This window comes from Dromiciops gliroides, chromosome 2 (genome assembly GCF_019393635.1).
Source record: "Dromiciops gliroides isolate mDroGli1 chromosome 2, mDroGli1.pri, whole genome shotgun sequence".
Classification (NCBI taxonomy): Eukaryota; Metazoa; Chordata; class Mammalia; order Microbiotheria; family Microbiotheriidae; genus Dromiciops; species Dromiciops gliroides.
This window is the reverse complement of record NC_057862.1, coordinates 466,596,417-466,716,530: the sequence shown is the minus strand read 5'-3', so window position 1 is coordinate 466,716,530 and position 120,114 is coordinate 466,596,417. Positions and strand designations below refer to the sequence as shown.

At 39.9% G+C, this 120,114-nt stretch overlaps 1 protein-coding gene across 1 annotated transcript; it reads right to left on the bottom strand.

Moving 5' to 3' along the window:
• Window positions 1–16,977: 16,977 nt before the first annotated feature.
• On the bottom strand, window positions 16,978–92,624 carry NUGGC (nuclear GTPase, germinal center associated). The gene is made up of 18 exons (XM_043989966.1): window positions 92,582–92,624; window positions 89,700–89,789; window positions 86,257–86,365; window positions 85,601–85,823; window positions 82,758–82,988; window positions 76,561–76,770; window positions 71,487–71,662; window positions 69,769–69,787; window positions 66,718–66,807; window positions 65,024–65,129; window positions 63,482–63,615; window positions 55,808–55,972; window positions 39,331–39,488; window positions 37,322–37,460; window positions 34,939–35,047; window positions 31,276–31,412; window positions 30,215–30,305; window positions 16,978–17,138 (listed from the first exon to the last, which is right to left on the bottom strand). Exons 1-18 carry the CDS (start codon window positions 92,622–92,624, stop codon window positions 16,978–16,980), a joined length of 2,391 nt encoding a protein of 796 aa, XP_043845901.1.
• Between the last annotated feature and the right edge of the window lie 27,490 nt (window positions 92,625–120,114).

Genomic DNA, 120,114 nt, shown 5'->3' with positions numbered 1-120,114 from the left:
TTAATAGCCAGGACAAAATGATATGGGGCTAATTGTTTTTGTTGTTCTTCAAAGTCAGTTTCCACAAATCCACATAAAAGAAAAGACCTCTATACTAGCCTTTCTAGACTGAGTCTAAATTTTCCACTCTAAAAGGTGTTTGAGTGAATTCTCTCATGTGTTCTCCCTTCTCCTGGGTAGGGTGCTTCTACCATACTCAGTAAACACCTGTGGCTCCCTATTATCTCCAGCATCAATAGTCAGTTGTGAAACATCTATAAAGTGCCTACTATGTGCTAGGCATTGCACTAAGTCTTGGGGATACAAATAAAGGTAAAAGAAAGTCCCTACTCTTGAAGAGTTCAGTTTATTGGGGAAGTCAATGTGAAAACAACTATATGCAAAAAAGAAAAAAGAAAAAGGGGGGGCAGCTAAGTAGCACAGTGGATAGAACACCAGCCCTGGATTCAGGAAGTCCTGAGTTCAAATCCAGCCTCAGACACTTGACACTTACTAGCTGTGTGACCCTAGGCAAGTCACTTAACCCCAACTGCCTCACAAAAAGAAAAAGAAAAGAAAACAACTATATGCAAACAAGCTATGTACAGGATTGATTGTAAATAATAGACAGAGGGAAGGTATTAGAATTAAGGGGATTAGAAAGGTTTCCTGTAAAAGCTGGGATTTTAATTGGGACTTGAAAGAAACAAGGAGGTAAAGAAGAAGGAGGAGGGCATTCCAGAATCTGGAGACGGAGTATCTTGTTTGAAGAACAGCAAGGATGCCAAAGTCATCAGATGACAGAGTACATGTTTGAGGAGGGGCTCAGTGTAAGGTATAAAATGACTGGGGGGGAGGGGTGAATTTTGGGGAGTTTTGAGTGCTGAACAGAGGATTTTCTATTTTATCCTGGAGGTGACAGGGAACTACTGAAGTATATTGGGGGGCAGGGGTGAAATGGCTAGACCTGAGCTTTAGGAAATTCACTTTGAGAGCTGAGCGGAGGATGGATTGGAGAGAGGAGAGACTTGAGGCAGGGAAGCCTCCCAGAAGGTTATTTTAATAGTCCAGGTGTGAGGTTATGTGGGCCTGCCACTGAGTGGTGGCAATGTCAGAGGAGAAAAGAAGTATAAAGGAGAGATGTTACAAAGGCAAAATCAACATACGTTAGCAAGATCTGTGTGGTAGGGGCTAGGGATATGATTAAAAAATGAAACAGTCTCTCTCCTTGGGGACATTATTTTCTATGGAGGAAAACAATGTATACAGATAAGATATATGTATATGTATATAGATACAAAATATATATAAATGAACATAAAACAATTGGGGGGCAATCACTGAGAGAATCAGTAAAGGCTTCTTGTAGAAGGTAATCGAATTGAGCCTTGACAGCAACTAGGGGTACAGAGTGGTGAGAGGGAGGAGTTGAGAATGACAACTAGGTTGCAAGCCTGGGGAACTAGGAGGATGGTCATGACCCTGACAGTAAACGGGAAGTTTGAAGGAGAGGAAAGTTTAGGAGGAAGGAGAATGAGTTCAGTTTAGGAAGTGTTGGGTTTAAGATGTCTACAGAATACCCAATTCAAGATGTCCAATGGGCAGTTGAGAATTCAAGACTAGAGGTCAGCAGAAAGGTTAGAATTCAACCAATAGATCTGAGAGTTATCAGTATAGAGATGATCATTGAATTCATGAGAGTTAATGAGGCAGTCAAATGAAATAGCATAAAGGAAGAAGAGAAGAGGGCCCAGGATTTAGCCCTGTGGGATACCTATAGTTATCAGGTGAGACTTGGATGAAGATCCAGCAAAGGAGACTGAGAAGGAGTGATCAGAGAAGTAGGAAGAGAAATAGAAGTCAGGAAAGCCTAGAGAGAAAAGGGTATCAAGGAGAAGAGGGGGCTAGACAGTGACAAAGGCTGCAGAGAGGTCAGGAAGGATGAGGATTGAGAAAAGGCCATTAGATTTGTCAATTAAAAGATCATTAGTAACGTTAGACAGTGGTTTCAGTTGACTAATAAGGTCAGAAGCCACCACCTATAAAATCCTCATTCAAAGGCATTCAAAGTCCTTCATAACCTCTCTCCCCTCCCCCACTTACTCTGTGATCTAGTGACACTGACTGCCTTGCTGTTCCTCAAGAAAGACACTTCATCTCCCAAAGCCAGTTTTTTTACTGGCTGCCCACCATACCTTGGATGTTCTCCTCATCACTCTCTCCTGACTTCCCTGGATTCCTTCAAGTGTCTGCTAAAATCCCACCTTTAAGGAGCCTTTCCTGATTCCCCCTTTAATTCTAGGACCTTCTATCAATTATTTCCAACTTACCTTGTATATAGCCTGACTATACATGGTTGGTTTCATGTTGTCTCTATCATTAGACTGTGAGCTCCTTGAAAGCAAGGACTGTTTTTTTCCTCTTTGTATCCTGAGGGCTTGGCACAGTGCCTGACACAATATAGGCTTAATGAATGTTTATTGACTGGCTGACTTAGCATCTTCCATTCTTGATATTGATAGGTGTTTTGCCACTCCTTGTCCCCATTTATCTTCCCATTCCTTCATTTATTAAGCATGTATTAAGCATCCACTTTGTAAATTAGACTACCTCCTGTTCCCCAATATATCATCCTTTCCCCACCTCATTGCCTGTGCAGAGATTGCTCCCATCACGTTTGAAGCACACTCCCTCCTCATCACCATCTCTGTACCCCTAATTGCTGTCAAGGCTCAATTAAATTACTTTCTACAAGAAGCTTTCCCTGAATCCCTCAGTAAAACCCCCCCAAATTATTTATGTTCATTTTTATATATTTTATCTACTTTATGTATGTGTATGTACATACACACACATAGACATTTTTTAATTGTAACCCTAGCCCTACCACACAGTTCTTGGCACTGTGTTCAAGGCACACAACAGGTGCTTAATAATCCCCTCCCAAATTAAACTCCATATAGCAGCCTACTGTGCTAGGTACTGAGTTACAAAGACAAGAAAAAATGAACTGTCTTTGCCCTCAAGGGTATTACATTTTACTAAGGTGAAACAATATATACACAGATAAGTCTACACAAAATAAACATAATGGCAATACCAAGAAATTGGGAGAGGTCACTATAAACTGGGATGATCAAAGAAAACTTCCTGCAGGAGGCGTGCTTGAGCCAAACCTTGAAGATAGCTAGGGATTGCAAATGGCAGAGATCAGGAAGTTGTACAGTTCAGGTGTGAAGGCTTAACCTGCGCAAAAGCAATGAGATGGAAGATATGATGTGGTATGTGAAGAATAGCAAGTAGTCCAGTTTATATAGAGGTTACATCACAAATGCTTGTTGAATTAATGAATCAAAGATGGAATAAAGAAGCAAGTGGAAACAAGGGGTAAAGCAGCATCTATAAATAGCAAGGTTAAATAATAAGGCATAGAAGTAGAATGTAGAATGTCCTATACAAGAATCACATAGTAGGCCAGTTTGGCTGGAACACACAGCATATGTATTTCATATTTACTAACGTGAAATTAGTCTGAAAAATAGTTTAGCAAACCTTGAAAGGCTTTAAATGACAGAGTTTATAGTTTATGATACAGGCAATGGGGAGCCATTAAATCCTAAGCAAGGGAGTTTGACCTTGAACAGGTCAGACTTATGCTTTAAAAAATATCAATTGATAGCAGTATAGGATGGATCGGAGAGGGGGAAATTAGAAAGCAAGGAGATTATTATATTGAAGTTATTATATTAGTCTTACCAAGGTAGTATGGGATAATGGATAGAGAGCTAGCCTATAAGTCAGGAAGACCTGAATTCAAGTCCTGCCTTTATCTTTTAAAAATGTATTTAGTATTTTATTTTTCCCTAGTTACATGTAAAAACATTTTAAACATGTTTTAAAAACTTTGAGTTTCAAATTTTCTCCTTTCCTCCCTCCCCAATCCCCCTCATTGAAAAGGGAAGCAATTCAGTATGTTGTACATGTGTGGTCATGTAAAATATTTCCATATTAGTAATGTTGAGAAAGCAAACAAAGACCAAAAAATAACTCAAGAAAAATAAAGAAGGTTTAAAAAAGTATGCTTCAATCTGTATTCAGACACTATCAGTTCATTCTCTGGGGATGGATAGCATTTTTCATCATAAGTCCTTCAGAGTTGTCTTGGATCATTGTATTGCTGAAAATAGCTAAGTCATTCACAGATGATCATCTTATGATATTTCTGTAAATTTGTACACAGTACATTTCACTTTGAATCAATTCATATAAGTGTTTCCAGGTTTTTCTGAGGGCATTCTGCTCATCATTTCTTCTAGCACAATAGTATTCCATCATAATGCTGTATCAAAATTTATTCAGTCATTCTCCCATTGATGGGCATCCCCTCAATTTTCAATTCTTTGTCACCAGGAAAGAGTAAATATTTGTGTACATAAAGGTCCTTTTCCTTTTTTAAAAAATCTCTTTAGATACTTGCTAGGTCAAAGGATATTTTTATATGGTTTTATAGAGCCTTAAGTATAGTTCCAAATTGCTCTACAGAGTGGTTGAATCAGTTCTCAACTCCACCAACAGTGAATTAATGTCTCATTTTTCCCATATCCCCTCCAATAGTTGTCATTTTTCTTTTGCATCCTATTAGTCATTCTAACAGGTATGAATTAGTACTTCAGAATTGTTTTAATTTGTATTTCTCCAAACAATAGTTGGAGCATTTTTTTCATTTGTATCTTTTGATCATTTATCAATTGGGGAATGGCTCTTATTTTTATAAATTTAACTCAGTTGTCTATATGTTGAGAAATAAGTCCTTTATCAGAGAAACTTGATTCAAAAACTTTTTTCATTTACTATTGTTAACTAAATTTTCCTCCATTCTATTTCCCCTGCACCATTTATTCTATTCTCTCTCTCCTTTCACTCTGTCCCTCATCAAAAGTGTTTTATTTCTGACTGCCCTTCCCCCAGTCTTCCCTCCCTTCTATTATCCTTTTGCCCTTATCCCCTTCCCCTCTCACTTTCCTGCAGGGTAAGATAGATGTCTATACCCAATTGACCCAATTCTGATGAAAGTAAGGTTCACTCACTTCCCATTACCTTCCCTCTCTTCCCCTCCACTGTAAAAGCTTTTTCTTGCTTCTTTTATGTGAGATAATTTATCCCATTCTACCTCTCCCTTTCTCTTTTTCCCAGTACATTCCTTTCTCACTCCTTAATTTTATGTTTTTAGATATCATCCCATCTTATTCAACTCATACCAGTACTCTCTGTCTAAAAAATACTCCTTCTAACTGCCTAAAGATGAGAAAGTGACCCTGGGCAAGTCACTTAACCTTCATTGGTCCGCAACCCCCCCCCCAAAAAAAGTTACCTCATAACATCAGAAGATCATATAAGATAATATGTCAAATGCTTTACAAATCTTAAAGTGCTATATAAATGCTGGCTATTATCATAAGCTTGATAGAAGATAATAGGGGACTGAACCAGATGATGGATGTGTGAGTGGAGATGAGAGGGAAATGATATTGAGGAGGTAGAATCAACAAGGCTTACCAACTGGTTGGATAGAGAAGATGAGGGAGAATGAATAAGTATGATTCTGAGGGTGGAAGCATAGGTGATTGGATCATTGGTGGTACCCTCCATAGAAATTGGGAAGTTCCAAAAAGGGTTGAGTTGGGGGGTGGGGGGTGGGGGAGAGACAATGAGATCTGTTTTGGTTACATGGAGTTTGAGATGCCTACTGGACATCCAGTTGGAAACATCCAATAGGGAGCTGGTGAAGAAGACCTGGGGCTCAGGAGAGAAGTTATGTCTTCCCTGAGGGTTTCTAAGTCCATAAAGCAAAAAGGGAGAGGGAGGAAGAGGGAAACTAACAGCTGCCGGAGACACACATATGGCAAGGATAAGGAGTGGATTTAGAAGCAATCCCTTGCTATATAAAAATTGTATTTGTAAATTCCCTCTTCCTTTCCCCTTCCCCTAATCCACTCCACTCATCCCAACCCTTCTGTTCCTTGAAGTGAGTCATCAGACCTTGGAACTGAGTGGTTCTTCTGATTCTTTTGGCCAAATCAAGGATCCAGCTAGCTCTTCTGTGCTCCCCTCAGACTCTTTTTTCTCTCTCCCCTGGAGCCACAAGCCAGGGTTCAGAGAGAATGGGCTGTTCTGATTCTCACCCAGACCTCATTCTCAAAGTCCCATAGGGACTTTGTGTGTGTCCTGTTCAATCTGGGCCACTAGGAACCATGCAATCCAATGCTAGGGAGAAGTAATGGATAGTTGGGGGTGGACTCATCCTGGGGCAAGAGAGGGGGTGGAGGGAGATTTTAGGAGGAAGCCATGTCACTAATCATACCACCATCTGCCCCTGATTTCTCTTGGTGAGGAGATAGTAGGTTCTAGGACCTTCCTCCCTTCTTCCTTTGTTCAAATCACTAAAAAGATTAAATATTGTTCATGGATGAAGGTATGCATGAATAGGGGCTAGATTGTTGTTTTTCAGTCATATCTGACTCTTCATGACAGTATTTGGGGTTTTCTTGGCAAAGATACTGGAGTGGTTAGCTATTTCCTTCTCCAGGTCATTTTACAGATGGAGAACTAAGGCAAACAGGATTAAGTGACTTGCCTAGGGTCACACAGTTAATAAATGTCTGAGGCTAGATTTGAACTCAGGAAGACTCATCTTCCTGACTTCAGGCTTAGCACTCTATTCACTGTGCCACCTAGCTGCTGAGTAACTAGATTGCAAGCTCATAGATATAGAAGTTTGACCTGTTTTTACAGATAAAAGGAAATAAGAACATTAAATGACTTGACCAAGGTCATACAGGTTGTATGTTTAAAAGGTAGAGTTTAAACCCAGGTCTTTAGACTGCAGAGCCAGCTACTCTTTCCACTGTGCTGAACTGCCTCCCTGGTAGAGAATGGAGAAGAAAAAGAGTAGAGACAGGTGAAGTATAACAACCATATTTTCATTGAACAGTAGAAAAATGTCAGAGGGAGTTATAGAATGAGGAAGAGAAGGGGTGAGGAAGGGAGAGGGAGAAAGAAGGGAGGGAGGGAGGGAGGGAGGAAAGGGGAGAGAGAGAGAGAGAGAGAGAGAGAGAGAGAGAGAGAGAGAGAGAAACTCAAACCTCAACCTCTCAAAATCATCTTTGAAGGACAAGTAGCAATGGATGGACCTATAGCTAAACACTACAGCTAGAAACATTTGTACCCATGGGGCAGCTAGGTGGCGCAGTGGATAGAGCACCAGCCCTGGACTCAGGAGGACCTGAGTTCAAATCCAGCCTCAGACACTTGACACTTACTAGCTGTGTGACCCTGGGCAAGTCACTTAACCTCAATTCACACACACACAATTTGTACCCAGGACAACATTAAGCATGCCCTCATATTACCTTTTTAAACTGAAGCATCTTGGGGCCCATTACTGGGAAAGCCATAGTGGGCTACAGGCTTCCTATTTTAACTGAATATTCTTGCTAACTCGGTGCTAAGTTCTATTGGATCTACATGCTGAAAGTCTGTGTTTTCAACACCCTATAAATTAGTGCTCTGAGGGGAAGCTCCCATTACCCTTCCTGGTTACAATTTTAGAAGCAGGAAAAAGATTCCCTCATATTCAAGACAGGAAATGACTCATATCTACATATATCTTTGGAGCTAATTGTTCTCTCATTCAAACAAAACTTGGTTTTGTTTTCCTCACTCTTTTTTTTTCCCCCCAGGGCAATGGGGGTTAAGTGACTTGCCCAGGGTCACACAGCTAGTAAGTGTCAAGTGTCTGAGGCCGGCTTTGAACTCAGGTACTCCTGACTCCAGGGCTGGTGCTTTATCCACTGCGCCACCTAGCTGCCCCCTTCCTCACTCTTTTAATAAAACTTTCTTCTATAATATCACAGGCTACTTGTTTGCAAATGATGAGTCAGCCTTGGAATACTGGGTCTTGCCATATATACATTCTCCCAGGTTTCTAGGGTGAGGCTATTTTAATTAAACTTTTGCTAAATTAAACATTTGCTAAAAACTTACTTCCTTAGAAATAGATTGGGAAATAGGGGCAGCTAGGTGGAACAGTAGATAGAGCACTGGCCCTGGAGTCAGGAGTACCTGAGTTCAAATCCGGCCTCAGACATTTAACACTTACTAGCTGTGTGACCCTGGGCAAGTCACTTAACCCCAATTGCCTCACTAAAAAAAAAAAAGAAAAAGAAATAGCTTGGGAAATGGCCAGACATCAGGCTACAGAATCAGCATTACAGGATCTAAGATTTAAAGTTGCAAGGGACCTTAGAGATCATTGAGCCCAACCCTTCCCTTTATGGATGAGGCAACTGAGCTTCAGAGAGGCCATACAGGTTGACTTTCCCAGGGTTACACAGCTAGTAAGTGTGGGAGGCAATGTTCAAACATGGGCCTTTTTAACTCCATGTCCAATGCTCTATCCACTACACTGCCAAGTCTCTCCTCTGACCCGTGTTGGCTGTGTGACCATGGATAAGTCATTTAAGTTTTCAGTGTCCCAGGCAATTCTCTAAGACTATAGGTTATGGAATAGGTGCTGATTTTTGTTGATAGAAGGAGTTTCCTAACTATGAGTTCCTTACGGCAAAGAGGATATGTCTGATGTGCAAAGCAGTCTTCTAGGTGCCCGGGAAACACATAGAAACAAAACAAACCTTCTCTAGAGGAGCTTACAGAATGCAAGGGAAAAGGAAACATCCTGATCCATTCCTTCTCCTTTTCTCTTTAGTATCTGGGACAGTATCACCCAGTATCATCTCATAGCTCTTGCAGCTGGGGCTCAAGCATCTAGTCGAGGAAGGACAAGCAAAGATCCAACATTCAGCCTATGTTCCTTGCAACCAAGAGAAGTTCATCTCATAATTTCTAGGACAATATATGTTCTTCATTCTGTTTTGCTGAAACAGTCTTCTCTTCCTCCCTTATGTCTGACTGAAGTAATGATGGTCACAAGGCATCATGATCCACCAGTTGTTTTTCATGTGCCTGTTTTTAGAGTTTTAAAGATTATAACTGAAATATCTCCAATATCACTATTGCCAGCTCTCCTTCCCTTCTTACTTTCTCAACTGTACTGAGAAAGGTCCAAGGCAACTTTGTCCCCATTTAGAGTTGGGGTATAAAACAAGGGAGCTCTCCTGACTCCTTTCCTACTTAGGTCTTCCCATTTCCCATCCAAAAGTTTCTCTCAAATAGTCCTAAACAGATCCTGCCCTTCCTTCCCATTGCTATTAGGAAATGACAATAGCAGCTGATAAATTACCACAGAAGATTGTCAAACTCTAGGTCTGAATGAGATGCTTCCTTCAACTCATCCTGAATCCTCTTACTCCATAATATCTTTAGAGGTTTAACCGTACCACCAACTGTCAAGGCTTACCTGCTAGCCTGCCTTTTCCTCCAGGCTTTACCTTTTTTAAGGAAAAGGTGTCATTTGACTACCAACAGGAGCCTAGAGCAGTTGTCCCAATTGAACACTCTTCTCCTTACCTTTCTCTTCCTGTCACCTGGCACAAGGCAAAGATTGCCTTTTCATCCAAGTTATTGCCAGAAGAGGAAGATCAGTCATGTAGCAAGACCCATCTCCAGGATCGTGAACTTACATGTCCCTACAGGAACAAAACATTTCCAAAACTTTTATACACACAAAAAAATTAACAAGGGTTTTTAATCAGGGACTTAAAGTGGTTTCACCACAAGTGAAATCTAATGAATAGTTCTGTCCAGATTTCCTGGATTAGTCAGTTTTCCTTTTTGGCAAAGAACAGAGGAGAATGAATGGAGAGCTCCATAGTTTCACATAGTTTATAGAGAGAAGCAGAAGAAGGCAGAACACATGTATGTGATTCAGATGGAGAGGAAAGAGCTGAGAAAGAAGTGAGAGTTCAAGGTCAATGACCATGGGCCTTACTAAGAGCTGGACATGACGGAACAATAACAACACTCCCAATCTGCTGCAAACTAGAAAATTAGATCGTCAAATCTGCTGGGGCCCATTAGAGTGTAAGCTCCCTAATGAGGTATTGTTTCATTTTTGCCTTTAAATTCCCAGAGTTTAGCAAAGGTTTGGCTTAATAAATGCTTGTTTGATGGATTGATTGTGTTCTAGCGAGCTAAACTTGCCAGAAGTTCATGCCTTACATAAGTGAGGCATTGTTGTATTGTTGTTGTTTAATTGCCCAAATGTGTGATTTCATCATTCTAGGGACATCCCATTGAGAAAATTCCTTCTATCAAAGTAGATCAGCAGCTGCGTTATAGTTTGCAGAGTTGCTAGGTACGTTGAGAAGTGACTGTCACTTGTCCAGGGTCCCACAGCCAGGATGGGTCAGAACTTCCTATCTTAGAAACCAGGAACTTCCTGACTCAGGCTCTATCCATTACCCCACACTGCCTCTCATATTTTAAAATATCCTGCTGGGGCAGCTAGGTGGCGCAGTGGATAGAGCACCAGCCCTGAAGTCAGGAGTACCTGAGTTCAAATCCGGCCTCAGACACTTAACACTTACTAGCTGTATGACCTTGGGCAAGTCAATTAACCCCAATTGCCTCACTAAAAAAAAAAAATATCCTCAACAGTTAGAGTCAACACTAGCCATCTTATTTCTCAGCTATTTGGATGAATCAGTGTTATCTCTTTAAAATTTCTTTCCAAATCCCACTTATGGACTGAGCCCTGGTATAATACTATAGGCTGGAAATTATAAAGCATTCTCTAAGGAATTTGGGCTAGTTTCCAGAATGCCTTGCTATGATACAGGGACTATTGCTAGACCTCAAAGTAACACAGATACTTCCAAAGAAAAGATAATGCTCAGTATTTCTGACTTGTTACAAATCTAGGCCCTAAGTGAAAGGGAGAGGTTACTAGAAACATACCAATGGGGTGATTCAGAGTGAAGAAAGCAGACCCTAGATAACAATAAATACAGCGATTCAACTAAGTGAATAAAGTCAACATGGCGAGGCAAATAATTCTGGTAAATTGCAACAGCCAAGGTGAGTGCCATGGACGTAAAAGACACAAAGTCCAAGTTAAAGGACATATCTCTGGCAACATTCAGCAAACTAACTTTAAAAAAAAAAAAACGTGCTTTGTTGGAGAATTCAATGTTTGTGGGAAAGCTTTGGTTGTGTCAAAACAAAATATCAATATTTTGGTTAAACAGAGGGAAAGAGAACACAAAGAACTTTGATAACAAAGTCTCTATCTGCACCAATGATTTCCAACCTTTCTGGAGCAGCATGCTATCCTCCATCTTCATCAGTTGGTCTTTGGTGCTCTCTTTTCCCCCTGCTAAAAGTGCTAGGTGGCATGTTTATCCTGAATACTAAAGCTAGTTCAAATTCATCTTGTTTAGAGATCTCATTTTTTGATGTGCCAATTGAAGTCACTGGGGACTGGTTGGGGTGAACACATAATCAGGCATGGTGGTTGTAAGTCTATATGGTGCCAAAGCAAAATGGCTAATTGTATTCATTCTGCATCCCAGTTGTCTGGCCCAATTTAGACAAAAAATAAGAAAGAAATGTCTAATTTTTGTTTGGGATCATAGAACCTACCAGATAGTTTGGCTTCACTTAACACAGCCTGAGTGGCATGGGCAGCTGGAAAAGTATGGTTATGTCCTCAAAACAAAAACTTCACCCACTTTCTAGTTCCACAAAAGGGCCTTCATGCTGTTCCTTACACGGGACATTCCATCTCCTATCACCATACTATTGCCCCAGCTATTCCAGACACCTGGGATACTCCCTTCCTCTTTACCTGAGCCTCTTGAAATCTCTAGTTTCCTTCAAAACTCTGCTCAAATGCCAGTTCCTACATGAAGCCTTTCTCGATCCCCCCAAATGCTAGCATATCCCCACAAGAAATTGTTTTGTATGTATTTATATATGTACATATCACCTATCTTGATAGAGACCTTTAAGAGTAGGAAGGCTTTCATTTTTTTCCCCTTTATACCCATCACCTAGCACAATGCCAGGTGTTTAATAAGTGGTTTTGATTGATTAATCATGCAATTTGTAGCATCTTTACAAAGCAATTGTTTCATACCCCACTTGCAGAGCAATTAAAAAAACAGTGCTTGAGCAAAAATAATCCTTGAAATATTTAGTTATTAAGCAATACAAAATAGTAATTTGTTAAGTACCTACCATGTGATGAGCCTCGTGCTAGGTGCTGAATTTACAAAGACAAAAAACCAAACAAACAAGCATCATTGTTCTGAAGGAGCTTACATTCATTCTACTGGAACATACCGCTTTAGAATATAAGGAACTAATCAAATCATCCATTTTGTTTGGGCATCACACAGACTCACAACCACTATGCCTGATCACATGGACATATCAACAAGTCTACAGTGACCTCAATTGGTGTCAGGGAATGAGATATCTAAACAAGATTAATTTGAGCTAACTTTAGTATTCAGAATAAACATGCCATTTAATACTTTTAGCAGGAGGAAAAGAGAGCACCAAAAGGTAGCACCCTCACTTGACTGACATGGGTGAGCATATACAGTCTCCCTGACCCATGGATAAACCTCTGAACAAAGTTCACTGCCTCTTTCCCATCGCCTCCAACCTCTACCCATCAGGATTTCAAAAATAAACTGAGATTTAGAACAGATTAAATTGCTGCACCTATTTAGAAAACCAGATTGATCCCTTAGAACACTCTGAAAACAAATACAGAAGAAATGTAAGTAGCTTTCATTGAAAAGCCAGTCCTTGATAGACCTTCCTCCAGAACCCTACTAAGGAATATTTTCACCTGTGAAAAGAACAGTTGGGTAGGAACTAGGGATACGGGCAGCACAAAAAATATTCTGACCTTGGGTACCATCGTTTCAAGAGAGGTCAAAGTCTAACCCATGAGGCTTTATGAGGGAAAGCAGGGCCCAAAAGAGGGGCACCATCATGACAGGAATCTGAAGGACCATGACTTCAGACACAGGGATTGAGATCACCATGGGGTTAAAGTTCATATTCCTCAAGAGGAAGCATCTTCCCACATACTCAGAATATCTTGCTGGCACCCTGGACTAAAGCCCCACTTATCCTGGGCTAGTTACTACTCTGCCTGCCTTTCCTGAGCCAAGACTGCTTGTTAGTTTGGTGCCATGCATGAGGGCAGGAGGAGGAATTGAGCTGTTTTAACAGACTATTTTAACTTATTGAAGTGGTTTGGACAAGAAATCAGACCACTTGGTCAATGGTACTTTTTTCCTCCCCTACCATCTTCATGCCATATTCCTGTGCTGTATCCTCTCCCTCCAGATCTCCCCCACCCCCATCTCCAGCTCCTGCCCTGGGATCCTGGGCTTTGGATTGGTGAATCTTCATTATATTTATTTGTTTGGTTTTTTTGTTGTTGTTTTGTTTTTTTTTGTTTTTGCGGGGCAATGGGGGTTAAGTGACTTGCCCAGGGTCACACAGCTAGTAAGTGTCAAGTGTCTGAGGCCGGATTTGAACTCAGGTCCTCCTGAATCCAGGGCCGGTGCTCTATCCACTAAGCCACCTAGCTGCCCTGAACCTTCATTATATTTAACCTGACCCAGATCTGCCACAGCAGTCCCCAGACACGTTCATGCTATGTGCCTATGCTTACCACCCTAGCTACCCTTATCACCTTTAGCTCTGGAGAAACCAATGAAATCAACAGTTCCATTCCTGAAAAGGACATGCCAATCAACTCCCTATGACCCCATTTACCATTCCAGTGACTTGCCTGACCAAAACATCCCTCTCTGGCCATCACTCTTTCATATGCATGGCCTTCCCCTATTAGAATGAGAGATTCTTAAGCACCCTCCCTGGACTCAGTAGAACCTGAGTTCAAATCCAGATTCAGACACTTGACACTTAACTAGCTGTGTGACCCTGGGCAAGTCACTTAACCCTCATTGCCCCACCAAAAAAAAAAAAAAAAAGAATGAGAGATTCTTGAAAGTAGGGACTGTCCTTTTTTTTTTTTAATTTTTAAAAAATTTTTAATTTTTTTTGCGGGGTAATGGGGGTTAAGTGACTTGCCCAGGGTCACACAGCTAGTAAGTGTCAAGTGTCTGAGGCCGGATTTGAACTCAGGTACTCCTGAATCCAGGGCTAGTGCTTTATCCACTGTGCCACCTAGCTGCCCCCAACTGTCCTCCTTCTTGTCCCTAGATCCTAGTATAGCATCTACCACAGAGCAGACATTTAGCAAGTGCTTTTTCATTCATTCATACATTCATTAAAAAAGCTGACTCTCAGTCACCTTTTGTCTTGGACCATTGTGATAACCTCCTAATTGATTTCTCTGCTTAAGTCTCTTCCCTCTCCAGTCTATCCTCCACACAGCTTCCAAGGTGATTTTCCAAAGGGCACAGCTGATCATGTCCCTTCAGGGATGTCATCAGTAAACCCCTCTGGTTCTTTCTTACCTCTAAGATCAAATATAAACTCCTCCATTTGGCAGTTGAAGCTATTTACAACCTGATCCCTACCTATGTTTCCAACTTATTGCATAATTAAGACTGCACCACCCAGCTGCCTCAGCATTCAAAGTTGAGTAGATACACAGGATTATTCCTAAATTGAGGAATCTGTGAGTACACCTAAAGACAGAAAAGGAAGTCTTGAGAGCAGTTAAGGACACTAGGGTCTCAACAAAGTCTAGATAATACTAGGGAATACCTTCTTTTCTTATTTTCCTTTCCCCCTATCCTTATATCTTCCAAAGGTAGAAACTTCCTAGCCCTCTCATCCCAATAAAAACTACAATTTTCTACATATTAACTCAACTCTGTTAAAAGTAATCGATACAGGGGCAGTTGGGTGGTGCAGTGGATAAAGCACTGGCCCTGGATTCAGCAGGACCTGAGTTCAAATCCGGCCTCAGACACTTGACACTTACTAGCTGTGTGACCCTGGGCAAGTCACTTAACCCCCATTGCCCTGTCAAAAAAAAAAAAAAGAAGAAGAAGAAGTAAATTTCAAGTGGCTTTACCCCAAATAAGTTATCAATGAAAGTAGAGGTAGAAACAGGCCAGGTGAACATTTGAAACAATGTTTTCAGAGTCTCACCCACCAAACATCTGCAGAAAACACCATAAATTCAGTACCATATGGGAAACATTGGCTGGCAGGAAGTACGTGCTGATCCCACCATTAGGCTGAACACACTTGCACTTCCATGTATAAAAAAGTCTGCCTACAGGAGCCTGGGGCATGATTTGATTTTAAAATGATGGTTTTGGTTTTTTAAATCAGGTATTAGACACACTCCCCCCAAAAAACATTTAAAACCATAGATTTTAGAGCCAGAAGAAACTTTAAAGATCATTTAGCCCAACCTCCTTATTTTATACATGAGGAAACTGAGACCTACGGAGATGAAGTGATTTGTCCAGAGTCAAGTAGCTAGGGCCAGAGTCAAGAATTGAATCTAGGTCCTCTTGACACCAAATCCAGTCCCTCTAATGCAAAATCCAACACTCTTTTCATCATACCATGCTGCCTCTGTCACTTGTTTCATTGTATAAGATCTGGGGGCAGAAACAAAAGCAACTCAGAACCCCCCACAGAATTGCAGAGCTGGAAAGGACCTTAGTAGTCATTCAGCTCAGCCCATACCCAGGAAAGAATCCCTGATTCTAAAATACCCTGAAAATTGTCATTTAGGCTTTGGGTGAAGTCTACTGGTGGTGGGAAACTTATTATCTCCGGACAGTCTTAATTGTCAATAAATCTTTCCTGACATCAAATCTAAACTTGTCTCTTTGCAACTTCCACTAATGGGTGGCTCCTAATTCTGCCTTCTGGGACCAAACAAGAAAATTTAATCCTTCTTTCACACCATAAGTACTTGAAAATGGTTATCATGTTCCTCTCCCAAACCCCCTACCCCCATGTCTTCTCTTCTTCAGGCTTAATCACTGAATGGGTATTGCCTCAGGCAAACTGAGACCTGTGAAAGGCCTTAGCTTAAAAGACCAAGGTGTCCCACTGGGGTCCATCTCCAGTTGTCCTGATACTATATCTTGCCACTGTACCCAGGTGGCTCTGGAGAAGAGAGAGAGGCTGGTGACTTTGAACAGCCCTTCCTCACTTAAATCCAATTCATTGCAAGTCAAAACATCTGTCATGATCCTCTTCAAGAATAAAGGACCGGGGGCAGCTAGGTGGCGCAGTGGATAGAGCACCGGCCCTGGAGTCAGGAGGACCTGAGTTCAAATCCAGCCTCAGACACTTGACACTTACTAGCTGTGTGACCCTGGGCAAGTCACTTAACCCCAATTGCCTCACTTAAAAAAAAAAAAAAAGAATAAAGGACCAACAACAACATTCCTCCAACCCATCCCTTTATGACATGTTACTAGACCACACATTTTTCCCAGAGCCTCTGTCTTCCACAGCCATGTTTATTTATTTAAGGTTTGAATGGGAATGGGAATTTATAATCAAGCTTCTCACCCATATTAGTGAGGCCTTTTTAGAAGGAGAAAAAACCAAAGCACTGACAAGGGAGGAACTTTGGGATAGTTACAGGTAAGAACTGGAAAGAATCCTGGGAATAAGCTAATCAGTCCAACACTTTCAATTTACAGAGGATGTCCCCCAAGGTGATGATTGGGCTAAATTCATCAGTGGCAAAGCTGGGAGCAGAATCCTGGTCCCCTAATTATCAGGCTATCTTATCATGCAACCCTGACTCTTTTTCACTGATGCTTGCTTATCCTTACACAAGGATCTGCCAAAGACAAAGGTAAAACAAAAAGCTGATACCAAAAGCTGTACCCTCTTCACAGAAATGTGGGACACCTGGTTTAGTTCATCAGAGAACAAAGACACCCCAGATTATCCCAATGGCCAAAAGATATCTTGACTGAGAGGCTGGAAAAATTATATTCCGATATTTCAGTATACCAAAAGCAATGTTGTTTTGTTTCAGGCTCAATTTCTAAATCCTGCAGTCTAATCACAAAGGGCAAGAGCTGCATTTTGCGGGGAGGTAACTTTTCTAGGTGACATTCTCATGAGAAACTCTTGCATTCCCCTTCTCATCACCGCATTCTCTGCAATTTCTCTCAGGCTCTTATACAATTTTTCCATTTCTTTGTATTCATTCTTGACATCTACAAAAAAACAGAACATGTAGGAGTTAGGGTTGTTGGGTTTTTTTTTCCCCAAAAGTTTATTTTGTCACAGATAACCACAGGGAACCTGAGTTAAGAAATACACTGGTTCATTGTTGGTATTATCTTGTGTGATCCTGAAAGTAATGGCTCTTATATTTATTATTTGTATAACCACGACCAACTCACTTAACTTGCATAAGTCTCAGTTTCCTCATCTGTAGAATGAGGAGTTGGACCAGATGGCTCTGAGTTCCCTAAATCTAAACTCTAAATCCATGATACTATGAAATACTTGAAGGAAGCTATCATGTCCTCTTCCAAATCTTGTCTTCTCTGGCTTAAACATTCTTGATTCCTCACTTTCTTCATTTGTAAGATGAAAGGATTTCAAACCAGCTATTCCGACTCTAAATCCAATATGCTTTCCACTATTTGAAGATGATACCTATTGTTCATTCCATTTTCAAGATTCTCAACTTGATTACTCACAATGAGCCAAATTATAGAATCTGGGTCATCTAGCTCCTCATCTGTAACTTCCACTCCACAGATTCAGTTATACTCTGGATCATATCCTGTCTTTAGAAACATGGAGGGTGGGGGCAGCTAGGTGGCACAGTGGATAAAGCACTGGCCCTGAATTCAGGAGGACCTGAGTTCAAATTTGGCCTCAGACACTTGATACTTACTAGCTGTGTGACCCTGGGCAAGTCACTTAACCCTCATTGCCCTGAAGAAAGAAAGAAAGAAAGAAAGAAAGAAAGAAAGAAAGAAAGAAAGAAAGAAAGAAAGAAAGAAAGAAAGAAAGAAAGAAAGAAAGAAAGAAAGAAAGAAAGAAAGAAAGAAAGAAAGAAAGAAAGAAAGAAAGAAAGAAAGAAAGAAAGAAAGAAAAGAAGGAAGGGAGGGAGGGAGGGAGGGAGGGAAAGAAACATAGTGACTGCATATAGTTACAATCTAATATAGCTGGGTAATCTTTAATTTTGCATCCTTACATGAGAGCATGCTGTGATATATTATGAATAAAAAATGAGGCAGGAGAACTGGACCAAAGGATTTCATCTAAGAATGAGTAAGAGGGAAGATAAGCTAGTCACATGGAGAGAGCAAGAATAACTGATGAACAACCTGTAGGGTCCACTGGAATCCTAATGATGACCAGAGAGGGTAAAGAAGGCCCTAACACATAGGGTGGAATGTCTGAGTTGAACTTAATATGGGAGGATATATGGAGGAGTCATACCAGATGGGCAGGCAGAGATGAACTAGAATCTATATTATGGACCCACTGAAGAGAGTTCTCTGAGATTACCTCCCATATACATTGCATTGCATTGAACTTAGGTATGCATAGTTAATTGCATACTGTCTTTCCCATTAAAATTTTAGCTCCTTGAGGTCAGGGACCATGTTTTTGTCTTTCTTTTTCTCAGTGCTTAGCAGCAATACCAATATGTAGTAAGCACTTAATAAATGCTTGTTAAATGACTGACTTCTTGAGGCAATTGCAACAATTCTATACTAATGAAAGTTGGGAATAACTATTTTAAGCTGACAAAGGAAGATAGTGTTCAAATAAAATTAGGTCATATACAAACCAAAAGCAAGTAAATCTTAGGGCTACAGTGCAAATCTAGCTACATCTTTGGAGTGGAGTGAGGAAAAAAGAACGTGAGTTTCATATTTTTATATGAACGCCTTATCCCAGGGCATGGGAAAGCCACCAGTGGTCCTCTGAACAACATAAAGATTTGACAAAGAAGGTTTCAGGAGCAATAAGAGTTCTATCATAGCCAACAGATCCAGGCCTACATGGCCTAACATTTTTAACTGATTCCATAAAAACACATCAGGGAAGAACCCGTCGAAATAAGCTGGGTCTATTTCTTCCTTTCCTTCTGGTTATATTGGTCTGAAGAGGAGCCAAGCACACTTGTGCCTGAGTAAACAAAAGCTCTGATCAGGGACTCGCAGGAGAAAGCAGCCACAAAGAAAATAAAAGGCATCTGGGAATGGGAGCTATGAGCAGCACAGACACTAAATGTGGGAAGCAATGGAGATACTGGAGAGAATGAGGAGAAAACTGACCACGGGTCAGCCTTAACAACACATGAGTTGAGAACTTGACTAGTCAGAACTCTACATTTTGTGGAGCTGTAACTATTTCCTCTCTAATGGGGTTTGGATACGAGCCCCTTTTTTGCTCTTTCTATGCTTTTAATTAACCTGTTCTGTGTTTAATTGTTTACTTTTAGCCTAGAGTGATTTCAAAGGAAGAGCCCAAAGAGGAAGACATAAGACGCAATCAGAAGTTCCCAGACTCTGAGCCTTGGGTGAGGGTGAAATGAGCCACAGAGGTTTTCATTATTAGTAGTACTATCATTACTAATAATAATTATTGATAAGACTTGTCCAACTTGCACAAGGTAAACAGGTCAATAAGGGAAAGAGCCAGAATTTGAACCTGAGTCCTTTGACTCCAAATCAATATTTTTCCAGAAGAAATCTGCACTGAAAACTGCATAATTTTAAAGGCATTCAGGGATCGTTCTATCAATAAGCATTTGTTAAGTGACAAGCACTGACCCAGATGTAGGAGATTCAAAGACAAAAGTGATATAGTCCTTATCCTCGAGGAACTTACACTTCCCCTGGGGAAATAACCCACACATCCATAAGTAACTGAAAAGTCACTATTAGCCAGAGGGATTAAAAAGGCCTCATGTAAGAGATGACACTTGGGCTGAGCACTGAAAGGAGCTAGCAATTCTAAGAGGCAAAAGAAAGAAGGAAACAGGCACTTATTAATGTACTACTATGGTCCAGGAACTGTGCCAATCACTTTATAAATATTATCTCATTTGATTCTCACAATAACCCTGCAAGGTAGGTGCCATTGTTATCCCCCTTTTTATAGTTGAGCAAACTAAGGCAAACAGATGTTAAGTGATTTGCCCCAGGGTCACACAGCTAGTAAAAGTGTCTGAGAGGGGCTGCTAGGTGGCACAGTAGATAGAGCACCAGTCCTGGAGTCAGGAAGACCTGAGTTCAAATCCAGTCTCAGACTCTTAACACTTACTAGCTGTGTGACCCTGGGCAAGTCACTTAACCCCAATTGCCTCACACACACACAAAAAAAGTGTCTGAGGCCATGGGGGCAGCTAGGTGGCTCAATGGATAAAGCACAGGCCCTGGATTCAGGAGGACTTGAGTTCAAATCCGGCCTCTGACATTTAACACTTACTAGCTGTGTGACCCTAGGCAAGTCACTTAACCCCCATTGCCCTGAAAAACAAAACAAAACAAAACAAAAAAAAGTATCTGAGGCCAGATTTGAACTCAGGTCTTTCTGACTCCAGGCTCAGCACTCTATCAGCTGTGGCTCCTAGCTGCCCAGAGGTGGGGAAAGAATTCATCCTAGACATGGGAGACAACCCATGCAAAGACATGGATACAGGTGATGGAATGTTATGTATGAGAAACAACAGGGAGGCCCATTTGGTTAGAATATACAGGGGATAAAGGAAAATAATGTGGAATAAGCCTAGAAAAATAGGCTGGAACCAAGCTGTGAATAGCTTTACTTGCCAAAGGGATCAATTTTCAACATATCTCAAAAGAAAAGAAAAGGATGGAAAAACTCTCCAATAGTATTACCCAAACCAAAAACACATCAACAACACCTGACCTACATACCCCATTTCTCACACCTATAAAATCTTTCTTTCAATTCTATACATTTTAATCACTTCCATTCACAAGTTGAAGTATTCAAATCAATGTACTTCTTGTTGTAGTCTATGACAGCTATAAGGTTTTTTTTTCCATTGCATTTTTCTAACTCTTTGGGTATCAAAGACAAATTGAAGTACAAAGTGGCATACTCTTGGCACAGCTACCAGAGACCTTGCTGATATCACACTAACTATAGGGACTTTTAAGAGGGCAGGTACAGTATTTTGCAGTGTTCACTTTAGTCCAGTCTTTCTAAATGACTTGTTCTCTTGTATGAAGCCATAACCCTGGGAGAGGTTTCAGGCATCTAACAACTTGAGCAACCAGGGTGGGGAGGTTAGGATAGAATTTCACAAAACCAGCCCATGGAAGTACTAAGTAGCTGACTCACTTTCAAACTTCCAGTCATATTGAAAACATTTTGGGAGAAGAAGTGAAGAAGGAAACTGGACCATGTGGGAAATTCCCAGCCTTGGCAATTTTCCCAGGCTGAAGTATAAGACTGTAGGTTTCACTTGATTGGTAAGGATTTCCACTGGCTATATGTGGTGGTAGGGAGAGATAGAACATGATCAGAGGGCTTCGACTTCCCCTGGTAATCTTAATATCAAGAATACTTGGGGGCAGCTAGGTGGCGCAGTGGATAAAGCACCGGCTCTGGATTCAGGAGTACCTGAGTTCAAATCCGGCCTCAGACACTTGACACTTAACTAGCTGTGTGACCCTGGGCAAGTCACTTAACCCCCATTGCCCCGCCAAAAAAAAAAAAAAAAAAAGAATACTTGGTAATGCCCATCCGCTAAGAAAGTCCTGTTGGATCATCTATCACTCCTCCCTATACAAAAGCAAAGAAACCTGATGAAGACAGAGTCAACTATGCTGGGATCATCTGTGGTCCACCACTTTGAAACATACTATAATGCTTTATTTTCTGTTTTCCCTGCAGTAAAAGCATTTCGCCTACATGCTGTGATTTCTTTGGGAACTACATAGAGAAGGGAAGCAAGATTGGAATCTATATGGGTGGGGGCACAAATCAAGAGTATTATAAGTTATTGTTGGAATTTATCCATTGGCATAGATTTAAAACATAAAACTCAGGAGTGCCCGGAAGGCTGGTCTGGCTTGCTATTTTCTATGCACATACAGTAGGAAGTTCAAGCTTCAAGTGCCACCTGCTGGCTTTCACCAATAGAGCGCCCCAAGACGGGACCTGAAGTCATATCAAATACAATTGGTTGAAAGAAACATTGTTGGAGGCAACTAGGTGGCTCAGTGAATAAAGCACCGGCCCTGGATTCAGGAGAACCTGAGTTCAAATTCGGCCTCAGCACTTGACATTTACTAGCTGTGTGACCCTGGGCAAGTCACTTAATCCTCATTGCCCTGCAAAGAAAGAAAGAAAGAAAGAAAGAAAGAAAGAAAGAAAGAAAGAAAGAAAGAAAGAAAGAAAGAAAGAAAGAAAGAAAGAAAGAAAGAAAGAAACATTGTCCTATGGGACTGTTGCTCTCCCCAAACAAAATGACCCCTTTATAAGGTCCCCAGCAAGTGATCTTGAAATCTCTACTTGAAGACCTTCAGTGAAGAAGAGCCCACCACCTCCTGAGGTAGCACATTGTATTTTTAGATTAAGCTCCATTTATTCAGAAGCCTTTCCCTACACTGAGTTTAAATCGATCTTTCTGTAACTTCCACCCATTGATCCTAGCATCACCCTCTAGGGACAAGCAGAATAAATCCACTCCACCTTCCATAGAGCTGTCATGTTACCTCAACCCTTCCCCACCCCAAATATTCTTTTCTCCAGGCTAAGCTTCTCTACTTCCTTCAACCATCTGCATCTGGCACCTTTTCTTGTTCTCTCACCATCTTGATCAAGTTCTTCAGGACTCTCCAGTTTTTCAAAGATGTGGTGCTCAGAACCAAACACGATATGCCAGGCGTGGCCTGCCCAGGGCATGAATGGCATAGTGAAAATGTTACATCTTTCAGTAGGTATTATGGAATATTAACATAATATGTCATCGTGCCATGAGATGAATAATCATTTAACATGAATTTAACATGAAAGGCAATGTAGCATAGTGAATAGAGAACCAGACTTCCTCACTGTTTTTCATTTAATGCAATGAACCTGTACATTGTCTTTTGGGTCTGTTGTATTCGCTCTACATTAATTCATATAAGGCTTCTATATTTCTTCAAAAAGTACCATGGAATGGTGGCTACCTGTTACCATTGGTCTGTCAAGCTGCAAAACATTTTATCTCTCTCAATATCATCTGGAAAATGAGAATAAAACCTATCTTAAGAGTATCTAGCTCTCAAGTTGGTGGTGAGGCTCAAATGAGATAAGGCAAGTTAAGCACATCACAAGGCTTCAAATGTTATATAGATAACAATCATTATTAACTATGCGTAGTATCCAAATTCAGACCTGTGATTTCACTGGTGCACATAATTCCAAGTGAGGAAAGGTCCTCTACCAGTGTAAATAGGCAACTGTTCAATCAGTCAGTCAAAAGCACATGTTAAGCACCTACTACATGCCAGGCACTGAGAATCCAAAGGCAAAGACAAAATCGTCCCTACCCTCAAGGAGCTTATATTTTATTGAGGGAAACAAAGAGTACGTATATAAATATTCACAGAATAAATACCCTCAGTTGCCAAAGGGGTCTGGAATCTCATCAGTTCAGGTGACACCTTTTTTCTACTGAATCAGATGCTTTTTCACAGTCACAAACAATTGGCACAATGGGATTTTATATTCTTCACATCTTCCAATTAATTGTGAAATGGCAACAATGGAGTCCATTGTTGAATATCACCTGAGAGAGTCTGCCTGTTCCCTAATAATACTCTCAGTGAGGATGCCCTTGATTCACGTACAGATGACTCTCATAAAGATTCTGTGCAGGTGGGAGAATAGACAAGTGGGTCAATAGTTATTGATATTCCCTTGGTTGCCTTTTTGCATCAATAAGGTCAAAGATTACCCCACACCTTTGGTATCTTTCTTACTTTCACACATTTCATATATCAGTCTCTTATACTCTCACAATTGTGTTGCCTCCATGACAGATCTCCTTGATATACTTTTGGTCAAATCCAATTGCTTTTCTCATCTTTGTTCTATTTTATCCCTTGTCAACTTAGTCCATAAGCATATCCTCACATGTTCTAGTAGGGTCCAAGTGCACTCGTTCCATTCTTTTGAATGACAGAGTAGTTTGCTAAAAATATTTTTTAAATAAATATTTTCCATTTTTCTTCATGTGTGTGTAATCCTCCTTCAATTTTTACCCTTGAAAGACCTTGGGATGACTTTGCCTCATTGAATATCTTGTCAACCTTTCTTTAAATTGTTTTTGCCCTTCATTGGTTCTCTTTGCTTTGTGAAGCAATGTCACTTATAATCATTCATCCTTCTTTATAGCCTTTTCACAATTTTATATTCTAACCTAGTGTTGCCACTTGGCAAGTAAGTCAGATGTTTGCTGACTAAGGTGTTTTCTGGGTTCTTTCAGTGTCTTTGTTGTGACAATTGATTTACATTGGTTAAATTTCTAGATAAAATTATTACAGTTGGTAACAATTCCAACTCTATCATTGTATAAACACAAAGTAGCTAAATCCAAAGGTTATTAATACTTAGGTTGTGACTTACTGAGGTTACAGAGCCATAGTACATGTCAAAGAAAGGACCTGAACTTAGATCTTCCTAACATTAAGGAAGGCTGGTTCTCTATCCACCATGCCATGTTACCTTTCCTATTAAATTCATGTTGAGGAATAATTGATTGTTTCATTTCATGGCACAATGAAATTATATTAATAAACCATAATTTATTCAAATTTTTGACAAGTTGTCAATATCCAAAACTTTGTTTACAGGACCATGCTAGTGAGATCATGCTTCTAAGAAGATTTTTACAGAAATAAATCAATTTCCCTTATTAATAACTTCCTTTTAGTATAATTCTAGTAGTGAACTGGACCAAAGGGTAGGAGTACTTTTTATAATTCTCATCTTTAACTCAATATTGTTTTCAAAAAAGGTGGAGACAATTCACAAATCCACCAAGAGTATATTAGTGTGCCTCATTTACCAAAGCCATACCAGCACCAAATTTCACCATGTTTTATTATTATCTTTGCCTATAAAGTCTTTGTGAGAATCATATATGTATTGGGGGTATTCTTGACAAAAATGTAAGAAGGAAACATGCAGGCATTTACAGGTGATTTTCTTCAGCACATTTCCACAAATGATTGGAAGATGTAGAGAATGTAAGAACGTACTGTATATATAATTTGTTAATTAATTCCCTATTTGGGAAAAAAATATTTGACAGAGTTAAAAGAAGTTTTAATCAGTGGTGTTAAACTCAAATCCAAACAGGAGCCACTAATCTGTACATAAGGATCCCTATGGGCTGCATGTTGACAAGTTTAAAATGTAATGTTATCTATGTTTTATTGTATTTTTACTTATTTTGTTAAATATTTACCAATTACATTCTACTTTGGTTCAGACCCTGTGGACCACATATTTGACATGTCTGTTAGAAAAGATGTCCTCAAATAATGTGCCACATCTCTGTTAAGATCATAAAAAACATCCCATGGTATATAGGACTTTAGAAATAATTCTGTTAAACCATCCATTGAACATTATCCAGCAGGGAGACATATACTGACCAAAGGTGTTTACCAGTGTCTTGGAGGATGTTAGGCATCAAGTTCGAATGGAAGAAGGATTCCCTAAGGAAGGAGAGCTTCTCTAGATACTCCTGTTTACAGGTGGCATTATGCCATTGACAACAAAACCTAGAACATCATAGGGTCTTCTCAGTGAAATCTTCATATATACAGGAAGAATAAAGCTGATGAGGAATCTGTGTTGCCCAGATTATGACATGCAGAGGAATGGACAACCTATAGAAATAGTCCACCAGTATGTTTATATTGAATAGGCACTGCAGATGGAACATTAACTAAGCCCAACATTTAATGGTAGGAGGACATCAAGCTGGATCCCATTTGGGAAGTTGTGCAATATTTTTAATGATCCAAAGCCACTTCCTGTTATAAAAGCTTTATGGCACTAGCATTGTCCCACTGGTATTATATTCTCCAAAGAATCAGAATGGCAGATGACCCAGAGAGCAATGGAAAGACATATAGTGGGTGAAAGCAGGGTACAGCACATTAGTAACAATGACTTGTATGGGAAAAGTTAAACTTTTGTTAAACGCTAATAACACACATGACTCAGAATGGGGTTGGACCTCTCATGTGGCATGGACAAGTCATGACAGATGAACCATCTAAAACTTCTACTGATAGCCACAGAACATTAAAAAGAAGTCCTCAAGCATGCCAGGTAGACCCTCTGTGGAATCCTGATGAAAAGTTAAGGAAAAGAATCCTACTAGCTGAGATAGCATGGAGTGCCAAGTTTCCTGGACACTCCCTCTCTCACACATACACAGGCTTATTTCTCCCAACTGACTCCTTTCACACTGTACCAACTCACAAACCACCTCATTGTAATCATATTTCTTTTGCTCCAGGCATCAATTTCTCTTCCTCTCATTTCCAACCAATATTGCTGTCATGGCATCTCTTAAATAAGCCAGGGGAAGAACTGGAACCCATAGGCAACATTTTTCACACACATAAACATCCCTCCCTTTGGGGGAGTGGGTGGAATTGATTTTCCCTTACCATAAGTGTCTCCACCCACTGGGGCCAACTCAGAGTATGACTTTCTCATGAGGTCTCCACCAATTACCCAGCCCTCCCTCACCATGTCTAGGAGTAGTAGTGGAGAAGACTGAAAAGACTGGTAGTAGGAAGCTACCAGTGGTTAGAGAGAGATTCATTAGTGAGAATTTTAATCTAGGGCAGAGGTTCTGAGCCTGGGACACATTAGCCCCTAAGAGGTACCTCGATAGATTTCATAGGGTTCATAGACTTGGATGGGAGGGGGGGAAATTGCATCTTAGTATTTACTAAGCTTTGGTTTCCTTAGTAATCCTATGTCTTTTATACATTTAAAAACATTATTCTTAGAAGGATTTCGTAGGCCTCATGAGACTGCCAAAGCAATTCATGACACAAAAAAAGTTTATGAACCTCTTAGGTAGGACAAGAGTTTTAATCCAGGACAACCTAGTCATCTCTGAACCTCATCACAAATGGGATGAAGTAAGTTAAGTACTATGTATGTATTAGTTTGTTGTTGTATACCTGATAAGAAACAGTCTGTATATCTGCAGCATTGTGCCATTTCCTTCAGCTAAGTGGGAAGGGGATGTGGCTTCCACCCACCACCATAAAATCAGGCTGCCCTAAATTGTTGTGTTTGGGGGTTTTTTTGCATTAAGTACCAAACTCCTCCCTCTGTTATTCTCCCAAGCCTGCTTTGTGTGGACTACTCCCATCCCCACCAAACTTGGATTTGGACTCATTATTCCTAAACTCAGACCATATGCTCCCACCTATTGACTTGAATCTGGCATCACATGAATTTCTGTCCTTAACTGTGCTACTGATTGTTCACTTGATTGCTTGTCAGAATCATTATGGGAACAACGACTGCTCCATTTCCACAGGCTTGTTAACTCTCTCACTTGTTCATCTCCCCCAGTGCTCTGCACACACTGATTCTCTATTAGTGGAACAAGGGTAGAAAGCGCCCTGATGAAATGAGCATGACAGGCATAACTTTATAGGGGAGAAGGATACATCACACAATGGTTTGGGGTTATGTTGTTAAGGGTGTATCTCCTAAAACCATCCCGTTCTCTGGAATTTGTCTCTATTCACCAGGCAACCTTCTAAAAATCTCTCCTACTAGGAACAGGAAGCATGGACCAGACAACAGCTGCATTACAGCTTGATTGAATTAATTTACACTGAGGAATAGTTGATAAGATGGGATTTTGACTTAATAAATCTGTCCTCAATGAGTTTAGCCAGTATGAATCAGTCCTCCAAGTGCCTATTTGCTTCTCAGGGAACTGATCAACTCAAGTTCTAGAGCCCACAAAACTAAGGAACACGGGGAAGTTAGGTGGCACAGTGGATAAAGCACCAGCCCTGGATTCAGGAGGACCTGAGTTCAAATCTGGCCTCAGACACTTGACACTTACTAGCTGTGTGACCCTGGGCAAGTCACTTAACCCCCATTGCCCCACAAAAACAAAAACAAAAACAAAAACAAAAACAAAAACAAAAACAAAACAAAAAAAACACTAAGGAACAGACTGTGGACCTGAAATGACTAGCCATCAAGGCAGACATAAGGGTCAGTCTGAGAAACTCTCACCTTGCAGTCTCTTAAAAGTTAATGGAGTTAATTAATTAATGGAGTTGATTTCTGAACCAACTTTGAACTTACTTCATTCTATTTCTCTGAACAGTAAAAAATTTATGGGGTGGCTAGGTGGCGCAGTGGATAAGCACCAGCCCTGGATTCAGGAGTACCCTGAGTTCAAATCCAGCCTCAGACACTTGACACTATCTGTATGACCCTGGGCAAGTCACTTAACCCCCATTGCCCCGCAAAAAAAAAATATATATATATATATATATATATAAAATATAAGCTCTTTGAAGGCAGAGACTATCTCACTTTTGTATTTGTATCCCCAGTGACTAGAAGAGTGTTTGGCACATAGTTGGTGCTTGTTGATTGAATGACTGATTACCAGAGAGCCAGTATAGCATAACAGAAAGACCATAAGGTGTAGAATCATTTGGGTTTGAACCCTAGTTTTGTTACTACCTGTGTGATGGTGGGCAAGACATATTGCTACAAAATGAAAGAAAAATTCTTATACTACCTACTTCATAGATAGCATAGACCCATTCACACACACACACACACACACACAAACACCACTCTTGTTCTGACTCTTCTTGTACCCCAGTTTCTTTCTCCCTCACTTATTCTCCTTCCTCCATGCTTTTCCACAAAGAGACTAAGGTGGACTCTGTACTGTGCTACTCAGATCTCACATCTGTCAAAGCTTGTCATCATTATCTACATATATAAGAATTATTCAATGGGGATTGACATTAGAACTTAGTTTATGACCACAATTTCTCAGAATACCAGCTTTAGGTTGCTAGCTCCTCCTTGGGGCAAACCCAATCCACCCAGAAATCTGCACTCCACAACTACCAGAGATCCACACCCAAACAATACTTGTGAAGAGCTTTAAAAGCCAGAGGATTTTGTTTTGTTATTGTTGTTCAATTGTTTTTAGCTGTGTCCAACTATTCATGACCCCATTTGGGGTTTTCTTGGCAAGGATACTGGAGTGTTTTGCTATTTCCTTCTCCAGCTCATTTTATAGATGAGGAAACTGAGGCAAATTGGGTTTTAAGTGACTTGCTCAGGGTCATACAGCTAGTGTGTCTGAGGCTGAAATTTGAACTCAGGTCTTCCTGATTCCAGGCCTGGAGCTCTATCCCAATGCACTACCCACTTGACCCAAAGGATTTTGTATTTTATGCTAAACACAATGATGTTAGACTTGAAATCAGGACAACTCTGATTTGAATCCTACCTCAGACAGTAGCTATGACCTTGAACAAGTTACTTAATTTCTCTGCAGGTTCCTGAGTCTCCCATAACTGAAATGTACTCCCTAAGGCTTTCCTCTTTCTTTAGCAGCTCAAACACCATCTTGTACATGAGACCTTTCCTGATTTCCCTCTAATTGCTAGCGCCCTCCCTCCCATAGGACCCTGTATTTAACTACTTTATATGTGTTATTTATGTATATACAAACTTTTTAATTATGCTGCATATATTTTTATATGTAATTGTTGTCTCCTCCCATTAGAATGTAGGCAAATTTTAAGTAGGGATCATTTCACTATTTGTACTTGAATCCCTGGTACATATAAGCACTTAATATAAATACTTGTTAATTGCTCTTTAAAATGAGGCAATAACAGCCCCTGTCTTATCGGGTTGTTATGCAGATCTAAATGTCACCTATTATTATCCCTTCTTCTACCCTTCACCATAATCCCGTTTAGAAAGAAGCTACTGAGATAAGTATGCTGGGTCAGCTACAGCCAGCTTTCAATTCCATTGTGAGTACTTACACTGCAGAAACCAACAAATAACTACAAATCAGGGCTCGATTTATTGTTTCATTGTCTCACTCAAGTTATGGAGAAAGTGCAGATGAAATTTAAATGTATGTTTTACATACTCTCTCCTCCCCTCCCCCCCTCCCGGCCCAGTGTTAAAAATTTACCAGCACAACCTCTGCGTGGGAGTGTCACCCATTTGTAGAAAGGTCTATATTTACCTGATAGTTCCTTGTAGAGGCTTTCTCCCCTGGGTAAAGCAAGGATCAGCATGGTGGAGACATTTCCCTTCACTTTTTCTATGATTCCGTTCTAAGGGACATAGAGCATTGTATTAGAACAATCCTGGGGACAGCTAGGTGGCATAGTGGATAGAGTACCAGCCCTGGATTCAGGAGGACATGAGTTCAAATCCAGCCTCACACACTTGACACTTACTAGCTGTGTCACCCTGGGCAAGTCACTTAACCCTCATTGTCCCAGAAAAAAAAAAAGAAAAGAAAAGAAGAGAAGAGAAAAGAAAAAGTGTCTGAGGCCAGATTTTAACTCAGGAAGACAAATCTTCCTGACTCCAGGCCTGGCACTCTCTGCACTGCACCACCTAGCTGCTCATCTAGCACAGAGTAGGCACTAAATAAATGCATGTTGGACAATGTGTCTGGTATTAGAATAGGTGCTTAATAAAGGCATGTTGAAAGAATGTGTGCTGAATGAATGACAAAGTTAGACTCCATAATACCTATGCTGTGTATCTATTAGCCAAACCTGCAAGTAATTTGTAGCTTGTCATCATTGTCCACAGAATAGTTTCTATTCTATCTAAGGGCATGTGTCTGGGGTCATCCCTTAAGGAAAGCAGGATATAAAAAGGGATGAGGGGGGGCAGCTAGGTGGCGCAGTGGCTAGAGCACTGGCCCTGGATTCAGGAGGACCTGAGTTCAAATCCGGCCTCAGACACTTAACACCTAGCTGTGTGACCCTGGGCAAGTCACTTAACCCCAATTGCCTCAAAAATAAAATAAAATAAAAACATTTTTAAAAAAGGGATGGGGGTGGCTGCTTTGTTCCCAAGATTATTGCCACAAGAACACTCAAAATCAGGTCATGATAGCAATGAGAGAAGAGCTCAGAAAGCAAGCTGGCCACCATAGCTCATTGGGTACCATGGAAATTTGCTCCTGGAAGCTGTTCAAGCCAACATTACAGCCTGAATTACCCTGAAACCCCAACACCCTCCTGCAACCTCCCTAGAATTAGAAATCAAGAAAAGGCTGTGGGATACCTTCAATTGCTGGAATTGATTCTTCATCCTTTCTTGGGCCCTTTCAAATAAACCCTCAGCCACTTGTCTGTCCACACCTCTTCTGATGGTGTCTTTCATTCGCTCGCAGGCTTTCTTGCCAGTTATATGAGCTGCCTCTAGTGAAAACAATAACCAGAGTTACACCCCAGTTGAAAAAAAAGTATTTATGGGTTGTTTTGGGTGTTGGGGGGGGCGGAGAATTATTGTTTCTATGACAGTGAAAATAGATTATAAAATGGGGAGGAGGAAAAAACTTAAATGTTGTTATTTATATAATGACTGTCACCAAAGGAATCTTTGTAAACAGCAAGAGTTAAATTAATCAGAATCCCCAGCACCTAATAGGGTCTGACACAAAATAGAAGCTTAATATATATTTGTTGATTAATCTCACCCAATCTGGTCCTGTCATAGTGAGGAAGGGCTGTGATATATTCTTTCCCATAATTAAGAAAGATGAGTCTAGTCCTTTCCTTTTTTTTTTTTTAACCTTTGTAACAGCCATTTCAGCAAGACTTAAGACTGGCTACTTTGTGAATGAATCACTAAAGACCTTGGGGTATAACCCCCTCAGGTCAGGAAGAGACTTGTGTGCTATCACAAAATCAGAAATGGAGAACAGAGTTGTTACAGCTGTGACAGCAACAATTTTTAAATCCCTCTGGAGAGATGGCAGTGGCAACAGTATCTGAAAGCCAAGCCAGAAGTATCAAACACAGGTCCCACAGGTCACATTGTGTCCTCCAATATTCCCTCATGAAGCCCGAACCAGATGAAAATGTAATCAGGAAATATTTGCAAAATAAATGAAAATGCATTAGAACATAGATAATGTTAATCTGTGGTTTTCAAAGTCAATAGACTGCTCTCAGCAATCCTTATGTACCCTCCTTTCTATTTGAGTTTGACCTGACTAGCCACTTGGCTGAGCAGGAAGTGACAATTATGCCTACCTGGGAAACCACTAGAACAGTGGTGAATTTACTCCACTCCCTGTATCTCATTTCTGTTTTATTTAGATAGTAATAAACCATGTAGCCTATTTCATAAGTGTTTCTCTGGTGTTTAAAATTTTAATTACCAGGGTTTTTTAATAATTGCTTTCTAGAAAATAAGATCATTTATGTTTGTTCTGAGTTGGCATGGTTGTTATAAAGAATGAGATAAAGAGGAAGATGGAAGAATTGGAAATGTGTGGATAATTGATTACACTAAATTCAACTGCCTAGGAAATCTTTCTGACCTGGTTATGAAAAAAAATCACCTGGAGGCTCATATCTTATGAATTTTGTTAATATCTACTTTCAAGGTTTCTTTAGATTAAAATCTTCAGAAACTAAAATCATTACCTCTAACCTGACAGATAACTACACTGGAGTTACTCTCCCCACCCCATTCCCCAGTGAGAGACGAAAGGGGGAGGAAAAGTGGGAACAGTAGGAAAAGATGGGAGGAGGAAGAAATTGACACAATAAATGTATTATATATTAAAAAGGAATAGGGGCGGCTAGGTGGCCCAGTGGATAAAGCACCCACCCTGGATTCAGGAGGGCTTGAGTTCAAAGTCGGCCTCAGACACTTAACACTAGCTGTGTGACTGAGAGCAAGTCACTTGACCCCCACCTGCCCTACAAAACAACAACAACAACAACAACAACAACAACAAGCAGGAATAGCAAGTTGTACATAATAGATTTGCAGTCTTGTGTGCAACCATCTTTTTGTTATTCTACTATGTTATGGAAATGCCTGTTTTATTTCATAAATTAAAAATAAAATTTATTTTATTTTTATTTTTGTTTGTTTTTGATTTTTGGCGGGGCAATGGGGGTTAAGTGACTTGCCCAGGGTCACACAGCTAGTAAGTGTCAAGTGTCTGAGGCCGGATTTGAACTCAGGTACTCCTGAATCCAGGGCTGGTGCTTTATCCACTGTGCCACCTAGCTGCCCCCCCAAATTTTTTTTTAAAAGAAAGAAGATCAAGTCTTGAGCCAGCCACCTGAGGATGTAAAGGAGAGTGATCAGGGAGAATCAACTTCACCTACTCCTAAAGAGAGGGGATATATGTATGAAAAGTGCTCATCCCCTTCCACTGCTACATTTGCTGAGCTGTTCACATTTAAATTATTTGTGTTTTAAATAATTAAAGCATAAAACTGTGGCAAAGACATACATAATATCAGACCAAGATATCTGGTATAAAAAGACCATTACTATGAATTTTTGTACTCAAGGCAAGTACCACAAACTACCACGCCCAAGATGAACAGCATGAAGCACGGGCTCATTTGTAAGAAAGGACTGTAAGAAGAGAAAGATTGGTCAGAAGAACTTCAGACTGTCATCTGTTAGCTTCCTATCCAAGTTGCTCTTGAAAACTAGGTGTTCAGTTGTGTCCATCCCTATCCTGCTGAAGGACTGAAGGTGCTTTCTCTCTAAATTCAAGCATCCTGGGAAAAGCTCTTATTGCCCCATCCTAGTTACAGTTCTAGTGATAAATTCTCTTAAAACTAGAAAGGCAATTAGACAGTGCCAAAAGATAAGATAGATGGCTTCCCCTTACTATCTGTTTTTTATTTGTGAAATAAGCTGTTGTGGTGAACTAGGATGAAGATAGAGCATTAGTCTTGGAGGAGTTGATAAAATAAAAAAGAAAAGCCTGAAGTGAAAACAGGGCCCTCCCTCTATAGGCCCAACCCCATTACACTATAGCAGGGAAAGTTTCAGCCATAGTAGATATCAGGAAAGGTATGAGAAAATAATGGGTTTTGGAACACCCAAAGGCCCCAGCTAGAGGGGATTGATTGGATTAAGATTGATTGGACTGACTCTGCTGATTGACTCACTTGAAGTTGACTTGATTGAAACCACACCTACCTGAGATGCTGGCTCTCAGGGGGTGAGTTCTCTGACCTTGGCACATTCGGCTCATGGACCGCCCTCAAGTCTAGTGAACCAATGGATTTGAGTGATGCTAGCCAATTAGCTTGAAGTAATGTGTAAGGACCGCCTCTCCTCCAGAGGCAGAGAAAGCTTCCATTCTGTTTTGTCTCTGACAGGCTCATGGTGGAGGACTTGGAGGAAGAAGCAGGCCAGGCTGGAGCTCTAGGCTAGATAGGCCTTTTCTTAACTTTCTGAGCCAGGTGTTCTCTTTTTACTAATACTTGGAATGCTTTAATAAATGCTTAATGCCCCAAAACTGGTGCTAATGCCTCTAATTTGTAAGAAACAAATTAGAAACCCCAGCTAATTTTCCCCAAACTTGGGACAGAAATAAGGCGACCATACATTTAATTTTAAACATCACAAAGGGATGGAGTAATTATATTGTGACCCGCTCAGAGCATTAACAAATTATTTTTTTTAAATACACAGAACACAAAATAAATTGTAGAAAGGGTCACAAATAGAGCAACTTCAATACTTCTTTGATAAATTGAATATGTGTTTATGTACTTTATTGTATTTGTCAACTGTATGTAACAGGTCACAGTTCCTTATATAGTGTTTTTTCTGTGTTTTTTTAATATTTAAATCTTTGTGTCTATGATAATCATCAAATTCATAACACAATTAAAATTTGATAATACCAAAAAAAAAAAAACCAGAAAGAAAGAAAACTGGGCCCTCACAAGCTCATACCTTCGTAACACAGCTTCAAATCATTCTGAACAGAGTTGCAGAGAGATTCGTAGATCCTCTTCTTCCTTCTGAGTATATGTCCTTCCAGGCCTCCCAAGATAGCATTTATCTATGAGGATTTATGTTCAGAAAACATGAATAAATTGTTCATTCCACCACGTGCTAAACAAGTCATCTAACCTAAGATCATAGAGCAAGCGCTGGAAGGGTCCCTGAAGGTCAACTAGTTCAACCCCCTCATTTTAGAGATGAGAAAGCTGATGCCCAGCTTAGTAAAGGGATGTGGCCAGCATCACACAGATTACAAGTAATACATCACAGATTCAAAGCCATTATTGCTCCTCCAAAACACACCCCATACTGAGAAGTCCATTGAAAACTAACCCTTTTCAACTTTTGCAGCCTTGAGAGGGGGAGAGAGGGAGGAGGAAGGAAGGGAAGAAAGAGAAAACTTTTGTTTAAATAGATAAATGGGTATAAATGGCACCTTCTGTTTCTTTCCCTTTTCCATTTAATTATTTAACCCAGGCTCAGAATAAACAAGGCTGAGCCTAAAAGAAAGCAAAGCCAGATTTGAGCAACAACTAAACCTTTGAGGGAAAGAATGACTATAAAAGTTTTGCAAAGTCAGGCCAAAGGGGACCCAACAAATTCCAAATTAGAATATGTGGAGCTGCCCAGGCTAAGAAGAAGATGATGATACCTGTTGCTCAGTTGTATCTGACTCTTTATAACCCTGTGGACCAATTGTCCATAGGTTTTCTTGGAAAAGATACAGGAGTGCCTTGCCATTTCCTTCTCCAGTTTTATGCAGGCAGGGATTAAGTGACTTGCCCAGGATCACACTGCTTGTAAATGTCTGAAGTCAGATTTGAACTCTGGTCTTTCTGACTCCAGGCCCAGTTCTCTATCTATCCACTGTGCCCATACAAAGCCTGGTACCCCCTTTAAGTTATGCATTACCATTAATTATATGACCCACCCAGAATCTTAGAGCTAGAATCATAGAATCAGGATTTGGGAGCTAAAAGCAATTTTAGAGGCCATCTAATCAACCTCTATGATAGTGTTGTCAAATGCAAATAGAAACACATAAGGAGCAATCAATCTCCCTTTTATTTAGGTTTTCAGGGCATCTCTGTCTCTTTTGCTGAATCCTCCTCCAGATCATACCCTCCATTCAGCCGCCAAAGTGGTTTTCCTAAAGCACAGGTCCTACTATGAAATCCCCTACTCGGTAATCTCCAATGGATTCTTATTGCCTTCAGGATTAAGTAACAAATGCTCTGTTGGGCATTCAAAACCCTTCAGAACCTATCTTACTCCTACCTTTCTAGTCTTCTTTACATATACTGTTTGACTCGGTGACATTGGCCTCCTGGTTTTTCCATAAACAAGACACTCTATCTCTTGGCCCTAAACATTCTTTCTTTTTTTTGGCGGGGCAATGAGGGTTAAGTGACTTGCCCAGGGTCACACAGCTAGTGTCAAGTGTCTGAGGCCGGATTTGAACTCAGGTCCTTCTGAATCCAGGGCTGGTGCTTTATCCACTGTGCCACCTAGCTGCTTCCACTGTGCCACCTAACTGCCCTCCAGACATTCTTTCTGGATGTTCTCCATACCTGGAACTCTCCTCCACTCTGACCACTGACCTCCTGGCTTCCTTGAAATCCCAACTAAAATTTCATTTTTTATTGGAAACTTTCCCCAAACCCTCTTAATTCTAGTGCCTTCTATTAATTATTTCTTATTTATCCTGTATATACCTTGCTTTATATATTTTTATTTGCATGTTATTTCCCCCATTAGATTATAAACTCCTTGAGGGCAGGGACTCTTTTGCTCCTTTTTGTATCCCTAGCACTTACTGGAACATAGTAAGTACTTAGTAAATGTTGATTGATTGATCTATGATCTACAACATTTCCAACAAATGGCCATACAACCCGCCATTTCCCATGGCAGCCTATTTTATTTCCATTATTTGTTGTTTAGTTGTTTTTCAGTCGTGTCCATGAAGAGTTCTTCATGGCCCCATTTGGGTTTTCTTGGCAAAGATACTGCAGTGGTTTGCCATTTCCTTCTCCAGCTCATTTTACAGATGAGGAAACTGAGGCAAACAGGGTTAAGTGACTTGGTCACACAGCTAGTCTGAGGTCAGATTTGAAGTCAGGAAGATCAGTCTTCCTAACTCCAGGTCTAGACTCTATCCACTGCATCATCTAGTATTTCATTAATTTAGTATTTCATTAATTTATCTTCTCCCTTTCTTTGAGACCTTGGCCAACTCCAAGGGAGCAAGACATCAGATTAGAAAACAAATTTATTTGGCTTGCTGAGCAACACAGAAGCATAAGCCAACAAGACTGAACTTTACTCTCACCTCCTGGATCAGAAAATTATGCTTGCAGCTGTCAGATTTCCACCCTCTTTTTATCATCACTTCTCTCATTTTCTCCTGCAGAGAGTGCTTGAAAGTATCTATGTGAAGTATGAGTGCAGAACTGGTGTTCTTCCCAGTCCTATAGAGGGATGCCAAGTCAGATGTTAAGAAAGAGCTAACAATTTGTGGACCTAAGGACAGACATGCTACAATAACTATGGTTTACCCTTTGGCAGCAATATTCAGCAAAACCAACAAATATGGCCTAGACAATTCTACTCCCTTCTTCTGATAATATTATTCCTTATACCATAATGGCTAATATAATATAATTATATAACATACATAGTAGAACTATTATGCTATAATCTTCATATTATAATATACTACAAATTTGTTGTTATTCAGTAGTGTCCAACTCTTCATGACCTCAACTGGGATTGTCTTGGGAAAGATAATGGAATCGTTTACCATTTCCTTCTCCAGCTCATTTTACAGATGAGGAAACTGAGACTGAGTTAAATGACTCACTTAGGGTCACACACCTAGTAAGTGTCTGAGATTACATTTGAACTGAGGCTTGCTGACTCCAGGCCCAGTGTTCTATCCACTGTACCACTTAACTGCCCCCATACTATAAGTATGATAATGAAATAATCCATAGACTTCACCCTTCTGCTTTTGTGCCTTTATTCATACTATTACTTTATGCCTAGAAGAGCTCTTTCCCTCTTTCTATATCTTAAAGTCCAACTCAAATGTCACCTCCTCCAGGAATCATTCCTTGATCCCCATTCTCTTGGTACTGGGTTTAAAGGATTCCTAGAACATACTCGTTGTTGGTTTGCTACCATTGAAGGATCTTTGGAGATAATAATAGCTAGCATTTATGTATCCCTTTAAGACTTGAAAAGTGCTTTACATGTAATCTTATTTTATCTTCAAAACAATCCTGTCAGGTAAGTGCTATTATTATTCCCATTTTATAGTAATTGATTTTAAAAATGTAATCTGATAATATGGTAACACGATTTAATAAATCTTCTTATATTTTGTAGGAAAACATAATTGACTGAATTGCATGCCATTTCTGTCCTTTCTCAGTTGTCCATGAAAGCCTAGCTCACTTGTTCATGTAGTCACAAATGCTTACCTGGTGGTACTTAATATATGCTTCTTGACTAAATGATTTGTTGAGCAAATAGGGGTGGAAAAATTAGTCAAATCACATTTTCTGTAGATTGTGAGAGCTAACCATGCAGGAGAGTGCTGAAGTCAGCTCAAACTAGTTGGCAAGAGCTGGTTGTTTGTGAACATTTAAACCTCAAAATCTCTCTACAAATCAGGACTTCATTTATTATTTTAATTGTCTAGACTTAGGAACATAGTGGGAAAAATGTTAATAATGCAGATTAACTTAAAAGTGTGTCGTACATTTTTGGAGAACTGGTTGTTAAACATTTGCCAACACACTCCTGCATCACCTTCACATTTGTGTAGGATAATGGTTTTTATAAATAGAATATCTTTCCTAAAGTTCTGCTCAGGAGTTCATTTCATTCTTCCTATGAAGACAATGAGTTGTATCATACGCAGAACCAAAGCCCACTTCCTTTTTACCTTTAGTTTAGTTAAAAATGCCCATGTATTTTCCTTAACTTCATTGCCTCCAAATGAAACACCCTCTATTAGACTCAAGTCCATAGGAACACTATTCCCCTACTGTTCTTAAACATAACTATAAGGTTATGATAACCACAGCTTTCAGTTCCATGTGACATCTTAACCTTTCACCATAAGAAATTATTTAATAAGCAAAATCAATAAGGAGCCACAGTCAACTCAGCAGCTTTGACCTAACATTGGCCAACCCCTAATTGTGCCAAACTCTCTGAGTTACAAAAAGCCATACTCCAAGGCTTGACCCAAATTAAAAATTCCTAGAGATGTGCCTGCTTCAATGTACTTAGTGACTTTGATACCTAAAAGAAAGAAGATGGCAGACTTACCGAAAAATGTTTCCAAAAACAGGGTCCACTCTGTCATAAATAGGCTGCGTGATGGCTTCATTCAAATCTATTCTGGCAAGAGTCCTTGAAGCATAGATGCCATCTTTCAGACAAACAGCTTTCAAAGTCTGGTGGAAACCTTGATTTCCTTTGCTCCTCTAGATAAGAAAGTGGAAAATTGGATAGTCAGCAACAAACACTTATTAAGCACTTACTATGTGTCAAGCACTGTGCTAAGCATATTGAGTATGAGTCAGAATCTTATTGTTTTTAGCCAAAAGCCATCATAACATTTTCAGAGTATATTAAATGCTGTCTTAGAAAAAAGCCATAAATACAGTAATATAAATGGAAAGAATGAAAAAAATTAAACTGATTGCTCCATAATTATAATAACCAAGCTTAGCCCAAGAGAAAAGTTGAGAAAATTTACCTCTCTCCCTTCTTTGCAGAGGGTGAAGACTATGGGTGTATGCTGCTTGCATATACTGTCAGTCAGTTGATGTGTTGGTCAATTTTGCTAAATTCTTTCTGTTTTATTCTTTGCTACAAAATATAGCTCATTAGGTAAAACAAGGGGAAAGATGTATTTGGACACAAAGATAGGAGATGATATGACATGTGTAAAGAACTCAAAGGCCGGTTTGACTGGATTGCAGAGTATAGGAGGAATAATGTCCAATGAGGCGAAAGAGAGAGAGAGAGAGAGAGAGAGAGAGAGAGAGAGAGAGAGAGAGAGAGAGAGAGAGAGTTTGGAGCCAGGTTGTAAAGGACTTTAAAACCTAAACAAAGGAGTTTGTGTTCTACAGGCAACAGGAAGCCATTGGATTGAATGAGTAGGGGAGTCATGTGGTCAGATCTTTGCTTAAGGGAAATTATATTGGCATGTAGCCTGGGCTATGAGACCAGAGGCAGAGTGACCAATTGAGAGGCTTTTGCAATAATCTAGGTAAAAGATGATGAGGGGGGCAGCTAGGTGGTGCAATGGATAGAGCACCGGCTCTGGAGTTGGGAGGACCTGAGTTCAAATCTGATCTCAGACACTTGACACTTACTAGCTGTGTGACCCTAGGCAAGTCACTTAGTCCCAATAGCCTCACCAAAAAAAAAAAAAAAAAAGATGATGAGGGCCTAAAGTGTGAGTGGAAAAGAGGGGTCAGTTGCAAGAAATGTTGTGAAAGCACCAAGATTTGGCAGCTGATCGGATGTGTGGGATAAAGGAGAATGACAACTCCAGAACAATGCCAAGATTGAGAGCCTGAGAGACTGGAAAGATAGTGTTTTCAACAGAGCTAGAGAAGTTTGGGAAAATGGAGATTTGGGGGGGGGAAGATAAGTTCAATTTTGGACATGTTGAGGTAAGATGTCTTCAGGATATCAAGCCTGAAATATGCAATAGGCAATTGGTGGTGTGGGACTGAAGCCTAAGGAGATATTAGGGATAGATAGACAGAGACATTTAACCCAAGGAGGCCAAAGACAGAAACAAAGGTCCCAGATATTAAAAAAATACTTATATCAGCACTCTTCATTGTAGCAAAAAGCTGGAAACCAAGTGAGTGCCATTGATTGGAAAACGATTGAACAAACTGTGGTATGTGAATGACATAGAATGTTATTGCATTATAAGAAATAGCAAATATGAGGAATCCAGAGAAACACAAGAGGACTTGTATGAAGTGTTGCAGAGTGAAGAAAGGAGAACTAAGAAATCAACATAAAGGAAAACAATGATGTAAGCATTAAAGGCAGCTGGACTCTGCTCATCGAAATGAATAATTTTGTTTTGGAAGCATGCCATGGTGGAAATACTAGGGCACAGAAGTTAGGGAAAAACCATTGAAACCTAGCAAATTGTGAAATGAGCTGCCTCCATAAGCAATGTGCTCTCCATTGTGGGAGGTCTTTAAGCAGAGGTTGGATGTCCACGTATGGAGTATGGGGGGGGGTATTTTAGAGGTGATTCCTGGTCAATTTACAGGTTGGACTTCATGGTCCCTTTAAAATTGTGATTCTTGGGGGCAGCTAGGTGGTGCAGTGAATAAAGCACCAGCCCTGGATTCAGGAGGACCTGAGTTCAAGTCTGGCCTCAGACACTTGACACTTACTAGCTGTGTGACCCTGGGCAAGTCACTTAATCATCATTGCCACACAAAACAAAAAAACAATAAAATTGTGATTCTATTTAATTCTAATTTTCTTGAGTTTTTAAGTAGCAGAATTTGGGTTATTAGATCATAGGAAGTGAAAGTGGAAGGGACCTTGAAGATAAATTAGACCAATTGAATAGTGCTAGAACCACCTCAAACAGTCAAGAGCTAATTGTTAAATGTTCAATGTGAGCATTTTACACCTTGGAAATTAGCAACTACTAAAAATCAGGGTTTGATTTATTGTCTTTTTTGATTGTTGAGACCAGTGCTTCTTAAACTTTTTCCACTCATGACCCCTTTTTGCCTGAGAATTTTTATACAACCCCAGATATATGGGCATATAAAATAGGTATACATAACTTTCTACTGTTGCAAAATTTTTCACTACCCCCACATTCAATTACACAACCCCATATGGGGTCACGAACTATAGTTTAAGAAGCTGAGATCTAGTCTCAAAAAAATGATGGGAAAGATGTGAACAATTCAAGTTGAACTTAAAAGTGAATCCATGGGGCAGCTAGGTAGCACAGTGGATAAAGCACTGGCCTTGAATTCAGGAGTGCCTGAGTTCAAATCCAGCCTCAGACACTTGATACTTACTAGCTGTGTGATCCTGGGCAAGTCACTTAACCCTCATTGCCCCGCAAAAAAAAAAAAAAAAAGTGAATCCAACTTTTTGTTGTTGTTTGGCAAGCTGGTTGTTAAATATTTACCATCATAATCCTGGCCCAATCCCTTTATTTTACAGATGAGGAAAACTAAGATCCAAAAGGAATAAGTGACTGGCCTGAGGTCACAGTGGCAGTAAATACCATTGCCTAGACCTGTGCTCTCATTCAGTAGTCTCATTACACCATTCTGTTTCCATGTTCTATAAAATGTTTTCAATTCACTCGCTCCTTTTTCCCTTTATTGCTTTGTTTTTCCCTTTTCACCTCCAGCATCAACCTCATAGACCAAATTGCTGGACCATGTGCCAGTCTGTCTGAATCACCCTCCTCCTAGCTCGTGCTCTGCACACCTAAACTATTCATTGAAATAAAATGCATAGTAAGCAATTTCCTGAACAGGATTATGCAACACAGGTCATTTCATGGACCCTTATGGATGATAAATTCTTTAGAAATATAAAAGCTATAAGTTATGCCATATTTATACTTTATTTCATGGCCAATAATGCAACTTTAAAAAACAAATAACATCTTACTTATTGCATTACTGCTAGAACTGGAGATCCTGTGTACCTTGCTTACCCCCATCACCAACAGTCTGGAGACAGCAATGTTTGGTAAAAATGGAATGTGCTTTGTTAGCCTCTGGAGTGTTGTGTTTGCTTTCCTTCATTTCTGACATCTTTGTTTTGGAGGGATTTAGAACTTAGTCTTAAACATATGTCATTTGTTGTTATTGTTAAGTAATTTTCAGTTTTATCTGACTCTGTGTGACCCCATTTGGAGTTTTCTTGGCAAAGATACTGGAGTGGTTTGCCATTTTCTTCTCCAGCTCGTTTACAGATGAGGAAACTGAGGCAAACTGGGCTAAGTGACTTGCCCAGGGTCACACAGCTGAGGCCAGATTTGAGCCTGGTGCTCTCTCCATTGAACTAGCTGCCCAAGTAATCCTTACCCTATTCTATTAGGTTTATGTACTTTTACCCCTTTCCTTGCTTTTCTCATTCTCTGTCTATCCTTGTCCTCTTCTTCTTCAACATTCTCATTTCTATCTGTCCTTCATTTTCCCTAAAGCCTCCATCTCTTCAGCCATCACAGCTAGCGATGACTCAGAAAAGAAAGCTTTTAACTTTAACGTCCTTAGCATTGTCCAATGTTTGATATGATTTTATTAGTGGAAATGACAATAGAGAAGATTCATTACCAACTTAGAGAAGATAATTCAGTGGACCTTCTAAGAGATGGTGGCTCTGCCTGTGCGGCTTCTCCTTTTTGCTGCTGACTATTTGAGTCCTCTTTGGACTCTTGCTGGAAAGGTGAGGGCAAGGCTGGTGTCCTTTCTCCTTCTTTCCCTACCCCCCAGCCCCAACTTATACCTTGATCCTGTCTGTCTTTTTGCTTTGTAACTTCCTTTCCTAAATAAGTAACCAAACATGATTCTTGAGATGCATGTCCAAGTTTGGAAGTAATTTGTGAGTTTAAGAATTCTCAAGGTTGGGGCAGCTAGGTGGCGCAGTGGATAGAGCACTGACCCTGGAGTCAGGAGGATCTGAGTTCAAATCCAGCCTCAGACACTTAACACTTACTAGCTGTGTGACCCTAGGCAAGTTACTTAACCCCAATTGCCTCACAAAAAAAAAAAATTTCCAAAGGTCCTAAGTCCTTTGAAAATAACTGGCTGATGACAAAGAAAGCTTCTTGACCAGAGAAAATGGCCACGAGTGGGAAAATGCACCAGGAGTTGTTTAGTTACTGTAAAGAATTAATTGTTATTTGAGGTTTTTATGACCCCATCTTTTGGCTAGAATTTTAAAAAAAAACCTCGGAGCACAAACAGCACAGTGCTCCACCCACTGGTTGTAGCAGTCGCCATTGGGCTCACCACTCACTGACGCCTACATGGGTCTGGCAAAATTATAACGATTGGAAGCCCAGTGAGGGCAGTCATGTGACTGTCAGAGCGGCCAGCCAATTGGCTGGGGGCTGTGTGTGGTCAGCCTGGGGTCTGCTGGGAAGAAGGAAGGTTTTTCGCCATTCTAGCTTGAAGCTGGAAGGGAACAGGATGCTGCTGTGTGTTCTCAGCTGATTCCTGGGCAGTGGTGTTGTTCAGGTTGTATAGTTTCCCTTTCCCCATTTTATTTCCTTTCCCTTGATCCTACTGATCCTGTTTGTGTTTTTTTAAGTTCGTTCTTATTAAATAAATCCTGCTCTGTTTTGAGGGAGGCTGTCTGTCTCCTTCCTCATCCCAATATTGTGGGGAGCTGCTTAACTAACACTCTCCAATTAAAAATTGATTCCCACATTACACAGGGCAAAGTTGATGTGAAATACTGAATGCCTGTTCAGTAGTTCCACAAACTGCTTCATGTTCCAGTGCTCTGGAATGTGGAAACCAGGGCTTCATGTTCTAACCTCCCAGAAGGCTGTGACAGTAGTTATAAATTAATTACCAATTTCCTAAGTTTTGTCAATGTGAGTTGTGATTCTTTTGTGTCCTTCAGCATTTCTTTTATGCATAGGAAAGAAATGCTTGTCCCCTATCTGAGCCATATTGTACATCATGTGCCTTTCTACTTACCCTTTTGGGAAAACCCCTAGACATAAATCTAAGCTTTAAGCACGTTTTCCACGTAATAAGCCAAAGAGTGTGAGAAAAGGGAGCCCAGCCCTTCTCTCTAAGAGGCCAACATTCCCTAGTGCATGGATCCAAAGCAGAACATCTTAGTGAAGGAGAGAATGGGTGCACTGCCACAGCCCCTTGGGCCTAGCAGGGCTCTTCAATGATAGGTGTAAAAAAGGCTTTTGGTGAGTTGTGAAGAAATTGGCCAAAAAGAAAAATAGCAACACTCCGGTGTTTGCTAATTTCTATATCTGTTGAAAGGAGAAAGGGAATAAGTAAATGGAGTGCTGAGTAAGTGCGATCACTGGAAAAGCCTTTTTCAGATTGAGGTGGGGTGGGGGGAGGGGAGGGTCTGCAGCATATGATTATTTTTTCCATCTCTTTTCAGTTACTCACAGGGGGTTATTGTAGTCAAGCCATGAATAAGGGAAAAAAGACATTTATTCCTCTCTACAAAATTTGGGGCAAGAGAAAGACCTCCAGCATGAAAAAGAAATAGAAGTTAGAAGTATTGACCCCCATTAGACAAGGACTACTAGAAAAACTGGAAAGAAAAATGGCAGAAATTAGGTTTAGACCAGAGGTTCTTCCCCTTGTTTGTGTCACAGAGCACTTTAGTAGTCTACTGAAGTCTATGGACCTTCTCAGAATACAATTTGTAAATGCATAAAATAAAACATGTAGAATTACAAAGGAACCCAATTTTATTGAAATGAAGTTATCAAAATATTATAAAGATAAGTTCATGGACTCTAGGTTAAAATCCCCTGATTTAGACCAACAGCTTATACCACACATGACAATAAGTTCCAAAGAATACAGAATCTAAATAGCAAAGATTATGTCATTAAAAAAAAGAAAAGAAACAGATCAGGACCCTTTCATAGCCATGACCTGGGGGAAGGGGGAGAGGGGGGAGGGTGAATTGCTGAGTAAAGAAGAGATATAGGTGGTTAGGGAAAAAAGAGATCATTTCAATTACATGAAATTGAAAAGCTTTTGCAATAAAGAGGGAAGGGCAAAAGAAGGGAGGGCAGATTGGGGGAGGGGGCAGTCAGAAGCAAATCCCTTTTGCAGAGGGATAGGGTGAAAGAAGATAAATAATAGAGTAAATACCATGGAGAAGCGAATAGGATGGAAGGAACCAGTTAACAATAGTAATTATGAAAAAGAGAAAAGGGGGGGAAATTGTACAAAAAATATTTATAGCAACTCTTTGTGGTGGCTAAGAATTGGAAATCTTCCTTCCTTTTTTTTTTTTTTTTTTTGGTGAGGCAATTGGGGTTAAGTGACTTGCCCAGGGTCACACAGCTAGTAAGTGTTAAGTGTCTGAGGCCGGATTTGAACTCACATCCCCCTGACTCTAGGGCCAGTGCTCTATCCACTGCTCCACCTAACTGCCCCAGGTTTTTTCTTTCTTTCTTTCTTTTTTTTTTTGGAAGAATTGGAAATCAAAGGAATGTCCATTAATTGGGGAATGACTGAAGAAGCTGTGGTATATGATTGTAATGGAGGGTTATTGTCCTGTGAGAAGTGACGGGCAGGATGATTTCAGAGAAACCTGGAGAGACTCATATAAACTGATGTATAGTGAAGTGAGCAGAACTGGGAAGACACTGTACACAGTAACAGCAGTATTGTTCTATGAGCAATTGTGAATGACTTGACTACTCTCAGCAATGAAATAATCCAAAACAATCCCAAGGGATTAATGATGAAGCACACTGTCCACTCCCAGAGAAAGAACTGAATTGACTGAACTGAACTGAATTGACTGAACACAGACTAAAAAAAAAAAAATCTTATGAAAATGAATGTTGAAAACTACCTTTACATGTAACTGGAAAAAATAAAATAAATGTTTGTTGTAAAAAAAAAAAAAAAGCTTTTGCACAAACAAAATTAATTCAACTAAGAGAAGTGACAAAAAAAGGTTAACTAGGGAAAATATTTGTATCAAAAATGTGATAAGGGTCTAATATCCAAGACAAATAAGAAACTAACAAGAAAATAAAAGACCAAAAGCTATTCCTCAATAGATAAATGATCAAAGACTATATAGTTTTCAAGAGAATTACAAACAATTAATGACCAAGTAAGGGAATGCTTCCAAATGACAAATATTAAGAGAAATGCAAATCAAAATAAATCTGAGGCTTTACCTCACTCGAAGCAAATTTGCAAACATGCCAAAAGATGTAAATAGACAATGTTGGAAGGCTTGTGGGAAGAATGAGCATGTTAAATGTTCTCTTAGTGAAGCTATGAATTGGTCTAAACATTCTGGAACCAATTTGGAATTACGCAAATAAGATGAGTAAAACGTCCATATCCTTTGATAAAGAAATACCACAGTGAGGCACAAACCCCAAAGAGATCAGTGATGGAAAAAGAGGCCCCATATACACCAAAATATTTATAACAGTACTTTTTATTGTAACAAAGAACTAAAAACAAAATAGATACTCATCAACTGAAAAAAACTAAAAAAGTTGTGGGCCACGAAGATGTTGAAATATTATTGTGCTATAAAGAACAATGAATATGATAAATACAGACAATTATGGGAAGCCTTCTATAAATTGTCATAAAGTACAGTAAATAGAACCACAAAAATAATATATACAACTACGATGATAAACAAATGAAACCAAATACTATGAAATTATAATTATCAAACTTGGCCCCAAAAAAAGGCTAATGAAGAGGAACCTTCCCTACTTCTTTGCAGAGGTAAGGGACTATGGACATAGAACACTGCAGAAAATGTCAGACTCTTTCGATGTGACAGTTTGGCTGAGCTGTTCTTTTTCTCCTTTTAGTTATTTGTTACAAGGGATGGCTCTCTCAGAGGAGAAAGGAGATTATATTGGAAGAAAGTAAGTGATATATAAATAAAAAATACCAATAAAATTTTATTAAAAAAAAAAAAGAAGTGTTAAAAAGCATTTTTCCCTCAGATAACAATAACAGTTAATTAAAGGCTTTTTTTTGTGGGGCAATGAGAGTTAAGTGACTTGCCCAGGGTCACACAGCTAGTAAGTGTCAAGTGTCTGAGGCCAAATTTGAACTTAAGTCCTCCTGAATCCAGGGCCAGGGCTTTATCCACTGTACCACTTAGCTGCCCCCAATTAAAGACTTTTAAATAGCAATAATAGATGTACAAAGTACAAGCTGTCCACCCATTCCTATTAAAAATACTAGAGAGGGGCAGCTGGCCTGGATTTAGGAGGACCTGAGTTCAAATCTGGCCTCAGACACTTGACACTTACTAGCTGTGTGACCCTAGGCAAGTCACTTAACCCCAATTGCCTCACAAAAAAAAAAATACTAGAGAACATAGGAAGAAATGGAGCTTCCCTTAAGATGATAAATTGTATCTATCTTAAACCATCAGCAAGCATTATATACAATGGAGATAAGTTAGAGGCATTTCCAATAAGATCTGGGATGAAATAAAGATGTCCATTATCACCACTATTATTCAATATTGTACTAGAATTGTTAGCCTTAGAAATAAGAGAAGAAAAAGAAATGGAAGGAATTAAAATAGGCAAGGAAGAAACAAAACTGTCATTCTTTGCAGATGATATGATGTTATACTTAGAGAATTCTAAAGAATCAACCAAAAAACTACATGAAACAATTAACAACTTTAACAAAATTGCAGGATATAAAATAAACCGCACATAAATCACCAGCATTTCTATATATGACCTACAAAGTCCAACAGCAAGAGATAGAAAGAGAAATTCCTGGATTCAGGAGGACCTGAGTTCAAATCTGACCTCTGACACTTGACACTTACTAGCTGTATGACCTTGGGCAAGTCACTTAACCCTCATTGCCCTGCCTAAAAATAAAAAAAATAATAATAATGGTAGACAATATAAAATACTTGGGAGTCTACCTGCTAAGGCAAACTCAGGAACTTTATGAACACAATTACAAAAGACTTTTCACACAAATAAAATCAGATCTAAACAAATGGAAAAATATAAATAGCTCATGGGTAGGCTATGCTAATATAATAAAAATTACAATTCTATCCAAATTCATTTACTATTTAATTTAATAACAAAATTTATCTGGAAGAACAAAAGGTCAAGAATATTAAGGGCATTAACGAAAAAAAAGATGCAAAGTAAGGTGGCCTAACTGTACCAGATCTAAAACTATATTATAAAGCAGCAATTATCAAAACTATTTGGTACTGGCTAAGAAATAGAGTGGTGGATTAGAGGAATAGGTTAGGCACACAAAATACAGCAGTAAATGAATATGGCAATCTCCTGTTTGATAAACCCAAAGATTCCAGCTTCTGGGGCAAGAACTCACTATTTGACAAAAACTGCTGGGAAAACTTGGAAAATATTATGGCAGAAACTAGGCATAGACCAACATCTTATACCATACACTAAAGTAAAGTCAAAATGGGTACATGATCTAGACATAAAGGGTGATACCATAGGCAAATCAGAAAAGGAAGGAATAATTTACTTGTCAGATCTATGGAGAGGGGAAGAATTCATGACCAAAGATGAGATAGAGAACATTACAAAATGCAGTGTGGATCATTCTGACTACATTAAATTTAAAAGGTTTTGCACAAACAAAACCATTGCAAACAAGATTAGAAGGAAAGCAGAAAGCTAGGAAACAATTTTTACAGCCTGTGTTTCTGATAAAGGACTCATATCTAAAATATATTTAAAAAACTGAATCAAATATATGAGTACAAGTTATTCACCAATTGAGGTCAAGGGATATGAACAAGCAGTTTTCAGATAAAGAAATTAGAGCTATCTGCAGCCATATGAAAAAATATTCTCAATCACTACTGATTAGAGAAATGCACATTAAAACTACACTAAGGTACCACCTCACACCTATCCAATTGGTTAATATGACAAAAAAGGAAAATGATAAATGTTGGAGAAGATGTGGGAAAATTGGAACACTAATGCACTGCTGGTAGAGCTGTGAACTGAACCAACCATTCTGGAAAGCAATTTGTAACCACACCCAAAAGGCTATAAAACTGCAATACCACTACTAGGTCTATATCCCAAAGAGATCATAGAAAAGGAAAAATGACCCACATGTGCAAAGATATTTATAGCTGTTCTTTCTGTGGTAGCAAAGATTTGGAAATTGAGGGCATAGGTGCTGAGATCATTTTCCAATCAAGGATGGTTTGGAAGGTCGGAAGGAGGGAGCTGCTGTGCTGAGACAGGAGTAGAGCCCAACCCCACAGTCACCCTGACACAGATCCAGTTCCAGGAAGGCCTCACCAGAGAAAGAGACCCCCAGAGCCTCTGAATCAGCTGCAGTGCCAGTGTTGTCCGGAACTAAGCTCACAGTCTGGTCAGAGGGCTGAGCCCTTGGTAGGGGGAAAATCACAGGGGTCTCTTTTGGTGCTGAAGTGGAACTTGGGTGTTTCACCCCTGCTGGGAACCAGGAGATAGGCTTGAGCAGCAGTGGTCCAGGTCGGGAAAGGGCACAGGTTCGTCAAAGATGACAACCACAGAACACAAAGTTTTACTGTCTGGTTGATTAGCAAGTTGGCCTGGGGTTATCTACAGACCAGAGAACAGGCCAGGTGAGTGAAGAACATGCTCCTCCTTAAATCATACCACCTGGAATCCCCTGAAGCTTGGTACAGTGTAGCCTGAAAACAGTGCCCCACTTTAAGGAGCTAAAAGTCAAGTAAAAGAAAAGCAAGATAAGCAGACAGAGAAAGGTGAGGATCATAGAAAGTTTCTTTAGTGACCAGGAAATTGAGGGGATGCCCATCAATTGGAATGGCTAAACAAGTTGTGGTATATGAATGTAATGGAATACTATTGTGCTGTAAGAAATGATAAGCAGATGGATTTCAGAAAAACCTGGAAAGACTGACATGAATTGATGCTGAGTGAAATGAGCAGAACCAAGAGAACATTGTACACAGTATCAACATTTTGTGATGATCAACTGTGATAGACTTAACTCTTCTCAGCAATGCAATGATCCAAGACAATGCCAAAAGACTTGTGGAAAATGCTCTCCACATTCAGAAAAAGAACTATGGAGTCTGAATGCAGATTGAAGCATACTATTTTCACTTTCAGTGTTACTTTTTTGTTATTGTTCTTGTTTATTTTTTCTTGCATTTTTTTCTTTTTTTCTGATTCTTCTCTTACAACATTACTAATGTGGAAATATATTTCATGTGATTGTAATGTATAACCCATATCAAATTGCTTGCTGTACTGGGGGGTGGGGTGGGAAAGGAACAGGAGGAGAAAAATCTGGAACTCAAAAAAAATATCTTAACATGTAATTGGAAAAATAATTAAAATAAATTTAAAAAATAAAGTGCAAGCTGTCATTAGACAGCTATGAACAAACACAGCCTAGAAAATAAGTGAAAACCTCCTTCTTTAGGAAGATCAGAGTTAGAATATGCAGCAAAAGAAAACATGTGAAGTTTAGAGAGGTGGTATTTAACTTGTACCTAGGTATTTGTATTTGTGTTTGAAATTCAACAATCATTCTATATTGTATCCTGACATATTTGTTATGGCACTGTTACTAATTAGTGAGTAGATAAATAATCTATACTATTTCTTTAATAGTTTTTGTTATTTTTACTTTTTTCATGAAAGGAGACCACATCTCACTGTCTTGCCCAGGCTGGGGTACAGTAGCTATTCACAGGAAATCCCACTACTGATTAGCACAGGAATTTTGACATGCACCAGTTCTGATCTGGGCTGGTTTACCCCTCCTTAGGCAACCTAGTGGTCCCTTGTTTCCAGAGGGTCACCATACTGATGCCACACTTGGTACAGACACCCAGAACTCCTGGACTCAAGTGATCCTCCAGCCTCAGTCTCCTGAGTAGTTAGAACTAAAAAAAAAAAAGAAAAGAAAAGAACTACAGGTGGGCACCCTGTGCCCAACTAATAAAGAGTTTTTTATAGCAAAGTTGTAATTTGTGCTAGAGGCAGCATGGTATAATAAAACAAGTACTAGCCTTTGAATCATGAGATTCAAATTGTGTTCACATTCCAGATCTGACATTTACTGATCATAGAATGTGTCTGAGCCTTCTTGACCTCATCAGTAAAAAGACAGTTATAATACTTGCATTATCTAATTAAGACATCATGAGAAAATCACCTTATAAATATTAATTTGTATCATAATTATTATGCACCTATTTGGTGTCTCATTTATATTCTCCCTTGTTAGATCAGCATCCATCTCTTATTCTATAACCACAAATATTTGCAAGGCCTGGTCTCAGGTCTTATTCTCTTCCTTCTTTGTAGCTCTCATTTGGTGCCATCATCTGCTCCCATGTGCCAAATTACCATCTCTATGTAGATGATGCCCAAATCTCTATATCACGCCCTAATTTCTTTCTTGAACTTTAATCTCCTCATCACCAACTGCACATTAGCCATTTCTACCTGGAGGTCCCACAGGTATCTCAAACTCAACATTTTCTAAATGGAACTCACCTACCTCAGTACTTTACACTTAATAAATATTTGTTCAGCTAAATTTTCAGCTGAATCCATGCTCATTAAACTATTCCATGGGCTAGTTTAATTGCTTGGCCTATGGGCCTAAATCCAACAAGCATTCTCTTAGTAATAGCTCCTAGAATTAAGGAGGAAGGAGAAAGAAAGGGAATAAGTATTTATACAGCACCTACCATATGCCAGGCACTATGCTAAGTGCTTTTAAAAATAGATATAGATAGACAGATAGACAGATAGATAGATAGAAGGTAGATAGAAAGAGAAAGAAAACTTCATTTGATCCTCAGTAAATAACTGAGATACGGAGTTGTTATTATATCCATTTTATACTTGAAGAAACCAAGGCCCACAGAAGTTAAGTGACTTGCCCAAAGTCCCTCAACTAGTAAGTGCCTAAGGTCATATTTTAACTCATCTTCTTAACTCCAGACCCAGCACTCGATCCACAAGCCAACTAGCTGTCCAAAGCTGAAAATAGGAAAACCAAACCTGTTAAGTTTCAGCAAGTATCACAATCACTTTATACACTCAAGTTGGCAAATTCAACACCACTCAAAGGAGGGTCAAAACTGATAGGTTCATCATGACAGGATCGCTCAAAAAAAACATCCAAATAAGGTCATAGGAAAATGCCCAGAGCAGCAAAACTCACAGAAGAATGTGCTGAAATCATCTTCTAACCAAGAACGGCTTGGAAGGTCAGAAGGAGGGAGCTGCTGTGCTGATACAGGAGTTGAGCCCAACCCCACAGTCACCCTGACACAGATCCAGTCCCAGGAAGGCCTCACCAGAGAAGCAGACCCCCCAGAGCCTCTGAATCAGCTGAAGCACCAGTGTCATCTGGAAATAAGCTCACAGTCTGGTGAGAGGGCTGAGCCCTGGGCAGGGGAGAAACTACAGGGGTCTATGCTGGTGCTAAGGCAGAACTTGGATTTTACACCCCTATTGAGAACCAGGAGGTAGGCTGGAGTAGAAGTGGCCCAGGTCGGGGAGGAGCACAGGTTCGTTGGAGCTAACAACAACAACACACAAAGCTGGTTGATTGGCAAGTTGGTCTGGGGTCATCTAGGACCAGGAAACAGGCTGGGCAAGGGAAGAACCTGATTCTCCTTAAATCATACCACCTGGGACTTCTTAAGCTTGGGATACTGCAGCCTGGAAACAGTGCCCCACTTTAAGGAGCTAAAAGTCTAGTAAAAGAAAGGCAAGATGAGCCAACAGAGAAAGGTGAAGACCATAGAAAGTTTCTTCAATAACAAGGAAGACCAAGGGGCACCCTCAGAGGAAGATGTCAACATCAGGGCCCCTATATCTAAAGCTTCCAAGAAAAATATGAATTGGTCTCAGGCCATAGAGGTGCTCAAAAAGGACTTTGAAGATAAAGTTAGAGAGGTAGAGGAAAAAATGGAAAGAGAAATGAGGGTGATGCAGGAAAGACATGTGAAAAAAGTCAACAGCTTGAAAAGTCAAATGGAAAAGGAGGTACAAAAGCTGTCTGATGAAAATAATTGCCTAAGAATGAGGATTGAACAAATGGAAGCCAGTGACTTTATGAGAAACCAAGACACAATAAAGCAAATGCAAATGAATAAAAAAATAGAGGGCAATGTGAAATATCTTCTGGGGAAAACTGTCGACCTAGAAAATAGGTCCAGGAGAGATAATTTGAAAATTATTGGTCTACCTGAAAACCATGATCAAGGAAAGAGCTTAGACACCATCTTCCAAGATATTCTCAGGGAAAATTGCCCTGAAATTCTAGAAGAAGAAGCTAAAATAGAAATTGAAAGAATCCACCGATCACCTCCAGAAAGAGAGCCCAAAAAGAAAACTCCTAGGAATATTATAGTCAAATTCCAGAGCTCTCAGGTCAAGGAGAAAATATTGCAAGCTGCCAAAAAGAAAGAATTCAAGTACTGTGGAGCCCCAGTCAGGATAGCACAAGATCTAGTAGCTTCTACATTAAAGGACCGGAGGCATGGAATATGATATTCCAAAGGGCAAAGGAAATGGGATTACAACCAAGAATCACCTACCCAGCAAAACTCAGTATTATCTTTCAGTGGAAAAAATGGGACTTTAATGAAAAAAGAAGACTTTCAGATATTTGTGATGAAAAGACCTAAACTAAATGGCAAATTTGACTTTCAAATACAAGAACCTAGAGAACCATTAAAAAAAAATTGGAGCTGGGGAACATACCTGGGATAGTACAGTGGGCGACTGTCTTGTGTCTGAGGCTAGGTTTTGGCTGGGATCCCCCTGGGTCCAGGGGTGATGATTTGTCCACTGTGTCACTTAGCTAGATGATAACATCTTTAGAGTTAAATTGAGGGGTGAAGGGAATTCATTGGGGGAGGGGGAAGGGCAGAAGTGAAATCCTACATGAAAGTAACAGGAAAAGGCTTATGGAGTAGGGGAAGAGATGGGAGAGGAGCAGGGCAGGAAATGAATTTTACCTTCATCAGAAAAGGCTCAAAGATCTTAAACTCATCAGAGCTGCCTCAAGGAGGGACTAACAGACACACCCAACTGGGTGGAGTAATCTATTTAACCTGGGCAGTAAATGAGCCTAACACTCATTAAAATTGGCTCAAAAACCTCAATCTCATTAGAATTGGCTCAAGGAGGGACTAATGGACACACTCAATTGGGTGGAGTAATCTCTCTAACCCTGCAGGAAAATAGGAGGGGAAGGGGATAAAGAGAGAGGGGCAAAAGAAGGAAGGGCAGAGTGGGGGAGGGGACAGACAGAAGCAAATCCCTTTTGAAGAGTGATAGGATGAAAGAAGATGGATACTAGAATAAATATCATGAGGAAGGGAATAGGATGGAAGGGAAACAGTTAACAATAGTAATCATGAAAAAGAGAAAAGGGGGAAAAATTGTACAAAAATTATTTATAGCAACTCTTGGTGGAGGCTAAGAATTGAGAATCAAGGGAAAGTCCATCAATTGAGGAATGATGGAAAAAGCTGTGTTATATGATTGTAGTGGAATGGACTTGTGCTACAGGAAATGACAAACAGGATGATCCCCGAAAAACCTTGAAAGACTAATGAACATCGATATATGGTGAAGTGAGCAGAGCTGAGAGGACATTGTGCGTAGTGACAGCAGTATTGTTCAATGAGTAATTGTGAATGACTTAGCTACTCTCAGCAGTACAATGATCCAAGACAATCCCAAGGAACTAATGAGGAAGCATACTATGCACTGCTATAGAAAGAACTGATAAAAAGAACACTAGTGGATTGTACATATATAACCTGATTGCAATCTTGTGGAGCGGGGAGGAAAGGGAGGGAAGGAGGGAGAAAAATTTGGAACTCTAAATCTTATGAAAATGAATGTTGAAGACATTCAGGTAAGACTTCCAGTGACCTTCTTCCAAGAAAGCACCTAGAATAGGGGTAAATAGTATTGTCTCACCCCAAATTTTAAGAACGTCATGGTTTTTCTCTGGAACATAAGCAAAAAAGAAATGTCACTTACAGTTAGACATCCACTGAGGATTCTTCGGTAGGAAGTCCTTGCATCTCTCACCCCTTCCTGCAGAGACTGTTCTACCTGGGTAAAGCACTGGTCCACATCCTTCTCCAACAACTGTATTCTCTCTTCCACAAATCTCCGAAGGCTGATCTGGTGAAAGTATTCATTCTGGACAGCAGAATCCACAAGAAATGTTACCCCATAGCCCCAAGGTAAAGTTACAGCAGCCTCCTGCCCAGGGTATCCCTTCTTGGCTAATCAACAGAGCCATAACTAGACTCCAGCACCTTAGAAAAATGAGGATTGCCAATATCTGGGGGTACTCTCCTTTCACATGGCAGTCCTCTGTCCCTAGACCTCAAACACTCCCATCACCCCATGTTTATCTGACTACCCTGCTCCCTTATCCACCAGGCCCAAGGGTCTGTCACTATGGAGCCCTTACCCATATTCTTCTGCCACCACATCCTTTGCCTGTTGACTCCTTCCCCTCCCCACCTCCTCTTATAATTTGAGGAGTTAGGGTTACCACAGGGGTTAGGGCTGCACCAACTAAGGAGAAATGTAGTCCCAACCTCCACCACACCCCATCTCATCCCCTCAACTGAATTTTTCCAGGCCATCAATTTTTCTACTTATGGATCTGCTAACCATCAATTAATCTCAAAAAGATCTTGTGATGCTCATGGATTACAAGCTCAACATGAGTTAACAATGTGATGTGATAGCCAAAAAAATTAATTGGATCTTGGAATACATTGACTCATACATAATAAGCTCATGATGAACATAATGGGAATAGTAATTATCCCATTGTACTCTCTGCTCTGCTTAGGACATTTTGTTCAGTTCTGTGTGGCATGATTTAGGAAGGATATTGATCAACTGGAGAGTGTTCAGAGAAAGGTGACCAAGATCATGTCATAGGAGATAAAAGGATCCAAGTTTGCACCACATAAGGGCCCAGAGAAAGAACTAGGGACACTCAATTTGAAGGGGAGAAGACTTAGGAAAGGAACTTGATAGCTGCATTCAAACCTTTGAAAGGTTGTCGCCCAAAAGAAGTATTAGTTTAGCTCTAGACCTAGAGGGCAGAACCAGAAACCAGGGATGGCAGCTACAAAGAGGCAAATTGAAACTTGATGCTGGAAAAATTGTTCTAATAATTCAAGCTACACAAGAATGGAGAGGGAGAGAATCCCCCCTCCCCATTGGAATTCTAAAAGCAAGGGCCAGATGATGATTTGCTGGGTATGTTACAGAGTGCTATTGTTCTACTCATTTTACAAACGGGGAAACTGAATCTCAAGAGTGGTTAAATGGAGCAGCTCGGTAGTGCAGTGGATAGAACACTGGCCCTGGAGTCAGGAGTACCTGAGTTCAAATCTGGCCTCAGACACTTAACACTTACTAGCTGTGTGACCCTGGGCAAGTCACTTAACCCCAATTGCCTCACTAAAAAAAAAAAAAAAAGAGTGGTTAAATGACTTTCCCAGGTTCACACAGCTAGTAAATAAGTGTCCAAGGCAGAATTAGATCTCAGGTCTTCCAAATTCTGAGTCCAATTTCCCTTATAACAAAGTAGTTCAGTTAAGCAAAACAAATCAGCACATTGATCTTGTCTGATAATGGGTGCCTCATTCTGTAGTTAGGGTGCACCACCTCTCTGTTGAGAAGAGGTAATTATGCTTCATCATCAGTCTTTGCCTTGATTTTCTTTTCATTTTTTTGTAAAATGAAGGGGCTGATCCAGGTTATCTCTAAGCTCCCTCCCTATTCTAAAGTTCAATGATTCTACATACAAGACCCTGTGCTAAGCATGAAGAAATGACCAAGGGAATAAGTTCTTAGTACTCAAAAGAAAACAGTGAATAACTCGGGGAAAAACACTGTTATTTAAAAATCATTTATTTCCCAAACTTCCAATTTATTTGGGTTATGATGTAAAGAGTTGTATTTTTTAATTTGACTTCATTTATTTTTAGGGTTTGTTTTTTTCAGAACTAAAAATAATAGACAAGATTCCTTCTCCCAATTTTCTTTTTTTTTCTTTTTTTTTTTTTTTTAGGCAATGGGGGTTAAGTGACTTGCCCAGAGTCACACAGCTAGTGTCAAGTGTCTGAGGCCGGATTTGAACTCAGGTACTCCTGAATCCAGGGCCGGTGCTTTAACCACTGCGCCATCTAGCTGCCCCCAATTTTCTAACAAAGGGTTGAGACTAAGCATCCAAATCTAAGGCCAAGGAATTTGGGGAAAATTTACTGTTCACCCCAATCTGATGGCAAAAGTGTCATGGAACACTCACCTCCCAACCACCTCCACTTCTATCCTTCTACTTCCAATCACCCAGTGTCTCTCTCCAAGAAAAGGAATATGCCCTGGAACTTGGCTACACATCAAAATTAGGGAAAATGGCATGCAGTGCAGATCTTTTACCATTTGTTTTGTGAGATATTTTTCCTTGTATTCGTAAAAATAAACCAGTCTTGCAGGGGACCACATCTGAATGGTTTTCCATAAATGTTTCCAAAAGCAATCTATTGCTGGGTAGAAAACCTGATTTCATCCCAAATGAAATTTTTTCCCAGAAAGTTAGAAGTTCAAATGTTCTTCCAGAAGCTACAGAGAACCAAGGATTGGTGTGGAACATGTCCTTTCCCAAGGATTTTTCTCCCTACAAATTGTATCCAAAATAAAGATCACAAGAATTGAGCTTAAAAGGCAAAAAATAGGGGCAGCTAGGTGGTGCAGTGGATAAAGCACTGGCCCTGGATTCAGGAGAACCTGAGTTCAAATCCAGCCTCAGACACTTTATACTTACCAGCTGTGTGACCCTGGGCAGGTCACTTAACCCCAATTGCCTCACTAAAAAATAAAAAAAACAAAAACAAGACAAAAGGCAAAAAATATATACAGGATGTACCAAAAGTCTAAATGCAGATTTAAGCTACTAAAGCCTAAAACTTCACTAAGATTTTTGAGAAAGTCTGTCCATGCTGCTGTTTATTAAGCTGTAAATCATTGAGTCATCAGATGTCAATATATGAAAGGACTTCATGGGTTGTCTAATTCAATATCTACCTGAAATACAAATTCTCTTTATAATGTCCCCAGCAAATAAGTGGTCATCTAGTCTCTTCTTGAACACCCTAGTGACAGAGAACTAAGTATCTTTAGAGACAGACCATCTCACTTTGGGAGAGCTCCAATTCTTAGGAAGTTCTCCCTTAGAGTTGACATTAATCTCTATGAGACAAGACTAATCCCTCTCACACATGAAAACCCTTCAAATATTTGTTGTTTTCCCTAAGTCTTGTCTAAGTATAATCTGTGATTTGGATGGGGGTGGGAAGGAAGCCTCCTTAGGAGTTCCCCATGTTCACCTGTCCCTTCTTGGCTTCATCTACACTAGTTTAAAAAGTGAACATCTGGGGGTGGCTAGGTGGTGCAGTGGATAAAGCACTGGCCCTGGATTCAGGAGTACTTGAGTTCAAATCCGGCCTCAGACACTTGACATTTACTAGCTGTGTGACCCTGGGCAAGTCACTTAACCCCTATTGTCCCACAAAAAACAAACAAACAAAAAAGTGAACATCTTACTAAAACTGCAGAGCACATCTGTTCAGCTATTGTCACTTTTTATCACCAGCCCTGTGACCTTGGACAAGTCAATTCAAATTTCATTATCTGTCAAATAAGGTACTCTTCCTCAGGCAACTCTCTAAAGACTATAAGTTACAGGGAGGGTGCCAGCCTGCATTGGTAGAAGGAATGTCTTCATCAGAAGTGCTCCCAAACCAATTAAATCAAAAGTCAATGCTTTTAAAGGCAGTTGAATTAAATAATGATCCCTCTCCATTATTGACATGTAAATAATTAACTTGGTGTGGTGGCCATCTCTTCTTCCCTCCATGGTTCTCCTCCCATCCCATCATTCTGGCCACTCTCCTGGGGTCAGCCATCCCCATTTCTTTTTGCACCATCTTCAAGCCTTATTGTTTAGGGTTGTTGGTTTTTTTTCTGCTTTTTTTTTTTTTTGTGGGGCAATGAGGGTTAAGAGACTTGCCCAGGGTCACACAGCTAGTAAGTGTTAAGTGTCTGAGGTTGGATTTGAACTCAAGTCCTCCTGAATCCAGGGCCTGTGCTTTATCCACTAAACCACCTAGCTGCCCCTATTGCTTAGTTTTAACATAGCTAACTGAGATGTGACCCTCTGAGGAGAGAAAGGAAAGAAGCAGCCTGATGGGTAAAGGGTATCAAGGACTGAATAATATTGAATTCAAAGGATCCTAGTTATCATTTCATCTAATTATTTTATTTCACAAATACCACTTAGTTGCAGCAAGCCTCTGGAGCTCAATGTTTTCCTCTCCATTTTTCTGCCACCTCCAGAAAGAACTAGAAATGTGGGGGGCTAGGAGCTGAATTACTCATAACTTCTAATATAAAGTGTTGCCAAAAAATTGGTTAAGTGACTTGCTTTAAGCCACAAATTAGGAGGTAGCAGAGCTTTGGGGCCAATTCTTTCTTAACTCTCAACCTAGGACTCTTTCCATTCTCCTATCTCATCATCAAACCTATCCCATATTCTTTATTAGGTTCATAAAGCCCGGGACCCCTTCTGACATCTAAAAAAGGGTGTTTTTTTCGGGGGAGGGAGGCCCTTCAATCATGATGACTGAGTCCATTGGTGCAAGAAAAAGAATGGGGAAAAAAGGATAATATAGAGGAGAGTAATTGAATAAGGTAAAAGAATATATCTAGACTTTCCTGAAACTTCCCACTTCCTTTATCTCTCACTATGCAAAAAGTCATGCAGCATAAAAGCATGCTACAGTGGGTAGCATTAAGCAACATGGGAGGAAGCTTTAGGAACTATCTGACTCCAGATTCACCTGGCCATTGGCAAGAAAGGAGATGCTGTGCTGGGTAGAGATTGCTATACACCATGAGGAGAGACTTTTCCTTTTTATGTTTTGTGACTTTGATAAGGGGCTATGTTTGATAGTCCTCTACAAATGGCTTCTGGACAAAGATGTTCTCATAGGCTCAGCCACTCAGGAATTTTAATGCGGAATTTTTTGTTTTTTATTCCATGCATCCAGTAAATGTACTTTAATCTATTAAGTGAGCATGTGGCATATGAAGCTGGAAAGATGATAAGAATCTTAATGGAAGGAGGGGTAGAGCCTTTTCAATAAAATTATGATTTTTTTTGGCGGGGCAATGGGGGTTAAGTGACTTGCCCAGGGTCACACAGCTAGTAAGTTTCAAGTGTCTGAGGCCAGATTTGAACTCAGGTTCTCCTGAATCCAGGACCAGTGCTTTATCCATTACACCACCTAGTCGTCCCCTAAAATTATGAATGTTTCTTAACAATCCTCATACTTCCCAGCCCCTCCAAATGACACAAGATATGACACATGATTTCTAAGGTACCTAGGAGAGCCTCCAGCTTGCAGAGAGAGCCTAAACCCAATAACAACTAGCCCAGTTCTCTTTTCTACACTATTTTACCCAACTTCTTTCATATTATTTAAGAGATTCATAATCCTCTGGACTCCTCATTTTAGGCAAAAAAAAAATTAATTCTCCCATTCATAAAGAGTTCATCATCCAAGCCAACTCATTCTCTGTATTGAATTTGGGTTTTTTGTTTTGTTTTTTTGCGGGGCAATGGGGATTAAGTGACTTGCCCAGGGTCACACAGCTAGTAAGTGTCAAGTGTCTGAGGCCTGATTTGAACTCCGGAACTCCTGAATCCAGGGCCGGTGCTTTATCCACTGCTCCACCTAGCTGCCCCCTGAATTTGTACAAGAACATAAATTAAAGAAGGGTAACTTAAAGTCATTCACTTGTTAGTCATTAAAAGAAAGTTTCTGAAACCTGGAAAGACTTACATGAATTGATGCTCTAAATCACTATTGATTAGAGAGATGCAAATTAAAACAACTCTGAGGTACCACCTGACACCTATCAGATTGGCTAATATGACAAAAAAGGAAAATAATAAATGTTGGAGAAGCTGTGGGAAAATTGGAACACTAATGCATTGTTGGTGGAGCTGTGAACTGATCCAAGAATTCTGGAGAGCAATTTGGAATTATGCCCAAAGGGCTATAAAGCTGCGCATACCCTTTGACCCAGCAATACCACTATTGGGTCTTTTTCCCAAAGAAGTCATATAAAAGGGAAAAGGACCCACATGTACAAAAATATTTATAGCTACTCTTTTTTGTGGTGGCAAAGAATTGGAAAATTGAGGGGATGCCCATCAATTGGGGAATGGCTGAACAAGTTGTGGTATATGAATGTAATGGCATACTATTGTGCTGTAAGAAATGATGAGCAGGCAGAATTCAGAGAGACCTGGAAGGACTTGCATGAACTGATGATGAGTGAGATGAGGAGAACATTGTACATAGTATCAACAACATTGTGTGTCGATCAACTATGATAGACTTGATTCTTCTCAGCAATACAATGGTCCAAGATAGCTTCAAAGGAGTCATGATGGAAAATGCTCTCCAAATCCAGGGGGGAAAAAGAACTATTGAATCTGGATGCAGATCGAACCATACTATTTCTATTGTTTTTGTTGCTGTTGTTGGGTTTTTTTGAGGTTTTTCCTTTTTGCTCTGATTCTTCTCTTATAACATGACTAATGCAGAATTATGTTTAATGTTATTGTACATATATAACCTGTAGCAGATTACTTGCTGTCTTGGGGAGGGGGAAGGGAGGAAAAAAATTGAAACTAGAAATCTTATAAAAACAAATGTTGAAAACTATCTCTACATGTAACTGGAAAAGAATAAAATACTTTCATAATAAAAAGAAGAAAGTGAGGGGCAGTGAGAAAAAAAGAAAAAAAAAGAAAAGTATCTTTGAAACACTAAAGAACTTTGCAATGTAATAACCAAATATGCAATAACCAACTATGATCCCAGAGGACTCATCATGAAGCATGCTACCTACCTCATGCCAGAGAGATGATGAACTCAAGGTGCCAAATTGAGACATAAATTTTTGGACATGACTAATGCAGAAATTTGCTTAGCTTGAGTATGCATATTTGTTACAATGGTTTTGTGGAGTTTTTCCCCCCCAACTTGGCAAGGAGGTGAGGAAATGAGAAAGGGAGAGGGTAACAATAGAGTTTTTTAAAAAGAGAAGAAAGAGGGTCATTAGAGCACTTTGAATGTACAGAAAAGAACCGAAACTTTGGAAATAACCTGTTGAATTTATTATTTGCTTAAAAGGAAAACCAAACTGTAGTAGGAATTTATAGTTTCAGGTAAAAACTTCATTTTCCATTCTACTTTATATGTAAAACTGCTCATTTTATTTTGTTGTTAAGTCCAAAATAATAAAAATCAAGAAAGAAATAAAAAGAAAGTATATAGGCTCTTTCCTTAAGCTGCCTTCCCCTGTCACTTCCCTCTATGTCTCACTACTGGAAGGCTTGGCCTCAGAACTACAAAAACAAATGATCACATCGCTTCCCTGGTCCATTTTAGGGATATTTTTCCAAGCCAATTTTTGTGACCCTCCTTGAGATTCCTTGAATTTAGCTCTTTCTTTGAAAGGGAAAGAAGAAAGTATCAGAAGGTAGTTTTCTGTGGACACTTAGCTGAGAGGATAGGAACAGGGGAACACATCTAGAGCCTTCCGTACCGTCAGACCATCCTGAGAGTTAAAAGTGTCTGTGAGTAACAGGATTCCAAAAGCTTCGGTAACAAATTCAGTCACAGTCTTCTTCTTCTTCTCCAGAAACTTTTTCCTTATATAGTCTCTTAATTTGGAGATTTCTGGAATTTACAGAAAACATGATTAGGAATCACTAGCATAGTTTACTGAATGGAAAGCCTGTCTTAGAACTAGGAATAATAATAATAGCTAATATATACCTAGCACATGGTTTGCAGAATGTTTTACAAATATTCTCATGTTATCCTTTCAATAACCCCAGGAGGCTGTTGTTATTTATTATTCCCATTTTACAGTTGAGGAAACTGAGGCACAGAGCAGTTAAGTGGCTTGTCCTGGGTTATAAAGCTAGTGTGTCTGAGGTTGAACTTGAACTCAGGTCTTTCTGACTCCACATTTAACATTCTTTTCATGGAAATTGGAAAAACAGTTTGTCACAGGATGATGAGTGAGGATGGGACTAGGCTTCATCCAGAACCTACCAGGGGACGACATCAACTACACTAACCTTGCAGAGAGCTACTTTTTCCTGTCTAAAGTCTGGAAGAGGACATGAGAGATTAATACATACAAAATATTCATCTTGTGTATTTATCTGCAGAGAATAAAGCAGAAGCATCAAACACATTTCACTACAGTGACCAGATTAAAATTCAATTGGGGGCGGGCAGCTAGGTGGCGCAGTGGATAAAGCACTGGACCTGGATTCAGGAGGACCTGAATTCAAATCTGACCTCAGACACTTGACACTAGCTGTGTGACCCTGGGTAAGTCACTTAACCCTCATTGCCGAAGAAGGAGAAGGAGGAGGAGGAGGAGGAGAAGAAGGAGAAGGAGAAGGAGGAGAAGTAGTAGTTAGTAGTAGTAGTAGTAGTAGTAGTAGTAGTAGTAGTAGTAGTAGTAGTAGTAGTAGTAGTAGTAGACAGGGCCACTAAGAGTCTTGATACACATGTCCTTAGACCAACCCAACTGGTGAACAGGAGCCTTACCTGCCTAGTCTTTCTCCAAACTAGGTATTTTGTTATACACAGGTAAGTGAACAAGTAACTCATTACTTTACCTATTTATTAAATATCAACTTGTTCAGGGAACTATGGCAGGCACTGGAGAAGGCACAAAGTTCAAATTAGATATGGTCTCTACCTTCTAGCAGTTTATAATCTAACACAGGGGTCAGCAAACCATGGGCCACAGACCAGATTCAGCCTGTGGCCTGTTTTTAATCTGGCCAGAGCTAACTGGCTAGTTCTCTTGGCCCAAAGTCCAATGTTTTTTCCATTATCTCATGATGCCCCTAACCCAGGTGTGCTAAAATTTTAGTCTCAAGTTATTGTGGAAACAGACAAAACAGTAATACTAAAAAGACTAATTTTTGCCAATAAGTGAAGAAGCTAGGACATAAGAGTTTGATGAGACATATACTTAGAAAGAAAAAAACACTAAGGGTCAAGCTTAACCTTGGTAGATTAAGCACTTGAGGAAAAAGGAGGTGGAAAAATCTCATGTTACCAGTCTCTTCCTCATGGAGTAACTCCTGTCGCCAATACTCCTGAGCGCTGACTGTGTAAACCAGATCTGAGGCTTCTAGAACCTTGGAGTCAGTAGGCAGTTTTCTCTAAAATGAAAAAGATAAACACTGAATACAATGGCTCAACTTATAGAAAATAAGAAGTCAATGGCCCTTACAAGACCCTCTAGGAAATCCTAACAGGTTCACTTCTACCTCCTTAAGAGTTGCCTGAAGGGGCAGCTAGGTGGCACACTGGATCAAGCACCGCCCTGGATTCAGGAGGGCCTGAGTTCAAATCCAGCCTCAGACACTTGACACTTAACTAGCTGTGTGACCCTGGGATAGTCACTTAACCCTCATTGCCCTTCCCTGCCCCCCTCCAAAAAAAAGAGTTGCCTGAGAGACAGGGGTATAACAAGGATAAGGTAGTTGGGGTTTTGTCCCAGGGTAAAAAATTTAGAGAGTGCTAACAACATTATCACGGGAGCACTTCTTTCCCTATCTAGCTGTACCCATGCCAATAGTGGCATGCTTATTTCCTTCAGTGCCTATACTTTTAGAGTGTAAAAACTTTGAGGTACACCCAGACTGCATTTCTTTTCCCAAAAAGAGAATTATATTTTGACAGAAAAAGCATGTGCCAAATACTCTTTCTCATGCTATATGTCTAGGTAAGCCTAGCCGACTTACAGCTAGCTGGCACAGTAGATAGAGTGCCAGGCCTGGAGTCAGGAAGACTCATCTTCTTAAATTAAAATCTGGTCTTAGACACTTACCAACTATATGACCCTGGGCAAGTCATTTAACCCTGTTTGCCCCAGTTTCTCCTTCTGTAAAATGAGCTGGAGAAGGAAATGGCAATGCACTCTAGTATCTTTGCCAAGAAAATCCCAAATGGGGTCATGAAAAATCAGACATGACTCAACAATAAGCTGAACTACTAGTCTTACAAAGCCATAAAGTGATAGTAAATTGCACACTAGAGCTTTAGTTTAAGACTATGTGACAAGAACAAATCTACCATTTTGTATTGAATTCTTCTGGAGGTGATGCATCTCAATGAACAATTGCTAAGCCTTGCTATTCCCAATGGGCCACCATAGCTGTTGTAGATGATAGCACACCATACAAAGTTTTGGTTAGGTTTTCAGCAAGCAGCCTATGTTTATTTATGATGCACCCCCACCTTGCCTCAGCCCACCTTACCTTTTTTTTTTTTTTTGTCAGGGCAATGAGGGTTAAGTGACTTGCCCAGGGTCACACAGCTAGTGTTAAGTGTCTGAGGCCGAATTTGAACTCAGGTCCTCCTGAATCTAGGGCCAGTGCTCTATCCACTGCGCCACTTAGCTGCCCCCCACTTTACCTTTTAAAGAAGTATTTTGCTGCTACAGAGGAACTGTGAGTCAATATGAGTCAATAGCTCACCAAGCCAAGCCTCTAGAGGCTGGGGGAAAAGCTAAAGCTGTATGTTCCCTTGCTACTAACACACAAGGCCATCAGAGTTTTTTCAATCACTTCTACATAGTCCCTAGAAAAGCTCTTACTGCTGCTAAGAGTGGCAACAGCCTTCTAAGAGAGAGATTATTTTGAGAAAATAATTAGAGCCATCTTCAAAATGTCAGGGGAGTGGAGGAGGTGTTGACAAAGGATGAATTTACAAGGGAGAAAATACAGAGGGAACACATGAACTCACCTTCAGTTTTTCCTTGAGATTCCTGTTCTTTTGCAGATTCACAACTTCATTTCTTTCTAAAATTGCTTCACGCTGACTTTCAATCACCTGCTAGATGGTTAAAAGAAATGAAAGTATGTTAATTATTATTACAAATAACTATTATTTATTCTATATATGTTACTATAGTTTATATTATATATTAACATGTTATTGATACAACATATATTATTTATAATAATAGTATTTATTATTATTAGGGCAGCTGGGTAGCACAGTGGCTAGAGTGTCAGGCCTAGAGTCAGGAAGACCTGAGTTCAAATCCAGCCTCAGACATTTACTTGCTGTGGACCCTGGGCAAGTCACTTCATCCTGTTTGCCTCAGTTTCCTCATCTGTAAAAATGAGCTGGAGAATGAAATGGTAAACCAATCCAATATTTTTGCCAAGAAAACCCCAAATGGGGTCACAAAGAGATGGACATGACTGAAACAACTGAATAACAACAATTTATTATTAGTGATTATATAATTATGTTGTATAACTAGAAGCAATTATATTTTGTAATATTATATTATATGGGTAGGTCCATGGCACAGTGGATGGAGCACTGAGTCTGGAGTCAGAAGACCTGATTTCAAATCTAGCCTTAGACATTGAACCTAGGGAAGGTGTTCTCAGCTTCAGGTTTTTCATCAGTGAAATGGGGATAATTATATCCACTAACTCATTGGGTTGTTGTGAAGATCAAATGAGATAACATAGGTGAAGAACTTTAAAAATCTTAAAGATTTAGATAAATACTAGCTATTATTATTAAGTATGTTAAATAATGACTGCCATTTACATAATATTGTTAAGGTTGTTGAAAAATATTTACATATACATACATAATCTCATTTGAATTTTACAACAACCTTGTGTGGTAGTTATAACATATTTTACTATACCCATAAGGAAAGTAAGGCTAGAAAAGGTTGAATAACTTGCCCCAGTACATGCAGCAAGTAGTTGTTAGACACAGGATTTGAACCAAGGATTTCTGGATTCCTTTTCCAAATTGCCATCCACTATACTATGCTGCCTCTCCAACAGTCCATTAAATGACAGTCAAGGGGCAGCTAGGTGGCGCAGTGGATAGAGCACCGGCCCTGGAGTCAGGAGTACCTGAGTTCAAATCTGGCCTTAGACACTTAACACTTACTAGCTGTGTGACCCTGGGCAAGTCGCTTAACCCCAATTGCCTCACTAAAAAAAAAAAAAGAAAAAAAAAAGACAATCGAATACTCCCACAGCCACAGATAACAAGAACTCATAAAGATGGGCTACCAGACAAAAGGAACTCTATGTAGTTTATGTTACATAATGTACATGATTATATTCTATATTATTACTTTGTAGCTTATATATTTATATATTATATACTGTACTACTTATATGTTAAATGTAATTTGTCTTACAACACAACATATAAATAAAATAATTTATGTCCTGAAGTCATAGAATCTTAAAAATTAAGGAAAGAACCAAAGAGAGAATTTAGTTTGATCTGTAGTCCAGCACCAAAAGTCCCTCTACAGAACCCCAAAGAGATGGTCATCTTGTCATTCAGTAGTTTCAATCATGTCCAACTTTTTGTGACCCCATTTGGGGTTTTCTTGGCAATGATATTGAAGTGGTTTGTCATTTCTTTCTCTAGCTCCTTTTACAAATGAGGAAACTGAGGCAAGTTAAGTGACTTGACCAGGATCAGATAGTTGGTAAGTGTCTAAGGCTGGATTTGAACTCAGGTTTTCCTGACTCCAGGCCCACCACTCTATCCACTGTGCCACCTACCTACCCCAATGGTCATCTAGCATCTGCTAGAACATTTCCTGCTAGAAAGGATTTCACTGTTTCACAGGGTAGCTGGTACCATCATTGAACAGATCGAATTTTTACAATAAGGTTCTTTCTTATAATGTACTGATATTTGTTTCCTTTCATTTACACTTAGCCCTACTTCCATAATCCAGAACAAAACAAAACATATCTATACCCTTCTCCAAATGACAGCCCTTCAGATACGTGAAGATACCTATCTTATCTCTCTTTAGTCTTTCATTAAAATAAATGCTGCAAGAGTCCAGTATAGGGAAGGCCTCTTATACCACCCCCTCCCCAAGTTTTTATTAAGTATCTATATATTATGCTGGGGATTATGAATACTAAGATGAAATTGGCAGTCTCCCTTCTTAAAGATCTTATAATCTATGAGGAGACATATATACACATAGTAAATAAGTAACCTAAAAAATCCAGCTGTTTCTGTTTGAAGGTATAAGGAGAGATACAATAAAGAAGACAATGCTAGTTACAACTCTGTGTATGGACTCAGTAGTAACAGCTCCCTCAGACTTGGTCTTCTGCCTTTCCTACCAACCTTGCCTTGAGCTCTCTGGTACTATGCCCATGCAATGATGATGCTGCTGCCTGGAAAGACAGAATCTTACTCGTTCTTCCTCTCTTTTTTTTCCTCTTTTAGGAGCAGTAATTTGTATCTAAAGGATTTAGAGCTGTAAGGGATAGATAAGGAAACCAAGACCCAGAGAGGAAAAGAAATTCACCCAAGGTTGGTCATCCAGGTACTGGAAGAGTTGGTCTTAGAATCTATATATAATGTAGATTATTGCTGCTCCTCATACTAGGTAATATGACATCTCCTACCTCTATGTCTTTGCACAGGCTGTGCCCCATCCTTGGCATACTTCTCCTTTTTGGAATCTCTCTTCAATGCTTAAATCTCATAGCAGCTCCTCCTCAGATCCCTTTCAGTTGTCCTATTTGCTAGTGCCTCTCCCCACCTTCTCGATCCCACTGAACAACTTTGTATGTATTTTGTATTTGCTTATTCATGGAAATGATTTCTTCCCACTAAGTTCTTTGAAAGCAAGGAATATGTTGTTTTCATCTGTATATCCATTCCCTGAGCCTAGCACAGTGCCTGGCACAAAGTAGGCATTTAATGAATGATTGTTAAATTGCACTGAATTATATGAAGGATTTCATTTGAAAGAAAATAATTCATACTCACATTTCCCCCTTTTCTTTCTCTAAAAAAGAAAAAGAAAAAACTATTTAGTAACCCATTATGGTTTTTAGTATGTATAAAAGTAATCATTTGGCAGAACTTCTGGATTAGGAATCAAAGAACCTGAGTTTAGATCTTGTCTCTATCACTGACTACCTGTATAATCTTAGGACATCACTTAAAGTCTCTGGGCCTCACTTTCCTGATATATAAAATGAAAGGGTTGGATTAGATGGCCTCTCTTCTAGCTCCATATCTGTGATCCAGCCATAGAGACCTCAGGAGACAAACCACTTCTCTTTTCCGATTTGGCTCTGGATAAGCCATAAGGCATGTCCTTTAGATTATAAGCTCCTTGAGGGCAGGGGTTGTCTTTCTTTTTACTAATTGTATCCCCAGCTCTTAGCACAGTGCCTAGAACATAACAGATGCTTAATAAATGTTTGTTGCATTGGATTGGATGTGCCCAATCAAGATCTCCTTTTCCTCTTCAAAATACTGACCCAAGGTCTTGATGACTAATGAAAACACAAAAGGCTTTGAAAGCTAAAAAAAAAAAAAAAAAGATGATGATATAGGAAAGAGTGATTATGAAAAACTGTGGAGTTGATGGTTAGGACAGAACATTCTCAAGAAAAGTATTATCTAGAAAGTGGAGTAATTTGGATCCAGTAGGGCAGAAGGATAAAGGGAAAATTTAAGTGGGAGGCAACTATCTCTCAGAAACAACTCCCCCATTCATTCCAATTACATGTCTGGTGTCCAATGGATAGCTGAGAGGATATGAGTTACCTTGGCCACAAGTATGGCTCACTACCATTGTGCTTTGTTTGTGCCCACAGATACTGTGTATATTTGTTAAAGAGAGTGTTTTGAACACTATGTAGTTTTTTTGTTTTTGTTTTTGTTTTAAAATGCCTTTGCTATGAGTTAATTGCATTTCCTGGCTGATTGCATATACCAATTTAGGCCTTTAGCTATCATTTTAGGAACAGGTACCTATGGTTACTCCTAGAATTTCAAGTAGTCGCCCCATGGAGAATCCAACCTGTAAATTTTTTAACCACCAAATTGGAGAAGCAACCTACATGGGGTACCCCATGAAGGACATTAGAGTTGGAAGGGGTCTCAGAGATTGTCTAGTACAATCTTCCCTGTTTTTAAATTTTAAATTTTTTCTTTTTATCTATCTATGTATCTATCTATTTATTTATGTTGCAGGGCAATGGGGATTAAGTGACTTGCCCAGGGTCACACAGCTAGTAAGTGTCTGAGGCTGGGTTTGAACTCAGGTCTTCCTGAATTCAAGGCTGGTGCCTTATCCACTGTGCCACCTATCTGCCCCAATCTTCCCTGTTTTACAGGGCTTTAAATGAATTATCCAAGGTTACAAAGTGAATTAGAAATAAAGCAGCAACCAGAACAATATCTTTTGAGTTCTTTAACAACTATATTTTACATGCTTTACTAAATTTCAGTTTTCTCTCAAGGACTTAGAGCTTAAAGGGACCTTGTAGATCACCTAGTACAACCTCCTCCCCCTCATTTTATAGGTGAGAAAAATAAAGCCCAGAGAAGTTAAGTCACACAGCCAGAAAATAGAAGGGGCAAGATTTTAATTCAGACCCTCTGACTCCAAACCCAGGACTCTTTCCATTGCACCCCGCTGACTCTCCAAAGAAGTGTAAATGAGCAGCACAAAGAGAAACTCAAGATCATACCTTAAGTATTCTGGCAGACAGAATTTATCACACTTTGTAACCACCAGGGCAATATCTTGGCAGACTCCCCGCTGGCAAGCTTTGATACTTTCACAGAGAAGTTCTTCATGAATTTTTTCCCCCGAAATCCTCTCAATGTCACTGATCACCCAGATCACAGAACACTTATCAATGGTCTGGAAAGCACCAACAACACATACATTTGAACAACAAATGTAAAACACAAAGAGTTAGTTAGTGCTTAGGCAATATCCAGGAGTCCAGAAAACTGAGTTTAAGACCCAGACCTACCACCAGGGTCATGCTGGAGCCAGTTCAGACCTACTGAAGAGCCAATTGTGAAATTTTCAATGTGAGCATTCACACCTGGGAAATTGCAAAGGCTACAAATCAGGGCTTGGTTTATTATTTTGTTGGCTGTCTAGATTCAAGAAAGTGATAAAGAAAAGGTTAATAGTGCAGATGAAATTTTTAAATGTGTCATGCTGAGCAGGCAGATTTCAGAAAAACCTGGAAAGGCTTACATGAACTGATGCAAAATGAAGTGAGCAGAACCAAGAGAACATTGTATACAGTATCAGCAACATTGTGTCATGATCAGCTATGAATGACTTAGTTCTTCTCAGCAATACAATGATTCAAGACAATTCCAAAGGACTCATGATGGAAAATATTATCCACAACCAGAGAAGGAACTGATGGAATCTGAATGCAGATTGGAACATACTATTTTCACTTTATTTTTTTTCATGATTCTTTTCACCACCACCCTTTTACAACATGACTAATATGGAAATATATTTTATATAATTGCACATATATAATCTATATCAAATTGCTAACTGTTTTGGGAAAGGGTGGAGATATATTAGAACTCAATTTTTAAAAATAGATGTTAAAAATTGTCTTTACATATAATTAGAAAAAATAAAATACTATTAAAAAAAGAAAATTGTCATGCATATTTTTTTTTGCTTTTTGGTTTGTTTTTTTTTTTTTGGAAAGCCATTATTAAATAATGATCAGCATACTCCCTCTTCTTTTTATATGCTTTCTACATTTGTGTGTTCTTGTGAGTCTTTTGCATCATATGTGAGATGAAATAAAGATTATCCTATTCCCTTAAGTACTCATAAGGAAGGTGGTGATTCTGCTACCTACACATGTGGAAACCTGGAGACAAGTTAGACATATGACACAACTGAATATTTTCCTGAGAAAACTCTGAGTGGAAGCACAAAGAAGCAAAGAGAATAACACTGTTATCAGGTGACAACAGGGTTTGGGCACCCTTCGTGTTTGTGGGAGAGGGAGGTAGGAAGGCTTACAGAATCATAGAATTTAAGTCAAAAGGGACCTCAGTAGCCAACTACTCCAAATAATACATGAGGATGGATAAAGGAATTATTTAGGTAGGAAAGCAACAAGTACTCCTGAATGCATTATTGTACTGCTCTTCCCAAGTAAAATAATTAGACTTTGACCTAAAGCTGAGGAAATGGGCCCAAAGAGGAGTGACTTTCCTAAGATCACCCTGCCAGACAATCAAGGAAGAACTTAGAAATGCTAGGACAAAGGGTCTCAGAAAGTTGTTTAAGGGACTTGCCCAAGGTCATATGGGTAGTTTTATGTAAAGGGACAACCAAGCAGAGATTAATTGCAATAATGCCAGAGTTCAGCAGGAGATGATGAGGGAGAGATGACTGAGGCAGAGAGGAGGAAAAGCATTTTTTACCTCAACATGTAGATGATATCCCCAAACCACAAATATGCTAGGGAGCAGCAATCCAAATGCAGTGTGGTCAGGACTAGGGAGTTAGTTCAGACTGCCCTTGTTGGGGCTTCTTATTTTTATTTTTTCATCTGGATCAGTTTATTTTTCTGTAACTAGTAGCCTCTGAAAAACTACCCAACTGAGTAAGGCAAGTGCTCCATCTGGCTGTATGGCCAAACCAGAATAACCACAACACTGGCATAAATCAGGTGGCCCCTTCCCCACTCTCTGCCCCATTCTTCCCCCACCTACCCTGGAATTCTGTCTGCCATGCCTTCCAAGTCTTGGTCTCTCTAAGTTCCTTCTGGGCTCAGCTCAAGGGCCATCAGAGTCCTAACACACCAAGCTGTTAATGCCTTTAGAAAGTGACTCTTTGTCCCATTTCCTCATCTGTGAAATGGGGGGTTGGGATTAAATGACCTTTAACCACCACCACCACCCTTCAAATTACATTATATATAATTTGCATTTACTTATCTATATACTTGATTCAACCTGTCACCCAGAACCAACTAGGTGGTGCAGTGGATAAAGTGATGGGCCTGGAATCAGGAAAACCTGAGTTCAAATTTATCCTCAGACATTTACTAGATGTGTGACTCTGGGCAAGTCACCTCACCTCCATTTGCCTCAGTTTCCTCAACTATAAAATAGAGATAATAATAGCACTTACTTCCCAGGGTTGTTGGGGAGATCAATGAGATAATATTTGTAAAGCACTTAGCATAGTGCCTGGCACATAGAAGGGGGTTAATAAATGGTTGTTGCCTTCCCTACCTTTCCCCTCTGCATTCCCCAGTAGAATGTACACTTCTTGGGGCAGCTAGGTGGTGCAGTGGATAGAGCACTGGCCCTGGAGTCAGGAGGACCTGAGTTCAAATCTGCCCTCAGACACTTGACACTAGCTGTGTGACCCTGGGCAAGTCACTTAACCTCAATTGCCTTACCCCCCCCCCAAATGTACAGTTCTTGAGGTTAGGGACTTTTTCTTTGCATACCCACACAGCACCTAGCAGAGTTCCTAGAACACAGTAGGCATTTAATCAATGCTTCTGAGATTGAATTGAACTCATAACCACTCTTATTCAGAGCCTGTACTTGAACATGTAGAGATGCCATTTGGGCAAAGAAAGGCAAAAAGACAGGAAGCAGCTAGGTGGTAAAGTGGATAAAGCACCAGCCCTGGATTCAGGAGAACCTTGGTTCAAATCCAGCCTCAGACACTTGACATTTACTAGCTGTGTGACCCTGGGCAAGTCACTTAACCTTCATTGCCCCACCAAAAGAAAAAAGAAAAAAAGGAAAGAAAAAAAGAGTTAAGACAGTCCCTGCTCTCAAGAGGCTCACATTCTAATGGGGAAAAAACATGCCAACAACTATGGACAAACACACCATAGACAGAATAAGACAGGATAAATTAGAGAGAATCAACAGAGGGAGGGCACTAGAATTCAGAGGTATTGGGAAAGGCTTTCTCTAGAAGGTGGGGTTTTAGCTGGTCCTTGAAGGTAGCCAGGAAAGCCAGGAGGTAGAGACGAGGGGAACTGAGCCTTTCAGGCATAGGGGACAGTCAGGGGAAATGTACAATGGAGAGTATGCCAAGATGTAATACCACGGGTATGTTGTCAAGGAAAGCCTTCAGCCCCCAGTCATGTTGAAGGAACAGAAAGCTGGCCAGTGTCACCATTGCTCTAGAATCCTACAATCTGAGAGCTAGAAGGGACATCCAACAAACAAAAGATTAAAAAAGAAAACAAGAGATTAAATTACTTGCCCAGAGTCACACAGCTAGTAAGTGTCAGACGCTGAATTTGAACTCAGGTCTTCTGACTCCAGGTCCAGTACTCTATCCACTGAGTCATCTAGCTGCCTCTTGCTTGGCACACAGTAGGTGCTTAATAAATGCTTGTTGACTAACTACTGCAGACAGAGGACAAAATAAGAGAATGCATTAAAGGACTTTGTAACAGTTATTACAATGGTATGATCTGAACTCACACAGTGGCAAACACGGAACTAACACTGTTCAATTTTCAGTGTGAACATTTACACCTTAGAAATCACCCAAATATTGTCACAGGGCTTGACTTGTTTTGTTAATTAGCTAAACTAAAGAAAGATTAAAGTCTAGACTTAAGAAAGTGATAGAGAAAATGTTAATAGTGTAGATTTAATTTAAGTGTGTTGGGCACACTTTTTTCCCAGAGAAAGGGTTTTTAAACATTGACTAGCCCATCCTTGGCCCAGGGCTATCATGTCTATGTTATACTGCCTCTCCAGAACAGATGATTTTAAGTTGTACTTCCCCAAACTCAACTCTTACAGTCTTGGTATCCCAGAAATTTATAATCAGAGTCAGAAGACTGGGCTTGGAGAAGCGAGATGGTACAGTGGATAGAGTGCAGGGCCTGGAGTCAGGAGGACCTGATTTCAAATGTGACCTTAGACACTTACTAGCTGTGTGACCCTGGGCAAGTCACTTAATCCCAGTTGCTTCCTCCCCCCCCCCCAAAAAAAAGACTAGAATTTTAATCCAGGGTCTGCACCTGTATCTAAACAAGCCACTTAACCTCTTAACCAGTTTCCTCATCTGTAAAATAATGGGGATTAGATTACTTGAGTGCTCAGGTAAACCACACCTTACCTTCCAACACTTTAAAACTGACAAGTCTACAGCAAGGGTAATACCCCCAATATCCCTGTATCTTAACAACTTTTTTATTCCTACTCCTTTGCCTTCTGTTATCCTTTCCATTCCTAGATACCCCAAAGCCTCTGACCAGTTTCCTTGGAGATCTTTTGCCAGCCAACCCCTTGTAACATCCACCTTCTTTCTTAGGGTTTAGCTGCCTTCTGTTCTATGTTGCTAACTCCTAAACTCTTCTGCCTTCTACTATCTGAGCTGGCCCCAATGATTATGGTCTATGCCATCACCAGGGCTCTTGGCATGTGTCCAACCCTACCTATTGTTCCCTTATGTAATCCCTAACTATACCAACACTGGGCTTAATACTCAGAATATATCACTTCATGAGCTCATTAGAATTCCATCATCAAAAGCAAAGCATCCTGGGGCAGCTAGGTGGCGCAGTGGATAGAGCACTGGCCCTGGAGTCAGGAGGACCCGAGTTCAAATCCAACCTCAGACACTTAACACTTACTAGCTGTGTGACCCTGGGCAAGTCACTTAACCCCAATTGCCTCACAAAAAAAAAAAAAGCAAAGCATCCTTTGAGGTTTGAGCAAAGAGACATGATTGATTGAAGAGGGTAGAGGAGTTGAAAAATAAGGAGAAATTACCTTTTTCCACATTTCATCTCTTTTGCTATTAAAGTCACCTGTTCCAGGTATGTCTACGAGCACTACACCTTCTGGAATCACCCCTGATTTGGGAAGAGTCACTTCTACATATTTGATCAAGGGCCAGATTTGGGCTCTAACTGGTCCTCCATCTGTATTCCTCATCTGAGTCCGAATGTAAGGGTCCAGTTTTACAGAGAGCTCATTTGCCTGAAAAACAAAGAAAGTATAACAGCCATATATTCCCATATTCTTTTTTTTTTTTTTTTGCAGGGCAATGAGGGTTAAGTGACTTGCCCAGGGTCACACAGCTAGTGTCAAGTGTCTGAGTCTAGATTTGAACTCAGGTCCTCCTGAATCCAGGGCTGGTGCTTTATCCATTCCGCCACCTAGCTGCCCTTCCCATATTCTTACAACCCATTTTTTCCCTGGTATTAAAGGTTGCCCAAGTGTGTCAAAAGATTATATGGGGGGCAACTAGGTGGCACAGTGGATAAAGCACCAGCCCTGGATTCAGGAGGACCCGAGTTCAAATCTAGCATCAGACACTTGATACTTACTAGCTATGTGACCCTGGGTAAGTCACTTAACCCTCATTGCCCCACCCCACCCCCAAAAAATAATATTATATGTAAGCCATATGAGGCAAGCATGAAAAATCTTACAACAGTTTAGCTATGTGACCTTAACCATGCCACTTAATTTTTTATTATTCATTCTTTTATTTTTCAATTAAAAAGCATTTCTTTTCTCTCTTTCCCACTCTACACCAATTCAAAAGGAAAAAAGAGAAACAAAGCTATTGTAACAACATATGCATAGGCAAACAAAATTAATCTCTACACTGTCCATATCCAAAAAATGCACACCTCATTCTGCATCCTGAGTCTATCACCTCTCTGTCAAGACATGGATAACATAGTTTATCATTGTGGTTAGTTGATCAGCTATTAAAGTTGTTTCTTTTTACAATGTTGTGTGGAAATTTATTTTGATTTGGGGACCCTACCTTTAGGCTGAGATTAGAAAGCCTTAGGCCCTCAGGGTCTCTTCCCCTCCCCCTCTGCTTCAGCTGAACCAAAAGCCCCGTGGACTGTACAAGATGCCAGGTCAGACAGCTGGGGGAAAAGAAAGGCCCCCTGCTCCCTCTAACCTGAGCAGAGGTATCAGAGAGATGCTGGGCTCTGGCGTAGCCTGTGCTGAGGCATGTGAAGCTGGAGCGTACCACCCCCACACACACACCTGGCTAGCAGATTAGCTTGGTGTGTGGGTGCAAGAAGCCCGGAGATATGAGTGGAGAGAAGAAAAGGTATATATAGACCTGGGGGTTAGATTAGATGGGGCTGCTGCTGACGACATTAGAGAGGTGGGACAAGGAAACAGGACGGAGAAGAGGACTAGAGGCAGCTGAGGAGACAGACTAGGAGGGACAAGGAGGGACGAGAGAGGCTGACGAGATTAAAGGAGACTGATGAGCCAAGGTGAGAAGAGGTCAAGTGGCTGACGAGATTAGAAAGGTTGGAGCACGGCAGACTAGAGATGGGGCTACAAGGATGCAGGAGAAAACGAGAAGGACTAGGAGCAGAGAAAAGAGAGGCTGAAAGGCAGACTGACGGAGCAGATAGGCGGAAGGTCGGTGAGAGAGAAACACAGGGGTTCAGCGGTGGCAGTAAGGAGAAGAAAGTTAGAAGCAGGGGGATTTACAAAGTGAAAGGGGCTTGGAGTTAGAATAAAGTGTAACGTGCCCTGAGGCAAGAGGGGGCTAAGGCCCTTATTATATTCAAAAAGTTTGAAGCACAGAAGGTGGGAAAGAGACAGTGGAAAGAGATGCACCGCAATGCAGTCAGGTTGTACATTTTATTTCCCTGTATTCTTAATTTTCAATAGTATCTCATAAATAAATTCTGCTTTGATTATTTGGTTAAGAGGCTTCTTAATCCTTTGCTTATCAATTTGGGAGTGGAGCAGTGTTATTATATAAATTGTCCTGGTTCTGCTCACTTCACTCTGTATCAATTCATATGAGTCTTACCAGGTTTCTCTGAACCAAAGCCTTTCATGATTTCTTATGGCACAGTAATATTCCATTGTATTCCATACCCTAATTTGTTCAACCAGGGGATAGGCATCCCCTTAGTTTCCACTTCTTTGCCACTTATAAAAAGAGCTTGTGACTTAAACTAACCTAGAGAGCTAATCCTCTACCTGAGCCTTAGTACAGCCTCACCTACAAAGTAAGAAAGTAGATCAGATTAAATCATCTCTGTCAGGATTCTAATTAGAGAAGCCTCATGGGAGTTATAGAGCCAGGTGAAATATACTGCATGTCCCTCTGTTGCTGGATAAAAGTGGTATCACTGGAGCATTCACATAGTGAGAAAGAGGTGAAATGGTTGCCAGTGATAATTAGATTTGCCACAATTGGGGCCCTAAAGTAATCTGGGTTTTTTTGGTTTTGTTTTTGGAAAGCAGAGTCTGGTCTAAGTAATTTTCTGGAGTTCATGAAAGGAAGGGCTGCATTCAGTGGTATGCTGACAAATGTTTAACACCCAGCTATTGGGGGGAGTGTACATAACATACTTTTTAAGTTTAAACCACATCATAACATTTTCTCTATCACGTTCTTAAATCTTGACAATCAACAAAACAATAAATCAAACCCTGATTTGTAGCATTTGCTGACATCTGAGAGAGGAAAAAAAGAAAACCAGATAGTCCCTTCCCTCAAGGAGAGAGTGATTATATTAGGAGGAAACACTTAGACAGAAAGGTAGTTTCAAACATACACACACAGAGTAATTTTCTGGAAAAAAACACTAGCATTTGGGGGGATCCGGATAGGCCTTAGATAGTTGGTGGCACTTCAGCTGAGCCTTGATGGAAATTAGGGACTCTATGAGGCATTAGACTGTAAGCTCCTTGAGGGCAGGGACTGTCTTTTGCCCCTTTTTGTATCCTTGGTGCTTAGCACATAGTAGGTGCTTAATAAATGTTTATTGATTGATTGATGAGGTAAAAGTAAGCAGGGAGAATATTTCAGCCTTGGGGAATCATCCTGTGCAAAGATACAGAGACAGGAAGAGATAGAACATCACCTATAGGGAACAAAGAGACTGTTCTGTGGAGTATGGTATAATAAGTCTGGAAAGGGAGGCTGGAGCCATACTGTGAATGGCTTTAAATGGAGAAATTTTTAATTGGTCCTATAGGTAATAGGGAGCCACTGAAGGTCACAGAACAGGGATGGCGGCACAGTCAGAGCTGTGCTGTAGTCCAATCAATTTAGCATCTGTGTGGAGGACAGATCATCAACTAGACATGGACAAACCAACTAGGAAGCTAGTGCAGCAGTTCAAGCAATAACCTAAGGATGCTGGAGAATCTGTGGAGCTAGAATTTACCTCTTCCTTGAATAGATCCTCACATGGCCTAAGTTTGAAGCCCATATTTACCATCCCAATTGCCCTCCTCAAAATGTTCTCCAGATTGTCAATATACTTCCTTAAAGTTGGTGCCCAGAATCAAACATATTCTTAAAAATGGAATCTGGGGGCAGCTAGGTGATGCAGCGGATAGAGCGCCGGTCCTGGATTCAGGAGGACCTGAGTTCAAATCCGACTTCAGACACTTGACACTTACTAGCTGTGTGACCCTGGGCAAGTCACTTAACCCCAATTGCCTCACCAAAAAAACAAATGGAATTTGACTAGGGCAGACCGAGTACAAAGGAACTATCATCTCCCTGTTCTCAGAAGCTATGGCCCCCATTTGTGTAGCTTAAAGCAGAATCAGAAGTTAGGAGTGCAGTGGATAGAACACCAGACCTGGGGTCAGGAGGACCTGAATTCAAATCCAGTGTCAGACAGCTACTAGCTGTGTTACTTTGGGAAAATTACTTAACCCTTATTTCCTCATCTGTAAAATACGGAGAATAATAGCACCTACCTCTCAGGATTGTTGTGAGGATCAAATGAAATAATAAGGATAATGCCTGGCATATAGTAAGCCTTATATAAATGTTAGTTATTATTATTATTTTATGGCTGCCACATCACTCTGATTCACACTGTGCTTGTGGTCTACTAAAACCCCTAGATCTTTTTTCAGATAAGCTGCTTCCTAGTCACATCTCCCCCATCTTTTACTTAAGCTAATTTGGAGGGTTGTTGAATGAATAAGAATAGATCTGTTTTAAATCACTGTAATGATAATCATTCGTATTTACTTGGAACTCTAAAGTGTATAGTGTTTTCCTCTAGACTGCTAGGTGACTCAGTGGAGAGAGAATGGGTCCTTGAGTCAGGAGGACCTGACATTGGAAACTTACTAGCTGTGTGATTCTGGGCAAGTCGCTTCACCCTGATTGTCTTATATTTAAAAAAAAAAAAAAAAAAAAAGGTTTTCCTCCCAACTTCCCTATGGTGCAGTACAAGTACTTATTGCATTTTACTGATGAGGAAAAACGAATGGCTAGTGAGCATTGGAGCTTGAAGGGATAGGTGCTCAGGTCTACTTGAATCCAAGACTAGTGTTTGGGGTTTTTTCTGTCATATCAAGTTGCCTTCCATAAAGACACAGATCTGTTCCCACCTAGATCCAGGGGCTCTTGAACCAAAGAAGACCTCCAGAGCTCTCCTTAAAGTGGTCCAAACTCCAGGACAGCCTGGGAACCAGGGCAGCCTCCCATAAACTTCCCCTTTAGGGATGGCAACTCAGGGCTACCCCAAATTGCACCAACCAAAGGTGCCTGCCCATCTGGTGAGGGATCAAGGCCATTTTGCCCTGTTGGCCAAATAGCATTTAATACATCATCTTCTGACATCCTGTATCTAGCCTAAAGCCCTTCCTTTTAGTGCCACATGCATTCAGTACAGAGAAGCCCAGTGGATAAAGGGCTGAACCTGTGTGACCATGGAGTCAAGTCGCTTTACCTCTCCAGTCCTGTTTCCTCATCTGTAGAATGAGAGATTTGAAGTAGAGGGCCACTAAGGTTCCCTCCTATTCCAAATAGAATGATCCTATGCGCTTATAACCTCTCTGGTCTTAGTTTCTCCACCTCTAAAAAGGAAATAATAATGGGAACTATGTCACAGGATTGTCGTGAGGATCAAATGTGAAAATATGTGCAAAGTACTTTGCAAATCTTAAAATATATAGGGCGCAGCTAGGTGGTGCAGTGGATAAAACACCAGCCCTGGATTCCGGAGGACCTGAGTTCAAATCTGGCCTCAGATACTTGACACTTATTAGCTGTGTGACCTTGGGCACTTAACCCTCATTGTCCCGCCCCCCCCCAAAATAAACAAACAAGTATATATATTATATAAATGCTAGCTATTATTATCATCCATAATAATAGCACCCACCTGAGGTTGTTCCTGTATAATCAGTGTACAAGAAGTGCTTTGCAAATTTTAAAGTGCTATAAAAATATAAATGATTATTGATTTGAATTATTATTGAAGATTCAGTCAAAACTTTCTTTGAGCTTTATGACTTATAGAGTCCTTTCCTCCCAACAAGTCAGTGAAGTAGGTAGTGTAAGTATTATTATGTCCTTTTTACAGATGAGGAAACAGTTTCAGAGAAGAGACTTGTCCAGGGTCACACAGTTCATGTCAACAGTAGACTTTTTTTTTAACAGGAGACTTTTAATTTAAATCTTCGGGGTGCTGGTAGGTGGCACAGTGGATAAAGCACCAGCCCTGGATTTAGGAGGACCTGAGTTCAAATCAGGCCTCAGACACTTGATACTTACTAGCCGTGTGACCCTGGGCAAGTCACTTAACCCCCATTGCCCTGCTCCCTTCCCCTCCCTCCCCCCCCCCAAAAAAAACCCCCAAAACTTAAATCTTCAGGATTTCAAGACTGGTATTCTTTTCATTATACTATGCAGAGGGACAGACCTAAAAGATCTTCCTAAATGGGCTAAGTTCAATTTTTGTTTTTTTAAGTGAGGCAGTTGGGGTTAAGTGACTTGCCCAGGGTCACACAGCTAGTAAGTGTTAAATGTCTGAGGCCGGATTTGAACTCAGGTACTCCTGACTCCAGGGCCTGTGCTCTATCTACTGTGCCACCTAGCTGCCCCCTAAGTTCAATTTTTTTAAAAGTCGGCCACTTAGAGACAAAAAAACCACCCTCTCTGATGGAGTGGCACACATGTGATGTAGCAGAAGCTAAAGGAATTCAGAAATTACCTCTTCTCCCTTGAGGGTGATGACCCTGGAGGCGGGGATCTTTGCTCGGGGCTGTGCCCTCAATAACTCCTCATAAGTCTTTCGTTCTGCTCCATTTCCATACAGCACTTGCAATTTCCAAATGGCCTCCTCCACTGTGTTATCTCTGTCCCAAGAGTTCTCTTCTCCATCCTCCTCCTCCTCTGGCCTTTGCAAAAGTTTAGTGAGGTTCCGTAGCTCCTCCTTCCACTCCTGTCAGTGCAAACCAAGACCATAGCCCTCAAGACAGAAGCTCAGATCAGGTGGACAATTTGCTCTGTCATCTCCCTGCCTTGTCCCTACAATCTCCTTCCCTTTCTGGAAGACCTTCCAGATCTCATGGTCTAAGGAAGTGTAGACTGTGCTGTGTGTGACATGCATGCTTCTGGTTCAGAGAATCACAGAACTTTAGAGCAAGAAGGGATCTTAGAGGCCACCCAGTCTAATCCATACCTAAGCATGAATCCTCTCTTCAATGTACTCACCAAGTCGTCACACAGACCTCCAGTGAGGCAGGACCCATCACCTCTCGAGGCAATTGATTCTCATTTACACAAAGCTCGAATTGTTAGGACTCAGTATGAATTTCAAAAAGATCTGATTGCCAGAGCCTAGCTGGTGGAGTAGGGGGAAGACATACGACTGAGTTCTCCCCATAACACCTCCAAACAGATGTAGAAAACGCATTAGACAGAGTCCTGATTGGGGAATCCAAGGGGGGAAAAGTCATTTTTCTTTTTGGGGGAAGAGGGGCAAGTCAATGGGGGTTAAGTGACTTGCCCAAGGTCACACAGCTAGTAATTGTCAAGTGTCTGATGCTGGATTTGAACTCAGGTCCTCCCGAATCCAGGGCCAGTGCTTTATCCACTGCACCACCTAGCTGCCCCCAAAAGTCATTTTTCTAACTCAGATCAGCATAGGGAGATACAGAGATCTGCGGACCCTGGCAACAGGAACTGCTGCAGAACATTCCATCATAGGGAAAACCCTAGCATAAGAAGAGGTTCCAGCAAAGATCAGCCCAACCTTGTGCAAGGTAGAGCAATAGATGTCACTGGCAACTCTGTTGTTTGCTACCCCATTCTGGGTCACAGACACAAGGATGGCTGAGGATGGGAACTGTTTGTAGGGTTGTGCTCTAGGACAAAGAGTGATTGAGGGTACTTAGGCTGGGTACCAAGAAGGAGAAGCAAGCAGCAATTCTATAGTTCTGACCTCCAGAACAGATCAAGGTATCAGTTCTAGACTACAGCCCAGGCTAAAGTCAGCACTGTAATAATCAGGACAAGAATCCCACACCAAAGGAAAGCCTGCAATTGTGTCATACTGAGCCAACAGTTTTCCAGCTAGCTACTAGTGGCTGAATCCTGTCTCTGAGATTAGGGTCTACTGGAATTCGAACCAAGGCAAATCCACAGGTGTTTTTCTCAGATCCAAACCCAAGTCATGAATTTGCAAGGTTGAGCTCAGAGGTCTCGTGATCAGACTTTGACCTGAATTAGACTATGTTGGGATCACTGAAAGACTATAGGTTCCCAGCCTGAGCCATCACTGAGATCTTAGAAGAACACAACACTCAATATTCAAAGAAAGGAGCAACAGGACCAGCCCAAACCTTCCCTTCAAAAGTGTACAGAGCCTGGCCCTTACATCAAGTACAAAGTCAGAGTGTAGTCTGGGAAAATGAGCAAACAAACAAAAAGAATTCCACCATAAAAAGCTATTTTAGTGACAAGGATGCCCAACATATATGGAGGAATTATTTTTGTTTGCTTGTTTTTCTACCCTACTTTCTGACTTTGGTCTCTAAAGGAGCAGAGAGTTTAAAACATATTCCAGGAGGCAAAGAATATAGGCTTACAACCAAGAATTATTTACTCAGCAAAACTGAATATAACCTATGTAACTCTGATCAACTGAATGACCAATTAGGGGACTCATAGTCAAACGTGCCCACCTCTCCCATAGAGCTGTAATAGATGCAGAGTGCAGTCTATCACCTGTTTTTTGTTTTGTTTTGTTTTGGTTTTTGCGGGGCAATGGGGGTTAAGTGACTTGCCCAAGGTCACACAGCTAGTAAGTGTCAAGTGTCTGAGACCGGATTTGAACTCAGGAACTCCTGAATCCAAGGCCGGTGCTTTATCCACTGCGCCACCTAGCCGCCCCCTATCACCTGTTTTTTGGATGTGGCCAATGCAGGAATTTGTTTTGCTTGACTATAGATGATAATAGGGTTTGGGGGGTTTATTTCTTTCCCAATTTGGGGATAGAGAATGGAGAGAAGGTAAATTTTTATTGATTAAAAAAACCCTAATTTTTAAAAATATCTGGCGGTTTTATTGGACTGCAAGAACAATATAAATTAACAATACAACTTTTTTTTAATCAGACCTGTGACTTCACCAATATAGGATCTTCAAATTAAGAAACTCCTACCCATGCAAGATTGTTCTGCAACTTGACATTTTAGAGGCTTTCTTTATGAGAATGTAAAAGTTGGCCACTATTGGTCATTATGATCTCCTAATTTCCTCTGTGATACTAGCAGAGGGAGTGACTTGCCCAGGGTCACACGGTCAGTATGTGTCAGAAGTAGGAAATGAATCCAGGTCTTCCTGACTTCAAGACCAGCTCTCGATCCAGTAAGTTACTCTGCTTTCACAGTCGCATGATATGGCAGCCAAAAACCAACAACACCCTAATATAGGAAGTAAAAATAATTTTAAATCCAGATACTATTTGTCTTTATGATCCACTAATTTTCCCAGGGATATAGGAGTATAAGTATGAATAGTAAATGCTCAGAAGGGGAGAGGAGCACTTACCTGGTCAGAAAGAAGATGGATTTTTGCTTCATACTGTTTACAGATGCTGGAGCTCACTTGGACTATGCAGGAAGTGCATACACTTTCTCCTGACACGGGGAGAAACATTGCTTGATGGATGATGGCATTAAGCAGGGAACTCTTGCCTGCTCCAGGTGCTCCAAAGAGTCCAATGTAGATGGGTTCCAAGGATGGCTTTTCAATCAGAGCAAGAAGTCGGTTTCTATAAGAATAAAACAGAAATGGCTTTTTAAATGTTTTTTTACATCACCAAATATATCACCTCAGGAAGGGAAGGGAAGGGAGGGAGGGAGGAAGAAAAGAAAGAAAAAAGAAAGAAGGAAGGAGGGTGGCAAAGAATTGGAAATTGAGGGGATACCCATCAATTTGGGAATGGCTGAATAAGTTGTAATATAGGAATGTAAGGGAATACTATTGTGCTATAAGAAATTATGAGCAGGCAGATTTCAGAAAAACTTGTAAAGACTTACATGAACTAATGCTGAGTGAAATGAGCAGAACCAGGAGAATATTCTCCTCTACTTCCTCAGTGGCTGTTTTAAAGTTCTTTCCTCTCTCCTTTTCTCCCTTTTACATTCCCCTATTCCCAACCCTGTGTAAGATATAAATACTTGATTTTAAAGACATGGACTCACATGAGATACTTGACCCCACCAGGGATGCCATCATCCAGGAAAGCAGATTGGATAAGTTTCTGATAAGTGTTACTCAGAACCCTCCTGGTTCTTAACTCCAGCTTTTCATCTGGAATAAATAAAGAATATGCTTACCACCTGGTATACATGATTGAGGACCAAACCTTGGCTCCCTAGGAGTGAAGGTGGGGAATGGGATGAGCTTTCCTGAATATTATTATAACCCTAAATTAAATAACCTTTCTCATAGGGACCAAATATTGTTACTGTATAACTAAGGATGGAGAAATTGAATTTTAAGAAGGTTGACAGCTTGCCATTCTTTGAGGAGTCTGTGAAAATACTTTAAGAGTTAACTGACATGAAAGGTAGAGACTGAGAGAATATGGAGTGACATTCTAAGGAAAAGATATACTGTGGAAAAGAAATCCTGAGAATTCTTGAGAGATTTTAACTATCATCCTGAGAGAATTGCATTGCTGCAAACAGTGGTTCCTGTACTGAGGAAAAAAATCAGAAGTTGGAAGTCAATGGTTGGAAGTGACTCTGGCTGTAATCTTTTTCATGGCTGATACATTATTGATTTATTTTAAAATGTCTCTGTGGGTTTTTTTGTTACATTGCTAATAAATTATATAGCCAGTAGTAGCCATATTTATATAATATGTTAAGACTGAGATTGGATACTGAAAGAGGAGAGAAAAGTTATGGGAGCTCAGAGCTAATTAGCTAATTAAAGATATTACAATTTTAGTAATTTATGAGAAAATATCAGAACATAACCCTATTGCCTCCCGTGAGTACATTTTAAGAGAATTAATAAGATAACAAGTAAAGTAGCAAGCTGAGGAGTACAGGTTGGTATATTTGTCTCTAAGAGCACATTGCCACATACAGCCACATCCTAATCCATGGAAGTGATACATGCTTGTTAGCAAAAAACTTACCTTTGTGTAGAGGGATTACCTCTATATATACCTTCTGCCTGTTTGAGGCTCATCTATAAAAGTGTCATATTATTAAAATACACAAATGATTTTAATAAATACATAAATAAAAATAAGATAAATGCAAACCAACCAAGCTCAGCAAAACGACTTGACACATGGAAATACAAAGGGGACTTTCTCAGAGTTTGCAGGTTAAAAAAAAATCAAGGACAGTGTGGCACAGTAAAAAAGGTGCTGAATTTAACTACAGAGGTCCTAGATTCAAATGTTGGCTCTGTTACTGCCTTTGCAACCTTGTAAAATGAAGGAAATTAGACTAGCTAAGCTTAGTCCTTAGTCTATGTTCAGTTTCCTCTTTTTAGTGATACCTATTGTAGAAAGATTTCGACCCAAAAGAGTAAAAGAACAATTACTTTTATCTATCATTTATTTTGTTTGTTTTCTGCAGGGCAATGAAGGTTAAGTGATTTGTCCAGGGTCACACAGCTAGTAAATGTCAAATGTCTGGGGCCAGATTTGAACTCAGGTCCTCCTGAATCCAGGGTTGGCGCTCTATCCACTGCACCACCTAACTTCCCCCAAGAACAATTATTTTTGTTTTTGTTTTTGTTTTTTGTTTTTGAGGGGCAATGGGGGTTAAGTGACTTGCCCAGGGTCACACAGCTAGTACGTGTCAAGTGTCTGAGGCCGGATTTGAAGTCAGGTACTCCTGAATCCAGGGCCGGTGCTTTATCCACTGCACCACCTAGCCGCCCCAAGAACAATTATTTTTAAAAGTTTGAGCACTCAAAAAGGTAAATCCTTAACTATCCAGAGTGATTCAGAGTTCTGGATAGCTGAAGTTATACTGTAATCAGAAGAGAAATAAACAACTTTTTGTTAGATCTCTATTTACCAAAAGTAGTCAGGAACACAGTGAAGTTTCCCAACATTGGCATCTTTCATTCCCAAGGATCATCCATTATTACATTAGCTATTGATTAATTAATTTGTATTTGCTAGGCAATTGCTATAAGAGTTGGTTAAATCCTACAAAGAGCTATTCAGACGGCTACCATCAGATAAACACATAGACTAGAGGTTTTTGTTTGGGTTTTTTTTTTTTGGTAAAGCAAAGGGGATTAAGTGACTTGCCCAGGGTCACACAGCTAGTAAGTGTCAAGTGTCTGAGGTCACATTTGAACCCAGGTGTTCTTGACTCCATGACTGGTGCTATATCTATTGCACCACCTAGCTGCCCCTGGACTATAAGTTTTAACAGCTTATCCCAAGTGACTAAGCCTTTCAGAAGCATAGCTTGCTAAGTATCTGGCCATTTAACAGCTGATCTAGTCAAATATATATATTGGGGGGGAGGGTGAGGCAATTGGGGTTAAGTGACTTGCCCAGGGTCACACAGCTAAAATAAAATTCTCTTAAAGAATTAAAAAATTGGGACAGCTAAGTGGTGCAGTGGATAGAGCACTGGCCCTGGATTCAGGAGGACCTGAGTTCAAATCCAGCCTCAGACACTTGACACTTACTAGCTGTGTGACCCTGGGCAAGTCACTTAACCCTAATTGCCTCACTAGGAAAAAAAAAGGAATTAAAAATTTGAAACAATAATAACAATAGCTAGTATCTCTATAGTGCTTTATGGTTTTTTAAATACTTTATAAATATTATCTCATTTTATCCTTACAGCACTCCTGGAAGTTAGGCATTATTATTACTCCATTTTATAGATAAAAGTAACTGGGGCAAATTGAAGTTAAATAACTTGACCAGGGTCGATCAATCAAGAAACATTAATTAAACAACTACTATGTTCCAGACACAGTGCTAAGAGCTGGGAATACAAAAAGAGGCAAAAGACTCTTTACAATCTTAGAGTTTACAATCTAATGGGAGAGACAACACCCAAACAAATATATACAAAGCAAGCTATATTCAGGATAAATGGGAAATAACTAACAGAGGGCAGGCACTGGAATTAAGAGGGGTTGGGGAAGACTTCCTACAGAAGATATGATTTTTGTTGGGACTTACAAGAAGTCAGGGACACACAGCTAGGACCCTGCCTGAGGATGGATCTTCCTAACTCCAGGTCCAGCTCTCTATCTACTGTGCCATCTAGCTACTCGCAAACTAGCAAAATTTGTATTTAAAAAATGTAAGATAAAACTTAGAAGAAATTGTAAAGAAATACAAACCCCTAAGTATTAGTTGAAGGTCTTGTCTTCCTAGATTTTAGTAGCTATTATCAATCACTATTTAATCTACTCTTGGGTTAACCTCCCAGGCTAAAATAGAATTCACTCTCTTCTTTCCTTAGGGTGGCACTGTTTAGGCATTTGGCACAGCTCTGCCTACAACTGACTGAAGCCTTAACTCCTTTTTGTGACTGATTTGGAAGTATTCATCTTCCCTGAAACTCTCAGGGGAAAATTGACAAAACAAAACATGCTGACAGACGAGTTTTAAAAGGTGAAACGGTGGTTTTCTCATACTCACACTCCTTAAGAGCACTTTGTTCTGCTGGGGAGAACACTCCACACTTCTGATCTAATCTTCTCCTCTTTCTTGGTGAGCCTTTTAATAGAGCTTTATCAAACAGAAACAGACAACAGTTACAAGGTATTCTAGGACATGAGGTTTCTGAGGGTCCTTTGACATCAGCCTTTATACATTCAGGACCTCAAAGGTCTTGGTCATACATTCCTATATTTTCCATGTTGGGACATCATTGGGTCATTCTAGTTAAGAGCCCTCTATCCTGGCTTCTCTAGAGAGACTTCCCTGGTAGTCCCTTCAGGGATTCCACCACAAATTGGATCCTAATGTCCACTCTACCACTTGATACCTGTGGGATCCCTTTTTTTTTTTTTTGGTGAGGCAATTGGGGTTAAGTGACTTGCCTAGGGTCACACAGCTAGTAATTGTTAAGTGTCTGAGGCCGGATTTGAACTCAGGTCCTCCTGAATCCAGGGTCCGTGCTCTATCCACTGTGCCACCTAGCTGCCCCGATACCTGTGGGTTCTTAAGCAAATCATTTGTCTACCATGGGCCTTCAGTTTCTTCATATATTATAAAATGAGGGGGGTTTGACAAGATAATCCCTTTCAGTTCTACATTTATGATTCTGTGATATCCTTCAAATAGTGTGGAGTTTCACTCTTATCATAGGTTTCTAAAGAACCCAACTCTGAGTAGAGGTCCAGGGTAGACCAATGGGTAGGACAGGGCAGTATAGGCTAACTTACAGACTAAAGTCCTTTGGAGAGCCTAAGTGCTAAGGAAGTTTTTCAAATTTGTGGAGCAACCTGACTGAGTCTACTCAGCAAGTATAGTCAGCAGCTATAGTTGCTGGGTAGACTCAGTCAGATTCCTCCACAAATTTGTAGGCTTAAGGAAGGTCTTTCATTCATTCATCAAGCATTAATGATGGGTTTTTTTGTTTGTTTTTGTTTTTGTTTTTTTTTTGCAGAGCAATGAGGGTTAAGTGGCTTGCCCAGGGTCACTCAGCTACTAAGTGTCAAGTGTCTGAGGCCAGGTTTGAACTCAGGTCCTCCTGAATCCAGGGTCAGTACTTTATCCACTGTGCCACCTAGCTGCCCCAAAAAGCATTTATTAAGAAACTTTAATGTGCCAACCATTGTTATAGGCCAGGATACAAAGACAAAAATAGTTCCTGCCCTAGAGAAGTTTACATTCTATAGGGATGGAAGTGATATGTGTACACACACACACACACACACACACACACACACACACACACATACACACACATACACACACACAAATATCAATGCAAAATAAATACAAAGTAAATGTAAAGTAATTTTCTGTGCACCAACAATCAGGGGCATGAGAAAAGATCTCATATAGGAGGTAGCTCCTTGGCTAAGCCTTGAAGGAAACTAGAGATTCTAAGAGGCAGAGATGAGAAAAGAGTGCATCCCAAGGATAAAGGACAACCTGGGCAAGAGATGGAATGTCATGTCCAAGAATATCAAATCATCCTGAAAGGATGGGCTAGAGCCAGATTGGGAAGAGTTTTAAAAGCTAAACTGAGAAATTTGTATTTTATCTCCTAGGGGCAATAGGGAGCCACTGGAGTTTCTTGAGTAGGGGAATGTTATGATTAGACCTGTGCAAGTCAATTTAGCTAGGGTAGAATACCTTGGAATTGGTCAATAGTCAAGGTTACCCAAAGTAACTCAGAGCAGTATAAGAAGTGCCCATGACTATTCTGAGTAGAACTAGTAAAACATTCCAGAGCCTGGAGTCCAACCAAAAACATCCTCTCAGATTGTTTTAAGACATGCCACTAGTGTATCTTAGCCACTTTCATACCATAAGATGTAAAAGCTTAAAATTCCATCATCCGGGGCAGCTAGGTGGAACAGTGGATAAAGCACTGACCCTAGATTCAGGAGGACCTGACTTCAAATCTGGCCTCAGACACTTGACATTTACTAGCTGTGTGACCCTGGGCAAGTCACTTAACCCCAATTGCCTCACACACACAGAAAAAAAAAAAAATTCCATCTCTAATCTCAATTCTATTGCTTGTGCCAGTAACAAATCTAAAGATTTGGGGTACTTATTTCTCAACTAATACATAATTCAAGGAAATAACAAGGGAGTACGCAGTAATCAGGAAGACCTGAGTTTACCTCCTCTCTCAGACACTTAATAATTGTCTGACCTTAGGCAATGTAGTTAACTTCCCTGGGCCTCAGTTTGCCCATTTATAAAAAATGAGAATAATAATAGCAGCTAGTTCACAGAGTTGTTATGAAGGTCAAGTAAGTTAATGTATTAAAGCACTATATAAATGTGAGCTATTATTGATTCAACTCTTTAAAATAAAGATTCAACTGGAGGGGGCCACTAGGTGGCGCAGTGGACAGAGCACCTGCCCTGGATTCAAGAGGACCCGAGTTCAAATCCGACCTCAGACACTTAACACTTATTAGTTGTGTGACCCTGGGCAAGTCACTTGACCCCAATTGCCTCACAAAAAAAAAAAAAGATTCAACTGGAAAAGTCAAGAAGGTAGGATATTACGGTAAAAGTTATCCATTTTTTGTTTCAAGCCATTCTGGCTATAACACAAATTATTGTTTATTAACTATAAAGAGTTGTCACTTCACAGCTATAAATCTGAAAAAAGGAGTAAGAAACACAGAATCCTAGAATGTAAGAGTTAGAAGGAACCTCAGGAACCATTGATTGTGAATGAAACCAAGCCTGGAGAAGTCCATCACAACCACTTCCACACAATGGCATAGTAAGAGGTGGTCCCTATTCAGTACTTTAGATATATTACCATCCCCCAAATTGGTCCAGTCAAAAGACAGGATAGAGAGGAAACCAACAACACACGACACCTAAATGCGGCTCCTGACTGACAAAGTCTTCGGCCTCCGCCATTTTGTGCAGCTGCTGCTCTTGCTTCTATCTGTAGATTGGACCTTGCAGATACACACAGGGTCTAAAAACAAAGAAAAAACAATATGAACCATCAGTTAATAAAGGACTATTAAATGTCTGCTTCTGCTTTGTTTCCCCATTGAGATAGGAAGCTCTTGAGGGAATGCAGTTTTATTCATCTTTGTATAACTGAAGCTGGCCTCCTTAAGATTCCTCACAACATAGACTCCCTATGCCAACTCTAAGTATTTTTACTGGCTATCCTCTACTCCTGGAATGCTCACCTTCCTCATCTTCAATTTCTAAATTCCCTGACTTCCTTCAAGTCCTAGCTAAAATCCCACCTTCTGCAAGAAGACCCCCCCAACAATATTTTAATTATAAAAATTTTTTTTAATTTTTTAAAAGAAGAGGCCTTTTTAAAGTTAGTCCCTCCCCTCAGTTGGTTATCTCCAATTTATCTTGTCTATAGCTTGTTTACACGTAGTATGTTGTCTCCCCCAAACAGACTGTGAGCTCCCTGAGGGCAGAGATTGTCTTTTGCCCTTCTTTGGAACTCCCAGGGCTTTTCACAAGTACCTGGTTTGTAGACTTGCAGATTTCACTTGTATGCTTTATATTCCCTAACACAGTGCTGCACACATTAACCACCCCCCACCACCACCACCACCAAAGGACTTGACCTTTTAATTTATTTGAATTCTATTTCCTCTGATAGAATGTAAAATCCTCTAGGATAGGGACTATCTTATCTTTTTCCTTGCAAAGTGCCTGGTATGTGTAGACCCCTAATAAACACTTGCTGATTGATTGACTGACAGATTCATGGAGGATGGGGCTTGAATATGACACACACACAAAAAAAAAACAGGCTACCAATCTGATTGGCTGGTGACTTTCAGTGGGCAAAATCTCGTAGAACAAGGCGAGATAACAGATGGATAACCAGGTTTGCAACCCTAGTCTAGACATTAAAAGAACAAAGGAAATCCTCCAGCATGCTAGGTGGATGGACCTTTCAATAACAATAACTGGCATTTCTACATGTATTTGAGGTTTACAAAAGGTTTTACACGTGTTATTTCATTTGACCTTCACAACCACCCTATCACCATCACAACACTACTACACATGTTCACAGAATCATAGAACCTAGAATTGGAAAAGACCTCAGTGGACATTTTGCCCCATTCCTACTTCAACAGACCTGGTGAGTGATCATCCAACCTCATGAGACTATCTCCATTTTAGAAATTGGAACTGAAGTTCTCGTGACAGCTAGGTGGTGCAGTGGATAAAGCACCAGCCCTGGATTCAGGAGGACCTGAATTCAAATCTGGTCTCAGACACTTGACACATACTAGCTGTGTGACCCTGGGCAAGTCACTTAACCCTCATTGCCGCCCCCCCCTCCCCAAAAAAAGAAACTGAGGTTCAGAGATGTTAAATCATTCACCCACAGTCACATAGGATTCAAAATCCTGACTCCAAATCTAGTGATAATTCCACTACAGCATCCCACCAATTTTCTGAAGAGAACTTACAGAAATATATGAACAAGAATTATATAGGATGAAAAAGGCCTGTGATCTACATGGGAGAAAAAATAGTCAAACCAGTTATAGTACAAGTCCATCTCCATATAATTATTTGGGTTTGAATTTATAAAGGATCTTAAGACCATATAAGGATTGCAGTTTTTAAAAAATATATTTTTGGGGCAGCTAGATGGCACAGTGGATAGAGCATCGGCCCTGGATTCAGGAGGACCTGAGTTCAAATCCGGCCTCAGACACTTAACACTTACTAGCTGTGTGACCCTGGGCAAGTCACTTAACCCCAATTGCCTCACCAAAAAATATTTTTTTTTCTTTGTTTTAATCATCCAAGATCTACTTTCTCATTTTCCCATTCCAACTCACTTCGCCTTCCAACTGAGAACATGAGAAAATCAACATTATAAACATGTATATTCAATCGAAATAAATGTCCACATTGGCCATATCTAAAAATTTTTTTGCCTTGTTATGCATTGAGTCCTTTATCTCTCTATCAGGAGGTAAGCAGCATGTTTCATCATTAGTCCTCTTGAATTCTGGTTGGTCATACACTTACTAGAGTTCAGCACTATAGTATTACATCACATTTATATATCATAATTTGTTCAGCCATTTCCAAATTTATGGATATTCCCTCAGATTCCTATCCTTTGACACCACAAAAAGAGCTATAAACATTTTTGTACATCATTATAGCTTGTTTTGCTTAGGATTACTTGTCTCCATCTTAATCTACCCTCCCTCTCATCCTACCTATCCCTTTCTCCCTTTTATCACCTAATCTCCTATTGAGAAAAATAGATTTTTGTACCTAACTGTATTATATGTATGGGTATTCTTCCTTTTTTTGAACGGTTCAGATGAGAGTGAGGTTCAAGTGTCAGCTGTTGCCCTCACCCCCTCCTGCTTGTTTGTATAGATGCACCCTGATTATGTAAGATAATTTTCTCTATCCTTCCTTTACCTTCTCCCCTAGTGTATTCCTCTTTCCCTCAATTTCCATCTTTTTTTTTAATATCACCAAGACAGAACAAAACCATTCCCAATCCCATTGAACTCCCTCTATGAATTCTGATGATGATAGACTGAAGAAGGGATATAATTTCCCCATATTTGCATGTCTTTAGTCTTTTATCATTGTTCATTCCTATTTATCTTTTAATCCTTCTCTTCATTCCTGTGTTTAAACTTCAAAGTTTCTCTGTAGCTCTGATCTTTTTTTTTTTTTTGGCGGGGCAATGGGGATTAAGTGACTTGCCCAGGGTCACACAGCTAGTAAGTGTCAAGTGTCTGAGGCTGGATTTGAACTCAGGTACTCCTGAATCCAGGGCCGGTGCTTTATCCACTGTGCCACCTAGCCACCCCTGATCTTTTTTTTTTATGTGAGGCAATTGGGGTTAAATGACTTACCCAGGGTCATACAGCTAGTAAGTATTAAATGACTGAGGCCGGATTTGAACTCAGGTATTCCTGACTACAGGGCCAGTGCTCTATCCACTGCACCACCTAGCTGCCCCAGTTCTGATCTTTTTATCAGGAATGTTTGGAAGTTCTCTATTTCATCAAAAACTCTTTTTTTCCCCTTTAACAGGATACTCTGTTTTGAGGTCAGCTAGGTGGCACAGTGGATAAAACACTGGCCCTGGATTCAGGAGGACCTGAGTTCAAATCCAGCCTCAGACACTTGACACTTACAAGCTGTGTGACCCTGGGCAAGTCACTTAACCCCCATTGCCCCGCCAAAAAAAAAAAAAAAAAGATCAGAGCTACAGAGAAACTTTGAAGTTTAAACACAGGAATGAAGAGAAGGATTAAAAGATAAATAGGAATGAACAAGTCACTTAACCCTCATTGCCCCGCAAAAAAAAAAGTATACTCTGTTTTGCTAGGTGAGTTATTTGAGTTATTCTTGGCTATTATCCCATATCCTTTGCCCTCTGGGATATGGTATTCCATCTTCTCCACTCCATTCCATGTTTGCCATAGGGATGGCTGCTAAATTGTGGGTGACTCTGACAGTGGTTCCTTAGTACTTGGTTCTTTGGTCCTGCTTTCACTATTTTTTTCTTTGACCTGGAAGCTCTGGATTTTGGCTATGATGTTGCTAGTTTTCATTCTGGGTTTTCTTTCAAGAGATGACCAATGGATTCTTTCTATTTCCACTTTGCCCTTTGCTTCTAAGAAATTTGTGCAATTTTCTGTTATAATTTCTTGAAAGAGGATGACTAGGGAAGCAAAAAGCTGGGAAACGATTTTTATAGCCCGTGTTTCTGATAAAGGCCTCATTTCTAAAATATTTAGGGAACTAAATAAAATTTATAAGAATGCAAGTCATTCCCCAATTGAGAAATGGTGAAAGGGTATGAACAGGCAGGTTTCAGATGAAGAAATCAAAGCTATCTATTGCCATATGAAAAAATGCTCTAAACCACTATTGATTAGAGAAATGCAAATTAAAACAACTCTGAGGTACCACCTGACACCTATCAGATTGGCTAATATGACAAAAAAGGAAAATGATAAATGTTGGAGAAGATATGGGAAAATTGGAACACTAATGCATCGTTGGTGGAGTTGTGAACTGATCCAACCATTCTGGAGAGCAATTTGGAATTATGCCCAAAGGGCTATGGGACTGTGCATACCCTTTGACCCAGTAATACCACTATTAGGTCTGTATCCCAAAGAGATCATAGAAGAGGGAAAAAGACCCACATGTACAAAAATATTTCTAGCTGCTCTCTATATGGTGGCAAAGAATTGGAAATCAAAGGAATGCCCATCAATTGGGGAATGCCTGAACAAGTTGTGATATATGAATGTAATTGAATACCATTGTGCTGTAAGAAACGATGAGCAGGTGGATTTCAGAGAAAACTGGAAGGACTTGAATGAACACATGCTCAGTGAGATGAGCAGAGCCAGGAGAACATTGCACACAGTATCAACAACATTGTGTGTTGATCAATTGTGATAGACTTGATTCTTCTCAGCAACACAATGGTCCAAGATGGTTCCAGGGGATTCATGTTGGAAAATCCTTCCAAATCCAGAAAAAAAAGAACTGTAGAATCTGGATGCAGATCAAACCAAACTATTTCTATTGTTTTTTGTTGTTGTTGTTTTTCTTTTTTGAGGTTTTTCCTTTTCGCTCTGATTCTTCTTTCACAGCATGACTAATGCAGAAATATGTTTAATGTGATTGTACATATATAACCTATTCAGGTTACTTGCTGTCTTGGGGAGGGGGGAAGGAGGGGAGAGAGGGAGAAAAAATTGAAACTAGAAATATTATAAAAACAAATGTGAAAACTATCTTTACATGTAACTGGAAAATAATAAAATACTTTTATGGGGAAAAAAATGATGAGCAGGCAGATTTCAGAAAAACCTGGAAAGACTTAAGGAGACTGATGCTTAGTGAAGTGAGCAGAACCAGGAGAACATTGTACACAGGAACAGCAACATTGTGTGATGATCAACTGTGATATACTTGGCTCTTCACAACAGTGCAATGATCCAAGACGATTCCAAAGAACTAATGATGGAAAATGTTCTCCACATCTTGAAAAAAGAACTGTGGATTCTGAATGCAGATTGAACCATACTGTTTCTACTTTTTGGTTGTTGTTTTTTTTTTTCTTTTTTGAGGTTTTCCCTTTTGTTCTGATTCTTCTTTCACAACATGACTAATGTGGAAATATGTTAAACATTATTGTACATATATAAAACCTTTAAAAATACCAATTAATTAATTGATGTCTTGCTTCAACTCTTACAGAAATTCTAATTGAGTTTGTGCCCAAGCTGTGTTTTTCTCTTGTAAATATTTCTAGCTTCTTGTCTCATGTAGATGTGTTTCTTGCTTATAGATGTTTTGGAGTCATTCTCTTCTGCATTTGGGTCTCCATGTCCCTGCCACCATTGCTCATTATGATGTGGTTCTTTTTTATTTTGCCTATTCTTCCAGCCTACTTCCTGACTTTGGACTTAATGTTAGGGCTGGGTTCTGCCACACTTCTGGAGGAAAGGCTTGGACTGGTTCTCATGCTGCTTTTGGGGGGATATTCAGTGTTATGTTATTCCAGGATCTTAAGGAGAAGCTGAGGGCTTGAAAGCTTTCAGTGCTCCCAAAACGGTTTGATCCAGAGTAAAGTCTGATTGTCATCCCCTTGGTCAGAGCTCTGCAAGTTCCTGACCCAGATTTCAGTCTGTAGTAATATATAATTCTGCTGGGCTCCACCCTAACATCCAGCAAGAAAGTTCTGTTGGTTCAAAGTAGAAGAACTATAGGTTCCCCTTTGGTCTGAGTTTCCTGACTTGGTTATTTCTCCACAGGCTGGGCTAGATGCTAGAAGTGAGACCCTGTATTGAACTTTGTGTTTGAGCCACACCACTGCTAATGCTAAGTTCTGAACTTTCTTTCTTGGTATACTGCCCAGAGCCTCCCTACCTGGGAAGGACAAAACTACTGTTGTGCTGTACTGTCCTGTGTGCAGGTCTCTGTCTCATTCTGCTTTGGATCTGTCACCCAGAATTGAGCAGTGGACAACAAAGCTGCCAGTTGACACTTGATCCCACTGAAGATGCCCAGTATGGGTCTGGGACTTCTTTATGTGCTGGTGCACAGCCTCTCTCTGGGCACTATATTGTTCCATGTGGCTTGTGCCCTTGTCCTGACTGTTCCCAGTGTCTGCAGATTTCTCTTGTCTGTCTCCCTATGTCAATATGGGACAAACAAAGAACTCATTCTGATTTTCTGGATCTCTCCATTGGGATTCAGCCTAGTGTATTTTACATATCTTTTTGAATGAGTTGTGGATAGGAGCTCAACTGTATTGCTTCCCTCTACTCCATTGCCTTCCAAATATCTAAGAATTGGTTTAAGAAACTGAGGGTGTTTAGCGTAGAGAAGAGAAGACTTGAGGGGATGTGATAGCAGACTTCAGGTATTTGGAGAGCTGTCATAGAGGAGAGATCAGATTTGTTTTACTTGGCCCCAGAGGGCAAAACACAGGTTTTTGTTGTTCAGAAGTTTTTAATCATATCTGACTCCTTGTGACCCCATTTATGGTTTTCTTGGCAAAGATACTGGAGTGGTTTGCCATTTCCTTCTCCAGTTCATTTTACAAATAAAGAAACTGAGGCAAACAGGGTTGACTTACCCAAAGTCACACAGCTGGTAGTGTCCGAGGCCAGATTTTAACTCAGGGAGATGAGTATTCCTGACTCTCAGTCTGGTACTCTATCCACTGTACCAGTTAGCTACTGTAGAACACAGGTAGTGTTAAAAAAAAAAAAAGCAATGCAATAAATCAAATTTATTTCTTGATACTGGGGGAACTTACTAACAATTAGAATCATCCAAAAGTAAAATGGGGTGAGTGTTGTATGTTTCTTAAGGCAGATAGGAGTACACACAGACAGAAGGTATAGGTATAAATGGATTCTGATGTGATGATATTAAAAAAAATTTTAAGGAGAAACAAAAAGTATTATACTGGGAGAAGAGGAAAGGAAAGACAGAATAGAGTGAATCATATCACATGAAGAGGTACAAAAGACCTATTACAATAGAGGGAAAGAAGGGAGGGCTGAGCATTGTTTTGACCTTACTCTCATCTGATTTGGCTCACAGAGGGAATAACATACACACTCAATTGGGTATAGAATTCTATCTCACCCTATAGGGAAGTAAAAGTGGAAAGGGGAAAGAAAAGGGTGAGGTGCTGATAGAAGGGAGGGCAAAACTAGGAGGGGAAAGGGGAAAAGACAAAAAGGGGGTGGGGTTGATAGAAGGGAGGGAAAAACTAGAAATTGAAAGGGGAAAGGACAAAAGGGAGGTGAGACAGATAGAAGAAAGGGTAGACTGAGATGGCCAGAAACAAAACACTACTGAGAAGAACAAGGGAAAAGGAAAGAGAAAAATATAAACAAGGGAAAAAATAGGATACAGGGAAATACACAGTTAGTAATCATAACTGTGAATGAGAATAGAATGAACTCTCCTATAAAAGGGAAACATCAGAGTGGATTAAAAACCAGAATCCTATAATAATATGTTGTTTACAGGAAACACATTTGAAGCAGAGAGATACAGAGTAAAGGTAAATGGGTAGAGCAGAATATATTATGCTTCAGCCAAAGTAAAAAAAGCAGGGGTAGCAATCCTTATCTTAGACAAAGCAAAAGCAAAAATTGACCTAATTAAAAGAAATGAGAAAGGAAACTACATCTTGCTGAAAGGTACCATGGACAATGAAGTAATATCAATACTAAACATGTATCCACCAAGTGGTACAGCATCCAAATTCTTTGAGAAGTTAAGTGTGTTACAGGAAGAAATAGATAGCAAAACTATATTAGTGGGGGACCTCAACCTCTCCCTCTCAGAACTAGATAAATCTAACCACAAAATTAATAAGAAAGAAGTTAAGGAGGTGAATAGAATTTTAGAAAAATTAAATATGATAGGCCTCCGGAGAAAACTCAATGGAGATAGAAAAGAATATACCTTTTTCTCAGCAGTACATGGCACATACACAAAAATTGTACATGTATTAGGGCATAAAAACCTCAGTCAGATGCAGAAAGGCAGAAATAGTAAATGCATCCTTTTCAGATCATGTTGCAATAAAAATTATGTGTAATAAAAGGCCATGGAAAGATAGACCAAAAATGAATTGAAAACTAAATAATTTCATCCCAAAGAATTAGTGGGTCAAAAAACAAATCATAGAAACAATAACATCATCCAAGAGAATGACAATAATGAGACAACGTGCCAAAACTTAGGGGATACAACCAAAGCAATTCTTAGGGGAAATTTTATACCTCTAAATGCCTACATGAATAAAATAAAGAAAGAGGAGATCAATGAATTGGGCATGCAACTAAAGAAGCTAAAAAAAAAAAAGAACAAATTAAAAATCCCCAATTAAATACCAAATTGGAAATTCTGAAAATTAAAGGGGAGATTAATAAAACTGAAAGTAAGAAAACTATAGAATTAATAAATAAAACTAAGAGCTAGTTCTATGAAAAAAACAATAAAATAGATAAACCTTTGGTAAATTTGATTTAAAAAAAGAAAGAAGAAAACCAAATTACCAGTATCAAAAATGAAAAGGGTGGGGCAGCTAGGTGGTGCAGTGAATAAGACACTAGCCTTGGACTCAGGAGGACCTGAGTTCAAACCCAGCCTCAGACACTTACTAGCTGTGTGACCCTGGGCAAGTCACTTAACCCCCATTGCCCTGCCAAAAAAAAAAAAATTTTTAATGGAAAGGGTGAGCTTACCACCAGTGAAAAGGAAATAAAAGCCATAATTGGCAGCTATTTTGCCCAACTATATGCCAATAAATTTGATGATCTAAATGAAATGGATGAATTTTTATAAAAATATAAACTGCCCAGATTAACAGAAGAGAAAATAAAATCCTTAAATAAGCCCATTTTAGAAAAAGAAATTGAACAGCCATCAATGAACTCCCTAAGAAACAATTTCCAGGGCCAGATGGGTTTATAAGTGAATTCTACCAAACATTTAAAGAAAAACTAATTCCAGTACTATGCAAACTATTTGGAAAAATAGGTGAAGAAGGAATCCTACCAAATTCCTTCTTTGAGACAAATATGGTGCTGATATCTAAACCAGGAAGAGCCAAAACAGAAAAATAAAATTATAGACCAATCTCCCTAATGAATATTGATGCAAAAAATTCTAAATAGAATATTAGCAAAGAGATTACAGCAATTTATTACCAGAATAATACACTGTGACCAAGTGGAATTTATGCCAGGAATGCGGGGCTGGTTCAATATTAGGAAAGCAATCAACATAATCAACCATATCAATAACAAAACTAATCAAAATCATATGACTATTTCAATAGATTCAGAGAAAGCAATTTTTTTTTGCAGGACAATGAGGGTTAAATGACTTGCCCAGGGTCACATAGCTAGTAAGTGTCAAGTGTCTGAGGTTGAATTTGAACTCAGGTCCTCTTGAATCCAGAGCCAGTGCTTTATCCACTGCACCACCTAGCTGTCCTCAGAGAAAGCTTTTGACAAAATACAGCACCCATTCCTATTAAAAACACTAGAGAGCATAGGAATACATGGAGCTTTCCTTAAGACGATAAACAGTATCTATCTAAAACTATTAGCAAGCACTATATATAATGGAGATAAATTAGAAGCATTCCCAATAAGATCAGGGGTGAAACAAGAATGTCCATTATCAGCACAATGTTGTTTTAAGGTACTATGTTCCTGAGAGTAAAACCTGCCCTCCCTCAAACCAAAACACCTGGGACCCTCTGAAGCTGGGAACAGTAATGTAGCCGAGAAGCATGGCCCCCCCAGTGAAGAGTTTAAAGTCAAGTAAAAGATGAGCAAGCAAAGAAAGTTCAGAACTATAGAAAGTTTCTTCAGTGACAAGGAAGATCAAGGTGTACCCTTAGAAAAGAAACTCAACCACAGAGCCCCTACATCCAAAGCTTCCAAGAAAAATATGAACTGGTTTTAGGCCATGGAAGCTCTCAAAAGGGACTTTGAAGAGAAAGTAGGAGAGATAGAAGGAAGATGTAGAGAGAGGGAAGAAAGAATGGAAAGAGAAATGAGAGCAATGCAGGAGAGTCATGCGAAAAAAGTCAACCGTTTGAAAAGTCAAATGGAAAAGGAGATAAAAAAAACTGTCTGATGAAAATAATTGCCTAAGAATTAGGATTGAACAAATGGAAGCTAGCGACCTTATGAGAAACCAAGAAACGATAAAGCAAATCCAATTGAATGAAAAAAATAGAGGACAATGTGAAATATCTCCTTGGAAAAACAGCTGACCTAGAAAATAAATCCAGGAGAGATCATTTGAAAATCATTGGACTACCTGAAAACCATGACCAAAACAAGAGCTTAAAAACCATCCTCCAAGAGATTGTGAGGGGAAATTGCCCTGATATTCTAGAAGCAGAAGCTAAAATAGAAATTGAAAGAATCCACCAATTACCTCCTGAAAGAGATCCCCAAAGGAAAACCTCCAGGAATATTATAGTCAAATTCCAGAATTCCCAGGTCAAGGAGAAAATATTGCAAGCAGCTAGAAAAAAGGAATTCAAATACTGTGGAGCTCCAATAAGGATAAAGCAAGATCTAGCAGCATCTACATTAAAGGACCAGAGGGCATGGAATATAATATTCCAGAGGGTAAAGAAACTGGGACTACAGCCAAAAATCATGTACCCAGAAAAATTTTCTATAATCTTTCAGAGGAAAAAATGGGACTTCGATGAAAAAGAGGACTTTCAGGAATTTGTGATGAAAAGACCTGAATTGAATAGAAAATTTGACTTTCAAATACAAGACCCTGGAGAATCATAAAAAGGTAAAGAGGGAAAAGAAATCACAAAGGACATTAAAAGGTTATACTGTTTACATTCATACATGAGAAAATAATACTTCCAACTCATAAGAACTTTTTCAGTAAGGAATACACCGAGGACACAGGTCTGAACTGAATATGAAGGGATGGTATTTGTAAAGGTACTATGTTCCTAAGAAAAAGGGAATAAATAGGTTATCTGGGAAGAACCAGAAAGCAATTCAGTTTGATTGGAAAATCTAGTTGGATAGCTGCAGCCTTGAAAACTAAAGTACTGGTTAATTTTAAATTCATGTATATGTGTTTCTAGAATTAGAATTAGAAACAACTGTAAATTATAAAACTCCTATCCATTTTTGTTATTGTTTTGTTTTCTCTAAGACAAAGAGGAAAGCACTGGAAGAATTTTGGAACTAAGGGTAAATTGTTATTATTAAATTGGTAAATTATTGTATGGGGAAAAACACAGAAAAAGACCTTCTAGACTTCCCTTAATTTGCAAACTTGCCAGAAAAGAGCTTGTTATGGATTGTGAAATTCCTAGACAAGGAACAGTCTTACTGAAAATGTATAAGGTTGCTTATCGTATAGAAGTAATTTCTAATGATTGATCTTTTACACCAGAATAAGTTTAAACTCCAGCAGAAGGAAAAGGAAACCAAGCAAAATGTTAGGTGAAACTTCTTGCATGTGTGTTTCCTGGTAAACTTTTTTTGCTCATTGCAACTCCATGAGAGTAGAGATCTGCTATTCAAGATAAAATATTTTAGGGGCAGGTAGGTGGCACAGTGGATAGAGCGCTGGCCCTGGATTCAGGAGGACCTGAGTTCAAATCCAGTCTCAGACACTTGACACTTACTAGCTGTGTGACCCTGGGCAAGTCACTTAACCCCAATTGCCTTACCAAAAAAAAAAAAAAAAACCACAAGATAAAATATTTTAGGATTGTAAATTGATAATGTTTTTGAGTTTTGAATTCAGGTATAGTTATCTGGAGGAGATCATTAAGTCAGTAATCCATGATTTGAGAGAATGCCAAAAATCAATGCCACAAGTTACTGCAGGTGGAGGTATCTGGGAAAAAGCCAAGAGGACCATCTGGGTCTCATCTAAGGTAGGACTCTGACTCAGCTTCCCCAAGAGATGTTTCCCACCTGGATATTCCTGAATCTATCTGGCTATTACTGCGTGACTGGTGGTCACTTGTGACTCTTACCTGAAATCAAACAGAGTTAAGGATGCTTTATCCTGGCTGTTATAATCCTGCCCCTGATTTTTCTTTTATAGCAAATTTTTATAATCAGAGCAAGTAGTCGGTAAAAGAAATGAGCACAATGCAAATATGTAAGATCTTAGTGTTTTCAGTCTAAATGTGTGGTCACTCAATATGCCAAACAACTAGGTACATTAATACTCAGGTTTGCTATCTACCTGCTAATGCTTGCATGGTATTATAATAAGGCTAAATTAACTGGGTAGCTTCTTTTTTGGTTTAGAAGAAACTGGAATTCCTCCCCATTGCAAACACATTTTGATGAGAGGGAGGATGGTAACTAGGAGGATTTCTTTATGTTATGAAGATAGTTATGTATTTCATGTTTTCCATTTGGAAAGAAAGGAAGAAAGGAAGAAAGAAAGAAAGAAAGAAAGAAAGGAAGAAAGAAAGAAAGGAAGAAAGAAAGAGGACTATTAGCCTCAAAGAATTCTCCTGGAAAGGAGATTCTGGACTTCCTTGAGACCATAAACCTGCTCAGTCAGGTTTCTGTTATGCACTGCCAAGGACACCAAGCTATCAATTCCTCCATAGCACAAGGGGATCACAGGGCAGACCTTGCTGCTAAATTGTCTACCAGGTCAATTCACTTGCCCTCCCCCTAGCCCTAGTCTTTGCACCCTACTGTGCCCCAAAGAATTTCCCTTGCCTATACCAAGGAGACCAAACAGACTAAAATTCAACGTTTTGCTCCTGAGGATACAGGATAGTGGCATTTTCTTTCTTGTTTGCTGCTTTCCCCCCAGGAATATAAGATGGAAATCTGCAGTGGACCTCCATAATTCTACTCACCTGGGCAGGGAAGCTCTAACCGCATTAGTAGAGTTTCTCTAAGGACATCTCTAAGACCATCTGAAATGTCTGCAAGTCCTGTGCCCTCTACACCCAAATTAATACTTCCAGGGCCTTCAAACCCTCCCCTCTCCTTAAGCCAATCAAAAGAATGAGAGGAATTACTAGGGGAAGATTGGCAGGTAGATTTTACTCACTTACCACCTTGTAAAAGGTATAGAGTAAATTTAGTCTGTGGATCTTTACTGGATGGGTAGAAGCCTTTCCCAGCAAAACGGGAAAAGGGCAGGATATAACAAAAGGCCTTCTCAAGGTTTGGCCTTCTCAAATCCAAATCAAATAATGGTCCTGCCTTCATCTCTAAACAACTTGGGCCCATTCACCAAGTCCTCAGAGCTTATGCAAATCAAACCCTTCCTAAACTTTTACAGGATGATTTGGCAGTAACCTTAACAACACTCAGCCCAGCCAGGGGACCTAGAATTTCTGAAAACATGGAAAAACGGGTACAGAACTAACTAGTGCTGATGGGTTAACAGAGAAACTAAGGTTTGTATTCTTACAGTAACCAAGAGGGTTTGTCCCTATCAATACTCATCAACAACAGAGACTGTAACTAGGGACCATAACCATTAATAACCATTAATATTCCTAGATGGGGGCAGCTAGGTGGCGCAGTGGATAGAGCACCGACCCTGCATTCAAGAGTACCTGAGTTCCAATCCAGCCACAGACACTTAACACTAGCTGTGTGACTCTGGGCAAGTCACTTAACCCCAATTGCCTCACCAAAAAAAAAAAAAATTCCTAGATGACAGGATACCTAGAAACCAGATCTTAAGTAAAGAGATATAAAAAACACTGAGACCCTCTGGGTCGGACAAGTTTAAGCATGTCTTTAGGAACATGTGCAGAAAAGACCAAATGTGTCTTTAGGTTCACCTTATGATGTGTAAACCCCAAAAACACACCTCCAAGGAAAAAGGTACCCACCTTGGAGGTTGTCTTAGGACCCCAGGAAGTCCAAATTAGGATAAGACCCCACACCATGAACCTCCCACAAGGAGGAGACTAAGATCATGAGGAGATAACCTACTTTTTCTCACTATAAATATAACCATTTTCCTCCCCCTATTTGAGACACCTATGTCCATGGTGCTCTCCCTGTGGTCAACAGTCTTTCAATAAAATTTGGGAAACCGAGTGACTGAGTCGTGTAATTCTTTGATGCCTCACCATCAATTTGATTAATTAAATCCACTCCCCACTACAGTGCCTCCATGGGAGGGTCCCTATCGAGTCATCCTATCAACATCCACAACTGTAAAGCTAAAGTGGCAGAATACAGGAACTCGTGTTTTTTGCATTAAACTCTTTGTCCCCTCAGAATCAAACAGTAGGAAAAAGGACATATATTCCTGTGAACCGGTGGAGGATCTCAAAGTTTCTCTTATGCCCACAGACACCTTGGAATGAGTTCCTTCTTCTTTGTACCCTCCTTTTTTACTTTTGACTCTTCTGCTCCTTGAGCCTATTGTTCTTTAGACCTCCTTCTGTCTCTGGGACTGAATGACCCCACCTCACCATTCTCGGGGCTCTCCCATACCTTTTGCTTTTTGTTGGGTTTTTTTGTTTGTTTTGGTTTTTGTGGGGCAATGGGGGTTAAGTGACTTGCCCAGGGTCACACAGCTAGTAAATGTCAAGTGTCTGAGGTCAGATTTGAACTCAGGTCTTCCCATATCCAGGGCCGGTGCTTTATCCACTGCGCCGCCTAGCTGCCCCTCTCCCATACCTTTTGAATTATGCACTCTCTGCTACCTGGAGTGATAGCGCCCTCATTCAGTTAGGAGAAGCAAGTAACTAAGGCAGGCGCTTTTGACTTCTGGGTATGTAAGGGGAACTCTCTTGGCTTTAATGCCTCCAGGCCATATCCCTGCAGTTTCAAGGAAACACCCAATGGCAGGCAGGCCTCAGAGCTGGTACTCTCCTGAGACAATTCTTCTGAATAGGGGGCTAATGTTATTCCAGTGTTAAGGTCAACCAAGCAATCTATCTGTGCTATAGATTTATTTGTGGTCATTAAACAACACCCCCGGAAACTCAGGCAAAGACACCATTCTTTGTACTAGGATGGTCTCCTGAGAAAGCTTTTATGTCCATGGTCCTAACTGATGTGGGATGGAATTTAGGGTCAAATTAATAGTGAGTCGTCCCAAAAGAATTACTAGACTCAGTGACTCAGTTTACCAAGTTTTATCGCAATACTGTGATGACCACAGGGAGAGAACCAGAATATTGGAAAGGTATCTCTTGAATAGTGAAAGAAAAGACAGTTATATTTAGTATAGATAACTGATAACAGATAGATATACTGTAGTATAGATAAATTGATTATCATTCTCATTATAATAATCTCCGCCTTGGGGAGGTACAAGGGAGGGCCTGTCCTACTCATTATAATATTCTCCACCTACAGTTGTTACAAGAGAGGGCTTATCCTAATTTGGAGTTCCTGGGGGTCCTAAGCCAACCCCGAGGTGAGTACCTTTTTATGTGGAGGTGTGTTTTGGGGGTTTACATGTTATAAGGTGAATCTGGGGACAATTTTGGCCTTTTCTGCACATGTCTCTTTCTGATTCCCATGACTAGTTTCAAAACATCTCCATTTTTCATTAGAATTTCTATAGGTGGGGGCAGCTAGGTGGTTCAGTGGATAAAGCACCAGCCCTGGAGTCAGGAGGACCTGAGTTCAAATGCGGCCTCAGACACTTAACACTTACTAGTTGTGTGACCCTGGGCAAGTCACTTAAGCCTCTTTGCCCTGCCCACTCCCCCCCCCCAAAAAAAAGAATTTCTATAGGTTGTCTTTTTCCTTTATCGTTATTTTGACCTGACCCACTCTGGTCTGTTATGGATGTTGATCACTGTGGGTACGTAAACCTAGCATTTTGACTGGTAAGTTATCCATTAACTGGGGTCTGACTCCCTTTTAGAGCTAATATCTGAATCAGAGCTTGGGTCTTCAGTTTTTCTATTAACCCTTTTTTCACCTCCTCCATTGCTAACCACTTCTTGCCTCAGCTTCTACATCAATTATTGTCAGTGCACCTTGGGTTTTATAGATCTTGATGTATCCTCATATTAGAACCCTCTGAGCCCTCTTCCTCCTGAGGAAAGGCATAGGGCAAAAGGGGGTCTTGAAACAATTTCCTGTGGCAGATCTGTAAAACTGCGGTCCTTCCCATTCTTTCAGTGGGGTACCTAGAACATGAGGCGATCCTTACTAATCTGACTTTAGCCATTGAAAAGATTTCCAATGAAACTCCAAGAGTTCCTAGATTCTTTGGCTAATATAGTAATGGACAATAGGATAGTTTTAGTCTATTTACTTGCTGTTGAAGGTGGAGTAACAGACTTTGCGCTGCATGTATATCATGGCAGACACTGACAGCCCATTGTTCTCCAGCTCTCCATCCTGGACTTCATGGTTGTTTCCATACCTATAATTTGGATCATTGCATGCGTCTTGCTGTATGGACTTTGTATTTGCAATACTGTCACTTCTTTAGTTGCTTCTAGGATTAAAGCTTTCACTAAAGCTATAGCAATGCCTCTGTGACCCTTGAACTTCACCCACCAAACTTTTCACTTCCTCTCTCCTTAAAGACAGGGACGTCTCTATGTCTCATTTTTCAACCTTGAGGAAGCTACAGAAAATGGACCTTTGCCCATTTCTCCCCAGAAATTAGAGAGGGGGGAATGTTATGGGAATGCAGTGAGACCCCAAGAAACCTAAAGATCCCAATCCCCCAAGGAATCCTCGAACTCTCTCAGGGGAGGGGCAGTTCTGCCTCCCACCTCAGAAATGGGTGTTGCCCAGTACCCTAGTACACTGATATGCAAAATATGGATGGGTGCTTCATATCTTACAAATGTCCCATTATTCCAAAATCCCCTCCCTGTTGTTACATTTCCCTCCCAGTTCTTTGTAATGCCCGCCTAGGCAAACCCAGGAACTATATGAACACAATTACAAAACACTTGTAACACAAATAAAATCAGATCTAAACAAATGGAAAAACATAAATCGCTCATGGGTAGGCCATGCTAATATGATAAAAATGACAATTCTACTCAAATTAATTTATTCAATGTCATACCAAACTACCAAAAAAATATTTCATGGAACTAGAAAAAACAATTTTAAAATTCATCTGTTAGAACATAAGGTCAAGAATATCAAGGGAATCAGGGGGAGCAAGGTGGCACAGTGGATAAGGCACTGGCCCTGGATTCAGGAAGACCTGAGTTCAAATCCAACCTCAGACACTTGACACTTGCTAGCTGTGTGATCCTGGGCAAATCACTTAACCCTCATTGCCCTGTCCTCCTCCCCCCCAAAAAAAGAATATCAAGGGAATTAATGGAAAAAATGCAAAGGAAGGTGGCCTAGCCATACCAGCCATACCTAGCCATACCAGATCTAAAACTATATTATAAAGCAGCAATCATCAAAACTATTTGGTACTGGCTAAGAAATAGAGAGTAGGATCAGTGGAATAGGTGAGGCACACAAAACACAGTAGTAAATGAATATAGCAATCTTCTGTTTGATAAACCTAAATGATGTGGGATGGAATTAGGGTCAAATTGATCGTGAGTCATCCCAAAAGAATTGCAAGACTCAATGACTCAGTTTCCCAAGTTTTACTGCAATACTGTGAGTGATCACAGGAAGAGAACCAGAAAAGTAGAAAGGTAACTCTCAAATAGGGAAAGAAAAGATAGTCATATTTATAGTATGGATAAATTGATTATCAGTCTCATTATAATAATCTCCACCTTAGGGAGGTACAGGGGAGGGCCTATCCTAATTTGGAGTTCCTGGGGACCTAAACCAACCCCTGAGGTGGGTATTGTTTTCTGTGGAGGTGTGTTTTGGGGGTTTACACATTGTAAGGTGAATCTAGGGACAAATTTGGCCTTTTCTGTGCATGTCTCTTTCTGATTTCCCATGGCTAGTTTCAAAATATCTTCATTTTTCATTTATTTCTGGTCTAAATTTCTATAGCCTGTCAGTTTATCATTGTTATCATTTCAGGTCTTCATGGCCTGCCTCTTTATGTTCTTGTTATGGGTGCTGATTTATGTGGATAGGGAGAAACTAGGCCCTGACTTATTTCCCAAGTCTTAAGTTCTCCATTAACTGGGATCTGAATCCCTCTCAGAACTGGGGCCTGTAAGTTATAGCCCCTCTTGGAGTTCAGATCTAAATTAGAACTTGGATCTTAGGTGTTTCTGTTAACCCCTTTTTTGCCTCCTACATCACCAAAGACTCCAGCTCCTGGGATAAGAACTCACTATTTGACAAAAATTGCTGGTAGAACTGGGAAATAGTATGGCAGAAACTAGGCATAGAGCAACATCTTACACCATACACCATAGTAAAGTCAAAACAGGTACAAGATCTAGACATAAAGGGTGATACGATAAGGCAAGTTAGAAAAGAAAGGGGGGGGGGGCAGGCAGCTAGGTGGTCCAGTGGATAAGGCACCACTCTTGGATTCAGGAGGACCTGAGTTCAAACTCAGCCTCAGACACTTACTAGCTGTGTGACCCTGGGCAAGTCATTTAACCCCCATTGCCCTGCAAAAATAAAAAAGAAAGGAATTTTTTCTTGTCAGATCTATGGAAAGGGGAAGAATTTATAACCAAAGATGAGATAGAGAACATCATGAAATGCAGAGTGGATCATTTTGACTACATTAAATTTAAAAGGTTTTGCACAAACAAAACCAATGCTAACAAGATTAAAAGGGAAGCAGAAAGCTGGAAAACAATTTTTATGGCCTATGTTTCTGATAAAGGCCTCATTTCTAAAATATATAAAGAACTGAATCAAATATATAAGGATGTAAGTCACTCTCCAATTGAGAAATGGTCAAGGGATATGAACAGGCAGTTTTCAGATAAGGAAATTAAAGCTATCTACAACCATATGAAAAACTGTTCTCAATCACTACTGATTAGAGAAATGCAAATTAAAACTACTCTGAAAGGGGCAGCTAGGTGGCACAGTGGATAAAGCACTGACCTTGGATTCAGGAGGACCCGAGTTCAAATCCAGCCTTAGACACTTGACACATTTACTAGCTGTGTGACCCTGGGCAAGTCACTTAACCCTCATTGCCCTGCAAAAACAAAACAAAACAAAACAAAAACTACTCTGAGGACTTTCTCTGCCAAGATGTCAGAGTAAGGAAGCAACCCTCTGAAGCTCTCCCAAATTTCCCCTCCAAACCAATATAAAACTGCATCTGAATCATTGCAGGAGCAACAAAACAGCTTACCAGACCAGCAGGAAAGGTCTGTCTTACCTGGGAGGGAGGGAGATGAGGTCCAAGAGCAGCAGCAGCAGCAACCTCTAGGCTCACAGCAGGGGACCTGAAGCAGGGCCCTGCCCCTGAGCCTGGGGCACATCAACAGTGAGGCTCTGCCCACCTGCAAACCAGCAGCTCCCCAGGCAGGTAAGCAGTCTGGGCAGCATAGCAGGGATGCTCACCAGGCACCTCACAGCTAGCACAGACCACCAGGGAGGCTCTAACCCCACTGCTGACCAGTAGTGAAGCCCCACCCAAGAATGGCCAACAGCAAGTCCTGTCTCTGAGACCTCCCAGCTGAGAGACTCTTTCCAGAGACAAACCAACAGCAGGGGGCTCCAACCCTCAGTAGATCACAACAAAGTTACCCTTCCAGAGCCTGCTAGCAGAGGGACTCAGTTACCGTAGCAACCCAGCAGCAGGGTCCCTATACTTGGACAGATTGAAAACAAAAGTACTCCTCCAGAGCCTGCTCCAAAGAAGCCCTGCTAACAGAACAACTCAGCAGAAGGACACCACCCCTGGGGGTGACCAACAATAAGATCATTCCTCCAGGGCCAGCCACCAGAAAGGCGTAATTAACTATTTTTTTTAGGCAATAAGGGTTAAGTGACTTGCCCAGGGTCACACAGCTAGTAAGTATCAAGTATCTGAGGCTGGATTTAAATTCAGGTCCTCCTGAATCCAGGGCTAGTGCTTTATCTACTGTACTACCTAGCTGCCCCCCAACTTTGTTAACTTTTTTCAAACCAGCACCAGCCACTACCCTGGAGAAAACTAGCCCACACCCATGGGAGGACAAAATGGAGTACTAATCTCCCAATATCAATCAGAAGGGAAGCTTACTCTACAGAGAAAGTGAGAAGTTAAGCCCTGAAGCCCAGTGAAAGCCACCAGTAAAACCCAGAGTCTCAGCACAAAAACTTGGGATAGTGCAGGAAGAGAGCCCAACTCTCTCATAAAAACATCAAGGCACAAAACTGAAGAACAACAACAAAAACAAAAAAGCTTCACTATTAATAGTTACTACGGTGACAGAGAAAATCAAGGCATAAACATAGAGGAGGATAATAACAACAAAATGACTACTGGTGAAGCTTCAAAGAAAATTGTAAATTGGTGTCAGGCCCAAAAAGAATTCCTAGAAGAGCCTAAAAAGGATTTTAGAAAGCAAATTAGAGAAATAGAGGAAAAATTGGGGAAAGAAATAAAAGTAATGCAAAAAAAAAAAACCATGAAAAAGAAATGCAAAATTTTACTGAGGAAAATAACTCCCTAAAAAATAGTCAAATAGAAAAGGAATTACAAAAAGTCACTAAGGAAAATAATTATTTAAGAATTAGGATTGAACAAATGGAAACTATACAATAAAACAAAATCAAAAAAGTAAAAAAATAGAAGAAAATGTGAAATTTCTCATTGGAAAAACAACCTGACCTAGAAAATAGATCCAGGAGAGATAATATAAGAATTATTGGACTACCTGAAAGTCATGATTTTTTTAAAAAGCCTGGACAATATTTTTCAAGAATTGGAAATCAAAGGAATGCCCATCAATTGGAGAATGGCTAAACAAGCTGTAGTATATGATGGTGATGGAATATTGTGCTATAAGAAATGACAAGCAGGATGATTTTAGAAAGGCCTGGAAAGACATGTATGAAATTATGTATAGTGAAGTGAGCAGAACCAAGAGAATATTGGTTGGGCACAGAGACAGCAATATTGTTTGATTAAGAACTGTGAGTGACACGACTATTCTCAGCAATACAATGATCCAAAACAATCCCAAAGGAGTATTGATGAAACATACTATCCACCTCCAAAGAAAGAATTGATATTGATGGAACGCAGACTGAAGCATGCTATTTTTCACTTTCTTTCATTTTTTTCTTTTATTCAAGTTTTCTTATACAAAATGACTAGTATGGTAATGTTTTACATAATCGTATATGTACAATCCATATCTGATTGCTTGTCACCTTAGAGAGGGGAAAGCAGAGTGAGGGAGAAGGAGGGATAAAAATTGGAACTCAAAACTATAAATAAAAATGTTTATTACTTTAAAATTTTCTTAATTTAAAAATAAAATAATAGAACACTTTTATCATTTAAAAATTAGTGTTTGGGGGGCAGCTAGATGGCACAGTGGTTAAAGCACCGGCCCTGAATTCAGGAGTACCTGAGTTCAAATCTGGCTTCAGACACTTGACACTTACTAGCTGTGTGACCCTGGGCAAGTCACTTAACCCCCATTGCCTACAAAAAAAAAAATTAGTGTTGGGGCAGCTAAGTGGTGCAGGGGATAGAGCACTGGCCCTGGATTCAGTAGGACCTGAGTTCAAATCTGGCCTCAGACACTTAACATTTACTAGCTGTGTGACCCTGGGCAAGTCACTTAACCCCAATTGCCTCACCAAAAAAAAAAAATTAGTATTGATGACTAATGCAGAAATATGTTTAATGTGATTGTATATAACCTATATCAGATTGCTTTCTGCCTTGGGGAAGGGGAGGGAGGGAGAAAAATTTGAAACTAAAAATCTTATTAAAACAAATGTTGAAAACTATCTTTACATGTAACTGGAAAATAATAAAATACTTTTGTGATTTTAAAAAAAGGAAAAAAGAAAAAGAGGAAAAATAAATGTTGAAAACTCATTTTATGTGTTATTAGAAAAAATTAAAATACCATTAATATTGAAGAAAACTACTCTGAGCTTACCACCTGACACCTATCCAATTTGGCTAATATGACAAAAAGGAAAATAATAAATGTTGGAGAAGATGTGGGGAAATTGGAACACTAATGCACTACTGGTTGAGCTGTGAACTGATCCAACCATTCTGGAGAGCAATTTGGAACCATGCCCAAAAGACTTTAAAACTGTGCATACCCTTTGACCCAGAAATACCACTATTAGGTCTATATCTCAAAGAGATCATAGAAAAGGGAAAAGGACCCACATGTACAAAAAGATTTATAGCTGTTCTTTTTGTGGTAGCAAAGAATTGGAAATTGAGGGGATGCCCATCAATTGGGAAATGGCTAAACAAGTTGTGGTATATGAATGTAATGGAATATTATTGTGTTGTAAGAAATAATAAGCAGATAGATTTCAGAAAAACCTGGAAAGACTTACATGAATTGATGTTGAGTGAAATGAGCAGAACCAAGAGAACATTGTACACAGTACCAACAACATTTTGTAATGAACAACTGTGATAGATTTTAACTCTTCTCAGCAATGCAATGATCCATGACAATGCCAAAAGACTTATGGTGGAAAATGTTCTCCACATTCAGAAAAAGAACTATGGAGTCTGAATGCAGACTGAAGCATACTATTTTCATTTTTGTTGTTGCTTTTTTGTTATTGTTCTTGTTTATTCTTTTTTGTGTTTTTTTCTTTTGTTCTGATTAACGTGGAAATATGTTTCACATGATTGTAATGTATGACCTATATCAAATTGCTTGGTGGCCTTGGGAGGGGGGAGGGAAGGGAGGTTGGGAGAAAAATTTGAAACTCAAAAAATATCTTTACATGTAATTGAGAAAAATTGAAAATAAAAATAAATTTTTAAAAAAGAGGTAGTGGTTCTTCCTCCTTGAAGCTCTTCTGGAAAAGGTTAAATGACTACTTATCAGTTATATTGTAGTGGGAATTCTTTTCATGTATGGGTTGGATTAGATGATTGCTGAGGTCCTTTCCAAACTCAAATTCTGTCCTTCTGTCTTTTTTTTTAACTTCTATCTTTATGATTTGTGTCATATTCCCCATTAGATCATAAGGTCTATGAGAGCAGGGTTCACATCTTCACATATCCCCCAATGCTTGGCAAAGTGATCTCTGTGTACTAACCATTTAATAAATGTTTGAAAATTTTAAAAAGACCCTGCTACTGGAGAGGCTGAGACCAGACCGGTGAGTTCAGGAGTTCTGAGGTGCAGTAAAACTAAAGCCAGTAAGGGGTCTGATTTAGGCAGCTAACTGACCCAGATCTGAAACAGAGCAGGTCAAAACTTCCATACTGATCAGCAATGTGGTTGGGAAGGGAGGGAGGGAGGGAGGGGAAAAGAAAGAAAGAAGGAAGGAAAGAAAGAAAGAATGAAGAAGAAACAAAGGAATGAAGGAAATGTTTAAAAGAACCCAGAAATTCCTCTGAGGTCCTAACCTGGGCCAGGCCCTATATCCCGAGCAGCACAAATGTGTGGAGGATTAAGGGGGCACTCCTCCTCTAATTTCAACAGCAAATTTTAAAAGTGGCATTAGGAGAGATGGGAACATCTTGTGCTCCCTTTTCTCTAACAATTAAAGGAGAGCCAGGAGAAAAAGCCCAGATACCAGAGTGATTTCTTATTCAGGTCCAGCATTCCTATCTCCAATACAGTATCTCAAAAGCAGGAAGCCATTGACTGTTCTGAAGTATGCAAACCTTCGCCTGTCCTAGCATCCTTTTGCTAGCAACAGACCATGAAACCTCATTTGAACAATGAACCATTTTTTTTAATCACTGCTCAGTTTTACACTTCTTGCCTATGGCTTCTCTAGAGGTTTCTCTTTGTGTGTTTTAATTGGATAGATGAACCATTTTCTTAATTTAACACTTCTAACTCTCAAATTCCTGGGATTTTTAATTTTATCATCCGTTAAAAAAAAAAGAGTAATGGATTTCTACTACCTACTCAGGATTCTTGTAACCTTCTAATGAGATTGTGTGTGCCAAGCTTTTTGTAAAGCTAGATGAAACATGTGGTTAAATATCTATGCCCTCATCAAACCACCAAGCTCTGTGGCCCAAGTCAGCCTAGCTTAGCCAAAAAGCTGAGGTGAATAAAGGGTCAAGGAGAGATGTGAAGTAATAATAACAATAATAACAGCATTTAGATAGTACTTTAAGGATTATGAAAGACTTTAGAAATATTATTTCATTTTATCTTCACAATGATGCTGGGAGCTATTATTATCCCTATAATTTTATAGATGAGGAAACTGAGGTAGACAGAAGTTAAGTCACTTGTCCAGGATTACACAGCTAGTAAGTGTTGAAGTGTTGAAGCTGGATTTAACCTGAGATCTTCTTGACTCCTGGTCCAGGGTTCTAACTACCTAGCTGCCTCTGGCAGACCATTAGTCCCCAGATACAAGCTGACATAACAATCAGCACCCAGACATGGAATCACAAGAATGAAGGGTTTTCCCAGCCAGTGCCTCCCTTTGGGTCTGCAACCTGTGCTCCTCAAGCAATGAAAAAGGAACAGGAAGCCATCAGAGGGCCCTGATTACAACAGGATATAAAACAGAAAAGCATCTGTTGCAGAAGCTTCTAGCTTTGTACTGTGAAGAGAAGCCAGCCCCTAGATCCAGAGCTCCTGAGTTTTTCATCTAATTACTCGCTCCACTGATGCTGTGAATAAACGTTAGAGACTGTGTCATATTTCCTACATTCTTTTGCCTGCTCCGAGAAGGGAAAGCTGTAAGGAGGCAAAATGATTGAGCTGAGTCTTTCCTGAAACTCCTGGATTCCAAGCATGTCTATATGCTGCTTGAGGATGGTCTGGGTCCGAGAAAAGGCTTGGGCTCACAGCCTTGTGGCAGTTACTCCATTATATACCTGCTTTCATGGTATCTATCTATGCAAAGAGTCAAACTTGGCACACATCCAAGTCTGACTTCACATGACAAGCCAACACCATTATGCCATGGTTGTATGGGTAGAGTTCAGTGAAATATAGCAAATTCAGGGAAGCAACAGGGCTTAGAGCTGTTCTGATTATGTAAATTCATACTAACCATACCACCAACTGAATGTGTGACCTCTGGATCTCAGTTCTCTTACCTATAAAATTTAAAAATTGGGGGGCAGCTAGGTGGCATAGTAGATAAAGCACCGGCCCTGGATTCAGGAGTACCTGAGTTCAAATCCGGCCTCAGACACTTGACACTTACTAGCTGTGTGACCCTGGGCAAGTCACTTAACCCCCATTGCCCCGCAAAAAAAAACAATAAAAAAAAAATTGGAACAGATCACTTTCAAAGTCTTCTAGTTCTGAAGTCCCATGATTTAGGAATGGGTAAAAGGTATGCTCAAAGGAACAAAACTAGTTTTGAGTTGTAGCATGGAATTGTAGAGCATTGTAAATCGGAGAGGAATTTTGGAGATGATATCATCCAATTCTATTACTTTACAAAGGAAGAAAATGAAGAACAGAGAGGTTAAGTGACTTCTTGCCAAAGGTTGGCAGAGCTGGATGACATCAGGTATTTCTTTCCTTCCTCCTTTTCTCCCTCCCTCCTTCCTTCCTTCTTCTCTCTCTCTTTCTCTTTCCTTCTTTCCCTCCTTCCTGTCTTCTTTCCTTCCTTCCCTCCCTCCCTCTCTACCTCTCTCCTTCCTTCCTTCCTTCCTTCCTTCCTTCCTTCCTTCCTTCCTTCCTTCCTTCCTTCCTTCCTTCCTTCCTTCCTTCCTTCCTTCCTTCCTTCTTTTCATCCTTCCTTTCATCCTTCCTGCCTGCCTTCCTAACAGAGATAATGGGGCTCAGCAAGTTCTCAGCCTACTTCTGATGACATGAGTTTTGGCCCCTTGTGAAGGTCACATAGAACCAAAGATTCCTATTGCATGCCCTTTAGCAAGGGGCCAGTGTCATCGGAAATACCCTGAATGTGTGCTCAGTTCCATCACCCCATTACTCTTCCTTTCTTCTTCCTCCCTCCTTCCCTTCCTTTTCAATATAAAGATACGACTACTTAGAATTACTACAAATTAACATTCAGTAGAATGAAAAGTACTTTGCAAAGTACATAGCCCTTCCTCTGATCTATGAAGCCACCCAGGCATCAACCAAACTCCCATCATACAGAGGTCCCAAGTAAATAAAAGTTGCTCCCTACCTCATCCTCAGGTAGTAGAGAAGTGTGCTTGCTACTATATTCTCTTACCTTTTATTAGGAGAAAACTATTAAGTGGGATTCAGCTCTGGGCCAAATTGAGCATGACCTGCCCCAGAAACAGAGTATGGAAAAGCATAATGGGGTTTACCTTTTCCCTAAGAAATAGTGATGGAAATGTAGTAAAAAGTAAAAACCTCTGATGTCAGGACAACTGAAAATCGTCATAAATTATTGCTGAAAAAAAATGATTGCTGTCTCCAAATGTTCAGACATGCATGACTCTGCATCTGTTGCTTATTTTCCCTTTGTAAAACTATGGTTAGCCCAGCATCCGGTTTCACCAGCTACTATTACCTCCTCTGTCTGTTGTATTATTTATCTTGGTGAGCAGTGAACCTGAAAATGGCATTTTTTACTTTTATGATTTAAAAAAAGAGAGCTGGAAGAGGTATGTGATATTACCTAGTATGAACACAATACTTTCAAAGCCTACCAAACATGACTGTTGTGAAAAAAAATACTTTATGATCCTTAAATTTAAAGTTCAACTCTTCAATGTCCTCATTTTATAGATGAAGAAACTGAGTATAGAAATAAAGTAGCGAACCCCCCAAAATGGCATTTTAAAATATGAAACCTTCTGCATTAAATAGTGCTGGGATTGAGAGTGGTACACAATACTCACTGATAGGCAATGATGACTTGGAGGGGGGAGGGTTGGTTGTTATTTTTCCCAGAATCCTTCCCTTCTCCTCCTGCTCCTCCATCCTGTCTGTTGATTTGGTTTTGGCCTCTATCCATTTTATCTTAAGATTTACTCTTGGGTCATGAGATCATAGATTTAGAGCTAAAAGAAACATTCAAGGTCATTATCCAACCCTCTGATTTTACCAAGGCCCAGCCAGGGTGGTAAACTGAAAATACAAAAGCAATTGTTGACCTTTTGATAAGATACCTGGACCTCTAGTGCTTTACTGTTAGAAGGACTTAATAGGAACATTTTTAATCTCTTCATTTTACAAACAAGGAAACTGAAGCCTAGGGAGATAAAGTAATTAACCCAAAATTATGCAGCTAGTTAGAGACAGAGCCATAAACTCATTCATTTATTCATTCAGTAAGAATTTATTTTAAAAAAAAGAATTTATTAAATGGCTCTTCTGTGCCAGGTACTACACAGGGTCTTGGGAATAAAAAGACAAAAATGAAATAAT

Coding starts and splice junctions, on each gene's coding strand:
- NUGGC (XM_043989966.1), bottom strand. CDS start 92,624: ATGGCGGAGGCCGAAGACTTTGTCAGTCAGGAGCCGCATTTAG. Junction 85,824..86,256: donor GGTGGGGTCAAGTATCTCAT/GTGAGTCCATGT, acceptor TTATTCTTATAG/AAACCGACTTCTTGCTCTGA. Junction 71,663..76,560: donor GAGATGAAATGTGGAAAAAG/GTAATTTCTCCT, acceptor GGTGCTTTCCAG/ACCATTGATAAGTGTTCTGT.